Source organism: Pelecanus crispus, chromosome 12 (assembly GCF_030463565.1).
Source record: "Pelecanus crispus isolate bPelCri1 chromosome 12, bPelCri1.pri, whole genome shotgun sequence".
In the NCBI taxonomy this organism is placed as follows: Eukaryota; Metazoa; Chordata; class Aves; order Pelecaniformes; family Pelecanidae; genus Pelecanus; species Pelecanus crispus.
In genome coordinates, this window is record NC_134654.1 from 1499551 (window position 1) to 1624724 (window position 125174).

General features: G+C 40.7%; 4 protein-coding genes across 7 annotated transcripts; 1 reads left to right on the forward strand and 3 right to left on the reverse strand.

Moving 5' to 3' along the window:
• Positions 1–7719: 7719 nt before the first annotated feature.
• Positions 7720–108522, forward strand: NF1 (neurofibromin 1). 4 transcript variants are annotated; one of them, XM_075720003.1, is made up of 60 exons: positions 7720–7779; positions 19250–19393; positions 21984–22067; positions 24332–24522; positions 26806–26912; positions 27173–27240; positions 27490–27565; positions 28071–28228; positions 28846–29019; positions 29193–29315; positions 29613–29687; positions 30864–30995; positions 31913–31957; positions 34043–34177; positions 34744–34857; positions 37063–37142; positions 38513–38636; positions 40127–40270; positions 40950–41196; positions 41526–41599; positions 41711–41794; positions 42412–42852; positions 43282–43421; positions 43961–44083; positions 44501–44584; positions 45215–45331; positions 45889–46070; positions 46176–46387; positions 47024–47185; positions 48230–48333; positions 49213–49348; positions 54016–54078; positions 56033–56191; positions 57034–57131; positions 57276–57422; positions 57834–57980; positions 58333–58443; positions 83678–84110; positions 84350–84690; positions 85429–85631; positions 86680–86873; positions 88441–88581; positions 88811–89090; positions 90259–90473; positions 90680–90741; positions 90869–90983; positions 91674–91775; positions 92726–92866; positions 93241–93367; positions 93876–94007; positions 94526–94661; positions 95494–95651; positions 96577–96699; positions 97407–97534; positions 98263–98363; positions 99541–99683; positions 100546–100592; positions 101427–101643; positions 104990–105040; positions 108371–108522. In XM_075720003.1, exons 1-60 carry the CDS (start codon positions 7720–7722, stop codon positions 108511–108513), a joined length of 8598 nt encoding a protein of 2865 aa, XP_075576118.1. In that variant the 3' UTR covers positions 108514–108522. The 4 variants fall into 4 exon arrangements, with proteins under 4 accessions (XP_075576118.1, XP_075576120.1, XP_075576121.1 ...); XM_075720005.1 differs by lacking the exons at positions 31913–31957; positions 104990–105040; XM_075720006.1 differs by lacking the exons at positions 31913–31957; positions 54016–54078; positions 104990–105040.
• On the reverse strand, positions 69117–71586 carry OMG (oligodendrocyte myelin glycoprotein). The gene has a single exon (XM_009487612.2). The coding sequence runs from the start codon at positions 71142–71144 to the stop codon at positions 69825–69827; it is 1320 nt and encodes a 439-aa protein (XP_009485887.1). The 5' UTR covers positions 71145–71586; the 3' UTR covers positions 69117–69824.
• Positions 74142–76386, reverse strand: EVI2B (ecotropic viral integration site 2B). Its single transcript, XM_009487614.2, has 2 exons — positions 76277–76386; positions 74142–75030 (listed from the first exon to the last, which is right to left on the reverse strand). The coding sequence occupies exons 1-2, from the start codon at positions 76282–76284 to the stop codon at positions 74142–74144; spliced, it is 897 nt and encodes a 298-aa protein (XP_009485889.2). The 5' UTR covers positions 76285–76386.
• Positions 78659–82421, reverse strand: EVI2A (ecotropic viral integration site 2A). The gene is made up of 2 exons (XM_009487613.2): positions 82275–82421; positions 78659–80094 (listed from the first exon to the last, which is right to left on the reverse strand). The coding sequence occupies exon 2, from the start codon at positions 80076–80078 to the stop codon at positions 79317–79319; it is 762 nt and encodes a 253-aa protein (XP_009485888.1). The 5' UTR covers positions 80079–80094; positions 82275–82421; the 3' UTR covers positions 78659–79316.
• Positions 108523–125174: the final 16652 nt, after the last annotated feature.

Consider the following 125174-nt stretch of genomic DNA (forward strand, 5'->3'; position numbering starts at 1 on the left):
CAGACAATAATACTGACAGATTTAAGAGGGATGTTCTTAGATGGATACACACAGAATGCTTGAGAATAGGAACATGCCTTGCATGGGTCAGTGGGTGAATTCACTAAACATGGAGGAATATCCAGTTTCTGGGAAGGGCTGGAAGGATGCTGGATGCTCTGGCAAGAGCAATGGTCAGAAAAATTCTTTATGTGAGGTCTACCATATCTTACAATCTGCATTCAGGTAATAACACCTACTGCATTGCTGCAGAATTCAGAGAATTCGCTCTAAATGGGAACGGAGCATAAGATGTCCTTAGGGATACTCACAAACAACAGGAGAGCAGTGAACAGCAAAGGCAAAAGGCTGCTGGAGAAACCCAGAACAGATAAGAAGAAACACATACCATTTCGTGTTTCCTAATGAAACAGAGTCAGGGCCCCAAACAGAAATTCACAGACTGGAAAACCAAGACTGCTTTCCCTGGGGAGCAGTTTGTGTCAGCGGTTAAAAGGTCCCAAGCCACGGACGCAGTAACAGCAAAGATGGAGCGTGGCTGGTCACTACACACAGACACCCATACGCTATAGCCACCCAAAGCTTCGGCTAGGGGCAGCTCTCCCACTTGCAGTGGCACGCAGCAATATGAGGTACAGGTAAAGATTAAAAACATAAAACACGATTAATCACAGCACAACCAAGAGAAGGAGGTAAAAGTTTGTGTTATTTGTAGTAGCATCCACTGTAGGGAGTTAATGGGGAGTTAATCTGCACCTTCCCAGTAACAGAGCTGCGATATCTGCAATACTCTTGATCGGTTATGAAGGAGAAAAACAATACTGAAGTGTTTCAGTGCCATTAGGAAGTAAAGTACAATCACTTCACCTGGAAGACTGAATCTAATGCAAACACCTTTCAGTGAAAGAGCACGGGAGGTTCCTGACTGGCCTGCAGCTCTTACCGCATTTTTGTCTCTCCTGGTCTCATCCCAGTGACACTCCAGACCTCCAGCTCGCTGTCTGTGACTAAAACTCCTGCCCTTGCTATGAGATCACCCAGAAAAGAAGCCAGAAAACATCACTCAGTTCTAAAGTCACAAGGTCTATCTGGTCTTCCTCTCCTGTGAAATCTCTCCTCTTTTTGACCCCTGTTGTGTGATAAATGAGTAAGGAAACAATTTCAGGGAGAGGAAGTGATAACCTTGAATTATCCTTTGGGGCAATGTGATAATCTAGGCTGAGGTGATTAGCCATCCAGAATGATTAAAATACTGCTTTATAATATTTAAGTAACTTAACCTCTGCAAATGACTAATATCTGGGAAAGGCATTGCTTGCTAGGGGAAGAAAAAAGTAGATACACAAAATGATCTCATTCCTCTGAAGTTTTTAGAACCTAAACACATACACTGGGAGGGATTGTGACCAAACAGACTTCAACTAGGATTTGACAAAGAGATTGTTTATACCTCTAAGGCAAAATGGCAGACACTAACTTAATATGTCTCTATCCATTTCCAGTGCACAGCGTAAGCCTCAGTTTCAGAAAATACTCTGTTCCGTTAAGTTCCTTCAGAATATCTGAGCTCTTATGATGTCTTGATACTATTTCTTTGTATCAGATCAAGTATCAGGGATTAAACTCCTGGTGTTTTGCATCCAAATGAGATTTCTGCTAGAATAGAAATATTTGCATTTAGAAATTGATTGTGTGAAACAATGTGCTACCATTTTAATTATTCTTTGCTCATTAGACTTTCTGGGATGAAAGTTCCAGTATGAATATTTTGTATAGAATCTCTAATTTCTCTAAAGTATAATCCATCATTCTGTGATTACTATTAATCTAATCAGATCATTTGCTTGCTCTGCTCATATTGAACAGATCCTCTTGCAGTCAGGGAGGAAATGGGAAGCAGAAAATACAAAAGAAAATCCATGGCTTAATCTTTCAGAAAAGGTTTCTTCACATTTTGAAATCTATCCAGCACATGTCAGATAAGTCAGTAAGATACATGTCACGGAAAGAATACAAAACCACCACTCATTATGAAACAAAAAGAAATACGGAGTATTTTCCTCTCTAGTTAGTGCAAACTTTGGGGATTTTAGTGGCCTCTAATGCCCTCTAATGGACAAATCTGTTGGAGCAATGTCTTCGAGACCGTGCAAAAGGGGTGCAACAACCGAGTACCTCAATGGAGAAAGGGCTGTAGCACCGCCTGCGTTGGGAGCCTGCCAGCTCTTGGATTAAAATCCTTGTTTAAGGGTTTGCAGCTTAGAAATATTGTCACCTCTTACCAAAACTGGGCAGATGCTTTCCTTCCTCCCTTCCTTCCTCATTTACTTACGTACGTTTGTTTACCTTCACTTAAGAACGGTAGGAAAATATTTTTTATGCTTGATCCCAGATTTGGCACATTTCCTCCAGAATTATACTCTACCCACCAGGAATTGAACCAAACGTGCCTCACAGAGGAGTGCCTCTGTAAGCGATGGTAGGTTTCTGGACCAAAGCTGATAAAGAGAAATGAAAAACTATCACGGTAGCATATTTGAGCCACTGCTGGAGTGTTTGACTAATGCTGGTGAAAACGAGAAAGTAGGATGGGAGGAATGAAGAGAAGAAATCGAAGTACAAAAGAGAGACTTCAGCGAGTAGGAGAAAAAAAAAGATAGGTTAATAAATAATTAATTTGAGTTGAAAATACAAAGTAGAGAAAAGCAAAAGAGAAAGACGTGGGAGGTGAAAAATCCATATTCTCTGGCAAGAAGCCAAGAGAAGTGTCACCTCCAAGAGCCAATTCAGGCATAATAAAAAAGAGGCCCAGATCTCCTGAGTAAATTGTAGGTGATATCTAGAAATTAACTGGATCTTAAAGGGTAAAACACGTCAGAACAAAAGGAAGCAGTTAAGGGCTTCTAGCTTTAAAGGGAGTTTTATTGGAAGTTGTGTTGTTAAATGATGCTATCTAATGACACAGGTTCGACACCTTTACTCTGGAGTAAAGGACAAAGCAAGCGAGTTGAGAATTAGTGTGGATTTTACTGCGGATCTGGCCAGGTCATTTTCTCTGCGTGCCTCGACTTTCTCATCTGGTTCCCCATCCTCCTGCTCAGGCAAAAAGCAGAAGTGCCAGAATACCTCCAAGGAAGGGATTCAAGCGGCATTTTTTGGCTTGACTAGAAACACGGGTGCCTGGAAATTTCACGAGAGGGACTGTTCCCACATAGATAAATCTCCAACTCATAATTCTAGTGGCTTGGTTCTTCAGGTTTTAGTAGTTCCAAAACCTATGCGGAGAGGGAATAGAGGACATAGCAGGGACTTTCCTCTGACGAGTGACTCCTACCACTAGTGCCACTTTTGACAGCCACAGTGGGACATTTTTAGTGAGGAAAAACCATTGGCATTCACACTAAAGCCTGACAAGACTTTGTGGACGCCTTAGGCTATAATTTCTTATTTTAGTTTACATATAAGCTTAAGGAAGTGCATTAAGAAGCTCTTGCTAAAGTGTTTTAAAAAAAAATCCACCAAAATAGCCAAGAAGCATGAGATTGTCAAGAGCCACTAAAGAAGCGGTACCACAACTCATAAGTTATCTGGAACTGGGGAACTCGGAATGATTTATCTTCAGATAATACCTAACTAGCAGTTATAAACTGTCACGTGTCTGCCTGTTGGAGGATGAAATCATGTGGGTTTTCATGTATCCAACAGACAGGGTCTAGCACAAAAATTAAGAGTAGAGATACTGTGTTTTTTTTCTAGGACAGCAGATCACTTCTAGGATAGTGGGTCTCAGGGCACTTCGTATTGAATGTAGGAAGAAGAGGAAGCGCTTAAAAGGAAGCAGAGAGCATTGGGAAAGAACGATCTTGACCAAATACCGGCTGGAATTTTCCAAAGAGTTTGGGGGAAACACTATGAGAATTTCCAATATCACCGTTCAGCCTCTGAATTTTCCCCTCATCTAAAATCTGGGACTACTACAGCAAGTCATGTTTGCTTTTAGGCAACAGATTTGCTTTGGGAAAAACACTATGAAAAACAGGAAGCAGCACTGTTTGTTTTGTTTAGTAAATTTTGAAGGGAAGAAATAGCCTGTCTTTCTCTGCCTAAGTCAAGAGTTCCCAAGATGCTTCTCTCTCAGCTAATCTTATCAGCGCCAATTTCTTTCTGTCTTTTTGAGACATGTTTTTCATAAGCCTATCAGCAAGCTGAAGCCCTTTCCTGCCCCCTACATAAATTATTATTGTTTAGATTCTGGCAGAATGTAGAGATCCCTATGAAGATTGTGGCTGTATTGCCTTAAGTGGATATTATTCCTGCCTGATTGCTATGGGATACTTCAGAGGTCAAACATACCAACGGTTGAAAAAGGAGATTTGACAAATTCATGGAGAAAGGGCCCAGCAGGAGTGGTTCGGCCTCCAGCAATCCCAGAACTGCTGGCTGCTGGGAATTTGAAAGGTGTGTCAGCGGAGGGAGCGCTCCGCTTGCGCTGCTGTGCTGTATGGACACTGTCTGTAAGCACAGCAATAAGCTTGCCGGGAAGAAATGGACAGCTCTTCCGAGGCGTGCCCGCTTACCTACCATCAGCAAAAGGAGCCAGCTTAGTTCAGGCCAGCGAGGAAGGTGAGGATGAGACGAAGCCGGCTGCCTTTGCCCGCGCGCGGAGGAGGGAGCGTTCGTGCAGTCCCTCCCAGCGGCAGGTGCTGGTCAAGGACAAGCAGCGATCCCCTCTCCAGCCAAGGCAGCGCTGGCAGAGCGTACGCCTGTGTCCATGCAGTTCTAGGTTTTCGGGCTGACCTTTCAAACAGTGAGACCCCTTCCCGACAGAGCTGAGCTGGCCGCAGGGGCTAGAATTTCCAGCTGTTTGTCACCGCCCCCTGCCAAATGCTACCGCTCCTATTTCTCTGCCAGCCCAAGGGACCCTTGGAGGATTTGCTGGATATGAGAAGGGATGAGACCTAGCCCTCGGGGGTTTTTTAAATCATAAGTTAATAAACAATTCTAGTTAAGATCTTTGCTCCACTGAATCCATTGGGTGTTTTGGGTTCATTTCTGCTTTTATACGCTTTGTGACAAAGCCTTTTCTGTCAGTCCAAACAGTTCTGGGTGTGTAGGGGAGTGAAGCAGGCTCTGTAATCTCAGGAACTCGGCGTCGGCCCCGCTCCCAGGTGCGCTGCACACCTGTACGGGGAGGAAAGCCCACAGCAGCTGTCGGTCACGGAGAGCAGCCCCCGGCCTCATCCTGTTGTCCAGAGTTTGAAGTAACTATTTACCTACCCACGGGGGTGCCGGGGAGAATGGCAAATGCTTACAGAAGGAGGCAGTGACACAAGCTGCTCTTTTGCTGATGCGTTGGCTGAGCCTTTCTGTGCGCTCAGATGTACAAACACGATTAGAAACGGCTCCCGGGACCAGCTTCATTCGCCACCCAGCTCAGTTAAGATTTTGATAATTAAGCAAGTAGATACACATACCATGTAGGTTTGATTCGGATATGAGCATATATAACCAACGCATTAGAAGTCTTTTCTAGAATGTAAGACTATTTAGTTTTAAAAATCTTTTTGAAACACATTAATGCTGACCATTATAATGCACTCTAATGCAAAGGAATCGATAGCCTTTACACCACAGCTAGTTTATTGTACACAGCAAATGAATAATACAAAATTCAGTGCACTTAACAGCCCAATATTAGACTTCATAATTTGTATAAATCAGAATGCTTTTTGCATTTCCTGAAAGATAGTACCACAAGTTGTACAGGCAGAAAACTACTATTTATGCTTCAACCAATTAATTGGTTTTTCTTAAATAAAATATTTGCAATCGATTTTCATGTTTTTATAAAACATCTGCCTCTCAAATATTTGCTGTGAACTGAGCTCCTGAGTTTGTTGCTAGAATGCGATGGAATTATTCATACTGTAAATCTGAATTACAGGAATTTCATTGTTCGTTATTTAGAGGGGCTGTTACCTCAGAATATATTTCATATTGCTATTGCTGGTAGTAATTAATATGTGTTATGAGAATAGCAAGAGTCTCCAAGTCAAATCAAGGCCCCTGCTGGGTGGAGTAACAGAAAGTCCATTTTATTCTCCAGTTTTTCACTATGCATTTGGCAATTTTAAATCCTACGTTCAAGAGGCCTCACCTCAAGTTGCATCTTTATTTATACTGTCAGAATTCTAACTTGGCTCTAGCATGAGAGAACATCATTTTGTGCTTCTGTTTACCCAGAAGGAAAACAAATTAACATTCCCAAGAAGGAAACTGGAAGTGGATGTTTATTTGTCTTGTTATCCGCGTATCCTACTTTGAGTCACAAAGAGTAAATGATTGGCTGGGTATGCTATAACTAGGCTGGGGAAGGATTTTTGTGCGCCACATGACATATTTTTAGTTACTGCTGGAGTTCTGCAGTGAAGCCTTGAGATATAACAGAAGCTGTTAAACTGAAATAAACTAATGTAGGAAAAGAATAACCCTTTTTTATTTACAAGGTAAAATACAGCTATATGATCCAGCCTGTGGACAATAACAAAATTGTAGATAATCCGTCTTTGAAATGGGCACTGCAGCGTGAATAAAGCATCTGCCCGCTGTCTTGCCCTTCTGGCAAGAGAAGGCGTAAATCATCACGTAAAATCCTACCGAAACTCCAGGCCCAACGCGCGCCTCGAGTTTGGAGAGGCGAAACATCGCCTTGTCGCCTGCGGTCAAAGGACAGAAATTTGGTTTACAGTAATTGATTGAATAAGCAATTCCACGGGAGACTTTTAAAACAACCTTCCACTTTGAAGAGTAGTTTACCCTATTTCAGTACTGTTTTAGCTTGTGAGGGTTTTTCGCCGTTCTCTTTCCCTGGCCCGCAGGGTAGGCCGCGGCGAGCAGGGGCAGGCGGTAGGGCCGGGGGCAGCCGCCCCGCCAGCTCTCCCAGCCGGAGCCCGACGAGCCAACGCCTTCAGCTCCTCCCGGAGAGGGCATCGAGCGCCCCACGGGCCCTCCTTGCCCGGCCAAGGCACAGCGGGCAGGCCCGGCAGCTCCGCCGAAGGCCGCCCGACCCGCACCGACCTGCAAAGCGGGGGCTCAGCCTCGGCTCGTCCTGGCCGCTGCCCGGGCCGGGGCTGCCGCGCCGGCGGCGCCGAAGCCCGGGGGAAAGAAGCAGGCACGGCCGGTGCGGCCAGAGCCGCCTCCCGGGCTGCCCCTCGGGGGCGAGGCGGCTCGGGGAGAACCCCGGGCCCCCTCGGCGGGACCGGCCGCTCCCCGCAGCACAGAGACGCGGCGGCCCGGGGCAGAGCGGGCCGGGCAGGGCGGAGCCGCGCCGCGGGGCACCGGGAGGGGGCAGCGGCAGCCCCGGGCCCGCGCCGCGGCCCTGACGGAGCCCTGGGCCTGAGGGGCCCCGCCCGCGGCGGAGAGCGCAGGCGCCGCGGCCCCGCCCCGCCCCGCCCCCGCGGCCGCGCAGGCGCCGCCCGCCCCTCGGCGCTCCCCCTGGCGCGGCGGCCGCGGCGCTGCTGCTCGGGCGGGCGGGGGCGGCCTGGGCTCCCGCTTCCGGTGTGGTGTCATGGCGGGCCCTGGGCGCTGATGGCTGCGGGGAGCTGAGGGCCCCGAGCGCGGCAGGGATCCGGAGACCCTCCCCGCCCTCGCCCGGCGCCTCTCCTGCCGCCCCCCGCCGCGGGGATCCGCCCCCCTCCCTGGCCGGGCAGGCGGGGGGCCATGGCGGCCCACAAGCCGGTGGAGTGGGTGCAGGCCGTGGTGAACCGCTTCGACGAGCAGGTAGCGGGGGCGGCCGTGAGGAGGGGCGGCGGCGCGGCTGCCCCCGCCGCGCTGGGCCGGGGCCGGCGGGGGAGCAGGGGCGGCGCGGGCAGGGCCGGGCGGGCGGCGAGGGGCCTCTGCGGGCCGGGGGCGCGGGCCGCCGGCGGCGGGGAGGGGGCGAGCGGCGGGGGAGGCCGCCCGGCTGCCCGGGGCGGGGGCGGCGGGGGGCGGGGGGGGAGGGAGCGCTGCCGGCCGCCTTCTCCCCGCCGCCGGCTTCCCGGCCCTGCCCGGGGCGGGGGGCCGAGGGAGCCGGGCCCCCCCAGCGCCCGGCCCGGCGGCGGGGCCCCGCTCAGCCCCGGCCGGGGGGCGCGGCCCGCGGCGCCCATTGTGCTGGGCAGGGTGGCTGGGTGGGGCCGGGCGCTGCCCGCCGCTCTCTTGGCCCCTCCAGCCGACCCGCTGCCCCCCACCTACTTCTGGAGGGGGGATGCCGGTCTGGGGGCGGAGTGGGCTCCCCGGTGCCGCTCTGCCAGGGAGGCAGCGGCGATCGGCCCGTTCTGTACGGGCGGCGGGGGGCTGCCGTGGCCGCTTCCCCTTCGCTTCTGCTCCCCCAGCTCTTCCAGAAGTGTGTGTGCTCTTCCTCGACATTCCCGTGAAATTTACTTCTTCGCTTTGCATCATCTCGTTCAACAGAAAGGAGGTAAAGCCTCAAGAATGAGTTTAAGGAGGGCTACGTGAAACTGCTCAGGCAATTCTACCTCGTTCCCCATAGCATAACGGCGGATGTCGGTGGGAAATTTCATCCACATCGCCGGGAACACGGTTGTGTGGCACGAAGAGGGTTTTCTAGCCGATGTTGGTATAGCGGTAGATATTTACTTCTCTTTACAAAAGTCGGTGCTCGTAGTTTGGAGAAGGATTTTCTGAATGGAAGGAAGAGGGATTTGTTGGCCTTAGACTTCGTGTTTCTCTGATCCACATGCAGAAAGTGCTTACTGGGATTAGGTGGCACGACTTTCTCAGTGGGGCTAAGCTTAGTGCTTAGACTCTGCATTTTTACTCCCAAGATGCTTTCCTGACGTGTAAGTGTGAGCTCGGTTTAGGCTGAATGATCGGTTTCTGTGTTGCCCGTCTTGTTTTGCTATACCCTGAGTACAGCCTTTGTGTCGCACAGGGCGCAGCTCTTGGTCTGTGAGACCCTGTTCAGCGTAACATCTATCAAAAACGTTAAGCTGGTTCTGTAGGTTGCATTTTGTTCACCTGCCGTAAAATCGTATGTGCCTTTTAGTGATGCTTGGCTTTTGACAACCCGCGGAAAGCTTGTGGCCTGGTTGAATAAAAATAAGCTGTTTCTTTTTACTTTTATATTAAAGCTGCTGTAAATTAAGTTTGTTTAAAAAAGGAAAATATCAAACTTTGTCTTTTGACATTAAAGTGATGCAGATTTTTCCAATACATTTTAGGCAGATTTGCATAGTTAACTTATTCCCCCCCCTTATCTTGAGTCATAGATCATTTTTTCCATAAGCTTAAAAAGCATGGTGCTGATTATGCTCCCAATAATGCAAGAAAATGTTTCTTTGTGTACTGGTGTTAAAAGGCCCTAGGCTTTGTCGTTTGCTGTGTTATGTATATTGTGGAATTGGGCTTGCCAACATCTGTTAGGAGTTAAGAACTTCAGCTTTTTAAACAGAATTATTTTTCCATACATTTTATGGGATAATTACAAATAGGGGTATGGGAGGAATCGTCTTCCGATAGGAAGAAAGCTGTTCTGCTTTCCAAGATGCTAAAATATTGGAGTTGCGGGGATAATGTACATCAAATACGGTATTGATTGCTGTAGTCATAGTGCAGCTTGCGTGATAGGTGCTCTTTACAAAATTTTGATTAGTTTATTACATATTTCTGTTTAACCAGTGCATTTAATATTGTATCATCAAGTGGATGAAGCAGTGAAGCAAGGGTGAGACATTAATCTCTACTTTTTTGTGAGAAGTCTTCTCTCTCACTTTTAAATTTCAGCTTGGGGTTCTCAGTTTTGTTTGTTTGCTTTTAATACATCATTTCCTCTGCCTTGCCCGGTCTGACAGTGATCTTCACGGTGGAAAGGTGGCTGTTCCGAACTGAACACCCCAATGCCAGCTTCTTGTGACACCATCGCCGCTACTAAATGCGTTGTCAGTCGGTGGTGATATTTGTGTGCTGCTTGAAACTCCTTACGCTTGTGTCATTATTGGGTGGTCGTATGGTTGTTATCTACTTGTTACATTTTAGACTGCTCATTTCATCATAGAATCACAGAACGCTTTGGGTTGGAAGGGCCCTTCAGAGCCCACCCAGCCCAACCCCTGCAGCGACAGGGACAGCTTTAACCAGCCCAGGGTGCTCAGAGCCCCGTCCAGCCTGGCCTGGGATGTTCCCAGGGATGGGGCCTCCACTGCCTCTCTGGGCAACCTGTGCCAGTGCCTCACCACCCTCAGTGTAAAAAACTTCTTTCTAATGTCTAGTCTAAATCTATTCTTCTTTAGTTTAAAGCCATTATTCCTTGTCCTGTCACAACAGACCTTATTAAAAAGATTCTCCCCATCCTTCCTGTAGGCCCCTTTAAGTACTGGAAGGTCGCAATAAGGTCTCCTCGCAGCCTTCTCTTCCCTAGGCTGAACAACCCCAACTCTCTCAGCCTGGCCTCATAGGAGAGGTGTTCCAGCCCTCGGATCATTTTGGTGGCCCTGCTCTGAACCCGCTCCAGCAGCTCCATGTCCTTCTTGTGCTTCTTTGAGCATCAAGTTCATACTTCATAGAAATATACTGAGTGTATGCACATTGTTTGAGCGGTGATAATGCATTTTTGAGTTTTTGCACGCTACGTCTGCCCTTCTAAATGCAGGACCTCTTGATTTGGCAGTGAGGGAGCCACTACTTACTGTGTCATCAGTATGTTTGGATGAGGACAGGGGAGCTCGGGTTTGTTGTGGATTGTTTAGTTTTGGGTTTTTCTTTTTTTCTGTGGGGGAGAAGACAAAACTTTTCAAGGTTTCTTCCTTCCTTTACAAAGGAGGAAAATGTAACCATCTTTCACCAAAATGTATAGATGTAGACAGGCTTTTCATTCATTTGCTAAGTGCTTGAATTCATTTTAAGACAGATGAAACAACAAATGGAGAGAATGCTAATCTGTATTGAAAACAAGAAAAATCAGTGCAAACCAGTCTGTTCTTGTCTACTCTTGTTTATTGTTGTAAACGCTGCTTTAACCAAAATCTGCTTTTGTGTGTACAATTCTGTGGGCCTAAAATGACTGGCAAGCATAGTTTTATGAATTAACCAATGACTGGCTTGCTGAATAAATCTTTCAAGTACGCTGCCAGTCTCACCCAGCTGCGCTCGCTTCTGAGACTACAACTGCTGCAACGCGCTCTTCTTTGAGCTACCCTTGAAGGCTGTGTGCGGGTTTCAGCTGGTGCAGAAAGAAGCTGTTGGTGGTACGTGTGAGGCTAGATCACATTTCTTATGTAGCACATATGAAATCTCTTGGCTGACTTCGTATGCAGTACTAGTTGTTATATTCTTTGAAACTTGCAGTGATCAGGATAGAATCAGGCTGCGGTAGCCCGAAGAGGCTAGGCTATGTTTTAGTAAAATTCTCTGTGTTTTCAGACATAATCAGGTCTTTGTAGAACAAAATTATCTCTTTTCTTCCTATGGAAATGTTCACTTACAATTTTATGTACTGTATTTTTATAGTATTTTTAAATGTGTTACAAGCTGAAATCATGGGAAGGCTGACGCAGTAGTGAAATAGTTCTAAGCATAGCCAGAAGAGCCTTACTGCCTAAAGCATTTAAATCTAGACTGTTTTAAAACTATCAGATATAATAAAAGGTATTAATCCTGTATAAACTTGTGGCAACTTAAGTGATTATGATATACTTTAAAGAAAGAAGCCCTTTGTTATGTGGATTATGGTTTAGGCTCCCCATTTGTAGTTTATGAGATATGATTGCTTTCAGTTAAGAAAGCTTTTGTAAAAACTGAAAGCCAGTAGGAATGTTCCATTCTCACTTTCGTTAAAAGGCGTTAAATTAAAGCAAATATTCCCTCCTCCTGTTGATTCTCTTTGCAGCACTTGACATCTGTGCAGAATCAGAGACCTGAAAAAGCACTGGCTGCAAGTACCAGCTTTGTGTTTTTCATTGCTGCTTTTCATCTTGGCTTGTTAAGAAATCACGAGTAGTAATCAGATACATTTTAAAGTATTTCACGTGAGTTCTGCTGACTGTGCCCCCCAAGTGAAATGGTTTCTTTTGCTGGAAGGTGAGGCTGGCCTGTTGCAGAAGATGGAACTTTTTTCCACAACTGCTCTGTCTAAAACAGGTTTCCACAGGAGCTGAGAACCGAGACACTAACACTGCTCTTAAGCACAAAGCGTGCCATTTCATTTTTCTCTTAACATAAACCTGAAGCAGCTTTAATCTTGTTTTTCTAAAACAGTGTGTGTAATGTATTTCAAAATGAAGTGCTATACGGCACACAGGTGGTGTCCTAAAGAATAGGTAAAAGAATGGCCCACATGCGACAGATGTTACCTGAGTCCATTAATGAGCTGCTTAAAAGCACCGAGATGATTTGATGATCCTTCCTTATTTAGGGCAGCAGTTTGTGTTAACAGTATGGGTAAATATACGTTGTTCACGGTACCAACTTTTAGTTAACCTTTTGAAAATACTATTTTGTTTTTTAGAGTGACCTATATAAAATATTTTCAGAGTTCTGTGGTCTTCTGAAGGCTTAGTGTGAGGTTCTTTTACTAAATAATGCCCCTTTAGAAAGTGATGCAGTGCATGTTTATAGTTGGGAGGAAGATGCCTGTTCATTTTCAAAGAGATTTGTATCTGGTTCTGACAGTAGCGATGCTGAGGAAGGAGTGGTGCTGTGTATATTTTCTGTCTCTCACCAGTACATCTGTGTGTTACAGTCTACTGAAGAAGTTCCAAGAAATTATTTGAAAGGGAAAAGCTAGGTAGATTTCTATGCTGTTAAGGATAACACTAGGGATTTTTTTTCTAGACATTATGTTTGTTACTTTCTCCTGAGTCTGCATCAAAGGCACGAGGCTCAGATGTGTTCAGACATCTCAAGCTGCTTATTGAAAATGATGAGCCCGTTATAGAGAAGCGGAGAATTTCCTTCCCTGAGGTGGATCCTGTGGAACGGCCTCCCACCCTCCCTTCTCCGAAGGTGATTTAGACCTCGGTGCTTTCCGTGAGGTAGAGGTACCGGAGGCAGCGATAGGGCTCTGCAGTCTGCCAGCGCTGTGAAGTTGAATCTTGAAAGTGCAGAATTGCGGAGTACCTGTGCACGGTTGGGTAGTGATTGCTGTCTGTATTAAGAGGTTTGTCAGCATAGCGATTTCAACGCTGTCATTCTGAATCCTGTAGCAGACTAGGCTTATCTGTCAGATTTTGAATTCTTAATGTTCTGCAAAGTTGTCTCTTGCGCAAAAAAGTTGGAATAGTGACTTTGAAGTGATAAAGCACTTATGCTTGCTCCATAACCTCTGAAAATGAGAACATTAAGTACAGTCTTTTACTAAATAGAGATGATTAAACTTTGTGTTCATTTATTACAGGTGATAAAGAAAAATCCATGGTTTAGTGTTAACCTTTCTCAACAGACTGAGTGGAGTACCTTACAGATGTTCAAGCCTATTAGTGTGGCTAGTTACAAATCAATGTGCATGTACAGTTAGCAAAAGGTTGTACCGTATGGCATCAGACTAGAGGATACCTGAAACAGCTGCTAATCTCTTCTACAGACATGCAAAATACCCATTTTTCTTAATAATTAATATCTATGATCAAAGAAGTATTCCTTAAGTGAACATTTTTGGGTAAAAGTACATCAGTCTCTAAACTGAGGCCACTTCCAAAGATATGACAGTCTTGTATGTAATCAGATACCACAGTGCTTTCCACTTTTTAAACAGCTTTGCAATTCTGTAGTAGCACTTACTTTGAAGTTTTAAAGCCAGTTTTTATAATTTGACTGTGAAGATCTTGTTAAGAATGCACATTAGATTGTTTTTTCTTTTTTCCTCTGGAATAGCCAAGTACTTGCCCCCTTTTTTTTTTTTAATTTTAAATTGGAAAAGTTACTGTCTCACAAGTCTGAAGAGACTGAAATGCTTTTATCTTCAGAAACGGATAGGTAAGAGTGATTAGGCATAGGACACCTTTGCATTTTCTCTCTTCAGCAGGGTTACAAACTTGTGTGTTGAAAAAGCTTTTGAAGCAATGTTTTAGTATTATGTTCTAAGATCATAGAATCATTTAGGTTGGAAAAGACCTTTAAGATCATCAAGTCCAACCATTAACCTAATGCTGCTAAGTCCACCGCTAAACCCTGTCCCTAAGCGCCACATCTACAGGTCTTTTAAATACCTCCAGGGATGGGGGCTCAACCACTTCCCTGGGCAGCCTGTTCCAATGCTTGACAGCCCTTTTGGTGAAGAAATCATTCCTCGTATCCAATCTAAACCTCCCCTGACACAACTTGAGGCCGTTTCCGCTTGTCCTATTGCTTGTTACTTGGCAGAAAAGATGGGAACCCACCTCGCTACACCCTCCTTTCAGGCAGTTGCAGAGAGCGATAAGGTCTCCCCTCAGCCTCCTCTTCTCCAGGCTGAACACCCCCAGCTCCCTCAGCCGCTCCCCACCAGCCCTGTGCTCCAGACCCTTCCCCAGCTCCGCTGCCCTTCTCTGGCCACGCTCCAGCACCTCAATGTCCCTCTTGTAGCGAGGGGCCCACAACTGGACACAGTATTCGAGGTGCGGCCTCCCCAGTGCCGAGTATGGGGACGATCCCTGCCCTGCTCCTGCTGGCCACGCTATTCCTGACACAAGCCAGGGTGCTGTTGGCCTTCTTGGCCACCTGGGCACACTGCTGGCTCATGTTCAGCCGCTGTGGCCCAACACCCCCAGGTCCTCTTCCGCCGGGCAGCTTTCCAGCCACTCTTCCCCAGCCTGTAGCATTGTATGGGGTTGTTGTGACAAGTGCAGGACCCGGCACTTGGCCTTGTTGAACCTCATACAGTTGGCCTCGGCCCATCGATCTGGCCTGTCCAGATCCCTCTGCAGAGCCTTTCCGCCCTCCAGCACATCGACACTCCTGCCCAACTTGGTGTCATCTGCAAACTTACTGAGGGTGCACTCGATCCCCTCGTGCAGATCGTTGATAAAGATATTAACCAGAACTGGCCCCAGTACTGAGCCCTGGGGAACACCACTTGTGACCGGCTGCCAACCGGACTTAACTCCGTTCACCACAACTCTTTGGGCCCGGCCATCCAGCCAGTTTTTCACCCAGTGAAGCGTATGCCTGTCCAAGCCATGAGCGGCCAGTTTCTCCAGGAGAATGCTGTGGGAAATGGTGCCAAAGGCTTTACTAAAGTCCAGGTAGACAACATCCACAGCCATTCCCTTGTCCGCTAAGAGGGTGACCTTGTCACAGAAGGCGGTCAGGTTAGTCAAGCAAGACCTGCCTTTCATAGACCCATGCTGACTGGGCCTGATCCCCTGGTTGTTGTGTACGTGCCACGTGATGGCACTCAAGGTGATCCGCTCCGTAACATTCACCAGCACCAAGGTGCTAGCAGCTGACCATGTGCTGTGATTCTGTGTATCTGTGAGTTGGCCTAGTCGCATTTTTTTCCTTATATGGTATTATTTTTTAATAATATTTGTGATTAGTGATTTAATTTACATTTTTCATGAAGATGGAAGAATTTAATTTTCTTTTGGCAAGTTGAGAGAGGAATTGGCATCTTTTGGGCAATAAATACTGGTTAAAAAAAATAAATATCTTTTCATAGCTGCTAAATCAGCTGGATTAGTCTTAACAGTCCTGTCTTCTTGAGGGTCTGTGGTTCACATCTCTGTATCTAAGGTTGATCTGTTTTTGTATGCCTCTTGGAAATGTAAAGAAAATTATATGGTCTGTTTTGCTTTTTCTCCTACTAATAGTGCTTTGTTATCTCTTTGCATTTAATAAACCTTGTAAGAATGGTTCAGTTTGAGTAGTGTATCAGTAGCAGATAGGTCAGCAGGGCTTCTTAAATTGAAGTCAGAAACACATTTCTAGAAACAAAGTTTGACTTAAACTGTCTATGTGGTCAAAAGATGTGTTTTAACATCTAGGGAGCTTGCATGGCTGCTGTAAGCTGGTAGATACTTCGATGCTTCATCTTACAGATTTGCTTTTCTAGTTGTTTCAGCGATACCTGATACACAAGATGACTTGTATCCTCAATTCAGGATACACTGGGTCTTGTAGTCTATTATTGCAACTGTCAGGCTCAGCTGCTTAATGGCTTTTCCTTGTCTATTGCAGCAATGTTCTTTTTTAATTGATCTCCAAAGATTTAAAATTTGATAGTTGGAAAGATTCCAGATTTCATCTACCTATTTTGTCTTTGTCCGCTGCATAAAATAAAGCAAATTATAGACCAAAATGCCGTTGTTCCCTGTGCTCTGTAGCTTATTTGACACCTTAACAAGATGTAGTCAAACTGGATTAGAGAGAGAGAGGTATATGGCAACATCCCTCGGTGTGGGTTGTACATGCACCAATGTAGTTATAAGGTTGTTGACTCTTGCTTCCTATTTTCAACCGTGAAAATACCTGAATTAGAGTAGTGGACTGTCCCTTTGCTAAATGGGGATGAGTCCAAAATGGTGCTCCAGTTATATTTAAGCTTTGTGCTTTAATTTCTCTTCCTATCTCAAATAAAAGTGGTACAGGAAATCATTTGTGTCAGTCTTTCTTTTTTCTAAAGTAAAATCAAAGGCAATGAAAGTAAAATTTCATCTTTTTTTCCTTTTTTTTTCTTTCCTGTTTTTTTTTTTTTCTTGTAGTGTTTAGATTGATGGATATTTGTATAGAAGTTAAATAGTTTCTTTTTGGTTACTCAACACTGGTGCTGCGTTCCATTAGGGGACATATAATGCTCCAGCATGTCAGAATGCACAAAGGAAATAGCTGAGAAATAAAAAAACCCCAAACCAACAGTGCTAATATTTCCTTTTTATATAGTTTCCTATTTTAAATGGTAGTATAAAAAGCAGTTTTACTTCTAAGTGACCTTGTTGCAGTGGCTGTTGTGGCAGGAAGCTCCAGAAGTGTGTAATAGGATGTCTCTATAGCATGGAAGCATACAGAACTAGATCTATGACACAATTTCTTTGAGAGGCACTTCTGAAGCGTTTTATCACTCAGTGGTATTGAGCTTTTCTGCTGTTGTCAGCACGGAGACTTGAAAATTCAAATAAAAAGTACTAGTAATGGTGAAATTTTTAATTAAATGTATCTATCTTCCACTAATGACTTCCGAAAATGTATTGTAAAAATAACATCCAGCAATGAAAACAAAGCTTGAGTCATAAATGCTGTTTGTTCTGCTTTTTCCAGTTTTAAAATGAGCACATTGAAATGCATCGCGCTGTTTTAAAGCATTACAGTCTGAACACTTGCAAGAGAATTACAAAATGAAGTGGAAATTACCTTGATTGCCCTGTGGAACTTGTTGCTACGGGAGGCTGTGCAGGCAAAAAGCATCAGACCTTCTTATGGAGGGGCAGTCCTTTAGTGTCGTTCCCTGGACGTAACACTTGGTGCCAGCGATCCCCAACCCCTGTCTGAATTCCTCGTGGACCTTTCTCTTGCTGTTGGGTCTTCAGTGTGATCTGGCATGGCAGTTCAGTCTTTTTTTTTAATTAGGAGTCAACCATTGTCTTCGGAAAAAAACAGCCAATTTCCATTGTGATCCTAGTCTGTGGTACCAAAAGAACTGATACTTAAAACCCAAACCAAACCACAGTTTATATGGAGAGGAAATTACACTTGGCATAAAAACTAGATAGCACGTTAAAGAGGTCCATTTCCCTACAAATGGAAGGTGTCAGTGTTAAGTAGGCTGCATTTAATGATGCAGTCAAAACTGTTGGAAAAAAATATTCCAAGTTTGAGGTTCTTTAATACAATTCATCTAGCATTTTAAATATGGGCCTTTAAACTTTTGTCAACAGAGACAGTAACGTTAACTGGTTGGCGGAGATGTTGGTGTTTGCTGACAGCAGTCTAGCTGGATGACAGTATGGAAAGTACCCTCACCAGGTCTGCGGAGGCCCCCAGACTGGAGGTTGCTCTTTAAGCATTTTGCAGCTGTACAGCTGATTGTAATTCCTTGGAATCCTTCTTTTAACCTCTCTTAAATGCGCTCTCTGCCCCCCCCCCCCAATACCCTTTCTAATGCAAAAATACTCCATCATGGCATTTTCTTTGAGCTATCAATGTCTTTCAGAATACACCTTTATCAGGAATTCTAGTCAAAATTGGTTAACACTTGTAGCAGCAATTAAAGTTTCTATAGATAGTGAATTCCTAGGTCACACTTTAAAATACAAATGGCACATGTGGATTATAAAAAGAGGTGATAATACTGATTCCTTTTTTGTTCCCACATCTGTTTGCTTTTTAAAAATACAAATCCTCAGTAAAATGAGTTTTTCCGAAGAATTGCTTCTCACATTTTCACGTGGCCGTTCGTAACAGCCTGACTCCAGCGAGGAGTGTGCAGGGGAAGTGAGTGCATGCTTGGGGAGTGACTTGTTTGTGACCCTTGAAGAATTTGGGTACGGGATGAAACAAAGCGCCTAGTGTTCACACAGGAGGAGAAACATCTCAGTTCTGTGCGGTCACTCTGAATCTTGTCTTTCCCGGAAAAGATGCACTTCAAGTCTAGTTTTTACCACCGGATGTTGGGCAAGGGTAGGTAATGTGGCGCTCGCAAGTGCTTGAAGCCTGCCTGAGGCTGAGACTGCATCACCTGGCTCGTGGTGGGGTGGGTTTGTATGGGGACCCTGAAGTCACCCAAGTCCTTGGGGCCTGCGGAGGCTGATGGGGGTGGATCCTCCAGGGACGCGGTCGCATCGCTTGGCCAGTTCTGTCCTGTGAAGGAGTAGAGGACACACATGGAACCACTGTCACCACCTTCCAACTCACCTGCTTTGTGAGCTACTGTGATTTTACCTCCTCTCAGGTTTCAGGATGCAGTTTCTTTCTTGCAGGTATTAGCCTTGTGAAGATTTTTGGTATTTAATGAGCTAATTTTTGCAATAAAGAAACTTTTCTTCTCAGAATTCTATCTTACATTTTTCTGCTCCTTTTGATTGCTTTGACATTTGGTTTGTAGAAAATTTATCACAAAATAGAGGTTTAGTTTCAATTCAGAAAAAGGAATAGGTGAACTTCGGTATTTTGTTTTCTAGATAACTAGTAGAAAGATGAATGTAGAGGAAATGAAATAATGTGTTTGTAGTTGTCTCTTGTAGAATGTTTTTCAAGGTGGTTTCTGGTGTCTGAAAAATTTTTAACCCACCTTTAAAGATGTAACTTTCAATGTAAAAAAGCTTATAATGCTTATCTCTCTTTGTAGCTTCCAATAAAGGCTGGCCAGCAGAATACCCACACCAAAGTCAGTACAGAGCACAACAAGGAATGTCTCATAAACATTTCCAAGTACAAGTTTTCCCTGGTCATCAGTGGTCTCACTAATATCTTAAAAAACGTTAACAACATGGTAAGTTTTCTAATTCTGGATTGTTGGGTGATTTTTCAGAATGGTTGTTATTTATTCATATACAGTCTGTAGAGAGTCACCTGAAATTTAGTCAAATTGTTGCTTGCTTTTTACACTTAATTTTTTTCTTTTCATCCTTGTGCTAAAGTTCACCAGCAGCACTGAGCTGTGTTACATGTAAAGGTGATGAGATAGTTGTGGCAGAGAAATGTAGAGGAAGGTGGTGATTAGAGGGAGTCTTCTGTTAGTCCTGGGGACAGTCTGTAGCTGGGAGGGTGTGTGGCTGGCTAAGGAGTGGGTACATAAAGGTACCTCGTACTGCACTGGGTCTCTGAGCGACGTGTAGATACCAGTAGAATGCGCTGCTTGCTAGAAGGTGGGGGAAGGTGTTTTCCATTGCATGGAAAGGTGCTTCAGTTAGCTAGGGAAGCAGGGCTAGCAAAGCCTGTAGAGGATGAATGCAGCAGGGCAAAGGAGCTGCTGAGCAGCAGCACGAGGAGGTTTTTTTTTTCCCCCCATCTGTCCTGCCAGAGCATGACCTGCCAGGAATCATTTTGGGAAACAAAGAAGGGGAAAAGAAGGGAAAAGGGTTTAAAACTTAGGCTATTTGAATTTGCCAGGCTGTTTGGATGTTTCAGCACGTGTGTGTGTATAAAATATATATATATTTTAACAACCAGATAAATTTCAGTCAGAACTTTGTAAGAAAAATCTTTGAAAACAATCTCTTGTCTAATGCCTCCAAAGGGATACCTTACTAGTCAGTAAGAGAAGTGAATGAAAAATGTGTGGGAGTGATACACATCTCTTCCATTTGCTGTTTGATATGGATCACAGCCTGTCATTAAACTGTTTAACTTGAGGGCAGTACACTGGTGTGAAGGGATGACAGTTAAGGTGATTTTTCTATGAGTTCCCAAAGAGACGTCTTTAGAGCCAGGTGTCTAGTAGATGGTTTCCTTCTGCATACTGTTTTTTTGTTCTGCCTCCAAGGGAACCATAAAATGATTCCTGAAATCCATCAAAATATGTGACTCCTCAGCATCACCAAAACTGTCTTTTAAAATAGATCTCAGTGGTACCAAAGAGAAGAGAAACCTAGAAAGAAAAAGAATGAATGCAGATGTCCATAGTGTGTCGACTCTAGAAAAATAACTGTCACCATCAAGCTGGGTAGATGGAAAGTTTAGGAATCCTTTATGAGGAGAAAGATGTCATTTGATTTTTTTTTTTTTTTCCTTCCCCTGTGAAGGTCTGGTTTTGGATTTGTCATGAGAAAAGTTTAGTTTATTGAGTTTTGAAGCCATGTGATTTGTGATCATGTGGAATGTCCACAAACAGGTAACAGAACTGGGCAAACTCTAGTGGTACACTTTTTTTTAAATGGTTTTAGTAAGACAGTTTGCAGTGAGCTCTTTTGGATGTCAGTTGTATAGAGAAGTGCATCTGCTAAAACACTACAAAGGGTTGATAAAATCAGAAGATAGGTTGCCCTAGTGCTAGGGATTTTAGGCTGCTTAAAGCTACCTGTAATCCCTTTTGAGAGAGAATTTATTTTAATTAAACTCCATAGGCATAAAGGAATGTGTTGACGTGTAAGATGATTGTCTGATAAATGAGAAAACTATACCATTAAAACAAGTTTCTGTATATGATACGTAGATTTTTAAGAGGAAAGGTGTAGCTAAAAATGTCAGTTAAAAAAGTCAGCATTTGCTTTGCACTGAGGAGCAAGACTTAACATTTTTTATGTTTGGTGGACTGAGCTACTGTATGGATCAGCAATATTTTTGAAGGATTTCTATAGCTGAAACAAAACAGACCAACAGACTGTCATAATGGTTTAGAAAAAAGTCTTGAGGGTTTGCACTCGGCTGAAACTTAGACTTAGTTGAGCTAAGCTCTCACGTGGTTTAAAATACAGCTTCCTTTGGGTGACCTCTACATGCGTTTCATGTGTAGGCAGTAGTACCAATACGTTTTGGCTAAATCTTTTCTGCTTTATTTTGCTGTCTTAATATTGCTGGAACTAGGCACTGTTGTTGGCAGTAAAATTGGGTGCTAGCTTAAACACCCGGTGGAATCCTGCCTTCATCCTGTATCTGAAGTGTGGCATCTTTTTGGAGGGTCTCATGTTTCTTCCTGTGGTCTCTGCTAAATTTTGCAACACTAGTAAGCTTGTCGATATGGATTTGTTGTAACATCGGTTCTATTAAGATGTTGGCAACAAAATACATCACTGGAAAAGAGTCAGCAGTAATTGATACCAAAATAGTTTCTGAAAAGGTATAACCTTCATTTCTGAATAAATTATAGGCCTGATGAAGGTAAGGGGCTGCAGTGTACCTCCAGTCTTACTTTGTGGTAACTGTTTGTTCCGTATTAGATTTGGCATTGCAGACTGGACAGAGATATTTCTTCAGCAGTAAGGTTTTAATTCCTATTTTAATCTAATTTTTGCTGGCTTTATTTCTAAACTCAAAACCAGAGCAGTAGAGGAGCCATAACTTATTGTGCCACTTTGCTACATTAATGCATTACAAGTCAAATTTCTGTGTCTCAGATGAATCCATATCCTCTCTATTTCTAGAGAATATTTGGAGAAACTGCTGAAAAGAATTTATATCTATCTCAGCTGATTATCTTGGATACACTGGAAAAATGTCTGGCAGGGGTGAGTAGGCTTGCATAAGCAATTGCTGAGTTGGAATCAAATGAGTTGGTACAAGTCAAATGCTTATGTATCTGTTATTACTGGTACTAAAGTTAAAACTCATCTGATTGAGAGCAAAGTAGGATTAACGCCATTTGAAAAATACTAAAACTTCCTGTAAATGCAAGTAGTTGATATAATTGATAAATTAAGGATTTGTGGGGTGCTTTTTTCTTGCCTAAAATTAGTGATTTTTTTTTTCAGCTAAATAGATTCTTCAAGTAAACTTTTGAATTTGTCCTTCCCACTATTCAACTAATTTGTGGAGTTATAAATAATGGTTTTGTTTTAATAGTTTGTTAAAAAGAGTTGCAGACAACTGTACTGAGACGTGTGAACTAGAGTAAGGGAAGACACAAACCCAAATGAAGAATTAGATGTGGTTATGAAGCTTTGCTAGATTTTTATAAGCTTTGAATGCTTGTGGCATGTTCTGCTCAGTATTTTTTGAATAGATGCATGAGAACATTTTCATCCCACAATTTAATCTGAAAAAGTAGTGGGATAGTAAATCATGTTAAAAGTAGCAGATAATTCAGTACAAGCATTTTAAGTTTTATGCTAGTAGGTTTTCTGCATACAGGGTTGATTTTTCTTTAAATTTCTTAAAACTTTCCTTTGGTGAAGTAGCTTTTTCATGTACTTGCATATACAGCAGAAACTTTGCTATAACTATTCTAAAGATTACTTTTGCAGGTGTTTCCTAGATTACATTAGTTAACCAAGTCCAAACTTCCACTGGGAGTCCAGTCCTGAGGTTTCCAATCAGAGCTGTGCTGCAAGGCAGTTTGCTATTGCCTTTGGGATGTAAACGGTTGTACAACTTACTGTGCTAAACTGTATAATTGCAAAGCCAAACTTCTCTGTGAGCAAAATTTGCAATGGTTTATTCCTTTAACAAGAAAGGAATTTTTTTTTTAAAGCTGTATTCCTGGATGAATGTCATGAAATCATCTAAGCTCTTTGCTGTTTCCCTGCAACAGTTTTTGAAGGTTCTTTCTTTTTAAGGTAATGACCTTATTATGGCTAGATTTGTCAAGCGGCGTATCTTATATTACAGTACTAAAATAGTCTGAATAATTGTGGATTTTCTAAATTCACAAAAGATCCAGGTAAATATATTTTCCAGAATAATTTTCAGCTTTTACAGCTGAGGTAAATACCTCTTTTTGGCACTTTTTGTGTCTTTGATGCAGTGAGTCAAAAAAACTGCTTTAACTTTGGAAATTAATTCTTTTGAAATATTTCTGACATGCATATTGTTTGAAATGTTAGTGGTTTTTTCCTGATAGATGATGATATTTGAACAGCCTAAAACTGTGCTGAATACTTCTTGCTTTGTGAATTCGAATGAGAGCAAGTTGAGCCAGTATATGTTTAATAAGACCGAGCCAAAGTTCTATACAAAGAGTGTTGTGTTCTGTGATATCTTCAGACGTATTTCTTGCTCAATGTTTCATCAAGTTCTCATGGCAACAGGACTCAGGTCAACTAAGTGGGAGTCTCTGAAACTTCCCAATTCCCTATGGTAAATTCATTGGTAGAATTTTAGAAAGCTTTAATGCTGACCCTTCTGTTAAAACTTGTTCTTAGTAGAGCAAAGTTTCACTTTGAATTCTTTTGTAAATAGTTTCCTTATGTCTCATACTGTGCAAACTGGCAAAAATTAGTTTTTTCTTTTGCAGCAAAGTTAAGCCATTTTTGAGTCGTATAGAGCAATCCCAGGCAAAAGCAAGGAAGAAGCACCTCTTTTTCGGTTCATTTTTTTAATATGAAATATTTGCTGTCAAAATATAGTGGTTAGAATACTACCCAAAAGAGAAGTAAGGGTGGGTCTTTGCCCTTTGAGCTTCTATTCAAAGCCAAGATAGTTAATGCTCTACTGCTAATAATTTACGCAGCTCAACGGGGTGCGATCATCGAAACAGAAATGCGTTTTACTTCAAAAGCTAGTTTGATATTTTCCTTGATACTTGATGACATTGATCAATTTGGTGTCCTACGTATTTTGGAGACTCAACTGAAAATGTAAGATGGTTTGAATGATATGGGTTATTGTTCAAATGGAAGGAAGCCTTTTCTGTGTAGACTGGTCAGTGGGAGCCTGCAGGCAGAATTAGAAGTTCAGATTCAGGTCCTGTGCCTACTAATGGCAGATGCTCCATTTTTTTTGCCTCCAAACCTACAAAACGGAATTTCATGAAATACTGAATGTTTATTTTTAGCAACCAAAGGATACCATGCGACTAGACGAGACTATGCTGGTAAAACAGTTGCTGCCAGAAATCTGCCACTTCATCCACACTTACCGTGAAGGGAACCAGCATGCAGCTGAACTACGAAATTCTGCCTCTGGGGTTCTTTTTTCTCTTAGCTGCAATAACTTTAATGCTGTGTTCAGCCGCATTTCCACCAGGTAGGTGTTCTTCAGTAGCCTGACTTAGTGTATCAGAAGATCTACTAAATACTAGTGTCTAGGACATCTGTCATGAACCGCAGTCTTTCTAATTTCAGAAGAGTTAACTGTTTAAATGATATTTAACAAGATAGTTCTTAAGTGAAATTCCCTCTACCTTTCAAAATTTTACTTGAGTTTCAGTTTACAAAATGAACCTGTTTCATATCCATTCTAGGTTACTGGCAACGTATTTTCTGTGAGCTGTATTTATTGCTTTTTTTAATCTGCTTTCATTAAGCACAAGTCAAATGCTGTTGCAGAGTGAAAATAATGATAACTCAGCTGAATAAGTTGAATAAGTTCTTGTGGGTGCAAGGTGTTCTGGAAAAAAAAGGATGCTGAAGACAGTGCGTTGTATCCATTTACTTATGAATTGAGAATGCAAGATTTCTGATTGTCTACAGCTCTGCTGGAGCCCCAAGGCTGTTTTCCTTCCTATTTTTTCCTGTTTGAAGGCTTTTCTGTTAAATCTATCTTATGCCTGAAGGGGACAAAGCAGCTGGACTGTTAGTTGTTGGAAGAGACCCATTTGTCTTCTGACTGACTTGAATTTCACATTTACTGTAAAAATAACTGTCTTTTCTGCTGTTCAAAGTGAGAAGAGTTTCCATCTATTCTTTGCTGGTTTTGCCCTGTTCAGGTCTTTCTGATGCTTCAGCATTTGCCAATCCACTAGAGTTGTGTATGAAGCTATTTATTACTGAAATACTTTGATGTTTTTTGAAAGTTGCTTGAAGCAGCTTAGCCGTTATCACACATTGTTACAGCTAACATCATCCTTGATTTATTAGAAGTGGAGCTCGGGCAGCCTTATGTGGTTGCATAGCAATGAGTGTGCCAATTTAATGGAAATAAAGGTTTATATATTCCTTATAGCGTAAAAACAATTCCATTCTGACATTTTGGAAAATATTTGCATTTTAGAAATGAGCCTAAAATTATTTAATGATTTGAAATTTTAAGTATTTGAAAACCTTTTACAGAGCCTTTCATAACTTCTGTTTCAAGAACATCGGCTTGGCAGCTAGCGTGGAGGATGTGGTTTTACTCAATAGGTTGATTATGTTTTGTTGCTTATGGAAATAGAAACAATTTCTTTTGCTCCTTTTATAGGAAGTATTTTTCAGTTGAAATTTGTTGACAGTCTTTGAATCTAGTCCATAGATCTATATTTGTTCATGTATCTGTAGCATGGTTTATTTCTCAAGCTCCATCTGTTTGAGCTGGAACATAGTGCTTTTTCCCTAACCTGTTTTTCACTTCAAGATGGCTTGTACATAAATAGTTAAATATTTGACCAGTTGTTGCTGATCTCCACAGGGGTCAGCTTGCCGACAGTTAGCATTGCTGCTCTTTTGACCCGTGCTTCCTGTTTAGGCATATTTCTAGGCCTTGTACAGCAGCTGGGGGATTTTTGGCACGAAAAGCAGAGCAGTGGGGACCTTCCCATTCCCAGCGAGGGCTGTTAAGTTTCCCTGGCGTTGAAGAAATGAAGAACTGCTTTTGTGTGTAGTACTAGAAATCACATTCCATGTCTAAAACACATCTGTAGCTTTGGAAGGAGACATGGCAATCTTTAGTTTGTGAGAACATATGATGTTGTTATTAGTAGCTTAGTATCTGATGAGATGTTTAGTAAATCATCTAATACAAAAGTGTGAAAAGATGGCATTGTGTTTAAAATGGTGTGATTAAACTTCCTCCTGTTTCTTTAGGCCAGAAAAACGTGGACCTTCTTTAGCTTACGAAGAGTGTAAGCCAATGCACTCTTCAGCAATATTAAGTACCGTCAGTCACTGCTTTACTCTTGAGAAGTAGCTGGGGCAAGACTTGCTGTTAAGGAGTGGTAGTCTAAAGGTGTCATGGTTCCATAAAGGTAATATTTAGATGAAAAGATGACAAGATTACTGCTACAGTATGGTCGATAACAGAAGGCTTTAGGCACATCTTGGGCATAAACAGACTGTCACCAGAAGGTATTGGTTTCTTGTAAGACTCATTGCTAGCATTTCTACATCCATTTTCAGTATGAGTATGGATTGAGACCATAATATTAACTCTTAATCATGCAAGGTCTGTCTTTAATTTCTAAACCTGGAAAGGTTTGTCTGAGGAGATCGTATTATATGAGGAGATCATATAATACTACCCTGCTATTCAAATGTATAGAATCGTAGGTATGTGTTCATACCTATCTGACATAATCTGATTGAGAAGTCAGTTTACTTTGCATATTTTTAGATTACAGGAACTGACTGTTTGTTCAGAAGATAATGCTGATGTTCATGATATTGAACTTTTACAGTACATCAGTGTGGATTGTTCAAAACTAAAACGACTCTTGCAAGGTACGATTTGAGCCTGTGTTTTGAAATATTTTTACCTGAATGTGGCTAGTTAGAGCTGACACAATGGTATTGATATGTATATCTTTTTATTGCTGTGTTTTACTCCAAATAGTCATGTATTTATCAAAATATTTAAAAATACTTAAGTAGCATAAAGACATTGGTTTAAAAATTGCTTTGCACTTCAAATGTCTTTTATAATCTGTGTTGTTTTTTGGAACTGTTTATTTTGTAAATGCAGAAATGTTTTACCTTTACAGAGACTGTGTTCAAGTTTAAAGCCCTTAAGAAAGTAGCTCAGTTAGCTGTTATCAACAGTCTTGAAAAGGTAAGGATATTAATATTTATCATTAATATTTATCATTGCTTATTTGCAGACTTTATCTAATTTAGGAATAGTTGCCATTCAGTAATTTGCTATAAAATACATGTTGGTGCATCCCTTTGATGCATATATGTTTTGCAAGAAATGTGGAGTGATTAGAAGTAAGAGTAAAATCTCTCTTCATTTAAATACGTAATTCAGAAAAAATATTTTTAAGCTCTGGAATGTAAAAATGTTTTGCATTATCTGCAGGCATTTTGGAACTGGGTGGAAAACTATCCTGATGAATTCACAAAGCTGTATCAAACACCACAGACTGATATGGCTGGTAAGGCATAACAAATGACACAGTGTTTAAAAGTTGGTTTCTCAGGCATCCCCACATTCACTTGCATTTTGTGCCCTCTTTGCTTCATGTGCAGCCTGCAGATAAGAAACAAATTTCTGTCAACCTTTCTCAGGGCAGGCAAGGATATATTGCTACCTCTTTTCTCTCCTGACTCACCTTTTAAAGAGATTCATTTTGTGGTTCACAACACAAAGAAATAAAACCCAAAAGGTGGAATCTCTTTAAATAGATATTTTTCATCTTGATACAGGGAAAAAACCTGAAGAGAACATCACCTGTATTTGTCTCTAGTCAAAAATAGAGGAATATTGGTATTTTCAGGTAAACCGTGTCTTTAACTGGGTTGAGACCATTTTATCCCCAGCAATGTGCAAAACAGAACTTTTTTCTGTGTAGATGGAGCTATCCCTCTGCTCTTTTATACCCCTTCTTTACCTTTTCATAATTAAAATTGATGTTGAACTGGGGGCTATATTTTTTGCAGATTGTGCGGAGAAGTTGTTTGACTTAGTGGATGGCTTTGCTGAAAGCACAAAACGTAAAGCAGCAGTTTGGCCACTGCAAATTATACTCCTGGTCCTGTGTCCAGAGATAATCCAAGATATAGCAAAGGATGTGGTAGAGGAAACTAAAATGAACAAGGTAGGAGAAGAAAAGTATCTGAATTCTGGTTCTTTGTTTATTCTATATTTCAGGTATATTTTATTTTGTCTTTCCTGCCTAAAAAGCACATTACAATTCCATATGTAAATTTCTGCACCCTTTTAAAGTTCTCACCTAACATATGTTCTTTCACTGTCAATAATTAATACAGATCGTACGTCCCAAACGTGTTATTTCAGAACTTTTACGTCATCTTTGAGAGTGAATCCTAGTGGTGTGATTTCCCCTGCCTCCACCAGTAGCAAACTTAGCATTGCTTCTAGCTGGCCTATGTTGTACTGATCTAGGTTTCTGTGGCGTGTGTACTGTGTGTTCCATAACTGCAGTACCTGTAGCAGATGTTGAATTTGATGTGGCAGCAAACATTATGGTTAAGAGTACACAACCATCTGTCTTTGTGCCATTCTGATTGCCCTAGATTGTTCGAAATTAATAAACGTAACGTTTCTCCAGAATGCTGCATCAAGTTGTTTTTCGCAATCCCAATTATCTATGATTTCTGATCAGAAAATGCAGTGTTGTTTTTAATATTGAAAAACCCTAACCACAGATTACCAAAGCTCTGGTTATAACTATTCCTGATTTGAATTCTGCAGAAACTGTTCCTGGACAACCTCAGGAAAGCACTTGCGGGCCACAGCGGGAGCAGACAGCTGACTGAAAGTGCTGCTATTGCTTGTGTTAAACTGTGCAAAGCATCTACCTACATCAACTGGGAAGATAATTCTGTCATTTTCCTACTAGTGCAGTCCATGGTAGTAGATCTTAAGGTAAAGATGTCTGTTTCCTAATTGCAAGGAAGAAATTTGAATTTTAAAATTGTGAAATAAACTTTGAATTTCTCCTTAATTGAATATGATAGTGGTTTTCAGTGGAAAGTTTTGTATTGAAAGTAGACAAGAATAATCTTGTTATCCGATTTTTTTTTTTTTTAAATACATAGAATTTGCTGTTTAATCCAAGCAAACCTTTTTCAAGAGGCAATCAAAACGCAGATGTAGACCTTATGATTGACTGCTTAGTTTCCTGCTTCCGCATAAACCCTCATAATAACCAACACTTTAAGGTGAGAACACTGCTTACTGGTAAGTCACTCTCCGCATACTATTGATGACCTGTCAATTATAAAAGATATGCTAACAGCAGCTGGAAGCTCATAAATAAGTTCAACTGTATAAATATCCCTTAGTAATAAATCCCTGCATGTTTTTATAAATCTTTTCTTAGCTGGTTAGACTTTCTCATGTTTAGATTTGACAGCTTTTGTCAGTTTAATAAAGACTTCAGTATGTTATTCAGTGTGATAAGAAAGATGGCAGAGAGAAAGATGTTCCTAAGTGGCTTTTATGTATTTTTATTGTAGATCTGCTTGGCACAGAATTCCCCATCAACATTTCATTACGTACTGGTAAATTCGCTTCACCGAATAATCACAAATGTAAGTTCTGAAAGTATTTAATCAGCCCAGCAATCTGTGGCTTCTATTCAGATCAATATCTGCTTCTTAAATACAATTTGAATACTAGACCAAATCTTGTTGCCTGTATCGATGCGGCAAGAGTTGCTTGCTAATAAGGAAGGACATACGAATCTTTGTTCCCACTGTCCACCAGTTGGATTCCCAGTTTGAGAGCTCATATTCCAGTATAAAATTTCAATACACTCTGATGTAGGATGACAAATTAATCTTATAGTTCTCTGGTTTTATAATAGGTACTGCTTTATTGATACATGAAAAACACTCTTGGGACGTTCATCATTACACCACCTTCTGCTACTTCTGGTATATTGACATGGGAGCTTAGGGGAAGAGCTGGCCTCCTGGCTTTTCTCAGGGATTTGATCCAGTGTGAATTTAAATAGTGTAAAATTGTAGTAAATGCTGAGTGCCAAAAATATTTTGGAAGTGTGTGCGGTTGTTCATCTTCAATGTGTTATTGTACTTTAGGTCACTAAAATATGACTTTAACTTTTATACTGTTCAGAAATACTTTCCTGATCAGTATGAAAATAGAATCAGTCAGTGTTGAGCAACCAGCCTTACTTAATTTACATAACATTTTCTATTTCATGTATCCCAACATCGTAATGAAAACACTGTATTTAGAAAAAAAACGTATTAGGCACTTTGACAAATAAGGGAGAAATGCTACTGTACCTGTGGTGGTTTATCTGTGGTGGAGTAATACAGCTTTTCAGATATTATCAAGCACTTAAAATACCGATTTTCCCTTTTGTTCAGTGTATCGCAATGAATTGAGTGCACATTGTTTGTTTTGAAGTATTACTAGCATTCAGTGTACTGAAATCTACCATGGTTTCCTGCATTCATGGTTTCAGAGTTTGTGCTTGTTCAGAAAGAAGAGTAATACAGTAAGCAGCCAAGTTGGAAGTATTGCTTCTGTTATAACTCATTTAGATATTATGAGTTTTACAGTGAAAATGCAAAATTCACATATCGGTAATACTGTGTAAAATATTCATGCGTAAAGGTTATAACTAAAGGTTATAACTATACTACAGCTTTTGTAACTTTTAGTGGTATAAAATAAATCCTAATTTAACTCATAGATTACCTGTTTACCGTTTGAGCATTTCTGTGTTTTCATTCTAGTCTGCATTGGACTGGTGGCCCAAGATCGATGCTGTGTACTGCCATTCCATGGAGCTTCGCAGCATGTTCAGTGAGACGCTTCATAAAGCTATTCAGGGCTGTGGGGCACATCCAGCAATTCGCATGACTCCGGTAAGACTTCTGAAGAAGCTGTTAAAACACAAACCTGTTGTTTTTCCTGTGTCTCCATTCCATTCCAGCTTTTTTATTCATTAACTTTAGACTGGAAACTAGAGGGGGGAGGAACATTGCAATCCAAAAAGCAACAGAGAGCCATACATGCTCTGTAAACCTTGCAGGTTTGGTGTATTGACTGTTTCTAGACAGCGAGTGATGTATATTTCTCAGTTTTCATGCTGCTCTTAAACTGGCAACGTAGAAGTATTTCTTCTGTAACTGTCCTCTGCGGCTAACTGTTCATTTTAAGCTTTCTTGCTGTGTGAAAAGCTAGGTAATATGTCCGTTCTTGTTTAATCTGACAAACGAAAGCATTCTGTATGTGAAGATAATTTCTGAAAACTGCAATGCTTGTACCATGATTGGCATGAGTATCTCTTCATTTGTCTTGCTTGCTTTCTCTTGAGCAAGTTGACTGTTTGGTCTTGGTTACAGCAACTAAGTAAAAGATTTTTTTTAACCGTTAATGAAATAAAGTCGATATTCTTGCTTGTCTTGGAAAAAGTGTTGAGTAAATTCAAATTTGTAGTTCATCCAAATTTTTTTAGTAAGTTCACGTGCAGCTGCGTTGCCTTTCTTCTGAACTTTCCATTTGGGACTTTGGATGTGTCAAGTGAACTTGGTTGGTTGTTTTAGAAGGCCTAAAATGATACATGAAAATATCCCTATTGGGCTTCTCAAATGAAAGCAAATGATCAGAATACCTTTAGTTGAAAGCTACGACATGTTTAACTTGCTTTTTACATGTATATATTCATCTGTTGAGAAAATAGCAGGGGTGTTGTAATGGCAACTCTGACATTGATTGGTGGTGCTTTGTCTTCTGCTTCTTATTTTCCGTTCTTATTGGCTGCTGTCGCTCACATGGTCAGATGCCAACCAGTCACTGTTTTGCATGGCAGTGGGCCTCTGTTGCTGTAAGTATGACCCATTGTAACTACCGCAGAAAAGCCTTTCCTTGCTCTGACTTTTCTGTGCATAGTTACCACTGCAGTCACTTCATCTGGGGTGCGAGAGGTGGCATGTGTCACCCGAGGAGGCAGGACTGGAGGAGACCTTCGGCACCCTGCTTGGCAGTTGCGAGGCAATCCCTTTCACAGCCAGTCGAGCTCCCTCCTAGAAGGAAAGGCTTTGTGTGGGTTCTGTTCTTTTCCTTCTGCCCCCGACTTTTCCATCACGATGCTTTTCCAGAATCTCCCCGCTCTGGTTGTTAGAACTGTTTTCTAATTTCCAGCCTAAACTTCTGTCTAACTTACCCCCATTTGTTCTTGTTCCACTGTTGTCTGTTAGCTTCAAAGCGGTGTTCATCCCCTTGACGTATTTGCAGAGAGCAGTCGTGTCCCTGTCTTTGTTCATTGATAGTCTTTACTTTTGATTGTGTGAAGTAAATACATCACTTCACGGAAACAAATCGGCCTCTTTTGCCACGTGCCTCTTCTCAGAGTAATTCCCGTCACTGTAGCAAACTGAGGGTTAGCGCAGAATTAGTTACCTCTACCCCTGTGGTATCAGTTTCTTGATCAGATGCTTTTTTACGTGGTAGATTTTAATTCTGTGTATTTTCACACTAACTATTTAGCAAAATAGCATGAGGTTAGGTTTTAATTTCTTGTAGAATTTAATTATACAATGTCATATCTCTTCTTCAGTTACTTTGAGGATGATTTCAAGCTAGCTTCCTTTTTTGTTCAGAACTTGTAAGTTTAGTGAAAGTGAAAAACAAGTTCGTGTTATTGTTTGAGATCTTTGCAAATAATAAACTGGACAAAATAGTTTAAAAAGCTGAGTTTCTAAAGAGTGTTGTATTCTGTCTTGTGTTGAATATCAACAATGGCAGTTTTTTTTGTCCAAGTTACTGTCTCGTAACTATTTTGGTAGCTGTAAGCAAAAATACTAATTTAATTCCTGCTGATATAAGATTAAAATTAATGAAAATATAAATTCCATAAACTTACTGGAGAGAGATCTTTTGTCTTTGGACATACTGGGGACCCATTAACACAAGTTCACCTTTTTTTTAATATATGTATTTACATATGTGCGTGTATATATATGAACACACACACATATATAGTATTTTTCACAGACTTTAGTATGCATTGAAATTATTTTTGTTGAGATGAAGAAACTGCAGTTGATGGCCATACAACAGGGTGGTTCACTTTGGAGCGTTGTGCGCACTGTAGGATCGAAGCATAAACTCAATTTTTGAAATCCTTACAACCGGTACAATCCATATACACTTATTTCACAACCAACACGGTGTATGACCATTTGTTAAACGTGTTGGTCATATTGCTACCTGGATTCTGTTGCATGAACAGCAGTGGTGGAATATGATTCAGTTCACACTGGAGTCAAACCAGAATACCTTGTGTGAATTCTCAACACATATCTTAAAATGTCCTCCATTTCACATGAGGAACTTGACTAGTACAGAAGTAGTTTGCAGATTTTTCAGATGATGCTACATTTTTTCTTTTTTTTTTTTTAGTGATGCAGTGTGTACCGTGTGAAAACTGAAAGGTGCATTTTTCAGAGGCTGTACAGATGAAAATGCTATCATCCGGACTGTGATTATGGCAGAAAATAGAGAATATTTTGCCTTTTGAAAAAAATTCCCTACCCTCTCATGTATTCAAGCTTACTTGGAAACATTTATTTCTTTCTCACACCAGAGAAAATCTCTCTAAATTCTTATTAGTCCTTTTACCCATCTTTCTTTTGCCACAGTTCGCCATATGCAAAAACTTTTATGTCCACATGCAGCTCACTAAAACACTTCTTAAGTAAATTTTAAAGATATAATAAAGTGATAGCATATGTGTATGTAAAAGGGGATTTTTAAGTAGGCTGCGCAACTATACTTGAGTGAATTTAATATCTTTTAAACTTTTTCATTAGTTATAGATTATAAAAGCAATAAACATCATAAGATGTTTAATTATAACTGCTATGTAGACTACCTTACTGACAATGACTGTGATTTTTCCTTCCATCAGAGTCTTACATTTAAGGAGAAAATGACAAGCCTTAAATTTAAAGAAAAACCTACTGATTTGGAAACCAGAAGCTACAAGTTCTTGCTGTTATCCTTGGTAAAACTGATCCATGCTGATCCAAAGCTTTTGCTGTGTGTAAGTATATCATACTATTCATTCATAGTAAAAGTTACTTTTGAAGCTACTTAATGAATAAAAATTAAAAACATAAAGCTGGTGTCTAGGATACTTCCCTACTCACTCTTTTCTCTGGTTATAATGCTTCTGTTCTTTCAAAGGAAAAAGACAAAACCAAAAAGAAATTGTAAGAAATTTTACAGAACCAGAGCAACACAATGGAAGGGAGCATAAAGCTCTGTAACTCTGAAGGGGGTATGGGAGGCGGAGAGGGGAATAGGACAAGAAGAAAACTAAAATAAGGCAGGGGGAAATTAGTCATCATTTCAATGAGTCGAAAGACAGGTGTGCTCTTAGATCTTTCATTTTCTCAGGTCTGTTTATTGTTTAATTTAAAAATATTTCAATTCTGTCAAAGATATGATAAGCAAAGGGTATCATAGCTTAAAAAGAAATGAGGTACCCTCTTAAAGATCCAGAAATCCCCCTAGTTTAATTACAGGAATGCCGCTGTAGTGGTCAGTAACACGGTCAGTCATTAAAAAGTTTTACAACTTAAATTTGCTTTTCTTTTTGCTGTCTAGAATCCAAGGAAGCAAGGGCCTGAGACGCAAGGGAGCACGGCTGAATTGATTACAGGCCTTGTACAACTTGTTCCACAGTCCAGCATGCCAGATATAGCACAAGAAGCCATGGAGGTACGGGGTAAATGTTCTCTGTGCCCAGTGGTTGGTACACAGACAAATCAAGGCGCTTGTAGAAGCTCCGAAGTATTGACTAGCTATGAAATTCTGTGCCTTAGAGTTTGGTCTCTGTTGGTCTTTTTCTAAATGTCTCCTGCACTGAAAGCTTTACAGGAGAGGCCTGTAAGAAAATTTAAAAAAGCAATTCATACTGCCTCTTGTGACTACCCTGCTCCTCTTAATATGGTTTGTTCATCCCTGGTGTTGATCAAATGCAGTTTGACAGTTCCTCTGCTCCATCTTTGCAGAGAGCACCATTAAGCTTGCCCTTTCTCTTCTATATTTTCTAAATGGCTGTGAGAAAAATGCCTGATGCAGTGGCTGGTCCTGTATTCGGTTGTGCATCAGAGGCGGCCGTATGTGTGGGAGGGATGGACTGGATACTTTAAAGCTACTGAAATCGTCTTCCTGCCGGCTTTGACTGAAGAAGCTAACAAATCACCAAAATCACCAAAGTTACTTCTGATTTTTAGCCTTTCCATGCAGAGTTGCTGATTCTGTGACTTTTCTGTGACTTTGCCAGTTCAGTGGTAACATTTGTGTGGTTTTCACTCTGGTGGGTCTCCAGAGCACTTCATGTACAGTGAAAGCAGACTTTAGCTTCTCCTTGTGCATAATGCGACAGAAAGGTTTTTTTTTTTTTTAGTCCATGGTGCCACTTATACTGCCCTGCCTCCTTTAGATTCCCATTCTAAAAAGTGCACTGTAGAGCGTGTGCCTCATTGACATCTGTCATGTTTTAGGTTTTCACAGGTAGACTGAAAAAAGGATTTAACTATACCTATATGCTATTAAAGCTTTACATAAATAGTTGAATTTTAGTAGGTAAACTGAGGCTTTTGTGTTAAACCTTACCTCAGCAAGAATTGCCACAAATAGTGTCAATATACTACTGCCTATCAATATACGAACTACATATTTCTGTATAGTTTAATGGTAAGATTCAAGGCTATTTCTTGTATAAGAATAATCCTTTTCAGTGTGAAAGTCTCTGGGGAAGTTTATGTTGGCTGGTCACATCCTTATGGTCATTTACAGGAGTTTAGAGATTGAAAATTTTTGGCTGTTATGTAGTGTAATTTTGGTGTACTGTTCAATCTTGATTCTTTATTGATCTTAATCCCTAATCTACCTATTGGTTTAACTAGCTGAAGATAGCACTCTCATATCTGTTTTTGACTAGCATGTTACTAAAGATGTTCTGGAATATTTGTTTAAAATAGGAAGCAATTTGAAATAACTACTAAAATACTGTTGGAGAACAATATGGGTTGTTTTTTCTTTAAAATGGCATTTTTAATAGCAATCCCTTTGCAGCAAACTTTTTTTTTTTAATTTGTGAAGAAAAAATAGCTAAGACTTTCCTCATTTCTGTCTTTAACTTGTTTTTTTACCAAAGTGAAAGTTTATTTGCCTGCATATCAGATCCCAAGTAATAGGTGACTTAAGAGATTTTGTTTGCTATAGTTGTTTGGTATAACTAAGAATAAAGAACTTCAAATCAATAATTTTCTGTTTGTTTATAGCCTTTGACCAGTTTAATTTTTATCAGATATGTATTTCTTCTGAAAATTGTCTTCAGCTAATTTATAAGTAGTTGATTTTTGAGATGTTTCTAGTTATTCTGACTGAATCAAAAGCAGAGATTAAGGTTTTGGCCATAGTTCACCAGTATGTTCTTAGACATGGTCAGAACCTATTCTTATCTAAGTTTTTGCTTGTGCAGGGAATGGTTACAAAGAGCAAAGTATTTGCCTGTTCTGACTTGGCAAAGAGCTCAAACTACAGAAATTAACCTAGGAGTTTATATCCAGAGGATTGGTTGCATTACTTTTTTTGCAGCTGGACATTAAGTAAATATTAAAGCCAAACCCTGTCTTTTAAAAAAACACCTTGTCTGTGTGTGTAGTATGGATTTGTATGGAAATACAAGGTAAAACCTCTAGGTTTGGATTGTCAATGCGTAATAAAGACTAAAATGAAATACTTTTGACGCGGACTAACAACGAACTCTTGTTCTTCTGTATAAAATGCTTTTTTATATCTTTGGTTGTTTTTAAAACAACGTAATTACTGTGTGGTTGCACCTATTTCTCTGCCTATGCTGATGTACTTTGTAAATGTCTGCCTTCAAGTGAAACTGTTTTGTTTTGGATTTAGGCCTTGCTAGTTCTTCACCAGTTAGACAGCATTGACTTGTGGAATCCTGACGCACCTATAGAAACGTTCTGGGAAATTAGGTATGTAAGTTAACTTCTGTAAATTAGAGAAATAGCTGCTTTGATTTGTCTTTCCTTTTGAAATAGCTGTGAATGTTTTGGGAAACCTATGCCACATCAGCATGAATCTGCAGTCAAAATTATGTGTGTTCATGAAAACATTTTTATCTTCCTTATACTATATGAATTTAACAAAAATACAACAAACATTTTGCTGGCTTTCTTAATGACTCTCTTCAGCCTAATGTTAAGGTGTAGAAATGATTATTAATTTGAAAAGTTAGAGACTTTTCCACCTCAGTCAAATGTTTACTACTTGTTTAAATTCTATTTTATCTTTTTGGGACTGAGGGAGGGTAATGCTAAGCAATTCTAGAAGTGTGAATTTGCTAATCTTGACTCTGAAGCCCTCACCTGAAGAAGGTAGTAGTTTGCCCTGACCTGTGATCTCCATTTGTCTCTCCTGTTTATTTAAAGAATTTTTATTCATTAAAGTCGTCTTGTTTTTTTATAACCTCTCAGCAGCTGTTGCAGTTGATTTCTTGGAGAATATTAAGGGAAATGAAGTTCAAAAAAAGTCAGAATTGCACAAAATGCTAAACCAAAAAATAGGAATCTGTAAACTCGGATTTCTAAGAGTTGCACAAGCTAAACAATTTTAAAAATAAATATTTGGTGATCTAATCTGAATTGGTGCAGATGTTTGTTTTAGAAAAAAGGGAGCGACAGTCTAGGAGGAACACTCTTACCAGCATCAACAAATTGGCCTGCATGACTGCTAACATGGCTCAAGGGGCTTGTTATGGGATAGGTTTGGGGCTGAGCCCTACCTCGATGGGCAATAACTGAAACTCATTACTGTAATTTCTAATAGTGGAAATGAGTTTGTGGTCTGTTCGGGCTGGGGGAAAAACCCATTAAAATTGACACTAATTTGGACCCTTTGGCAGTTTTAACAGAGAGTGTGAGGCCTGAATGGATATGAAGAAGGAACATCCCTAGATGTGTTCCTTCCAGAACAGAGTTGAGACACGTTATCAGAGCAGTGTAGGTAAACTTGTACTGCCACTGTCTGTGCTGTATCTGTTCTGTGGATAAATGGAGGACTTCTGAATCGACAGCCCTGGAGTCTGGACTTCTAACAAGTACCCAAATTGCTTAACTTCCTCTAGGGAACTAAAAAGGCCAGCTGGGTGGTGGGAAGGGTCAGAGGGGAGCTTGTCATTTAAAGTACACACCTATATTGTATCTATTATACATTTTAAAAGATGATGCTAGTATATGTATAGGATATTCATGCTAATTGCCTATTTCTATGTAAAATGTAGTAATATCTTCAAAAATGTTGTTACTAGATTGTAAAGCTAATGCTGACTTTCATTTTGCTGCAGTTCACAAATGCTTTTTTATATCTGCAAGAAACTAACTAGTCATCAGATGCTCAGCAGTACAGAAATCCTCAAGTGGCTGCGAGAGATTCTCATCTGTAGGAATAAATTTCTTCTAAAAAACAAAGTAAGTAAATGTTAGCGTCTATCTGTTAGGATCATTAAAATGAATTGCTCTCTGTTTTGTCACTCCCTTTATTTACCAGGTTATTTTTATGACTGGAAGACATTTAATAGCTACACCTACACTTTCTGTTTTCAGATTTCCTCTCTGCTGAGAGACGGTGCTTTGTGAGGCGCCCTTGAGTAGAATTGTTAACCGAAGTTAGGTTTGGGATTTTTTTTTTTTTTTTTTTACTTTAGCTACACAGGTTGTCTTACTTGCCTGGAAAATGTATGTTTCGCAGAAACCTGGTGCCTGATACCTATTTGCCTAATACAAAGGGAAATAGTCCACAAGGTGAGGAAAAAGGAAAGTTAGTTGTGATAAAATATTATTCTTTATAAAAATTTCTTCTTTGGATTTCTTGTTCATGTGAGTCCTAGAATTCTGACTTATTTCTGATAATCTCAAGAGACTTTTTCCAAGCCAAATGCAATTGTAATGCTGTACTTGCTAGAATTAAAACCAGACTTGTTATATTACTTTTTGAATTAAAGATCTATTAGAAAAAATAAAGTGTTTCTGTTTTTTCTGTCTGACCTGGAAGTAGCTGTGCTAACATGAGAAGGATACTATCTTATGTGTAGTATATAGCGTGCTTAGAGTCCTCTTTCAGCAAGAGATTTTTTACCTTTAAATGACTTTTTTCTTTTCTTTTCTTCTCTTTTCAACTTTGGTAGCTCTGTTACTGATGGACACTACTTTTTGTCTGTGTTGATGCTGAGAAGTAGGCTTTTTCCTTTGAGAAACTTTTTCTTCCAGTTTAACATATATTTGTAAAATACAGTCTCACGCGTTGCAGCTGAAGGCCCTAGGCATTCTGGCTTTCTGTGAATTCAGGAAGACTTTTACATTTGGCCTCTAAGTGGAAATCAGCTGTCCTTCAAATAGAGAGTATGCTTAATATTATTGTTCTCCTTCCAGTTAAGAAGTAATTAGGTGTTTTTAAAAATCTCTTTCCTGTCAGTGCTTAGAAGATGTTAGTTAATATCAGGATCAGAAAAAGAGAATAGTTGTTGTTAGAGCTCTGCTTCACAATCTCAGTTCCTGCTTTTCTGATCTAATACAAATTGTATAGAATAAAGTGTACAGTACTCCCGAGCTTGGCTTCTTTAGACTTAACTACATCTAAATTATATTTATGATAGTATGTATTCTGTAGAGTAAACCCAAGAAGCCTATAGGGCTTTCAGGAGGCTCCAGGAAAGGGAGAAGGCATCATTTTGTGCTTACCTCAAAGTGATGTTTTTTGAAGATGACTCTCCAGCTAATTTCTTAAGGGGAAATACCATTCTAAGATACCATTAGTATGGGTAACTTTATAAAGCTCTGAGAGCACCAGTGTGAAAAGTGCTGTGTAAATGCTGAAGAGCTTTTTACCTTCCTGAAATCTATCCTTTTTACCCATTGTGAAAAATAAGTTGATACATTATTTTTCTTCCCCCTCTTTATAGCAATCAGATAGGAGTTCCTGCCACTTTCTCTTCCTTTATGATGTCTCTGGAGGTGGAACTAGTCAAATTTCTCTTGACCATGAAGAGATGATACGCTGTGCTCCAGCAGCTACCCTCAGGAAAGGGAAAGGGAATTCTTCCATGGTAAGTAATACATGATAATAACTCTTTTTAACACTTGGGGAGAAAAACCTGTGTGCAAAAAGAAATTAAATTACTTTGAGAGTAATTTTAAAAAATAAAATTAACTATTTCTGAGGAGGACAAGACATCTATATCCTACATAATGTATGTACCTAATATGCTGGTTAATAATGATGTTTCAGACTTTAAAAAGTCACATCTTTTTCAAGTTAAAACGTCGGTGAATATTTTTTTCTTAGGATTGCACGTAGCATCCCCACACATTAGTCTATTGTTAATAAATCTGAAATATCACTTTGTAAAGTATCACACACAGTTTGAATATACTATGAAGGATCATAAAATCAAGCATTTTGGTAAGGTATACCCTTTGATAGACAAATTTCTCAAGCCTAGTTTTACTACTAGTTCTAGCTGCAGAAAAAAAATGGAGAGGATATTTATATCAGCCAAACCTTTCATTTTGTTTTTTAATGTACACTTTTTTCAGTCTCAGTAAGATTTTCCTAAGTACATGGTTATCTTTATGAAAGGAGCAGGTTCTTAGTCACTGTGTACATTGCTTATTCCTACTGGAATGAAAGCAGTTTTAAAGAACAGTTTGGATAAGGCTGAATTTTAATAAAATTGCCGTATTCATAAGCAATATTACCAAATTCGGAATTCTCTGTTTCCCAAGGAAAGTACAGCAGGATGCAGTGGAACACCGATTTGTCGCCAAGCCCAAACAAAATTGGAAGTCGCCTTATACATGTTTTTGTGGAGCCCGGATATTGAGGCAGTCCTTGTTGCGATGTCCTGTTTCCGTCACCTCTGTGAGGAAGCAGATATCAGATGTGGAGTAGATGAAGTGTCAGTGCATAATTTTTTGCCCAACTATAATACTTTCATGGAGTTTGCATCTGTTAGCAATATGATGTCAACAGGTAAGAATTATGAACCTGTAAAATACCTTTCTACCTGTATGATAAGACTATTATTTGTGTTTGAGTTCTTTAAACAGGTTGAGATTCTTGATTTGATTGCTGCTACTGCTTTCACTGAAGTATCTTAATCATCAGAATTGCTAGAAAGAGTAGAGAATTTGGGTGACTGAAGTTCATGAGGATTTTAAAGTGTAACAAAAAGAATCCTTTTCTAAACACTTCAAAAGGATATGTTCCTCTGTGTATTTAATAATTACTTTCAAAGATCTCGTATCTGATGTAGGTGGGTTTTCAAAAAACGTGGTTAAATGTTCTGTGCTTCTTTGTAGGGCGAGCAGCTCTTCAGAAAAGAGTGATGGCGTTATTAAGACGCATTGAACATCCAACTGCAGGCAACACAGAGGTAAGCTTTCTTCTGAATTCATATATACTCTGCATGCATATTTTTTTGAAAACAGAAAATACTGTTGCTACAAGTAGTTTTGAAGTTAAATCTTGATATATCTTATTTTAGGCCTGGGAGGATACACATGCAAAATGGGAACAAGCTACAAAACTAATCCTTAACTATCCAAAGACCAAAATGGAAGATGGGCAGGTGAGTATGAATTTTTCCATAGGTTCAACCCTTAGAAATTTAAAATAACTATTTAAGCTTATTTATTTTAAGGAATTGAATTTTAATCTAGAAAATGAGTTTTGTAGGAAGACTTAAGCCCCATGAAAGTATTCCAGAAAAATAATGGTAATCAGTTGTCCGCTCTGCTTGCTTTGAGACCAAGAAGTAATTTGACTTAAGTTGCTGTCAGGGAGATGGAGGCTGAGCTTAAAAATTAAAGAGAAATTGAAAAAAAGAATAGTGAAAACTCTGGAATACTACTAGAGAAATTATGAAATCCCTTTCACTGGAAGTTTTTAAACAGCTGCTGGCTATCATGATTTTAAATATGCTTTATCGTGGTGCAGAGCAGGGAATTGCCTAGGCAACCCCCTTCAGTCCTTTTAGCCTTGCTTTTTCAACTTCTCTAAAAACGGTGCATCTGTATAGATTTCTGTTTGTACTATCACAATAAACTATAAAAGGTGAATCTTAGAAAATTCTTGAGACTGGAATTGTAAATGGCAGGATGTGTTACGGGATACTTTAAAATTATGATCTCTCTCCAGTAGTTATGTTTAATTGGCTGAAGTTGAAATCTCTTCGTTCTTTTTCAGGTTACTGAAAGTCTTCATAAGACAATTGTTAAGAGGCGAATGTCGCATGTTAGTGGGGGAGGCTCCATAGACTTGTCTGACACAGATTCTCTTCAGGAGTGGATCAACATGACGGGGTTCTTATGTGCTCTTGGAGGAGTGTGCCTACAGCATCGTAGCAATGCAGGATTAGCAACCTACAGTCCACCTATGGGCCCTGTCAATGAGCGTAAGGGCTCCATGATATCCATGGTGTCCACTGAGGGAAATGCAGAGACTCCTGTTAGCAAATTCATTGATCGATTATTGACTCTGATGGTCTGTAACCATGAGAAAGTGGGACTTCAGATACGGAGTAATATTAAAGATCTGGTGGGTTTGGAGTTGAGTCCAGCACTTTATCCAATGCTGTTTAACAAACTGAAGAATACCATCAGCAAGTTTTTTGATTCTCAAGGACAGGTAAAGTGTTGATACGGTCCTTCACATTTGTGTCTTAATAAAAAGCGTCTGTCTTGTCTTTCAGATAGGTAATTGATATTGATACCTGTTTGTGTGTTCTGCAGAAGACCTGCAGGCATTGTGATTGTGTTTGACCACATGCATTAATAATGACTGTATTTGTGATTCCAGGCTATATGTAACATGAAGTAATTGAAAATAGTCTTGAATTTGTAGTGAACTCTTGAGTGCAGAATTTGTGAGAATGTTCTCAGAATTGTGATGGCTGGCAGTATTGACATACTTAATCTTGACACGTTGGAATTCTTTTGGCTAGGTTGTACTAGAAAAACACTTGTCCATTAGATTTTTGAAATGCAGTATATTTGATAAATACCCTTTTTTGGCTTTGTGTGTGAAGAATTAAGACCACCAATTTTCTTCCTGTAGGTTTTGTTAACTGAGACCAACACACAATTTGTAGAGCAAACCATTGCTATAATGAAGAATTTGCTTGACAATCATACAGAAGGGAGCTCAGAACATCTTGGACAAGCTAGTATTGAGACAATGATGCTAAATCTGGTTAGGTAAGAAATCCTGCTGACCTTTCTATATCAAGTAATATGTAGTAGACCCTTGTAGTTTATATCTTTTCTGCTTGCATTCATGGAGCAGCAGCAGCTGATTTTCTGATCCTTCTCCTTACGGTTCTGACAACTTCAGTAATCGTGGAGACCGTTTATACTGTAGCATAAAGTACGCTGATGGAGGGTGACTTTTTTTTTTTTTTTAAAGATCTAACCATTCCATAGCTTGGCCCCATTCTTGTAAGCATTCCTGGTTTCTTTTCTGTACAATGGTGTTAGTGGTTAAAAAACAGCTGAAGGGCAGATTTCTGTTCAATTTTATACTGATAGAAAACTTCTTTGGTGCTGATCTTCAGCTGATATAGGGGCTGGCTTGCTCACTTGGAAAATAAAAAAAGGTGGCCCAAACACTTGCTAACGCCTGATGCAAGTCTGCTGGGTCAGGCAGTGTAGGTTCCAGCATGGAGCCCAAAAGGCTTGTCACGTGTGTGGGCCTTGTAGTATGACGTATTTAATCTTCTTGCTTTTTTTTTCTTCAGGTATGTGCGTGTGCTTGGAAATTTGGTACATGCAATTCAAATAAAAACTAAGCTATGTCAGTTAGTAGAAGTAATGATGGAGAGGAGAGATGACCTTTCATTTTGCCAAGAAATGAAATTTAGGTAAGTATTGCATTGCATAACTTATAGGATAGTGTAATGTGGACAAGCGTAATTTTGTTTGGTTACGTGTTTAAAAAAGTAAACAAAAAACTGTCTCACACCAGTATTCCTGGTATAGGGATAGTGCTCCTGTCTTTGTCTTCAGAATAATTTAGAGCCTGGCTCTGCATTAAAATTTTATTTTGATTGTGGGGATACTAAACACATGTAAAAAGTTTGTGTGTGATACAGACTGGAGTATTACTTGCTATAATAAAATCAGTCCCTCTTCAGCATGTGGTGGTTCAAATAGTTCTTACACTGAATTTGTAATAATTAAGAATGATGCCAACAGTAGTAAGTGTGCTTGGGGGAAGGGTTGTTAAAAAAAACCAACGAAAAAAACCAAAGCTAAAGCAATATATCTATATGTAACAGGAACAAAATGGTGGAATATTTGACAGACTGGGTTATGGGAACATCTAATCAGGCAACAGATGAGGATGTGAAATGCTTGACAAGGTAAGAAAGAATACTATGAAATGTTGCTAAAGTTGCTAACAGTGTTCCAGGTGGTATTTGATAACCACAGATGAGCTGGCTCATGTGGACTTCCTTTAGTGGTAGTAATTTTAAGGAAAAGACAGAAATTGAAACTTAAGTTTTGATGAGCAACAACAGAATTATATTTAACAGATAGTCTTAACTAACATGGTGTTCTGGGTTTTTTGTGTTGCTTTTTTTTAAAAAAAAAATCTACTGAATTTATTTAATTCCTTTTAATACCTTTCCTGATTTAACATTAGGATTGAACATTTTATTTGCTAGAGCTATATGTTCATATCATGTATTCTGAAGAATAAAATCATCAAACATTATAGTGTTGAATTTACACTTAACTGTTTTTTTAGTGACAAATTTGGTTTGCAGTTGTCCTTAGTAGATATATTGCTTGAACCTGTACTGCAGGATGTAGTAGCTTTTTTCCTGATGGACAGAACTGGACTAACTTTTTTTTTTTAAAGATTCTTTTCATCTGCAGTTAGCTGCATAAGGAAAAGGGATGTGGTACTGGATGGGAAAATTATCAAGGGGAAGGAGAGACTAACTGTGCTGAACTGATTCACAGCTGCTTAAAACTTTATTTTTCAGAGATCTGGACCAAGCAAGTATGGAAGCAGTGGTGTCTCTCCTTGCTGGGCTTCCATTACAGCCTGAAGAAGGAGATGGCGTTGAGTTGATGGAAGCGAAATCTCAGTTATTTCTTAAGTAAATAGTGACTTTTAACTATTTTTCTATACACTGACTCTAAGTAGATGCACCACGTGACTTTTGTTAACTATGGTTTTTCTCCTAGTGGAAACAGTTTTATTATCCAAACAGAAATTGTCTCTTACATATCCCATTTCACAAATCTCTACCTCCTAGGTTTATGGAAACATTTTCGTTTAGAAAATAATTGTGAAATTTGGCTTTGTTTCTGTTCAGTGTAGATGTATGCTTCATTCATGGGAGTGATTAGCTCGCTTTGATATTATATTTTTATCCATGAAACTTAATCTCTTTCAAGACATCTGTTTGTAAAGGCACACCTGTGAAATTCACTTGCTTGGTTTGAGAAAATTTGCATACAGATTTTAGGACAGTGCTTTCTGGTTGTTATAACACATGTGAAAGTTTGGACTATGCTACAAGAAGCTTACTTGGGGCAGTTAGGAGATTTTTTGGGAGGTGTATTGTCTGTTTGCTACTGTATGCAAATCTCTTCAGATGGTTGCCTTTGCAGAGTCTGTTTTACTTATCCAAGTCTTTTTCTTTCTCTTTAGATATTTCACACTGTTTATGAACCTTCTGAATGACTGTAGTGAAGTTGAAGATGAAAGTGCACAAACAGGTGGCAGGAAACGTGGAATGTCTCGAAGACTAGCTTCGCTACGGCACTGCACTGTTCTTGCCATGTCAAATTTACTCAATGCAAATGTGGACAGTGGTCTTATGCACTCAATAGGTAAAGTAGTTAGAGATAACTGTGCATAAATGAATACATAATGAAGACATTGGTATTTCATTTATTTTTACATCTTCCTTAGTAGTTCTGGGTTTTTTTAATCAGGCTTGGGCTATCATAAAGACCTCCAAACAAGAGCTACGTTTATGGAAGTCCTCACCAAAATTCTGCAGCAGGGAACAGAATTTGATACGTTAGCAGAAACAGTGCTAGCAGATCGGTTTGAGAGATTGGTGGAGTTGGTTACAATGATGGGTGATCAGGGGGAGCTTCCTATTGCTATGGCTTTAGCCAATGTGGTGCCTTGTTCTCAGTGGGTAAGTTGATTCATGCATTTTATTTCCTACATTTTTGAAAATACTAAGACTTGAGATAAAAATTAGTGCAAACGTTGAGGGGTGTAACAATAGTCTGTTAGAGAGAGATTAGATCTACGGTTCGTGATAGCTAGCCTTTCCTAGTATATTCTTGAAAAGTGTACTGAATCTAATTGTCAGAGATCTCGATTATAAATGGCATTTTTATAGCAAATTTTTAGTTAATATCTAGGAATAATTTTTTATACAGTTATTGTAATAAATGTATCTGTTTGGGCTGGTTACTTATTACAGATTGTGCGTGCTGCAGTGCAGACAAACAACTATATTTGCTCCTCTAGATTTTAGCAAGATGAATTGGGCTTTGTTATACAGCAGAATAACTGCTTATCTATCTGGACTAACCATTATGAATTTGTATGACTGGATATCATGAGGCAGATTTTTAGACAAGCAGTAGCATAGGAAAGATGTAAAGAGAGATCGTGTATGCTTATTTTGATATTTACATGCAACACTCCGTAGCAAATTTGAAGCATTAGTACAAACTGCTTGGTGTTTTTTTCGTAATTCGTTTTTTTCGTACTTGCTTTTGCTCACTGCTAGTCAGATTAACATTTCATTGTTTCTTTTAAGGATGAGCTAGCTCGTGTCCTGGTCACACTCTTTGACTCCCGGCACTTGCTCTACCAGCTACTCTGGAATATGTTTTCAAAGGAAGTTGAACTAGCAGATTCCATGCAGACACTTTTCCGAGGAAACAGCTTAGCCAGTAAAATAATGACTTTCTGTTTTAAGGTATCTTATCTAATCTTTCTCTCTGCTACAGATCACTTCAGGAATGAGAAAAGCTTAGCAATATAAAAATACAAAACTAGCAGTCTGTGGTGTTACGCACTTGAGTAACTGGATTAGATGAAAATAGTACAGAGTTGCCTTTGGGTCTCAGTTTAAATCAGTCTCAGCTCTCACATCTGTTAAGTTTAGGGAGTTTTGCTTTTAATGTTTTTACATTTGATGAACTAATTTTTGTAGATCTCTTATGCTCAGGCCCAACTAAAAAATACGAATCCTCCTGGAACTAATCGTTTGCCAAGATTTCATGACTTAACCAGTTAGGCTTAAGCTTACAGTTAGTCCTCTTGAAAGTCTCCATGGCAATAAATGTTTCATCTTGCCTAGTCTGTATATTCTGTATTTTTAAAGGAGAAAACTGGTCGCAGTAACAAAACTGGTCGCAAGATTTGTAGATTTCAACAGAGATTACTAGTTATTTAGAAAACATAACTTATTTGGTACAAACAGCTAAATATTTGTAAAAGTTTGTTACCTTAAAGTCCTTTCCTAAATAATCTTCAGTCATAGTAGGGCTCTTTAAACTTCTGATTAGTTTAGTTATATGAGTGATTCTGGGGCTAGTACCAGCTTGAAGACTGTTCCTGATGGTCTTTTTGTAATCGGCGGTTTAAAGATGGGGAGACAAACTCCAAGGTCTTGTTTACGCTTCCATTTCAGTTTAAAAAGTTGAGTAGTACTATACAAACAGAGATGGGGTGTTGAGTCACTGTGCTCTAAGAAAGTATCCCATCTGGTTGTGGTGGTTATTAAAGTGACCTGTAGTTTCCTTTAAATTGGAAATTAATTAACATACTTGTAGAAATTGATCACAGATGTGTTTCAGAAGTGAGACTACAATATAGAAACACCAATTTTCCAGAAACCTGGATTACACCAAAACAAATCAAATGTTTTCAGGCTCTTCTAAGACTTACAGAATTTTGGAGTGTTCCTGTGAATTGCCATGTCAATCTGGCCACCTGTTCTGGTTTTCTTTCTACGCAGGTATATGGTGCTACGTATTTGCAGAAGCTTTTGGAACCTTTATTAAGGACTGTGATCACATCCTCTGAATGGCAGCATGTTAGCTTTGAGGTGGATCCAACAAGGTTTGAGATTCAAGGGGGAGCAAATGTATTTATTTGTAAACATGATTCCCAGTCATTCTAAATATAGTAGGATTCCCTTTTCCTTGTTGCAAATATTTTTCTCATACTTTCATACTTTTCCACTCCTCACTTTACCAGACACATTAATTCTGTCTGCAGTCCTTCTACCCAGGGAGAATTGTACAGAGCTGTCCGGCACAGGGAGATGAGTTTTGCTGCTCTAAGCCCTGAGAGTAAGGAAGATACAGAGGACCTCTTCTCCTACTTGCTACTTCAATGCTTTTATGTAGGCCCCTAATGTGGGGATTTCCAGTAGTACCAGAAAGCATCTGCTTTAGGTCATTGAATTAATTACAGAAGCAAGTTGGAATGTGTGCACGTTGTGTGTAATTTTTTTTGCTTTAATTTCACTTATATCACTTCAAGACGTGGATTTAGTAGCTGTTGTTCTGTTGCTTTGAATTATCTTCGAACTCTTAGAAAAACTTGGAAGTATTCATCTTGTAAGTAGTTTACCAGAAGATAGGCCTTCTTTTTAATAGTTTAACTCTCAAATATCTGTGTCTACCTCAAAAATTTCTTTCAGAGAAACTATCAAACTGATAATGCAATTGCACTTGGAATTATGTATGCATGTCTTGGTGTGGCATGGTGTGAGAGAATCCCACTTATAGCTGTCTGTTTATTACTGAGTTTTAAACGACCTTACACTTGTAACTTACATGGTTTAAAATATTGATGGAGATGTTTGTGTAAAAGATCATAAATATTTCTGTAAGACTTCTCTTTACCCTAGGAAATAAGGTTACTACCAAACGTACAAGTACAGCTAGTATCATTTATTTGATTGCTGGTCATACATTTATGGGTCTGTTTCAGGCTGGAGCCTACAGAAAGCCTTGAAGAGAACCAGCGGAGTCTCTTGCAAATGACAGAAAAATTTTTTCATGCAATCATTAATTCTTCTTCGGAGTTCCCACCACAGCTGCGCAGTGTGTGCCATTGTTTATACCAGGTATGCCTGCAATGGTTGCCTGCCCCTAAACTTTGGGGTTTGTTTTTATAATTCTAGCAGTTTGGAGCTTGGCCCAGTAGCGGGTGCACAGTGGGCATTTCGTAAAGACTGTTTTCAGATGTTTGTTAAATAACAGGACTCTAAACATAGGGACTGACTGGTGTTTTAAGACTTGCGTTGGCAATCAGGAGGCGACTAAACATTATTTTTTTAAGGAGTTGAATCACAGCTAAGAACTCAGACCTAAGAAGGCAGCAATAATCTCAGCTTTAGCATCTCTGTGGGAGACTAAAGATTAAATAGGGAGGTAATGGTTATACTTGCTTTTATCAGTTTATCATACGGTCCATTTATAGGGAAGGCAGCAAAAGGGGAAAATAGAATAATAAAAATTGCTGCTGGGTTGAGAGAATGCAAAACTGTGTTTTGAATATAGAAATGGTGTACTTGTTTAGTTTTTATACAGGATCAGTTAAATCAGAAACAAAGTTAATTAATTATCTAAAAGTCTTATAGGTCACACCTTTTGATAAACCTTAACTTTGGGAAGAAAGTAGCTATTTGTGTGGTTACTGACTCTAGATAGTTGTTCCCTGCATAAAAATAGAGGCAATTTATTTGAGAGCATTTTTCTCTGAAGTAAAATTTTCCAGAAATTGTTTATGACATGTATTATCCAGATTACTGCTCCAGGAATATTATTTCGTTGTCCATTATAGGTGGGCACAATCTTATACTTTCTGCCTTTGATAGAAAAGCAGGTTAAAAAGGGTATAAGAAGCTCATAAGAAAAAACCTATACGGTCTTCAGTGGGACCACAGTAGTTAACAAGTCCTAAATGTTAGAAACTGTGGATTGAAGCTGAGTATAATGGAAGGGAATAGATGTATAAAATGCTGTTGGCTTTGTTTGGTAGAGAATTATTTGTGGTTCTATGTGCTCCCCTAAAGAAGATCATTTGCGGGTGAGGTCAAGACACTGCTTCGTTCAGGCTTTATTCTGATCCCACTCAGTGTCCTGTCTCGTAATCGTGTCCTGCAAGCAGGAGTCTCCGGGTCGCTGCGGACGCCTGTGAGGAGAGCCATTAACTTGTACTGGGGAGGAGGTCCGCTGGCACACGTCGTGGTGAATAACAGCCTTGGAAGCGGGGTGCTGCACCTGCTCTGTGCTTTCGAGGCTGATAGGCTCTTGTATTTGAGAGGTGGAATGACAACAGGAGTACGGTTTGGTCTGCGAAGTAAAGTATCTTCCATGTGCCGTGGGCAGCACGTTCTGATGGAGGAGCTGTTGCCTGTCAGGCCTGCAGGATGGCACTGTATGCAAGGGCTGCTGTACTTTGATTAAACGGCTGAGCAAACACTTTGCAAACAGAGTATTAAGAAATTCCGCAGGTAATAGGAAGAGAGCCTGGGAGAGACAGATAAATGTATTTATAGAGTTCTTTTAATGAGGCAAGTTACAGAGACTGACTTTTATTTGCGGCTAAAACTGTAGTGCTGTCACGCAAACCTTGGAAAGCTCCCAAGCTGGGACCACCCCCTCCTTGCTTGTTTCTGGTATAATTTATAAATCATGCTTAAAGAGAAGAAACCTTCCCGAGCGGTGCGCTGTCCTGTAGAGTCAGTTCTGTAGTGGTACTCCTGGCCACCTTCCGTTGGAGTACCGGCATTCCGCGGCCTGCGTCCCCGGCTCCTCCGCTCTGTCCCGTTCCTGCTGCGCCCTGCAGCGGGGTGCCGAGCCCACCGTGCCTGTAGGTCTCTCTCTTGCTCTTTGTGCATTTCTGATGGATTGAGCTGCAGCTAAAAATTCTGGCGGGGGATACTCTGCTGCCCTCAGGGCTCTTGGGAAGTACCATTTCCAGTCCTGCTGCAGGACTGTCACGGAAGAGCTGTGCGTGGCAGACTGTCTGAGCTGTGTGTCAGTGAAGTGGTCTGGACGAGCTATTTTTGGCCTTTCAACCATGGAGTCTATCTCCGGTCTAAAGTAAAGCAAGGAAAATAGATTCTCTGAGCTGTGTGAACTATTATGAGAAATTAAAAATTCTACTCGGTGTCATCTAGTCATATTTTTACAGCGAATGCTGTGTTATCAAATGCAACCACTGTGGTTCTCAGAACTTGGAAGTGAGAAACAGTGACTTGGATGTTGTTACCGCGAGCTGCTGGAATGAATTAGGCGTGCAAATGATGTGCCTTTGCTTCTGCTATAACGACTTGTGTAAATGGCTTCTGAAGTCATCAGTTTCTCTTTCCGACAGTGGTTGTATTCAGGTTGGCGGGGGGTGGTTTGGGGTTTTTTTTTTTGGGGTTGGGTTTTTTTATTTTTTTAATTGGGAAATGCAGGGGGCAAGTTGGTTTCCTTCAAGTTCAAATGGCCACAGGCTCACAGGCATGGACTGGGCCTATTTTCAGTAACGCTGTATTTGAGTGGTACTGAAAATGTCACACCCAACCTTGGCTGTTGCTTCCGCTACCTGATGTTACATTGTCCCACATCTTTTCCTAGAATTGCTTTTATATGCTCTTACTAGGATGTGTCGGATTTATTGCCATTTCAGTGATGCGTTGCTAGAAATTACTTCTGTGCAAACCATTTTTAATTCCTACGTGAAATGGAATTACTAAAACATACTCACCAGTGGGCAGTGCCGGAGGTTCTTCTACGGAAGTATATCAAGTCTATTGACTGTATTCCTGCCTTTACTTTTTTTGGTTAGAAGGGTAATTTGATCCTGAAAGAGGTGACTTACTGGCAAATACACAAGTGGTATTAACTAATACTCAGCTTCAACGTTTGCTATTTTAACTGTTTGTAGTGACACATATATTCGCGTACAGATGTTTGTTCATCACGAGTACTGTAATAATTCATTCCATACTTTCAAATTCCAGAGAGTTTTGAAGAGTCTGGCCTTTATCTGAAAGAAAGTACAGTTAAAATCTGAATTTTGGGGGGTATTAATCCATTTTTATCATAAGAACCAAATAGGTGATTTCTGTAAGGTAACTTCAATTTTTATAAGGTGAATGTGTTTCATCCCAAGCAATAGTGTAATAGTAAAAGAGACTGAATTTTGCAGTGTCTTTTTATGCTTAGAGTTTTAAAGTAAACGTGTGTGCAAAAAATACTCATCAGGTCTGTTCTGTAAATGATTTGTAGCTAATTGTAATCAATGTAGCAACATTAGGGAAATGGTGTATTTAGTTGGATATTGGGGTCTATGCTGGCTGGCGTTTCTGTTGCCAGAACAGAGCCCTAATAAGTGTTTTCATCTGGAAACATCATAAAGGTGGTTACTGTGACAGATTCACCCTTGCTCATTTTCAGGTAATGTATGTGCAGGAATGTTATGTGGTCATGAACAAGCCTGATCAAAGTAACTCACACAAAGAATTTCTGCTGGCTGTTTCATAAATACGTGATTTTTCTTAATAGAGAGAGATGGAAATTTTACTTGCTTTAAACGCAATAGCCTGATGCATAGAGTACGTATATGCTTCAGAAGCTCACTCTGTAGGAATTACACAAAGTCAGAAATTTGGTGGAGGCACCATTGGTTAAATATTAATAGGCCCTGTGCAAATTTGAACTATTAAAATTTAGCTTGGTTAGCAGAATAGCTTTTACTGACTGTTGTGGTTTGTGGTTGGGGGGTTTTGGGGGTTGGTTTGGGGTTGTTTTGGTTTTTTTTTCTTTTTTTTCTTTTTACTCTGTCACATTCTTAAGTTGTAGAAATTCCCTTCTGGTTCCAGTTTGTGTGGTGCTCTAAAGATTTTTTGAACTGTTGTTGCATGCTTGCTCTCAAACTGCTTGAATACTGCTGGCTTTCTAGTGATGCAGCTCCAGGTGTTGCTTGCTGTAGGGCTTCTCAGTGATGCTAATTTACTGTTACAGCTAATATGAAGGATGGAGGATTGAGCTCCAAGGCCAAAATTTACCTCTGTACAGGGGAGCAGTGCACGAGGCTGATGTACCCTAGCTTTGCTTAAATCCTGGTGGGAAGTATGAGAGAATGTGACGCTTCTTGGTGGGTCCCTTTGCATTTAAATGAAATGCAGAAATAAGCACAATCAAGTCGGATATCTTGATTTGGAAATCTATAATAAATTAATGTAGACCCGCTGGCTTTTTTCTTCCTCTTTCCACAGAGTGTTTTATGGCAGTGTTTAGCTATTAAAGTAGTAATAACCATGATGATTCACAGATCTAACTAAATTGAAGGACACACAGAGAAACATTGGGAAGATTTAAAACTCTAAATTTATTTTAAAAGTAATACGTATTTCAAAGGTATAACACTCTACTATTTTTCCTATTAAAACTATTTGGGGATGGTGAAATACATTTAAAAGCTGAATATACCATTTAATGCCCAATACTGTATATTATGAGCACATTAATGTGGTTTGACTTTTAATCTAGCCAGAAATAGTAGAAATGATTGAAACGCAACATTTGCTTGTTTTGTATTTAGTGCTTTGTAAATAAGATGTAATGAAATTGTGGAATAAAAACTCCATCATCAGTCTTTAGTTTATATATTTCATTTTCTGTTGGTTATGTTTGTTACATTTTACTGTGTAATTTATGTACAAGTCAACATTGGTTTTTTGTTGCTGTATGTAGTTGGTGCTGTGACTTGTTTGTGCTCATCTCTGTTCTGTAGGCAACTTGCCACTCTCTACTGAATAAAGCTACCGTAAAAGAAAAAAAGGAAAACAAAAAATCAGTAAGTTTGGAGACCTTTTTATTAGCCATTTCTTTCAAAGCACAACAGAAATCTTTTGCTGTTTGTTCAAAACATCTTCACTTCAGTCTATTTGACCTCACTGTAAAATCATTCTACTAATTCTGGCACAAAATAGCTTTCATTTCAATTAACACTGGAATTAAGTTATATTTAAAATATTCTCTGTGTGCCTATTTGAGTAAACAAAAGACATTTTTAACATTGCTGCTTAGTATTTAATACTCTGATTCTTCTACTCTTGCCACCATCTTCAAATTAAAAAAAATGCGGAAGAAAAATGTTTTCGGTTTGGGGGAAAATCTGAGTCTGGTTGGTTGTTTTAACACTCTGGTTGATAACTTGACTTCAGCTTGCATCCTGGGAGAAGCACAATTAATATACATGGGTTACTGAAGAGAGGCTTACATGACTTGTTTCTCACACATTTTCTTTTGTTTGCCTTGTGCCTAAGCAATAAAATTTAGCACTTGTATTGATTTACTGAGAACAGCAGGTTTCCCATTTTGAGTAAGTTACTGTGTTAAAGAGTTTAGATATGTATATTGTGATAGAGTGGTGTCATTAAAAGTTAAGGCTTATCCTTTTCTTTGACCTCAAAATATAAAGTATGACTAAAACAGAGGCAAAATGGAAATTTAGACTTTTATTGAAAACTCCCTTATTTTTTGCTGTAACTGAGCAGAATAGTAATCTTGTTTAAATGCAAAATCTGTGTGCAGACTAGTAGTTTACAAGAAAATACTATCAGTAATTCCATCACAAGGTAACTGAATGAAGTTGGTACTGAACCAAAGCGATTCTTGATCTATTATGTACGTACTAACAGCTTTATCTGTTTTAAAAAGCATGATTTGAGGTTGCACTAGTTATGTTTTAAAGTATTTTAGTAAAATGGTGTTTGTTTGGTTTTTATTTATTTTAAACAATATAACTTAAAATACGAAGCTTGCTAGTTTTATTCTGTGAAAAGCTAGAATCTGATTTGTTTTAATTAACTGTTGTTACTCATAAGAAAACATACATATAGATATTGAATCTTTATAGAACCACATGTAGCATATTTAAGAACTTTATTTTTGTCAGGGAGCTTGATCTTTTTCTTTTCAAAGTCAAATGAAAGATATCTAAAGAATAGACTATCTTCTTAGTAATACGTAGTTAATTCCCTAAAAAGAAAGGAGATTTCTGTTTTCTTACAACATTTTCAGAAAAACTGGGTTTTTTTTTTCTAGATAGCAAAGAAGAATATTTTAAATCTGTAGTTCTAGCGAATCCCTGCTAAGTGGTTTTAGACAGCGTATGTATAGGCAGGGAAGTACACTGGCCACTCAGCCCCGGCTCATTCTGTCTTTCCTCCTTTGGCAAATCTGTTGAGATGTGATGGTTCTAAAGAGTATTTCTACAAATACCTCCTTCCCACAAATTTAAAATTACGCCTGAAGCTTTACAGCATAAGTCTTATTGCTGGAGAGGCTCTTGTGATCCATAGTGAAATTATAAATACACAAATAAAAGACCCACTCATTTAAAAAGAGTTACCTGTATTTGATGGGAAGACTGTGCACACCTGAGCACGGACATACGGCATTTGTCTGCTTTCCTGTCAGTGGTAGGGTCCCCGAATTAAGTGGTCAGTAACTCTGAAGTACACCTTCTTATTTTTGTCCAATAGCTATTGTAGCAATTTCAGCCCAGCAAGAAGGTTTGTACGAAAGCTGAAGTAAAGCGAGCTGGTGCCCGGGAGCCCCCTCGCCCCTTACGTTTCCCTCTCATTCCTGATTGTCCTGCGGTGCAAGGACAGTCCTACTCAAATGTATCGAGCTTGTTGGTATGGAAAGACTGCTTAAAGTTGGATTACCGTACAAGGCTTTTCTCAGCTTGCTTTCCCTTTTCTTTAATGCAAAAATATTCTTTATAATTCTCAACTTCGTAGGTTGTTAGTCAGCGGTTTCCTCAGAACAGCATTGGAGCAGTTGGAAGTGCGATGTTCCTTCGGTTCATCAACCCCGCGATCGTCTCCCCTTACGAGGCAGGGATTTTAGATAAAAAGCCTCCACCGAGAATTGAAAGGGGATTGAAACTGATGTCAAAGGTGAATCTTGTTTTATTTGGCCACGTTGAATATTCCACCTGATTTAGTTCTCATTTTTGACTAGTATGAGAAAATGTAGGTAAATTTGTAGTTTTTTGTAGCAACCATGATGTTTGTTTGAAGTGCAGTTTCCATACTGTGTTTATACATCATGACATTAATGTTAGAGCTCACAGCAATGTAAGTATGGGGAACGGTCTGTATGGAAAAAAACCACTTTGCCAAAATATGTATAAGATAACAGAATGCCTTCTGCCTCTTCACCTGAACTTCTAACCTTATTTGAAATCAAACAAAGAAACCAATGTTACTTTGAGCACAGTGAGAATAATGGCAGCCAAGACATTAAATTCACACTAGTGCTGAAGAAGTGACTTTTCCTATCTTTAATCTCATTTGGTATTATTTCCTGTAAAAATTAAGAAAAGGTTTAATGATGGTGTACAAATTCTGTGGCCTGTGCATATCATCCATTTTAAATGTTGAGAAATTACAGTTTTCTTTAAATAGACATGTGCTATTGCTTTTACATGTCTGTAAAATTTCCAGAAGAAATAGTTAACGTTTAATAAATGGTAGTTTTGAAAGATGACTTATTTTCCTTGTCTAAACCTGAATAAAGTTCATAACTAAGGGAAGTCATTTTCTAGTATTTAAAAGTATGTGAAAGAAAATAGTTTGGAAGTGAACATATTTTGAATTAGTTGGCTTGTTGGCCTTTTTTTGTCTTGAAGTTTCACAACAATTTAAAATGAGTATTTCTGGCAGTGAAGCTACGCTGACTACCCTAACAGGTAATATATATTTTTTTTATGTGTCTTTACCATCTTTTTATTATTTAGATACTTCAGAGTATTGCCAACCATGTCCTGTTTACAAAAGAAGAGCATATGCGGCCTTTTAATGATTTTGTAAAAAGCAATTTCGATGCAGCACGAAGGTAGGCCCTTTGGGAACTTGCACAGAGTCTGTGTCATGTGTAAAGAGTAAGCGGAGAGCGTTCTTACAGCCTTTTAATTTACATTGAGCCCACTTGGCGGATTTCCCTTACATGCTTATGGTTATTACTGGTTTTGACCTCTAGGTTTTTCCTTGATATTGCATCTGACTGCCCAGCTAGCGACACTGTCAATCACAGCCTGTCTTTCATCAGTGATGGCAATGTACTTGCTTTGCACCGCTTGCTGTGGAACAATCAGGAGAAAATTGGCCAGTACCTTTCCAGCAACAGGTAAGACTTCAGAAATACTGTGAAGGAGGGAGTTGCTGATGGCACATGAATACTTGGAAGTACTTTCAGATGCGTTTGTTGTTATTACTGAGAAGAATATCATGGCTGAAAAATCGTAACATTTGGAAACTTTTCGTCTTATTGACAAGCCATTATTGGGAACATGCCTAACATCTTCGCTGCCCACTTTACTGCCAACCTTTTGTGTTGTTGTGTATAGTTGTCTTATCTTTTGTAAAAATTGTTCTGTGTATAACAAACACTTTTCTTATTTCTTTGTTGAACACTTGGTTTTTTTAAATTTTAAAAAAGAAAATCCAGCCTGTTCAAGCTAAGGAAGGGTAGTGGGCAGAAAAATAGGAATTGCTGAGTAAAGAAGGACTTTTCTTTTAAGTAATATGCTGTTTCTAGGGACCACAAGGCTGTTGGAAGACGACCTTTTGACAAGATGGCTACTCTTCTTGCCTATCTGGGTCCTCCTGAGCACAAACCCGTGGCAGATACCCATTGGTCCAGTTTAAATCTCACTAGTTCCAAATTTGAAGAATTTATGACAAGGTAATGAGATTATTGTGGAGGGGACTAGACTCCTGCTATTGAGTGGGTTTCTAGACTTTAGCATGTAAGGCAATATAAGTAGTTGTTAAGACTCCAGGTGCTGTTTTGAAGGGGAATTTAAAAAGCTGGGTCTACACATACCTTTTATGTTTCTGACTAGATTTTAATTTCAAAAATTAAATTGAGAACCGGAGATGGCAGTAACGTTTGCGATTGAACAAAGGTTCAAGATTGTGTGAACTTAATACTTTTGTTTGAGGATGCAAATAAAGAGGGTTTGGGATTTTTTTAAATTTTTTTTTTTTTTTGAAAAGCAGTTGTGAAAAGTTGATGTCAATGTACTGCTTTTTAGGCATCAGGTACATGAAAAAGAGGAGTTCAAAGCACTGAAAACATTAAATATTTTCTACCAAGCTGGGACATCAAAAGCTGGCAATCCTGTTTTCTACTACATTGCTCGGCGGTAAGGCATCTTTCACCTTCCCTGTCTGAAATAAACATGTAAAATCAGAAGTATCAATTGTATGTAAGAAAGGGACACCAACTTTGTGAGCGACAAGAATCTGAAAATAGCTTATTTGTCAAATTTTGGTGACAGTATTTTTTAATTGAGTTGTTTCCTAAATCAGAACTGTCATAGGTTTTCCACCCAGGAGTATGTGAGTATCTGTGGAAAAATACCTAAAATTTTAAATACATTTTATTAATTTTTCACTGTCTCAAGTAAACTAAACTACATGTACACTGCCTTACTGTTAACCCTTTATCAGTGATTTTAGCATCTTCATTTTCTGAAGTGTAAAATGAGTAACAAGCTAAAACATGGGATAAAATTTCTCAAAATGGTCCCTGTATCCCATTTTAAAGAGTAATACAAGAATTTTCACACATAGTCAAGACCATGATGTTGCTTCAGTTTCACCATTATGTTCTAATTGACAGTAATACCATGTTTTTGGGAATGTTTGAGATCTGTGGAAATATCACTAAAGTAATAAGAAAAGCAGATGTTGACGTGTGAAATTTGCAAAAGACTGTGTTTTTTCCAATAAGACAAAATTTTGAAAGTTTTAAGTCTTCCCTACTCTGGAAGATAGTGACTCATGACAATGAGTAACATGCTGCAGTATTGAAGAATTTGGGAAGAATATCCCAAGATCAGTAGTAGTCGGTTTATGGTCAAATAAGTCACAATTCTCCCTCTTTTTAAAAAAAACAAAACAAAACCAAAAAACCCACAAAACCCCCCTAGTTTTATTTAAATTAATGTTTGCAGTCGTAAAGCTGCATCTGCAGTAAGAATATAAGAATATAACCGAAACTTGGTATTTCAGTCTAGTTATTAAGAAACTGCATTATGAAGTCCACAGAGAACAGCGTGTTCAAAACAGTTTCCATAGTAATTACACTCATTACTAAAAGTCATTCTTAGTCTTTTAAGAAAAGGATAATCATTGTGCTCACAACCAAGCATAAAGACAACTGTAAAGAGGAGATGAGAGCTGTTGTACCTTTTCTCTGTGCTGTGTCGTTGGTGCCTTTGCTTTTGGCCATGGTGTTGCTGGTGAGGTGTGGGCTGGCAGCAGCGGGCCTGCTGGTTGTGGCACCGGCAGGGTGCTGCCTGGTGGTGTCTGTGGAGTTCTCCCCAGCACTGGTCGTCGTAGTGAGAGTCCTGATGTCACCGTGGCACTTACGGATGCTGGCAGATCCTGTATGGATGTTCGTGGTCGGATTACTGCCGATGCATTTTGTGCCAGCGGGGCTCTTGGTTTTGCTTCTGCTGCCGTTGCCAATATGGGGTTTGCTGGTGCTGCTGGCGGTAGCCGAGTTCATGCTGGTGGAGCTGCCTGTGGCACCAGCGCTGGTAGAGTTCATGTGGTTGCTTTGGCTCTTCTTGGTGCTTCTATGATCCCGTTGCTGGTGGGGTGCTTGTTGTGATGCCAGCGGGGCGGCTGCTGCACCACCGGGGTGCTTGCTTGTTAGTACCCTTGCTGCTGACGCGCTTGTGTGTGGCATGATTAGGAACGGTCGTGGTCCCTGGGGAGCTCTTGCTTGAGCTGCTTGTTGGGGTAAGGCTGGCAAAGAGAGCTTTTGATGGTGGTGCCAATGTTCCCGTCCGTGGTGTGCTCCTTGCTGGTAGTGGCACTGCCACTCGTGGTGCCAATGGTGGCAGTTCCGTTGATGCTGCCACTTCTGGCGAAAAGGGTTGTCGTGATCTGAGGAGATGTCGTCAGTGGTGAACCTTCTGCAGACCCTTCGAGTTCATGTAAGAACACGAAAATACGCAGAAGAAACCACTTTAGCAGTATCTTCTGTTGGTATTCAGCGATTTAAATAAACAGTCAATACACGGTTGCAAACAAAGCATTCCTCAGATTTACATACTTCTAATGAAATCATACCCAACAGGCATGTAAGACTTTTTCAATCGATTTTATTAATTTTCATAGTTTTTCATTCTTTTCAGTAGTGCTTTTTGCTCTGTAGATTGGGTTACAAACTTGACTTTCCTAGAAAATCTGTGCTCTGTTATACCATGTGACTTTTGTCATTTCCCCTCAGAAATTGTCAACATTTCCAAATTTTCCAATAATTTTAATGGTTAGAAGATTTTATTGTTTTACCACTGGATAATAAACATACCTTATTCCAAGTTCAGGTTGGAGGCTAAAATAATGAGCAAGCTTTGAAGAACCTTTCCAAATATAACCTCTAACTTGGTAGTTGAATTCTGCTACTTAAATATGGTTTCCTAGCCAGGATGCAATTAGAGATCCAACAAATGAATATATCTGTTCACATTTCTTTTATTATGTTTTTGATTTTCAGAGCAACAAACAAACAAAACTTCTGTTCAGTATCAATGTGGAAGGTAAAATAAATTTCAAAACTGTTTCCTTTTTCTGGAATTTTGTACAGGCATGCCAAAGGTTTTTTTCATGCTTTAAAAAAACCAACACAAAACACTTGCTTTCAGGCTGGTAATGTAGGGAGGAAATGCTTACATTCCCTTAAATTTCTTGCTGTGAAAGTTCTTAAATGCTTGCTTTGCTGCTAGCTCTTAGGAAGACTTTGTGTAAGGCAGTCCAAAGGTGGAAGAAAAAAGAAAGCGTAATATGGCTGGTACCATTTGGAGATAACGTTCGTGTGAATGAGCGAACTGCCCATGCTTTTTGTCAGTTCTACACTTAAAGAATCTGTAAGCGCATGCTAATCAAAGGAATACTAAATAACACAAAGGAAGTCTCATTACGTAGCAGTAGGTAAGAAAACAAAATTTATCTGAACTTCTTTCCAATGATTTCTAGCTCTGAAATAGAATCTATGTGAGAGAACATTTATCTAAGTCAGCCTTTAGCTTTCCCTTCCTTTTGCTGAGGAAATTGCCTTCCTTTAACTTGAGCCCTTTTCTGTGTTTTCAACACCCTTGACTCGTTGGATGGAGTGGAAGACGACAAGATGAGTAGTACCACTTACCTTCTGTCCTCATTTTCTGTCTTCAAAAGCTGTACCACGCTTCTCTGGCCTCTTTCAGGTCTTTGAGCCACCTTTGAGCCTGTTGTCTTGGCTGAAGTGGGCCTTTAAAATCTGATATGAAACTGCACTTTGCAGTGTAAATGGCCGTGTGAGTTTCTAACAGTAATTAACTAGTATTAAATTAGGTTATCGTGTGTATCTCTTGCATTTTACAACAAAATGGTTGAGAAGAGGGATAGCTTCTGGAAATTTTCCTTTTGGGATATTAGTGATCATTGTTGAAACGAAACCAAAATTTTTTTTTTTTTTTCAGTGAAACATGTATCTGCATATCTAGCATCTAATGCTGTTTTCTGCTTTTCAGAAAGCATTGAACAGCATGTGACTTGTAGAGGGAGTTTACTGGGATATCTGAATGTTCCATGTAATTCTGTACTAGGAACAGATGTAGTGACTCTTAAGTTTGAGCATTTATGCTAGGCAGTAGGAAAAGCGTTAGTGGTGCCTTAAAGATTCAAAGGGGATACAGAGTTGACAGTAAAGTGAGTGTATGCAGTGCTGAAACTGAAATTAGTTTGCCTGTCTTCCGTTTGCTTAGAAGTTCATTTTTTCCTAGAGATTCCTGACACTAAATCTGCACACACAGTTTCAGAAGTTTAACTAAGGACACCTTTTCAAATGCTGTGTTGTGTAGGGGACTAATTCATTGTGAACACTTAAAGTTACATATCCTTGGGTTACGATTTTTGCTAAAGTTGATTTCTGCACAAGCTTAAAAAAGGATATGTACTCATGGACAGCATGTATCAGCTTAAATAAATGTTTTTTAAAAAGCATGCTGATTGTTCTAGACAACTTTGTGCAGTTGCATGTCAGTAAATTTTTGAAGAATATATAATGTATTTTGTTCCAGACCCCTTCTAAACTAGTTGTACTGCTGTCACGAGAAAAGACTGGAAATTTGGGAATAAAAATGGATGTTTGGAAACTCAATTTTTCTCCCAGTTGTTGTGTTTATTCACTGTTGTAATGGACTAAGCTTGAAAAGTTGTCAGACCCTTGCAAATTAGAGGGATCAGCTGGAGTCATTTTATCTGCCTGCTCCCACCTGCATTTCCCTTCTTCCCCTCGATTCCATCGAAGTCATTTCAAAAACTGTTTTTTCTGAGACTCATGCAAGTGTGTGTCACAAGACAAAATATCTTCTCTTTAGGATAACAAAAATAAAAATTAGAATATATACTTTGAGGAATACTTCCACTTTGTAAGACGCCTCGTCCTTTTCTAAGGCAAACATTGGAGTGGTGGTGTTCCCACCACATCTTTCATGAGTTACGTTGAATATACAATAACAAAAGTATTAATGTATTAATATTAAAAGTGCTGTTGTATCCTTGCATGATTAATTTTGGTGTGAGTGAGCCTGTTTAAATGAGATGTCTTCTCCCTTTCTTCAGGTGAGGTGTGTAGAGGACACAGTAGATGTGTCCTCTTGGACACTTGGAATGCTTGATAGCTTAATTTGGGGTAGGAGGATGGTGTTTCAGTGTCTGCTCCAGTAAGTGTGGTATCTTTTGCACGCTCAACAGAAGGACTTAGTTGCAGTTTAATGAGAAGAGGGATGTTGACCAGTTCTCTTCAGAAGTAAACTGGGTTCCGTCATTCTGACCTGGGCTGTTTTCCTTGTAAGCCGCTCACACAGCGGCATTCGGAAGCCTTATGGAAAGGATTATTTGCAGCACCTGTGCTAGACTGGACTCGCGTGCCCTGGGCAAAAGGCATTCGGTGTCGGCGTGCCGTTGCTCCTGTGAGGAGGGGTTTGCTGCAGATAGACTGGGGGGCCCAGCGCGACGAGGGAGGCTCGCAGGTACGCTCCTGCTGGGAGCGGAGCTGCCGGTTCCTGACTGACGGAAAGGGGCATCCCCGCGGGAAGCCTGTGCGCTCCCCTGCCCCCCACCCCCCCTTTTTTTTTTTTAGAAGCAAGATCCCAGATGTTTAAGCCCCTTCCATACAGAAAGTTAGAAGAGAAGGTAGTCTCTTGAATTCTCTTTTAAAAATTCTCTGTGTTTGGTTGCCACATTTTTCTCCTCCATTTTTTTCCATTAGACGCTGTCTTATTTCATGTCAAGTAAAATAAAATGCCTACATTGTTACCCTGTCCTGTTCAGACAAGAAATTAGGCATGCAAATGCCAAGGAGAGTGGTAACCCATCTTCAGAAAGTTTACTGTGATCAAGTTGGCAGTGATCCAAGGCATCCCTGTGTATTCTGTAAAGACTTGACATGCAGTGTGTTTTCTTCATTTGCACAGCAAGAAGTGGTTATTTCGTTTGTAAAGACAGAATTTCTGGAGATAAATTGATACAAGAGTGTGCAACACATGCCTTGCTAGGCCTAGATCACTTACCTAGCTTTTCTTTAAAAGGAGGAAAATAAAATTATCCAGCGCTGGCTGACTCAATAGCAGTGTTGTATCTGTAAGGAACTTAGCAGGCAGAGAGGTTATGACTTAACTAATGAGTTCACGTGGGATTGATCTCAGCAAAGATATGTTGTTGTTTAAATGCTGCAAACTACCTCGCTATTTTGAGCTGAGGCCTGCAAACTGTTTAGATTATAAATCTGTCATAAATTAAAATGACCTAGTGGTTGTTTTGTGCTTATTTCAGTATTTGAAATCCTGATGTTTTACTGTTAGCTGGTCCAAGGTGCAGTGATATTTTAAATGTGCTGTTAGAATGTTGGTGAGTAGAAGGAAGGTAAATACTGGCGCATGTTTTTACAGGCATTTGGAGAGGTATTATCGATATATAATAATGCTGTCCCTTCAGCAGTGCGTGGTTTGCATCTCAGATTCCGTGCAGCAGAGTACCTGAAAAGGAGGCGGGAGGGAGCTTAAGCCTTAAGTAGTTGCTCAAAATTCTTTACTGAGGATGAGATAGGTTAAAGTTAAAATATCATATCTGTGTAAGATAGCTATAAATATTTCTTGGGACTACATAGAGTTAGAAAATATCTAATTCTCACACAGTCAAACACTGGTATCAGCAGAAGGGCTGGGGAATTGATTAACCATCCTTGGAACTTGATTAGACACATCCAAGAATGAAGCTGGTGACATGTTTACAAAATATATAATCTGACATTGAAATGAGCTACAGCATCATTCACTTTTAAGTATATGTACTGCTTACCGCTTGTCATGAGTGAAGCATACTGCAGGCTAAAAGAACAGTGATAATAACTGTTCATTATGGGGCTGAATTCTGCAGAATATCTAATCAAGTGCAGGTGAATCTGCTTTTCATAATTATGCATAAGGCCTATTATGAGAACTATGAGATTTTGTGACCGGTGTCTTCCTGCCCTTTACTTGCAAATAATTCAACTTCTTCTGCTTGCCTCCTTAGCTGAAAAAGTATATGATCATTAGCATCATTAAATACTGATTGTGATTTGGGTATGCGATGTTGCTTGGAAAAAGGTGCCAGCTCCATGGGTGACTGTTTGTACACAGATGTTTGAGTGTAAACCTTTCCAAGGCTGGACCAGCCACTATGGGCCCTGATAAAGCTAGGATATAAATAATAAAGGAGGTTGCCACTTGTTTATCATGTCAGTAGCTGCTGAGTATAACTGCAGCAATCACAGTGGTGTTCTGCTATGGATGTATTTTGAAATTTGGCTGTGAAACATGTCCGCAAGAGAATTTGCCTGTTGAGGCAATAGATGGAAAAACTGGAAAAGGAGAAGATTAAATAGAAAGCACTGTGAAGTACTTTTTAATTATCAGCTTGCTAGTAGCTGATCACACACTGAGATAACATGACTTTAGGAAAAAAAATAGACAGACAGATATTTCATCTTCTGACTTACCCAAAATAAGTTATGTCATCTTCATCTTTCTGAACCCTCTTGAATTAGCTTGTAGCTGTTCAAACAGTGTAAAATTCCTAGAATGGGAACTTTCTGGTTCTGTGTATCTCACTACTATGTATGTAATTCCATTTACATCACTATGAAACTTTAAAATACCTATTCTGTGTGTAACTGCATTTTAAGTTGTTTTACTTGGCAAAGTAGTATGGATAGCCATGACCTTTTATTTAGTAACTGATGCTTAAGGATTGTTGAATTCAGCAGAAAGGAGTGGATGACTAAAAATAAAGTTTGAACATCAGGCAGTAGTGGAAGTGAATCCTATTTCATAACTGGCCATCTGAAAGTTATTTGGCGGCAAGTGTTTGTGGAAGTTCACCGTGGTGTTTTTCTAATGCTGCTTTCTGATCTGCGTGCCCCAGCCAGCTGGTGGGTTCAACAGGCACCGAACTGTCTGCTCTTGAGTTGTGCTTTTGGGGTGAAAAGAGCCTATAAATACAAATGAGCTCCAGAATGGCCTCTGATCTCTAGCAGATCTACCGTTCTTCAGTCCGAGAAGAATGGAGAGGATTTCCCTAGTTTTGTGATACTGAACTCGACAGAAATTCTGAACTTTTAATCATTGACTGAGTTACCTGGCAGTCTAACAATCTGAAAAGTTGTCTTCAGTAAAATAGCTTTCTAACCTGCGTCCCAGGGATTTTTGAATTAACAGAAACCTCAGTTGCTCAAAGGAGGATGAAAGCATCACCGCTAAACCATAGCGATCATGGTACAAGTCAGATGTGCGTTCCTGCGTTGCATAAAGGGGTGGTAAGGAGCAGATTTCTGTACATTTTATCCAGGTACAGGACAAGGAAAATATTGTTATGCTTTGACGTAAGCCTTGCTGCTAGGTGGAGTATTGCTTGCCTCTACCTCCCTCTTTATTGCTTGCTTTCTCTTCAGCAGCTGTGTAGTTCTTCGCTTTCTCTCCATGAGACTGCCTTTCAAACCTAGCAGGTGGGGCACCGCTCTGGAGCGGTGCTCCGACATCTTTCCTGCTCCCAGGGATGTGGCTAAGTGGTGCTTATTTGGGGTGTTTGTCTTGGGGTTCTGAGCCAGACGTTGCTTTTTAGGTGTGAAACGTGAAAAGACTGTTTAGATTGGAGCTGCCGGGATGTTTGAGGGCTTAGAGCAGGCTGGGTTGTGGGGTTTTTTTTTTTTGGTAGTTTGGGATCTTGTTGCTAGGGCATTGTTGAGTCATTTTACTGATATATCTGGATCAGTTTATATCCTTCTTGTGCTGTGAAATTTAATTCCTTCTGTCATTTTTCTTCACATTTTGTTTCCTGGGCAACAACCTGACTTCTGAAGCCAGTGTTCTTCTGTTTTTAATCCCTACACTTTTACTAAAATGATCAATAAATCAATAAATATTGATCCTGAAGTACTGCCATTAAGTATTAAAGCTGATCCAAACTAATTAATAGGAATACAAACTTCTGAGTTATTGCTTCAGACCACAGCTATCCCTACAGCAATTTTAACCTTTCAAAAGCAAGCATATTGCTATTACAAGGTGTGCTAGACCTTTTTTTGGGTATTTTGAATATTGTCCTGAAATGCTAAATAATTACTTTGGAAAACAATAATTTCCCTGAAAAGGGATTATTTTATATTCATCACGGACTGAATGACCAGCATGTTTAAAACAAGACAAACCGATGCTGTCGTGTTCACATCCATGCCTATCGGTTTTATTTCAATTTGACTGCACTGTTGCCAAGCAACAAGTGCATGACTCCCACATTTGCCTGCCTACTCGCTGCACTGTTATCAACTAATTTGTATTCCAGAAAAATACAAGAAAACCTAAATTCCAGTCTGCTTTGCTGAAAGCAGTCTGACTAAGAAGCTCTCTTGCTTGCACCTACCACTGGCAAGGTTCGGATAGAGAGCATAGCCCTAGAACTTGGGAATGCCAGCTTCATACCCGTCCGCAATTTTTTTTGTATACTAGCTTCCCAATCCTGTATATTTATTTCATGTAATTTCCTCAACTCCGGGCAGTTTAGTTATAGCACCTCATTTTGTGATCTCAGTCCTACCATGCAAGCTAAGCTGCTTTAAACTGTGTGGGATGAAACCATATGACTGAGAGAACTCTAGGAAATACCTAGTTCTGACCATAAGTCGGTTGATCCTGGTTTATAGTCAGTCTGTACTTAGCAGGTATGTTGACTGTCCAAAGAGAGCAGCAGGCAGTGACTTTTTTTTTAATACTGATTCTAGTTGGTGGAATTTATCAGTTCATGTCAGATTATTTAACCTGGGGAAAATTTATGGAGCTTGTGCAAGTGGGCAACTCTTTCAGACTGCTGGTAGCCACTTTATATAATGAGTCACTTCTGCTGGCCATTGAAGGTACCATGCACATACTGCTTAATGGTCTAGCTTGTCTAAACTTCCACTTGGAGAGCTAGTTCTTGCCTCCCTAAAATGTATGTGAAATGTCAGTCTGTGGGTTTGGGGTTTTGGTTTTTTGTTTTGGTTTTTTTTTTTTTAAAGTTTTCTGTTCTATTAAACATGGAGAGTCTTTTTTTTTGAGAGAGAAAGAGCTACCTTTGTTTAGTGGACAGAGATATGCCTTAGGTGTTTGCAAGTTCTAAAGGGTAGGAAGGGGAAGGGTAGACCCTATGTTACTGTTATCTCATCAGCTTATTAATAAACAATATTACATCAGTATCAAAATAATATAACCTGATTTAACCATAGTTTTCCCCCGTAAGACATGAAGATTGAGCCAAATGTCTGCTTCAAATGGGTTTGTATAATAAAATGTTATCTATTCAGTGATATCACTATGCTTACTTGAAAAGAAGCACTGTCACTAATTCAGTTCCATACAAACGTAACTTTATTTTTACTTAAATGCCAATGAAATAACTGTACAAATTCATTGTGTAACATTTACTGTTAGAAATTAAAACACATTTCTGGTTATAGAAATACTGTTCACAATTGGAAAGTTGTGATTTCTCTGGTACCAGTGGTTGTAAATGGTCTACAGCCCTCATTGACACCTAGGAGAAATAGGTAGAGGACTCCAGTCTCAGTAGTGAGGTTTTCTGGGTTTTGCAGCACCTTCATGCTACAATAACTGGAAATTAAATGGCCTGAAATGAATGGAAAACATTGTATAAAGATTTGTAATATTAAGTGAATAATACTTTTCATTGAACTTGTTCTTCAGTTTTCATTTCATGCTGTTTGCAAAACTTCATCTGTAGTATATCAAGTACCTTTGCCACATAATTTAAATTATTTTCCTAGAGTGGACAGAACCATGCGTGCAACTATTTCTACTCACTGATGGTGCAGATGTCAAGGAAAATAGCATTCATGCTCATCCTTATAAAGCAAGGATTTGGGCATGTTCAATGCCATGGACCGAATTGATTTTTTTAAGTCACAAGATTCAAGGATTGTTTCAATGACAGCTTGACAACTAATTGCTTAATTGATCTGTTACATAACTTGCTTTAGAAATTGGCTGATATTTCATTTTACTGATCAGAAAGCAGTAGTTTGATATAGGCTGATTTGTAATACTCTTTTAAGCATAATGTATTCACATGTCAGATTTTTGGATGTCACTTGAAATAAAGTTAAGGAGCTCCATTTCATTAGTTTGTGTAGATAACTCCTTGTTGGAGAGTGTCATGGCATTGAACATCTTGCGTTTTCCTCTACTTTTATCTTTTTTTTTTTTTTTTTTTAAATATGGAGAGTGAGAAATAACTTGCCTGCAATCTCTAAGTCAAGACATAGCAAAAAGAGATATCAGCCCCTACCACTTTTCCCATGCTGAAGTTGGACCATGTTGCCTTCTCAGTTTACACCCTCTTAGTAGACATCATGGCATTGTCGTATTTAATTCCTAGATTCAAAACTGTTGTTCTTCATATTTAAAATATCCTAATACATATGAAGCAAACATAGATATACATGCTAGCAATTTTTCTCAGGAATAACTTCTGATTAGTGAAACAGCTATGTGTAGTTCCTTTATTTTTTCCCTTCCTTTTGCATGTCATCATAACTTACAAAGAATCTGTGCTGCTATATTACAAGAATTGCTCACTGGCAAGTCAAGCAAGACAATGCACATATGATACAGGCCTTCTATTTTTTTCCAGTTGTTTAATGACAAAATCATACATAAAATCAGTACTTAAAATTCTGATGTTTTATTCTGTGCAAGTAAAATTAAAAATTTAAATACAAAATAAGCACATTTTTAAAAACAAAATCATAGGTTAGTTTTACTCAATTAAGACATATTAAAATAAGTAGCAGCTTAGTATCGAGACGTTAGTGTGCACTTCTTTAGTTAACTGTTACTTTCTTTAGATCAGAGTCAGAACTTCGCATTTCTTGTATTTTGATTCATTGTTTGACCTGGATGTCTTAAATCCGGCAATAATTTTCACAAGATACAAGCCCTTAGCCGATAAACATTGCCACTGCATTAAGCATTACAACATAAAACAAATATAGCTCACAGATACTTGCTTTGGAGGGCACATGAGTATTCAAAATATTTGTAGTGGATTCCTCTTTTCTTAAGGTAGCAGTTGTGCTTTGAGGCATTTTGGAGTAGTTTGTTGGCATTCCACTGGTGATACTTAAAGTCATAGGAGTAGTGAATGATCCTGTGGAACGAGTCAGGCTTGAGTTCACCTCGGTTGAATCTTTGATGTAGATTGTGTGCGTGGCTGCTGCTTCTTGAGAGCTCACCTTCCCAGTTGTCAGATCTTCCGGATAGAGGAGGAGGGGTCGGTCTGTGCTCGTGAACAGTACGGTTTGGCTTAAGGTCGCCAGCGTAGACGCTTCCTTAGCTTTAAATTGTTTATGCATTTTTGTCATTTTGGTGGGTTCAGTTGCCGCTGCAGAAGTAGCTTTGTCTGCTGCCTTCATTCCTTTAATCATGAGGCTGGCGTCTGTAACTGTGGGAGCTGCTGGAGTTGATGTGGCGTTCATCCAAAGCACAGATTGGTTAGCACAGGGAGCCCCTATAACGCTGGCAGCTGTTCCCTGCACCCATTTAAGCAAATACGGGATATTTTGTTCATCGCTGCAGGACCACGGGTTGTTGTATAGTGTTACTACTTGCAGCTGAAAGAGCTGGTCAAAAGCTTTGTCGGGAATGTATGTGAACTTGTTGTTGTGCAGGTAGAGGCTCGTAAGGTGTTGTAGTCTCACCAGTGTTCCTGGAAGTATCTGGGACAAGAAGTTACTGGATAGATCCACCGTCTCTATGTTGTAGGGCATATTGGTTGGAACTGTCCAAAGTTTGTTGCTACTGAGATTGAGCAGCTTGAGACTGCTCAGTGTGTTGTTGATCAGAACAGCTCTTTCCACCACATTCCTGGAAACATCAAGCACTTTAAGATTCCACTGGTAAGCTGTGTCAAGTTTCTGAAGAACTTTAATGTTGTTGTTCATGGCATATAATTCCCATAAGGACTTGGGCAGATGAGCAGGAACATTCTTGAGCCAATTATTTGAAATATCAAGGGTCCTCAAATTGGTGAATCTCGTTAGCTGATGATCGAGATCTACGAACTGGTTAAAGGACAGATTTAAATATGTAATGTTGTCTTGAAGTCCATGTGGCAGCATAGTTAAGTTTCTGCCTGAACAGTCCACATTCCTGTCATTTCCTGAGCATGTACAGTTAGAAGGACAGATACCCAAACCAGTGGGTATGAAAAACAGAAGGACCAGCAGACGGGTAGATGTATTCAATATCTGGTATTCCATTGTTGCCTGGAAATAAATATACCAAAATGACACCCTTTAAATCCATGTAATATATTTTATTTCTTTATAAGGGTTGTCTTTGCAATGACCACTTGCAGGAGAAATTAAGTAAAAATATCAATAAACCCCTTTGTGGCATGGTCCTTTTTAGAATTGTTCAAGAGAGACTTTACAAAGCATCCCTTCATAGACTGTCATGTTGTCTGGCAGAATGAGACTTGTTTTTTCATCTCCCTTTCCCCCTCAAGCTCAAATGAGGGCTTTCTTCCGAAAATGCAAGTCTCTTCCAAATGTTATACAATGTCTGCTTCTTGTTTTTAGTGATTTCAAGCCTATATTATGTTTGGGATAATGTGTTCTTTTATACAGGATGAAAAAATGGCTGTCAACTGGATCTGCTTTACAAATCTCTGCAGCAATGTAGCAGTCCCCCCCCCATACATGCATGGTATTTGCTTAAGTAGAATTGGTTAAAATACATCTTAAATTGTTAGGAATTTAGTTGCAAATCCAAATTCCATGTTCATGCTAACATGCACATTATTATTTTTCCTTATTATAGTGTTAATTACATTCTCAAAGCTGGTAACACATGTTTGAAAGCTGAATTAATGTTAGTAAGAAATCTCTGACACTGCAGCAAATTTCTGGTGCAAGCATTTGTCATCAACTAATAATTTCGTTCTTACTTCTGTCTCTAATTTTGTAGTAGGTTTTTGTGATTAGAAACAAAAAATACAAACTTACCGTAATCTCTTCTGCAATATCAGCACATCGTTTCTGTGAAAGATTTAAGCTTAGAGGTCGTCTTGTTCTAGAGAGTAGCTACAGTTGCTGTCTGTGGATTGTGCTTGCCTCTTCAGCTGCATCGTATTGCTGCTAGCTGGGGCTCTGCAACCACCTGATCTGCACTACATTGGAGGACTGCAGAGCTGTCGTTGGTGCTGACTCAAATTTATTGCAAAGCGAGCATATTCAATAAAATAGTTGTTTTTTATAATTTGAGTCACTTATCTTCTCCATATCGATATTTTATGCTATGTTAATGCATCATAGCATGTGAGATTGCCTACATAAACAGTACCAAGTGAAATTTCTGTAGGCTATTTTAGCTTAAGCTACGATTCCATTTAAAAGTTCCTATTTAAAAAGTCATGTTAAGTTGTGTTCTTTTTTACCTTCGATTAACCTCTTCTCCTGTAATAAAGGTTCATGTTAATTTAGGCTTCCTATCTTAAGCTTTTCTAAGCTACGCTGCCAGAATATCTTTTCATAATTTTAAAATGTTCAGTTTTCTACTCAGATCAGGCTATCACTGTATTGGCCGGTATAATATAGCTCAGCTTGTAAGATTTTGCAGATTTCTATAGGAAATCTTGATCTGAATTTCTCCAAACAATATGGTAAGAGTGGATATAGTTTATAATGCTGTTAAATTTAACATGGTGTAATGCAACAAGCCTTGAAAAAAATCTTTGTGTAATTAGAATGCTATTCTTAGGCATGCACAATCATACAGCTTATATAAATGGTAAGAAGAAATTGTAAATGTCTTTTCCTATGTCCATGGTATGCACAGCAGCCTAGAATTGCATTTGCATAACTTATGACTTCAATTTTTGCTGGTAATTTAAAGATTTTGAAGTTTATTGTTATAGTATATGTGCAAACATGTGCTCTGTGCAACATCCACAAATATGTTCCCTCCCCAAGCAAACTCAAAACTACACTCTTTGCCATTTTGCAGAGATGTCGTGGAAAGCTAGCTTCAGCATCTAGCAGCTTCTTTCTGTAGATCTAAGCGTTCGATACTGGTAAAAAAAATAAGAAATTTCATTCACCTCCGACACCACCCTCCTACTTCTCACCAAAAAGTTAGCTCATCAAAACGCATGGGTTTAGCCGGGATGGTGAGATTCGCTTGGACTCAGGGCCCAGAAAAGAACCTGTAAAACACGTAGTCACCTGGAGTTAAAAGGAATCTGGCATCCACGCAACATTAAATTAATTTTTAAAGTTTATATTAATAATATTGAGTGCGTTCTGAAAATACTGCTTCAGAGGAATAACTTAGTGAATGTGCGCAACTATTTCTGCTAATCATTTGCCTGGGTGTTCTGCAAACTGTTTCTATTTTATCCATAAAAATCGAAAGTATTTAGGTAAAAGAAAACCTTTTTGTACTTGTTCTTCAAGCGTTTGGAGCCATTTCAGCTTTTTAGTGACCACTGTGTTAACTGTTTACTCTCACTGTTCTATGCTGTACTAAACGACAGTGTGAAGAGACTGGAGGTTTCTCACCAGTGAACTTTTTGGCAATATTTGATCTAAAGGAAACCTCCTTGCTGTTATAAAGAACAACGGGTGGCTGTTAAGAGGATTTGTCTCGGATACCTGTAGTCCGTCGTGTCAAGTTGTTACCCAGTCACGTGCAGAAAATGGGCCGTTGCATGGAAGGCGCTAAGTACGCGTGTCGAGGCATTTAGGCTTGGTTTTGCATTTGAAGCTTTGTATCTAAGCAAATGCTCAGCTGTGCTTTAAGTGACCGAAACATCTTTGAATTAGAAATCTTTATTAGAGTTAACTTGAATTCATTGCATTCGCTTATATAGCCTAGTAGAACAAACAATGTTTAGAAGCTCTGAGTACCTCTAAAGCCATACCGTTTCTTGAAAGCTCCGTGTCTGTGTGTATGCTACATGGATGTATATCCTGACACGCAAGGGTATGCGCGCGCTGTTTTCTGTAGCCTCCAAAATCTGGAATCGCTAGTTACAGACAACTAGTGGGCACAATCCGTATTGTGTTTCGAAATTACTTGCTTCGGGCAGAAGCAGGTTGTTCCCTTGTGTAAAAGCTGAAGTTAAGAAGCAGTGGGGAAATGCCCGTGCCGTGGTCTCACTTTCTTGCCTGTGTCAACTTCTCCTTTTTTCGGTTATTGAAAGAATACTTCATTTAAGAAAAATGTGAAGTATGCTGGAAATCAATTTTGGCAGCCTACAAAGGGTGTTCTGGCTGGGGCAGTGCTTCGTGATTCTCTTGAATGAGCAGCTCAGGTGGTGGGGGCAGTTGTTCCTCTGTTTCAGAGTGAAATTCCTGGTGCTTGCCGAGGTCTGCACTGTGATCCTCTGCTGGTTCCCTGAGCCAGTCAGGCGGAGGTGGCAGGTCTGGGGGTTCAGGTGAAGCCGCCAGGTGAGGGCAGGAGTGGCGGGCGCAGCTTGCCGCTTCCGAGGTGGGAGCGGGAGAGGCGTCTGCGTTGGAAGCCGAAATGCCGGCTGCCGAGCAGTCTGCTGCTGGTGGAGGCAGCTGGCTGTTTCCATTACTGGTAGTGCAGCTGGATGGTTTCTCGGATGCAGCGGGATCGTTCTGTAAGCTTGTGTCTTGTTTCAATTTCCACGGCAATGTAAATAAAACTGATGAACGTTTGGTAGCCTGGTCAGAGTCCATAAGGACATCTGGTGTGTCTCCATCTGCAAATGGAGATCGACCTGCCCAATTTGAATCAACCAGAACTGGCCTCTTGCAGCATTTCCACAGAAGAATTATAATAATAGCCATTATCATACTCATCAAAATTATGCCAATTATCAGTGCTGCTATCCAGCTTCCATCGCTAGGTTCTGCATATGCTGTGGGGAGCGGAGGTGGTGTCGTAACGGTCAGTGCTCTTCCAGATTTGTGTAAACTGGGTCCAGTTGCTTGCAGTCGATACAGAGGAGCTTTGTCTTCTGTTGGACTCCTGATACCACTGTATGCATTTATTTTATTCATGGAAACCTTTTGAGGTATTGCCGTAGAGAGTGATTTCCAGATTTCTCCGTAGAAGAGAAACAGTATTACTTGGTTGCTGGCCATTTTCCTGCAGCCTCTTTCAATATGTCCTCTCCTATAGCAGGAATGAAATAGGACATATTAACTTGAAAACCGCGTTTGTTGTATAGTTACGCTTGACTGACACCAGACAATTTTATGTTAATACTATAGTAGTGAAAATAATATTAGACTCTATGTTTAAAATTTCATGTCTGTTCCCATTGGCATAATCAGCAGGTTTGTCGCTGAGTTTACAAACAACAGGCAGATTTTCAACATTATTGATCATTCTAATGAAGTGACTTTGAAGAGAATGTCGTGGTTATTATTACCTTTTTTCACCTTATCAGGAAAAGGCATCAGCAGAGAAGTCCTAAGAGTGTTCCAAAATAACATTAATCAATCATGTAAATGGTTGTGGACCTGGAACAAAACATGAAACACTCGCGGCAGTATTGACAAACAGGATTGTCATGAGTAAGGAAAACTGTCTTGTTTGGACGGATATAAGCCGAGACCTAATGAAAAGGCTCTTTACAGTTCTCTTAAACTTCTATTTCCTGTTCTTGCCTCTCTTCAGCAGTTAAGGGTAGAGCGTAATAATTTTTTCAAAGTTTTCAAATACTGATGCTGTAATGGAACGGCATTCTAAAGTTAAACTGTTTTTACAAATAAATTCCTGCACGTGGAACGCTTTTTCTAATGAAGGAGATCGTGTTAATCTTAAGTTGTTGGCGTGAAACAGATTCCCCGCCCCCCACTGTTCAGTGTTCAGATATCTGAATGTCTCCGTATGAAACAAATCATAAAGTACATCCACTACATAGCGTTTTTAAAGCTGAAGCTACTTTCATGCAATTTGAGCTAATTTATTAGTTACTATAATGCTAGTCATGTGAAGCTGTTCTTGGGAAATTAATATGCATAGATCTTTGTGGATTTACAAATACACAAAATTAAATTTCGTATGCAACAGTGTAAACACCTATAAGTAGTAAATTAATGCTTCTTGAGAACATTATGATCTAAACTCTGTAAGGTTTATAACAGGGGAAAAATGATACAATTTAATTTTCTTCTGCTCCCCTCTTTTCAAGATACAGTCAAATAATACTTACATGTAGAGTTCATGATAGATCATAGTAACAACATCAAACAACTTGTGTTTGAAACCCTAATACTTTTAAGATACGGGCATTCAACAAGAGCTTTGAATACGCCCTGAAGTCAGGACATAGACAGTGCTGTACACAGAGCAGTTCCATTTCAAACCAAATAATACAAATATTAAGCCTTTCCATCGTGAAGTTGATTCTTACCTGCACATTGATCTTCTCTCAAGCAGGCATCATCTTACTCTCTTGTTTGAAGCCTTAGGAAGACGGGCTGTGTGCTGGAAGTCAAGCAGCTTAAAATGGCTGGTTTCATGTTGAAGTAGGTTTCTGCAGCTAAAGAGGAAGTTTACCAACACTTGCTCAGGAAGTGTCAGGAGTAGGGAGATTACTAAGAGCCTTATCTCAGAGCTTGCATGCTTTACAAGCAAACTTCTCAGCTCTGTTGTTTTTATAAAACTCAAATATTTACATGTTTGTGGCTTTTGTCTGGTATGTGCCTATTATGTAGAAATTCATTAATACTTGTTTGCCTGTCTCTGAAAATAGTTATAGTTACTTCTGTGTGAGTCAAAAATTATGCGAGTTTGGATTGGATTTGAATCTTACTGATTTAATTTCAGGGGATGGGTTTGGTGTGCTGTCATGATTATTAGTGGGAAAGCAACCTTCATTACCGTGAGTCATAGAAAGCTATCTGATCACAGGATGCTGGCTTGCTAACCCATCCTCATTTATGTAGTTGCACTAAAAGGCAGATAACTACAGATTTCACCCTGTTCCTGCCTCCTACTCTCCATGTTGGTTTTGTGTCTGGACAACTTGGGTACCTGCTGCCGTCATTAATGGGGGCTGTGCTCTCTGAGCAGCTGTTTCCCCACTGTTTGTCTTTGTCCATACCAAACTACTTTCTTTTGTCTCCTTGAGCATTTCTGCCTAGAAAGGCTGCCTGGCAAAAAGGAACCCGCCCAAATATGTCCTCCCGGCATTTTGCAAGCATATTCTGCCAGTGCCAAGTAGCTACTGCCAGATCCTTCTGCAGCTTCTTCATCTCCTCCTGCTCTTCCTGTTGTGCCTCTCTTCTGATTGCACTAGTTCTCTTTTTCAGACTCTCCCTACTCCTGCAGCAAACACCAATCCTGATCCCATACTCACATTATAACTCATAGTTTCTTGTCCGATTCCTTCATTTCATCCCCATTCTCTTCTACCCTCATAGTCTTCACCTACCTTTTGCCACAGTTCCCACCTCATTGACAGTTCTTTTTCCTTCCTGTTTTTCCTTCCATTGATATGATCGTGATTCTTCCCTTTTTTGCGTGCTTTTTTCATGACACTGATGGTTTACTGCTTTGATCTGCTGCCTGCGAACAGCTTACTGTGTTCCTGTCTGCAGGCTGGCTCACTCTCGTACAGATTCATCCTCCTGTTTGAGCTCTGTTACCTTCCTAGCTGTGAGCAGTTTTACACCAGGTTAGATTCCCTCTCTCAGATTATTTTTTTAGTACTTGCACAGCCTCTGCTGTTGCCTCATGTGCTCCTGGTCATTTTGGGGAAGGAGAAGGTAACTGCAATGCAGCATGCCCCAACCCTGCCCCTTAGCTCTCTTTCTGTCACCTGTGAGAGATTCTCAGTTCATCTCCTCTGAGTGCTAGGTTGTCATCACCGATCTGTCACACTTTGCCCTTATTCTTCTCGTCTTTCTCCTCATGTTTTAGAAATGCCTGACATAATCCCCTGTCCTCCCATTCTACTTGTGTGTTGTGTTGCACCTCCTCCCGTTGAGCTCTAAGGTCTGAATGTGTGGTTTATGGCAGATTCGTTGGAATTTGCCCTGTAGTTGTGTGGGGGTTCCCCCCCCCCCCCCCCCCATCTCCAATGAACTTATTTTCTAACGACTCCCAGTTCTGTGACAAACTTGCAAACTCCTTCCAGCTTTATCTTCCTTACTACACGAACCACCTTTGACACAGGCAGTTGCATTTTTTTGAGATCTTGCGCTCTCTTGGCTTCCGTGATAGTCGTCTTGCTTCTCTGTTGCTTCTTTACCTGCCCTTTCAGGTAAGTTTATGGGTGATGTAATGCAAGGTGACTTGGAGATTCAGTCTTACGTCCTGATTCTTTCTAACTCATACAACCATCTCTTGTGTCAAAAATGTTTATTACAGATGCACAGGATGTTTCGAGCTTTGTCATTACGCAGTTTTAGCACTGGTAACCATGGTGCAACAGATCTTCTTTAACCCAAGAAGTAGCCTGTGAAAAGCTTCTCACGTTTCCTTAAAATAACAATGCTCTGCTGTAGCGAGACCGGACACAGACATCTCCCCAGAAACATGGGAAAATGAGGTCTCTAGGAGAATAAAGAAACTAAAAGTTGTGGTGGTTTTGAGGAAACTTTTGTCATGTTCTTATGGGTTGTGTTAGGACAAAGTGGAGTGTGTTTCTGTGATGAAAGAAACCACAGATAGTCATCAGAGAAGACCTTTACTGTCCTTCAGCAAATGTAATATAATATAATATTCCAAAATGCCTTGTATAATATTTTTTGTAATTTTTGACTTAGAGAAATAGTATCACATAAGTTATTTAAAAACTAATTTTGCTAGTTTATTGGAAATAACAAGTTGAAACAGTTCTCATATTCTAACATATAATACAGACTTCATATATTCATACAAAAAGTCAAAACACAATAAATATGATGCAAATCTCAATCTGGTTCAAAAGCAATTAAGCTGGTTTAAGAAGTTCTTGATGAAAAAACCTGAAAGGGCGTTTTGAGAGCGACTAGTTCCTGATTCAGTAATTGCATCAAAGTTATGAATGAATTACGGCTTTCTTAAAAAAGCAACTTGGTGTTATACCTGTGTAGCACCTTATGGTATGGTATATTTATTAGACTAACAGTCCTTTCCTTTTTTTTTTTCCCCTAACAATCTTTGAGAATAAACAGACTTCTGTCCTTTTTTTGTTTTACCCTGTTCAGCTCCTCAAATCACCATGGTTTCTGGTCAAAGGAGTAAAACTGGTCTTGACGCTATTTATAGAATGCTATTTAACACAGTCTTTCTCCCTTCTAGATCTACAAGTTGCTACAGCATTCCCACTATCGCAAAAGGAAAAACCCTAAGATCTGAATTTAGCTTTCCTGTGTTAAAATTCATGTTGTTACTTATAAAGCAAAAACTTAGCTTTCATTAATTATGTAAAAAAGGCAAAAGATGAGTTTTTACTCGAGTACAAATTAAATTTCAAGTACAAAATTGGTTAAAATGGGTTTGTGCGACTTTGATGGTTCTTTTTCCTGTTTGTTATCTGTTTCCTTAGTGAGTTTCTCAGTAGTTTCATCTTCGATTTTCCTTTGGATCACAGCATCTCTCCCTGATACGAAGTCTTGCATTATCAAGTCAGTTCCAGTTGTCTCCTTAGGCATCCTCTGCCATGTTCCCGCTGCAGTTGGCCAGAAACTGTTAGTTGCCAGAATATCACCATTGCTCCTGGGCCTCCGTTTTCCTTGCCTATTTTTTTTGAGATACGACATTTTGTTTGCTATTACAACTGTCGACAGAAATAAGAAGGTGCAGATAAGCACAAGGACTGCTATTACAATGAAGCAAATCAGTATGAGAGACTTATTGTCTTCACATGTTTCTTTTGGCATTGCATTCTTGGGTTTGCTGGTATTCCTAGGTGCTCCAGTGGCAGGAACAGCACTTCTAGCAGGGGAAGATGTTGAATTTTGGGCCATCGTTGACGATAAGGATTGCAGGGTACTTGTCTGCATTTCAAAAGTAGTCGTTTGGCCGTTGAAATTGATGCTTGGAGGAGAATTTGTATCGGCTTCTGTTATGTTCTGGCTTCCACTTTGGTTTTGGGGGATAGGATTCTGGGTTTCATTTATAACCCTAGGATAATCAGTATGGTTTGCACTTGTTTGCAAACACAAAGAAAAGATTATCACGACAGGGAAGGCAAAGTGTGGTTCACCATGTCTCTTTGTCTTCATCTTCTTATTTAGTCACCTGCAAAAATACAAATCATGATATTAGCTTAGCAAATGCTGGCTCTTAGAGGTTTGAATTGGACTTTTCAGGGAATAGTAGGCAGCAGCCTTTTTGATGAAAAAAATATGTAACTTGACCTCATTTTTAGTGGATGTAGGAGGAAGAGTTCAAGTACTTGGCATTCTGAAAGAATAGGTTGTCTCGAATTTCTGACAGGTTGAGGTTTAGAGCAAATATATGAAGATTAGAAAAGAAAATGGAGCACAGAGAGAAAGGAAGGTGTTTCCTAGTAACTACTCAGTGATGTAGAGGCAGAGTCTGTGGTAGTTCCTCCCCTGTGGTAGTTCCTCCTCTTTAAAGCTGTCTCTATTACAACTTTAGGTTCACCACTTCTGCTTTTACCCAGTGAAAGGAGAAGCTGTGTAGAGTTTACAGATTACTGCTTCTTACCCTCCTGTGTTTCCCTGAATGTGGGAAATGTAGCCACGCTTGTAAAGATGGTCAAGTGAAAAACCGTAATCTAAAACATTCCTGTAGGTGAGGCAGTAGCTTTCACTTTTTATTATTTACCATTTTAATTGTTTATGTTTCTTAGCACAGCTGTCTGGAGTATTTCAGAAATGCCTAGGAAAATTTTTGTTTGCTAATTTTTCTGCTTTATTGTACAAAAGGCTATTTATCACAAATGTACTTCTCACAAACATGCTGCAGATTGTGACATTTTCTGTAAAACGCCTGAGATCATTATGCAAATGACATTACCATTAGTATGTTCTGTTTCACATTTGTGTAACATTCAAATTTGTACCTGTTGAATTTGTCTGGAGGGCAGGAAACTGCTCTTTAAGTCAGTCTGGTACTAAGATAATAACCTCAAAATAATAGTGACAAATCAGATGAGCAGTGAACTGCTTCACTGTTGCTGCTTCGTCCACTTTGCACGTGTGAGACACGTTCAGAGTTTAAGGCTTATTATCTCGCCGAAGTCTCTCTTTCACCTGTCTCTATGAACAGAACAAAATGTTTCCTTGGAATGTTACAGACTATATTTGGTTCAAATATAAGTACTGTAGAGAATGACCAACGGTAACAGTGCTGTTTTTATAAACACATTTGTTCTTGAAGCTGTTACTTTAAAGGTAACAAAGCATATCTGCGTGTTTGTAAGATTAGGCAATTTTGAAATACTCCAGACAATGTTAACTTTTATCATATACCAAAGAACTTAATATATTCACTCCCCAAAATCAGAGGGGTGCCCTTGTCTATCTGCAAAACCCAATGGCAGTCCTTCGTATTGCTGGAGTCCCCCCGGAGAATGAAAGAAGTGGTACGCCTGGTATGTAAACAGGGACCAAACTATGGGCCTCTCTCCGTACCTGACAAAGGAGCCGCAAAAGATACATGTGTCTTTTCCTTTGCAGTTCACCCATAACATAAAATTTGACTCCATTCTGAGATGAATCCTTATCGTTAAGTTTGAACTAGAAACTGTCTTAGTAATCCACTACAGCTCAGGTAGAATTTTTATCTTTATATGGTAAAGGTTGCCTGGAGGATGCCTTGTAGCATACTTTAAAAAGGAAAAAAGCAAAACCAGCAAAGCCTTTTTTTGTAAAAAACCACCCACTTCACATAAAGTTTCTGTATGACATGCAGAGCTGAGATGTGTTTGCCGGTACAGATACACTCCACCACTTAATGTTACTGTCCGAGAGTTGCAGCTCGCTCTCTGCCTGCTCCCTCCAAGAATACAGTAAGTCCAGTGTTAATTGTAGCGTTCTGGACAAGATGTGCTTTTCTTAAAAATAAACAAACTGATGTTGTTAAGGGCTCACTTCAAATCGTGAGGGCAAAGGAACTGATCAGTGAAGAGCTGGTTTTTTTCTTTTTAGTTCAACCCTTTGTGTGTAGGGTCTTCTGTCAGTACACAGCAAGATCTGCAATACATAGGAACAACAGAGCTAAGTAGCGACTGTCACTGTTAATTCTGTGGAATCTGATTATGAATAACCTTTAACATTACTAAAAATACAGTTATATCAGCTTCCTTAAATCAGCTGTAGATAATATTTTTACAGATTACTATTTCTGAGTTGCTTGAACTTCTTTAAAAATACATCGGCATATAATTTTCTACAAAATCTAAGAAACGTTTAAGTGGAACTTAGAATAGGAGAAGGAAAATGTGTACTTACCTTGCCAAGATGTAGTCAAAAGAAAATTGGTGTTTCAGATATTTAGTCCTTTTACAACAAAATTCCTTTGTGCATGTATTTGCTCTTAGGATGCAAATGACCATTAATGTAAAGCACGTAGATTTAGACAATGCTGGTATTTTTTAAGCAAATCTGTAACTGAAATTATACATCGTTTACTCTAAGTGGAGAACTAAAACCACAGAGGTGACACACTTCCTTTTTGCAACAACTGTGCCATGACACGTTGGAGGGGAAAAAACACCAACTTGCCCAAATTAGCTCTCAGAACAACCGGAAGTAGCACCGGGGAAAAAAAAGTCTCTTCGGCAGGCAAATATTCTACGTTCATGATATTTATCTCCTCAGTTATCCTACGCTTAGGTGGTTTACCTCAAATGTTATCAAGAGCAGTGTCCCAGTATGCACAGAACTACATAGGTGCTTACATTATTTATTAGCTCTTCCCATAGCCCGTTGGTTCGCCTTGAAAGAGTTGCGTTAAAGCTAGCTTGAAACAGGGATAGGTATTTAAAAGTACCTTGGATGTTCACGAGCTACTGTTGACTTGGATTTTTAATTAGTTCTTCCTAGTAGAATTTTGTGTGCTATGCTAACTCTGGAGACTTGGTTTAGGCAGATGCACTGTCCAGTCTCATAAAATTCAGAGAATGATTAAACAAGAAAAAAAGGTTCTTAATATTATCTGAATGCTTTTCTGGAAAGAGTTATTTTGTAGGCAAATCCTATGTACTACTCAGAGGACTGGCCATTCTTGGAAACACTCCACCAAGCGTTAGTGTGCTGCAGTGTATAGCAAATGAAATGAGTTTGAGACCCTCTGAAGAAGTTGGTATGTGGATGCTTAATTAGTCTCAATTCTGAAATAAACGTATTTTTCCACATATAAAAACAGATACAATTTGAATCTCTAGAGAGGTTAAAAAGCTAATTAGAGGGACTTACACTTTACTTTTATTTTTAAAGAAACTCTGAGCTCTTTTCATGTAATCCAGTTTTGATCCAACTGATGCACTGTTGCTCTCCAGCATGGGTTTTATTTTTCCTTTCAGTTGAATAAACCTCCTGTCTGTCTGGAGGTTGCTTGGCTGTGGTAGGTTGCGTGGCACTTCAAAATGAAGTTGAGTTAAATCCCAAGTCAAGCTTGGTCATACTGGGCACTAAACTTGTTTGGAGTGCGAGCCATGACGGAATAGTAACAGGCGCCTTTAGGCTGTAGCTGCCTGTCCAGTGTCATTGCTTTTGGGTTGATGGTATTTTTAGAACTGTGTGAAAGATCACTCTGGTTTAGTGTGGTAGTCGTGTGTGTAATGCACCACTCAAATGTTTGTGCTGTGGGTCTAAAAAGCAAACCCAACGACGTCTGTCTTGTTTTCTTACAGATTCAAGACTGGTCAGATCAACGGAGATTTATTGATATACCACGTACTGCTAACTCTGAAGCCATACTATGCAAAGCCATATGAAATTGTAGTGGACCTCACGCACGCTGGCCCCAGTAATCGCTTTAAAACAGACTTTCTTTCTAAATGGTTTGTAGTTTTTCCAGGCTTTGCTTATGAAAATGTCTCAGCAGTTTTTATTTATAACTGTAATTCTTGGGTCAGAGAATACACCAAATACCATGAAAGGCTCTTGACAGGTTTGAAAGGAAGCAAAAGGCTTATTTTCATAGACTCTCCAGGGAAACTGGCAGAGCACATCGAACATGATCAGCAGAAACTCCCAGCAGCCACCTTGGCTTTGGAGGAGGACTTGAAGGTGTTTCACAATGCTCTCAAACTGGCTCATAAAGACACCAAAGTTTCTATTAAAGTAAGTCCTTTTAATGCTGTTCCTAGTGAATTGTTATATTTTTGTAAGGCTTTGAATACAACTTCGCTCCCTCTTAATGCCCTCTCCTGCCTCGAGGAGAAATCACAACTTAGTAGTATGCCTCTTTCGGAAGTATAAAATTGCATACTTTTATCTTTATAGAATTAGAAGTGTCAGACTTTTCTTTCTTTGTATTCTTAACAATAGGTGCTGCACCATTTTTCTATTCTCTTTCTAAGGTTGGGTCGACAGCTGTGCAGGTGACGTCAGCAGAACGAACGAGAGTCCTGGGACAAACGGTGTTTTTGAATGATATATACTATGCCTCTGAAATTGAGGAAATATGTCTTGTTGATGAGAACCAGTTTACCTTAACCATCGCCAATCAAGGCACACCACTCACCTTCATGCATCAGGAGTGTGAAGCCATCGTTAGGTCCATCATCCATATACGGACACGGTGGGAGCTGTCGCAACCAGACTCCATCCCACAGCACACTAAAATTCGTCCCAAGGATGTCCCTGGAACACTACTGAACATCGCGCTGCTCAACCTGGGAAGCTCAGACCCCAGTTTGCGGTACAGATCTTTTAAATTAATATCAGCTTTGGTCAAAAATGTGAATTCTTTCTGAGGTTTTCTTAGCGTTAGCAAGTCTCTCTTGAGCAAAACAATTTTTTTTTTCACCACAACTCAATAAAACGTACTTTTTGATATAAAGAAAGATTGGGTTTTCTGTAGGTGAAGAAAGGCATGCGTACTGTCAGGGTAACTGAAGGCATATTGGAAGCTTAATGTAATTCTCTTTATAAGGAGAAATATTTATGCTTTGCAGTACATGTTTGGTAGGTACATTCATGGTGTTGAACTTCGTGTTTAATACCCTGGGAGGCTGTACCTCCTAGAGCAGCTCTTGGATCTTGTCAGGATGGGCTGCCCCAGCCTGGGGCTGGCTCGGTGCAGCCTCTGGGGCCTCGGCTCTCTCCCGCCCAGCAGCTCGGGTGCACCTGGAAATGCCTAGGATTTCCTGGACTGAAAGCCATTCTGAGGAGCCCAGTACAAAGTCCTTCAAGCATCCAAAATTGTTTAAAGCAAGTGGAGGAGTAATTTCTTTCCTATCTCCCAGGCCAGTGTTGTTGTCTCTGAATCTTAACTGGTACAGGGGAAAAGTTCAGGCTTTAAATGTAATCTCTTATATAGCGGTATTGATGTGATTTTTAAAATGTCGGTACTACTGCTGTGATGCCTTGGTGTAATGCGTATATTTTAAAATGTACAAGAAAACTGTTACAAGTCACGTTGCTTGCTTTGTTACAGGTCTGCTGCCTATAATCTTCTATGTGCCTTAACCTGTACCTTTAATTTAAAGATTGAGGGCCAGTTACTGGAAACTTCAGGTCTGTGTATTCCTGCCAACAACACGCTATTTATTGTATCTATTAGTAAGACTCTTGCAGCTAACGAACCGCACCTTACCTTAGAGTTCTTGGAAGAGTGTATTTCTGGATTTAGCAAATCTAGTAAGTAACACTAGTATTCCTTAATGCTAACTGTGAATTTGAAAAGATTTAAGTTGGTAGCTGTCAAGCTTAGTCAATTAAGCTTCCTCATGTTACTAAGTCACAATAAGTTTAAATTGCAAATGCTTTTTAGCGCTGTTTTAGCTGTTTTCAAGATTATCCATTTACATCGGTGTCTTAATAGCCAAGTTCTGCAATACTCTGAAGCCAGGCAGTTTCACATACTGGAATGGCATCTGCTGGAGCAAAAACCATTACTTTTCACATTTGAATGTGTCCTTTCCTTTCTCATGAAGTACATTTAAAAAAAAAAAAAAAAAAAAGCAACTGCCTCTTAAACTTGGAAATTAATGTTAAAACAAGTTTTACTAGACATCTCATTCATTTAGAGGATTAAGTTCATTCAGAGAGATCACAATACAAATTATTTGTGTCATATCACTCTTGATAGTTTTGTACAGTGAGTTCTCTGTCAGGCTGTTATTAATTCACCAGAAATAGAGAATACTGCAGAACAAATATCAAAATTTGAGGTCCATGACAGTGAAAGTTTGAACTCTAGAATATTCATACACAGAAGAGTTACAGGGTTCTTTAGTCATATCAAAATTAATCTTTTCAGATTGATGATCTCTCTCAATTGTAAATCTGGTTCTGTTGCACTACTTCTGTCACGCTTTTTTTCCAGGCATAATACAGCTCTGGCTTTACTGTTGGAAGCTGTTCGGAATACATTCTCAAGATTAAAAAGAAATTATCTTAAGTAGTCCCGCCTCATACTGAATGTACACATCTTCATGTCATAGCTCTTAATAAGATACTAAAATGTCAACATCTCCTTGCCAGATTCCTGCAGATGTTTCTTGGATGTCATTATTAGAGTATGTTTCTATTTGAAGCTTGTCTGTTTGCCCACTATTATTTGCTCAGCTCTGACAGTAATTATTTTGGACAATAAAACTGTAAGGAAAAGTGCTCGCAAATAATTATTTACTTACAAATAGAGACCAGTGCTGATTCTGTGTTACAAAGTGAATTTTTATTTCAGGTATTGAACTGAAACATCTTTGTCTGGAGTATATGACTCCCTGGCTGTCCAATCTGGTCCGATTCTGTAAACACAATGATGATGCTAAGCGGCAGCGAGTCACTGCGATTCTTGATAAGCTTATAACAATGACAATAAATGAGAAACAGATGTATCCTTCCATTCAAGCTAAGATATGGGGAAGTCTTGGACAGGTACAAATTCTGCATGATTTATTGCAATTTGATTATAAGCAAATTACAGCGGTTTTAACCACTTAAATGTTAATGCAGAGAAATAAAATGGATCTTAACATGACTGAAATACATTAGCTGTTTGGAGAGTAGTGTGCAAGTTCTTCTGTAGCTTCCATTCTATAAAATACTTCATAAAATCATTAATGAACTCTGGCTTCTAGGAATGTGTTCCTGGCCCCTACTGAGAATTGAAAATTAAAAGTCTTCGGTGTAGTAATAATTTCAATTAGTAGTAATTGTTTCATCAAAACCCCTGAATGTACGGGTACTGAATGGAAAGAACAAAGTACTAGCATTCAGAGGTGTAGTAGGCACGTGGCGTTGAAAGAACTCTTCTTTCTTTTTTCCTGTTTGCACTTTTGAAACAGATGCATTTTGATTACAATTAGTAGAATATCGATCCTCCTGTTGATCCTTAGCTTAATGCTTAGCCAAATTCGGTCCTCATCCTCCCCGCAAAGCAAAGAAAATGAAAAAAATAAAGCTGATGTCATATATGCCATTCATGAAGGAGATGTCTAGACAAACGAGACCAGCTTTACTTGCCGTGACCAGGCTTGCTCACAAGCTTTGTATCAACTTCCTCATTGTCATACCAGTTTTATTTCTTTTTTAACTGTCATCCAAACTTACGCAGCCCAGCATCACAAAGCTACTCATGGAGAATGTGGGAGAACTGCCGTATGGATGCATGAATGCATTTTCTTGCTTGGTCCAGTTGGCCAAAACCAAAATTTTTTAAAAAAATCAATGTATTTTGAAAGCTTAAATCACACTGAGGGCAATATGACTGTTATGTCCAGTATGAAAGTCTGTTAACAGGTAAATATGGAGAACACAAACCTGAAAGATTAAATATTCCACTGCAGTCAGTGGAAATTTTACTTTGACTTGGTTGACCTGGAATTTCAACCAATTTTCATAATATAATGAGAGCTGAACTTGAACCAATACTGAAATAGCATTACTTTTAGCCTGCGTGTTGCATTTAGAGTTCTCTGTGCACTTGGATAGATTTTATTCTTGCCTGCATATATTAAATGTCTTTTTTTTTTTTTTTTTTTTTTTTAACATGAGAAGAAACTTGTTTTACTTGTAACTGTATTCATGCACAGCTAGTGCTCTAAGCAAAATCTTTGACAGACAAGATCTTGCTTATTTTCTTGGAAGTATGTTTTTTCCTGCACTTCAAATCCAGTTTCTTATTAGGTTCATCATTTTATGAATAGTTATACTTTAAAATGGAAAATAAGATAAAAATGATACAAACTAAATTACAGTTTCTCCACAGTTCTGAAGCACTTTGATCTGGAGTAAAACCTGATGGAATTAATCTTTTTACTTCTAATATTTACATTAGACTTTTTTCCAAAAGGATAACAAATGACTAAAACTGATGCTTCAATTTATGTTAGTTATGCATCTTCAACTAAAAAAATGAATGATTGCTTATTTAAAAGGTGGTTTATTGTGGAAAAATGAAGTTAATCTGACTGATAAAAAAGAATTTTCTTTTCTCTAACAGATAACAGATCTGCTTGATGTAGTGCTGGACAGTTTCATCAAAACTAGTGCCACAGGGGGCTTAGGATCCATAAAAGCTGAGGTTATGGCAGACACAGCTGTAGCGCTTGCTTCTGGAAATGTAAAATTGGTTTCAAGCAAAGTGAGTCCCTTCTTTGCCTTAATTTCCTTTGATATAATAGTTTCAACTTCTATCATAATGTGACACTGAGATGCTTTCTGATGACTCGGTACAGGCAATAATGCAAAAAACGTGATAAAATAGGTTCCAAGCGATAGAATAATTCCAATGTTGAATTGTAATGTTTTTTACTGAAATTTTGAGCTGTGCTCTTTGCTTGAATGAAACAAAATGGTTGCTCTCTTTTCAGGTGATTGGAAGGATGTGTAAAATAATCGACAAGACTTGTTTGTCTCCAACTCCCACGCTGGAACAGCACCTGATGTGGGACGATATTGCTATTCTAGCCCGCTACATGCTGATGCTCTCCTTCAACAATTCTCTGGATGTGGCAGCGCATCTCCCCTACCTCTTTCATGTAGTCACTTTACTGGTGGCCACTGGTCCCCTTTCTCTCAGAGCTTCCACTCATGGTCTCGTCATCAACATCATTCATTCTCTTTGCACTTGTTCACAGCTTCACTTTAGTGGTAAGGGTTTTTTTCAGATTTTCAATTAAGCTGATTGCTCCTTAGTTTGTTTAAGAAATATTTGAGTTGTCTTTCTCTCTTTAAACTATTCTGGGAGTTTGAAAATACCATGTTGTAATTCACCTTGCATACAAATCAGAGTGAGGATATGATCTACAATAAATGAGTATGGAATTAAATTACTATCTGGTTTAGAGCGGGTGCATAATGTAAAGCGTTTGTATAACAGGTTTTAGAAAAAGAGAAGAAAGTACCAGTAGGTTCCTGTAATGCAGAGAAAGGAGAAAATACGTCTGTGCTAAAACTGGCTGATGTGCATCTTTTGAATGGTTGCATAATGTGGTAACAAAAATATCAATTACATAAGGGAATTGTGAAACTATACTGTTAAAACAGGTATTTTGCATATTGCTGTATTTTAGGAGTCCTAAAATAATTGGTATTAGCAAATATGTAGCTGGCACTTCTTACCACAGAAGCACAGTATAAAAGCAGGCTACATTTTGTGCAGAAAAAATGAAAAGTTTATGTAATCTTGTCCTTTTTTAAAGTATCTGAAAGCTCTTTTTATACCTATTTATATCGACAGAGTGAATGTGTGAATACGCACACACGTACATATATATGTATAAAGAAAAGCTTTGCTTTGATGCACAGGGAGAAGGGCAGGCCTTCCTGTTTAAAAAACGAATTTGAAGTACGCTGAAATGAAACGAAAGTTCAGAATTGTAAAAATATTCAGTGCAAGGCCGTCATTTTCTTCTGATTTAAGTGGCTTTCTTCATTTTAGTGCCAGAGCCAAAAGCAGAATTTGATTGCAGTTTGAACTTACAGTACTGTTGGTATTTCAAAGCAGGAACTCTGCAGGTTTCCATTTTCTGAACCAGTGTGAGGAGAAGTCTCACAGAACCACATCTTTAAACAAGTTTCTTTCTACCTGTTTTTAGAATACATTTTCCCGGTGACTGGTTGCAACAGTCTGTGTAGCAGAGCACAGCTCTTGTGGCACGCTCTGAGAGAAGTAGCAAAGAAAACAGTACTGGACGGTGCGAAGTGACATACAGGATGATACCTGCTTTTGTATTCATGGGAGGGGGAGCCTAAGAGTGTGGAAAATACGGATTGGATTTCAGTGGCTTAAATTTAATATGTAAAAATTTTTCAACAGAGGAGACCAAGCAAGTTTTAAGGCTGAGCTTGACTGAGTTCTCTCTGCCCAAATTTTATTTGCTGTTTGGAATCAGCAAAGTGAAATCGGCCGCGGTCATAGCGTTCCGATCCAGCTATCGAGACAGGTCGTTTTCACCCGGTTCCTATGAAAGGGAGACTTTTGCACTGACTTCGCTGGAAACCGTTACTGAAGCTTTGTTGGAGATCATGGAGGTACGTGGTTCGGAACATTATCCGTAAGGGAAAATGGCACTGCTTACACTTTCTCCAGGCAAGCAGTGTAGTGAGGTTACCTCCCGTGATGTGGTAACAAATAGTTAAGCAGCTGACTTCTGAGAACTAAAATAACTGGACATACTGAATTTTAAAAAGACTTTTTCTTAATGTTACATGTATTCAAACAATATCATTCTTTTTAGGCTTGTATGAGGGATATTCCAACGTGCAAGTGGCTGGACCAGTGGACTGAACTAGCTCAAAAGTATGTCATAGATCTCAGAACATAACCCCTGCCCGCCTGTGTAGTATATTTAGAATTCTCAGCTTTTCGTTACGCAGCCTATTTGTTGTATATTTGTTTAACATAGTGTACTCCCGTTTCTTCACAGGTTTGCATTCCAGTATAACCCGTCCTTGCAGCCAAGAGCACTTGTTGTCTTTGGCTGTATAAGTAAACGTGTGTCTCATGGACAAATAAAACAAATAATCCGAATTCTTAGCAAGGTAATAGACCTATATACCTTAAATTGATTTGGTGGCAATAAGTTTCATTGGTGCTGTGACTTGCAGAGAAACAATAGTTTTCAATATCGAGTTCAAAATTTGAGACGCTGAGATTGATCCAGAAGTCAGTATTTAAATAAACCAAAATCTTCCGTTGAGGCATTTAGCCACGTGCACATGAGTCACAACTTCCTTGTTTTTTTAAAGGAAGTTAGTAATGTAATGTGTTATAAGTAAATACAATAAAGAGTAGGGCATTCGTATAAGAAAACTTGGAAGCAGGCTACCTAGCTTGGTAATGACATTCCGTATCTTCTAAAGAAGGTCGTGTTCCATAGCAAGTAAACAGTGTGCTAAATATGTTTTCTGTAAGCATTTTATTAGAGTTTTATGGACATAAACTTTAACTGAACAGCATCTGAATTGTAAAATTGTAATTCTCTAATTCTTGCACCCTGTCCTGTACCCTTACTTTTTTAATACATATTGTGCAATTGCTTTTAGTAACACACACACCACTTCTGTGTAAATCTCCATTTGTAAAAGTCCTTGAGAATTGGTTTAAGATGAGCTCGAGCTCTGTAAACTAATGGAGAGCAACAATTACTGCTTAGAGCTTTGATCTTCATTTTACAAAGCAAATTCTAATTCTGGTTGGTTTTCTAATTATTCTTTTTTTCCTACAAAAAGGGACTTGAGAGCTGTTTAAAGGGCCCTGATAATTACAATAGCCAAGTTCTAATAGAAGCTACAGTTATAGCACTCACCAAGCTGCAGCCTCTTCTTAATAAGGTAAACAACTGGATCTTTAGAGTAAACAGAGAACATACTCTGTAAATGAAAATTATAATTACGGGTATAATCTCAAAAAGTGTTATCTGAAGTTCACACTTCACTGCTATGACTCATGCTCGAAAGTATTACATATGGGAAATATGTCGCAGATGTTTGTATGTGGGACCTGTGCAAAGGCTTGCAAAATGCTTTAGAATGTACTGTTCTGCTTCGTCAAACCGGGCCGTAGCAATAGAGGCAGAGACCGTGCTACAGGCTGTCTTAATTCTTTCCAAAAGATTTTTTCAGTCTTGCCTTTCAAATGTTTGATTGCTAATACATGCTTTTCAGCCCGTGGCCCGTAAGAAATGTTAGTCTTGCCTGAGTCGGTGTTAAGGTAGCTGTCTGTATGTTACTTTGATGTTCATTATTTGATCAGCATACCAACGGGTATGCCGTTAATGAAGAGCCAGTTTAGTGTTAGTAAATAAAACTTGCTCCTAGAAAAATGTGCTGCTTAAGAGACCCAGAATCTGTTGAATGCCAATCCTTCCTGCACGCTTTTTTGATCTGGAGAAGAAATTGCCTGGCCAGTTACATGTGCAGAATTGCAATCCATTTTCAACGTGCGCTCTCAAAGTGGTAACAAAAGACACATTTCTGTTCAGTCTGGTGTAGGGCGATATGCGTCTGACATTTTGCAAGGGAAGGAATATGAGAGAGAAGGAATGGCTTTGGGGGAGGCGAAAGGCTTGAAATTCATGTGCTTTCTACTCTTCACCTGTTAAGTGCATTAAGACTGCAGGTTCGTATGTAATCTGTATGGATGGGATGGACGTGGCTGAGGCCAGAGCCTGCTATGGGAAGGACAGCAATGCCTATACAAAACCACGCGTCAGTCGTATTCGTCTTTGACGTACAGGATCTGACTTGAAAGTGAACTCGTGGCTTTTTCGTTTGCCTTCTAGGACTCTCCTATGCACAAGGCCCTCTTTTGGGTGGCTATGGCAGTACTGCAGCTGGACGAAGTAAACTTGTACTCAGCGGGTACAGCACTGCTTGAACAGAATCTGCATACCTTGGACAGCCTTCGAGTATTCAATGATAAGGTAAGCTGTTAGCAATCAGCTGTGACTAACCCTTGATTTATGTAAGCAGTTAGATCTGTTAAAAAAGGAAAAAAAATCTCCTTGTCCTGACGGACAGTAGTTAAGCAGCTAAAACTGAAATTTGCATTAGAAATTGTTTCACTTGCATAATATCAACAGTAAAACTAAGATGTAGAGATGAAGCTCTTACTATTCTGTTCTAAAGTGGAGCAGAAATGTGTAGATGTGTTCTAATCAAGAGTGTGTTTGCTATTGTCATGTAAACTCTTAAAATTACTGTTTTGTCACTTTTTTTAAAAAAAAAAAACAACAACTTGAGATACGATGAGTAACTTTCAATGAGGTACTCCTGGTTTTTATTTTTTCCGGGTCAGAGCCCAGAGGAGGTGTTTATGGAGATCAGGAGGCCACTCGAATGGCACTGCAAGCAGATGGATCATTTTGTTGGGCTAAATTTCAACTCCAACTTTAACTTCGCGCTCGTGGGACACCTCCTGAAAGGTAAGAATACGTTTTGCTGTTCATTTTAGATGAACACTCTCAATTCAGAAATAAAAACAAGTCCAAGGATAAAGGGGAAGAAATGGGTGGTGGATTTTAAGTAACTTGGATCACAGAATAGATACAGAATTAACTGTTCTTGACTAAAGGATTTTGCCAGGTTTCCCATAGTCATGTTCTTTACTACTTCCTCCAAGAATGCTGTCTTTGTGTGTTTGCCTGTGTGCAGGCTCACTGTTTCTTTCAGAAGATTGATTTGTGAGATAATAGATATAATATATGCAGAGACATTTGAAATTACATGATTTGGGGGGGGGGGGGGGGGGAGGGACAGAAAAAATTAGTCTTGAATGTGCAATTTCTGTTAGCATTGTGCTTCCTTACCCTTTACATGAAGTTTCCTGACAACATGCTGAAAAATATTTACAGATATTTTCAAAATACTAATGCTTCATAAATATGCATTAAAATTAAACACAGTATTTGGTCTCTTAACCTCATTTCCTAGGGTACAGGCATCCTTCTCCTACCACTGTAGCAAGAACAGTAAGGATTTTACATACACTACTAGCTCTGGTTAACAAACATAGGAACTGCGACAAGTTTGAGGTGAACACCCAGAGTGTGGCTTACCTAGCAGGTAAAATTAAACAAACAAACGTTCTTTTAAGTTTGTGCTAACTGAAAAGGAATGGATTATTGTGAGAATTCTTATGGTTTTAGGTTGATAAAATTGTACCAACATAAAGGAAGCTCATAACTGGAGATGGGCTAGGCTGGGGTACATCAGTCAGAGCTTTTGGTGGACTGGAGGCTTGCCAGCACAGGACCTAGCGTGCAACTCTGAAAGTACTTCAGGGAAGCTGAAGGTTTCTCGGTTTAAGTGCGTGCCTTAGAACATTCAGATTTCTAGTGGTCTAGAAATAGAGATTGTGACCATATGAGAGCAAATGTTTAAATCATGTAATTGTAACTGGATGGGGAATATAATTCTTTTTAAATGACCTGCTTTTAATGTGTACATTGCAGTAAGGTGTAATTACATCTCAACGGTGGTCTTTATACTAAGTAGAAAAATGAAACTGCTGGAATATTTCTTACATTCTTCAATGTGTTCCTACTGTGAAAAACTTACGTTAGCTTTCTTTGAATTTTTAGCTTTGCTGACAGTATCTGAAGAAGTTCGAAGTCGCTGCAGCCTAAAGCATAGGAAGTCTCTCTTGTTGACAGACGTTTCAATGGAAAATGTTCCTATGGATACATATCCCATACATCACAGTGACACTAGCTATAGGTTGGTTGTCTAACTTCTAGATAAGTTATCCAAATTTCAGTGTCTGTTTGCTTTAGTAAGCTGTCTAAAGGTAACCTGTGGTATATTGAAAACTGAAACCCACATTCATAAAGCTAAGTTAATGTTCTGTTACTGGTTCCAGACCAATATGCTACTTACACTGTGATACTGTGATCAGGAGTCACAGAGAAATTTGGGTATCGAATTCATTTAGATTTAATTTTGAGATCCGTAAAGCTATTTCAGAGCTTAACTGCTTCGGTGGCTCTTAAACTCTTTGCTGACCTCTTTCTACAAGACCTAATTTCACCTCATTTTTCATTTATATTTTAGAAGAAAGTTTAGTTTGTCCTTTTCAGAGCTTCAAGGCATGTACTAAGTAATCACTTGGTCCGTGTCATTGAAAAATCTTGACACCTTATAGCCTGTCTATAAGGAGCCACAGAGATAAGCTCAGAAGTCAACCTGGAAGTGACATGGAGAGCCAGTTTCTCTCAATGGGCACTTTACTCGGTATCTCTCTTCAGCATCCAGTATGGAGTAGCTGATTATTAAATATCCTTCATCTTGCCTCATAGGCTGGTTTGCTTGTGTTCTTTTCATTGCTTTATTTTTCTCTCTTGATCATTTCATTCATATCAGATTGTTAGTTATCACTAGCTCAGACATTTTTGCAAGCAAAGTCATTATTATTTCTTAATATGTATTTTTGGGAGATTAACCTGTTAGGAAAGATGGGTTTAATAAAGGGTAGTTTGACTAGTTGAAAAATTTATGCCTAAATTTGCACCGTTTTAAAGGTTTTCTTAATTGAATTTCTCTGCACTTTCAGGACACTAAAGGAAAATCAACCATGGTCATCACCAAAGGGGTCAGACAGACACCTGGCTGCCAGTTACCCGACAGTGGGACAGATAAGCCCTCGAACACGAAAATCCATGAGTTTGGATATGGGGCAGCCTTCACAAGCGAACACTAAAAAGCTTCTAGGTTATTAAGATAACTAATTTACTAATTTGTCTACAGAATACCTCAGGAAGTGTTACTGGAGAAAAAATATACTTGCGTTTATTCTGACTTTAAGTGCTTATTCATGATTCAGAGGAATATATACAGTTTCTACCAAATACAAATTAGAGAACACTGTACAGTTAGAGAGGACCGACTCAGTTCTTTTGATCACGAAGGGGGGGAAGCAAGAGTGACACTCAAAATGTGCATGTTGAAGTGGAGAAAAAAGGAAAAAAAAGAAAAAAAAAAGGAAGGAAAAAAAAAGATATTCCAGATACTAAAGAGTCATAGCGCCGATTTGCTGCCACCAGCCCTCTTTGAACAAAACCAAGAAGCTGAATGCCTCAGCTTAGCGACTATATTGAATACGCTATCTTACGCTAGAAGAGATGGCCCCAAAACATTGTAGATGTTTTGGAAGCAATCTGATTTTTATTCATGGCTTCTCAGTGCATCGCGTTTACAAGCAAAGTCGTGATATCAGAGAAACAAGATGAGTTGCTTTGCCTAACTTGTGGTTACCCTTTTACATTATACGGTATATATGGAAGGAGAGGGGCATTTCTTTCATTACAATCCTGTTACCGCTTCCTTTTCAGTAATCACATTTTGGCATGTTTATTCGATGTGATGTGTTGACCAGGAAACCATAGCATGCCCCCAGCTCACATATTTGAATAAATTGCATGCTTTCCTCATATGTATTGTGAAGCATTTTGGAAACTGTGATGGAGAGCGGCATGGTGTGATCGTATTTTCTCTGCCATCCCTGGAAATGGTGAAAATGTCCCCAGATTCCTATCAATACGTTGTAGATAGGAGAGTAGCTTGGCCAGAAAACCAGAAATAGTTAGAATATGGATTTAGGTTTAATGTTTTTAATTGCCTGATAAATTGTTTTTAGGTACAAGGAAAAGTTTTGACCATTTGATATCGGACACAAAGGCTCCTAAAAGGCAAGACATGGAATCTGGAATCACAACGCCTCCCAAAATGAGGAGAGTAGCCGAAAATGATTATGAAATGGGTGAGAAACAGGACTAACATTTTAAGAGTAATACTAATTATAAATGCTTTGTATATATATACAAAGGATTATTTCTAAATTCAATGTTTATTTGCCTAGGTTACTGCAAGGTAAGGGAGAAATAACCTTCTCAACAGTGGCTTCTGGAGAGCGCAGTCTTCCATTTCACTGGCAACTGAGGTTTCAATTAGAGTTGCTCAGTTTGCAGATGCAGAGTAAGGGGCAGCTCTAAAGTACTGCATACAGGAGTGTAATGAAATAAATAAAATTTGGCTTTTTATAAGTTAACAAGTCCTAGCTGCAAATTTCTGCAGGAGATGGAACGTGACCTAATGCCTAGAATGCCTCTCTTCATCTTCTCCCCCATCTGCTTCCTGTGCCCCCATCCCCAATTGCAATGCAAGACCAGGGTTCTTCTGTTGTATCTGACATCAGTCTGCTGCCTGACCCTGAATACGGTACTTACCACCCCTGGGCCTGTATTTCACTGAACAGGAAATTGGGGTTATTGTTTACCATTCGATAATACATCCCATGGAACGGTCTAGCGCTGCGAAGTATGACAGCATAGCTGTTGCTTTTACACTTTATGTAAAGGCTGGTGAACTCTGAAGTTTGCGTGTGACTGAATTTGTTGTGCGAGAGCTAGTTCTGTTTTGGTTTGGGTTTATTTTGCGTTGGATGAGTTGCTCTTTTTTATCTGGCAGAAACCCAGCGAATATCACCGCAGCAACACCCGCATCTTCGAAAAGTTTCTGTTTCCGAGTCAAATGTCCTCCTAGATGAAGAAGTTCTGACTGACCCAAAAATTCAAGCACTGCTGCTTACAGTTCTTGTAAGCCTCCTTTCTGTGTATTGTCTGTTATTTTCTGATACTCTTTTATCTTCCAAAGAAGCATACCTGTTCCTTGCAGTGTTTCTAAATTCATATGGATCAGAATCACTGTGACGTGCAAGTCTGTTCCTTTGTTGCCATTCTTCAAACTTCCTAGGAATCACTTTTAGAAATGTATTTAAATGCTCTCTGAGAGCAAATACTAAATTTTCATTATTCAGTATTGTTTTGTAGAACATGTCCAACAATTATCCCTTTTTCCTGGCAGATTTTTATCACAAACTAATTTTATATAATAAAAGGATATTAATATATTATACTATATATATAAGTTAAGAAGTGCAAATTGTTGGAATCCCAGCATATTTCAGTTTAAAAATGATTAACTAGTAATATAGGTACAGTATGGTAGTGCTTTGTTCAGAGGTACCAGTACAGTTACCATTCCTGATACAGTTCAGAAAGACTCAGTTGCCCACTTCAGTCAAAAACTGACTAGCTAAATTTTCTGCCAAAATAGAAGCTATTACCAACTGTTGTTATTGTTTTCCACATACATATAAAATAGCTTGATTCCGTGTCCAAAGAGGACATAAATTAATCTTTTTGTAATGCTGCTTTCTGCTATTCAGAAATCTTAAAACCTTAAAACTACAAGAACAACAAAAGCCTATAGCTACTCAAATTAAATTAGAAGCATGCTAATTTAATCCTTTATGTTACGGCAGGCAACGTTAGTGAAGTACACTACTGATGAGTTTGACCAGCGGATTCTGTATGAGTATTTAGCAGAGGCCAGTGTTGTCTTCCCAAAGGTCTTTCCTGTTGTGTAAGTATCTAAGACTCTGTTTACGATGACTCTGTGCTTGGCCCTTCCTTTGAAAGGTCTCTGGACCAGGACAAGCCTGTGTGGGATGCGTGCTCACGTGTAGGCTACTAGTTGCGAGCTGTCCATGGCGTGTTGAGACAAATGTCCATAGCGAGTTGAGAACCGTGCTTTTTCCCCTGCGTTAAATGACTATAATGTTCTACTAGAACAGGCACCCTCAGATACCACTGCTACAGATGGTCCTCAGAAGCTCTCCTCGGCGTCAGATTTTCAGGCAGGTTGGCAGAGCGTGGGAGAGCTCTGTGCCGCTGTTGCTAGGGAGCCTGTCTGTACAGCCGTCAGCTGCTTCCAAAAGCTTGCAGCATCACTGCTGTCTAGTGACTTAGCATGGCTTTATCGCTTACTTGATGCTGCAGAGAATCAAATTGCATTTTAATGCGCTCAAGTAGCTTTCTATGCAAGTCAGTGTATACTGTCTCTTAACTATTATTTCACCCCAGTCAGACTCAGGTTTTTCGATTAGTACCCCAAGTGCATATCCAAACTGATTTAAAGCATAGTTCAAGGTACTCTTTGGATGTATTTCTTCAGACATGAGTTAAAAGTAGTATTTGCTAGAGTCAGTATATGTAAGGGAAACCCAACTATCAGAAACTGACGTGAGCAGACTTTTAAAATCGACCTGTGCATGATTTAGAAATAATGCTGCCTTTTTCTGGCTTTACAAAGTAACAGTCGAAGTACAGACAAGTTCTGTGAGCTATTGAAACCACAACTGTAAGTAACTGGCATTTGTACTAAAATAACCCCACGCATGAGTTCTGCAAGGGAGCTCAGATGAGGCAGTACCCCCACGAGTTTAAAAAACTGCTTTGAAATTCCAGCTCTGACACGTACACAAATCCAGTGAATAATTTTTTGGTTGAAAATAATTAAAATATTTGCAATTTAAAGTGCCAGGTAGATGCTTTAATGGGTTATATTGTTAGTACAATTTTTTGAAAGTATTACACATCATTAAGAGTCCTCACTGAACGTACATAGGAATTGTTTTGTACTTCTAAAATTGTTTTGTACTTCGAAAATCCCACCTTAACTGCTGATTGCTAAAGTCAGTTGCGAACTGCACATTTATTTTATTTAATGAACAAAAAATTAAGCCACTTCTCTTCTTCAGGCATAATTTATTGGATTCCAAGATCAATACCCTTTTATCGCTGTGCCAGGATCCAAATTTGTTGAATCCAATTCATGGGATTGTTCAGAGTGTTGTCTACCATGAAGAGTCTCCACCCCAATACCAAACTTCTTATCTACAGAGTAAATATTTTTCCATTTTTTTAAAAAAAACCTGCTGTATCTTAAGTTAGATTTACTACTGAAAACATTTCAGAACTATTGCAAGCCTAATAGAATCGTCAGTCAGTCTTGTGTGGCATCTCTCCAACTTCATATATCCTAGTAAAAATAAGAGTTCACATATTAAAAAAAAAAAAAAATCAAACCAAACCCTACTGACATGAATATTAAAACTGCTTGCTGCAATTGTGCACCAAATATTGAAAGTATTACACCATCCATGTGAGTAAAAAGAAGTTGAAACTCAGTATTCTGTTTCCACTAACCAATTTAAAGAAACGCAAAAACGTGAATGGTGGTGATAAATGATGAGTTTTAAGTTAACCTTGTAAGTTAGGGGTTGATTTAATTATTGGTAAATTCCATAGAGTAACATTTGGTTTTCAGTGCCCAAGCTCACTTTCATGTCACACTTGAATACTTCAAACCTAAATATTTTTTTATGGTCCTTAATCAAAAACTTTCCAGGAAGATCCATAAGAAACAGATGACAGTTGAGTAAAAACTTACATGTTGACTTAGTTTTTAGAATGAGATGTATATTTACATGCTAAATTGACCTTTTAAAATACCATCAAGAATTTCTTGCATGAGAGTTCTGAGATTTCGAGGTTTTTACACCTTGTGTATTTCATGTACAAATTAAAATGCCATAGTTTTATCTTATACATGGTTTGGACAACATTTAGTGTTGCATCTCCAAATCAAAATATTTCATTTCCATGCCTAAGTAAATCCACGTGACGTACTGTGTGTACTTTCTAGTTGTTTCCTGTCAACTGAGAAGGGTGGTTTTGTGGTAACATTCAATTTGTTGTTGTAGGTTTTGGATTTAATGGGTTATGGAGGTTTGCTGGCCCGTTCTCTAAGGTAAGAACAGTACACTCTATGTAACTTCATGAGTGTTTTGCCTGCATTTTCTGTATAAAGCACATCGGTGCGCCAGGAAAGATGCAGATAAATGACAAGTCATAGAATTTACACGAGCAAGTTAGTAATACAAGGCTCACTTCTGTAGCTAAAACAGTTTTCGAGCCTGCATCAGGTATTTTGATAGACTCGGTAAGGTCGAATTGCCAAAGTTGGGTGCAAGCAGTTGGGTGTGTAAATGCGCCTTTTTACTGCTCCCAGGTTCACTAAGGGGCCTTGGCCGTACAGTGTCATTCCGGAAGTCTTTCATTCGTTACGTGTATCTTACAGTGTAAGGGATTCGTTTGATGAGAATGATAATTCCATAAGGATAAACTCTATGTTCCAACAGAACAACTAAATCGAGCTGACCGTCTGTACTACCGTTTGTTCCCTCTAGTCACCGTAACAAGAACTAGCTGAGCGGAGCAGGCAGCCTTCTGGACGTTCGGCTTTGGGGCATGGGCAACGCTTTTAGTAACGTGTCGGGTGCAGGAAGCTGTGGCAGTTCACCTCGTGAACGGAACGGCCCCTCTTTTCTGCCTCTGTGCTTCCACTCACTGCTGAAATTACACCTGCAAGTGGTCTTCAGTGTGTGCATTTAGACTGATCTGGAAAAGACCACAAATCAGTTTTTACAGATACTCGCCTCAAATGCTTTTTAAAATTTTCAGGCAAAAGCAGTGTGATATTAGAGTGAGTTCTGGGGCAAAGCTCATATTGGCAGAGAAGCAGGAAGAAAAGAACCAATCTTTTCTTTTTTTTTTTTTTTTTTTCTCCCCCCGTCACCCACAGCAAACACAAATCCCAGACTACGCTGAGCTCATAGTGAAGTTTCTCGATGCCTTGATTGACACGTATTTGCCTGGAATTGATGAGGAAACCAGTGAAGAATCCCTCCTGACACCCACGTCTCCATATCCTCCCGCAGTGCAGAGCCAGCTTAGCATTACTGCTAACCTTAACCTTTCCAATTCCATGACCTCGCTTGCAACTTCTCAGCACTCCCCAGGTCAGTGGCTGTTCTGGTACTACGTAGGTAAGGGAAACGTATAGAATTTAGTGGTTTTGTAGCCACACACTCAGTCTCGTTGTCTCTTTAGGTGTGTTTATGCATTCTTGAGTCAAATGAATATTAAACTGTTTGCTAAGCTATTACACTGCTATTTCAGATGTTGGATTTTTGTCCAGCACAAAAGCTGTCTTCCAAGCGATTATACGTGAAGGAAATAGCATTAAGTGCATCAGAACAAATAACAGCTGCATCTTAATATGGAATATATGCAACAGTGGAGCCTTGAAAATTAACAAATATAAATATAATCGTATTTTGCAAGGAGAATAATACCTGTCTGGGCACTACAAGGTAGCACATGCTAGGAAAAATACTCCAGAACTGTGCCGTGGAAGAATGTGTCTGGGCCGACTCAGTTTCAGTTGATGGCATGATTTAAGGCCAAGGTCTTAGCGGCAGCATCATACCGAGGTCATACTCTCCCGTGAAGAAAAACAGTATTCCTGTAGATACGTGTGCAATACTGGGTCAGTTCAGACTACTGTATTGCCAGAAATGTGCTGATGATAAAGGGAAGGTGTTCAAGAAAAGAACAGTCATTAAAGGCATTAAATGGGTAAAGACTAAATTCCTTCTGGCTTGGGGAGAGGGGAATTGCAGGGAGATGCGGAGGTTAAATTTAACAGCAGAGGTTTTCAGGGCGAAAAATGGAAGAAGAGAGTAAAAATTATTCAGTATAGCAGATGAAGCATAAGCTAGAGGAAATTAAATATAGAAAGAAAAGGAATTTATGTCAAAGAAATCTGCCTGAAGACTCTTCCTGAAGTGATTTTTGGATGAGTGTCTCGTATATTGAGAAAATTCTTTACTCTTCTTTGTCATAAAAATTACACTGTGTGATATTTCTTAAATGATGAAACTAGTGCAGTTCTGAACACTGAAGTCAATCAACCTTTTATGTCTGCTTGTTTCTAACCTTGATGGAAGGCTAGGAACTACTTGTAGTTAGGTATAATATTTACAGAGGTGTTTTGTTTTTTTTCACTCTCTCGTTGTTTACTGGTTTCTGCTAGCCCTGACATAAGCTCTACTTAGTTGTACTTAGCTCTGTTCAAGAAATCTGGTCTTCCAGATTATCAGTTTGCTCACAGATGCTCTGCGTGTTTTTTGTTGAATGTGATGAGTGTTGCGGAGGTGAGGCATGTGCAGAGGTAAGACAATGCTCCGTGTTTGAATAATTTGGGAATAGTGACTTCTTTTTTTAATTTCATGCAGTGAAAAGTGATTACAACTTGTTTTTTTTTCCAGTATGAGAAGCCAACTTAAATTGTTTAAATGTGGGGAGATCACCTTGATATACTGATGCTGTGTTCTAGAATGATATTTTAAGATGCCTGTCAGTCTAAAGAGACTCAAAGCAGGATTTGCTTTCCAGTTTCCTGCCAAGGATTTGCTTTCCAGTTTCCTGCCAATTCAGGATGATTTATTACATTAACGTTTATCCCAAGTGAGGAGAGAAAGTGTGAAACATGTTTTCCACCGCTGTTACCTCTTTCTCTGCTACTTTATAGCCCTTCTTAGCCTAAAGGAGACACTTGTTGCCATTGTTCCCTTGTTTTGTATTCCTGCCCAAGAACAAGTAAAAGAGCGTTGGCCTGAGAGGGACTCGCTAGTGCCATCCTGGAATCCCATTTGGTCTGAGTAATGAGAATGTGTAAGCGTTGAGTTTGAAGACGTTTTAGACACTGCTGTTTTACTGAACATTTTACAATGTCCATTATACATGATTTTACAATGTCCATATACATGATGAACATGTAATGCAGCCACTGTATTACATTGTCACGCAATTCATCCTGGATATAGAAATATTTCTGTATAAAAACTCCTAATACAGTGCAGGTACAGATAACAACCAAAATTATGGAAAAGGAAAGTGGTTTGATAGAAACTTTCTTATTTAACATACAGCTAAGACTTAACTGTAATATTAGGACAGGGAGAAGGATAAAATTAAAGGGGAAAAAAAATAGACCTTGCTGTCAGTCTGAAAATAAGTACATTACGGGCAGCATCTTTCCATTTAGAATGTAGAATTGGTAGCAGCTCCAACGGCTGTTTTTGCAAGGATGAAGTGATGATGCAGGATTAGGCCCTCTACTAGCAAAAAAAGCATTTTGCTATGTAAACGTCTTCCTTCCTTACGCCTCATTTTCTATTCCTTCTTCCTTTGTTAGCTAGAAGGAAGGAATTAGACCAGCTCTTCAAAAATTTCTTTCAAGTGTTCCACAATCAGACGGCTTTATCAAATGCTGGTTAAGAGCCCATCTCCACAAATGGAGTTAGGAACTAGTGAACTTGTTACATGATTCAGGATACTAGCAAGTCTGTAATAACGTGTTTGTGACACCCTGTGCGTGGTTTGCTTGGAAATTAAGTTTTAAAAGACCGACATGAAGGCCAGGAGATTACTAATGGTTCCGTTTTTGTGTAACCAGACTGGAGGCATCTTTATAAAGAATCGGCCTTTAGAGGTGTTGTTGCCAGCTCCATTCCAGCAATTTGAATACAAAGACTCGGGGTTTGATCAGGGGATCTCCAGCTTCCGCAAACTGTGGACCAGGTCACAACGTGGAGCTTTTCATTTTGCTCCTTCATTCTGCATTTATTACATTGCTCCGCTTTAATCAATGTCCAATTTCACTAGTTTAAACTGGGATGTTAACCAGTGCAGCTCTGCATAGAACATGGTTTGCTTTTTAAGCTATAAGTTAAAAATTTAATTGCTCTTGTGGCACTTTATGCAGCTCCATAGCTGCATACGTGAATTTTGCATTCTCATTAACTGTGCCTAGAGGTATGTGATGGCATTGTCATTGCTGTGCGCTTTTACACCGTAGAGACGAGAGTGAGGGAGTAAGCAGTGAAAGACCTAATATCTGCCAAGATAAAAATCATTGGTGAATTACAGAATATAAAGGTGGGCCACAGCATTTCTTGAAACAGCGAGGCTACTATGGGACTAGTAAGGGATGCAGATCTATCATCCACTTACCCTGGTTTGAGAACTACTGAACAAGAAAATCAAGTATTTAGCAGTGCTGAGTTACTTCATCACACTAAGTTAAGAAACAGTTTCAGCCAAGTGAGTTATTATGGTTACAAAGATACTGAGTTGCAGGAACATGAAAAATTCTTTCCTTGCATCTGGAAACAACTAGGCGGGATCATTGTTTATAAATGTTTTGTCTGTCATCATCTCTCGCCTTTTCCTTTCCCTTCCCTTCCCCTTGTCATGGACATTATTCACTTACATTTTTTCTTTCATTCTGTGTCTGTGAAGCTTCTCTGCCTTGCTCTAAATCTGCAGTTTTCATGCAGCTTCCTCATCAAGGTACACTCTACTTTCATCATATTTGCACGAAATATTGCTTGATCTGCTTTAGGGTTGGGCTTGTGGCATGAGAAGTGGTTTACTGATCCTTTTGACACGGGAATGGCTTCAGTGTAAGCGCTAAGCTGTTGCTTTTCTTGTGTGATGCTAATGATAACTGATGATAGAGCAGGCAAAGTCAATCATATCCTTAAGAATGAGATACAGTTGGTAATAGAGGAGTGGGTGCTTGGTATGTGAAATTACCCTGCTGCAGGTATGAAGCTAAAATGAGGAACTGTTTCATGTGAGCTCTTCAGATTCACAGGAAGTCAGCTTTAAACTTCAATTACACACCACCAGAACACAGGCACGAGGTCTTAGGACTAAATGGCAGCAGGCAGAAGCTCAGTGAAATGGGTACTCAACACCATTTGATTTCTGCTTCTATATGGAGAAATAAGAAAAAGCTGCAGAAGAGGGTTTTTTTGCTCACACCCGTGGGTTGCTTCTTATTCTTATCGTAGTTTGTGTTTTTTGTAAGCTCACACCCACACAAGGAGAGGAAGGATGATGTACCCTGCAGCCAGCTTCTGGCTGGAGTTTTGAAATTGTCCCTGTACGTGTGTGAAATGCGGAGTGTATTATTTATTCTCACTAATGCCAATGAGAATCAATTTCTTATAGGAATGAGACATAACTATGGGAGATGTCATTTATAGTAATAGGATTTTGTTCTTTTTATTCACTGTCAGACATCCTAATTTTTGCTGCTGATTGTACTTTTAGCCTCTTGCATAAAAACACCCTTCCTGCTATACGTTCCAGTGCTGCACATGTGCCATGAGTATTGCTAAACACACGTCAAACGAACTCATTTTGTTGCAGAAACAATGTGACGGCTACACTATGATATTCCTACAGGAATGATTAATGAGTGTCAGCATAAAAGTAATAATTGATTGAAAGCATGTCTGCGTTAAACTGAAGTCTCAGCTTTTATATCTGTAAGGTGGTGTGTCCAAAGCTGTGAGAGTAACAGCTCATAACCCAAGGCTTTCGTGCGCTGTCATCGTGTCAGCGTGAAGTTTACGCTAAAGCAGTTCATTTTTGAGGTTTGTTTGATGTTACTCTTTTAGCAAAACAGAACAGAGTTCTCTTGTCCCGCAGAGAACATCCAAAGCTTCTCACAAAAGTGATGTGCTTGGGTATAAAGCCTGTCTGGTTTCACCCTCATCTTGCACTGTCAGCCTCCTCCTGCCTTCAGTGGAGCTGAACTTCTGCCGTAGCCGTTCTTGTAAAGATTTCCAGGCTCACCTGCTCTGCGTGTGTTTCCTGTTAACACCCTGCTTAGAAAACTGTTTCTGTAGTTGTCTTTGTTAAAAGTTAATTGTTGGGCTTTTTTTTGTTGGGTGGGTTTTTTTTTTTTTTTTTTTTTGACTCTCAGTTTGCCAGGGTTTAAATCATCAGAATTGGTGCCTACACTTTGCACTTCACTCTTCAAGTGTATACCTGCGTCGGTTCTATTTCTGCTGTGTGCATAATAAGCCAGCTGAGCCTTTCATTCCTCCTGACAATGAGACGGAGTCCTCCAAACATTGATATATTTGTACATTATGTATTTTTACTGATCTTGATTTGTGAGCCAAGATTCAGCACTGAGGGGAGTTTCAGGTACTTGAATACACACAAATCTTCTCTGGTAACAGGAATCAGCTTCTGCCATTGCAGCAGAATTCTGCAGGTTCAGAAATGAACCTTCCTCACTCTGCCCTTCCCCTCTTTAATAGCAGTCATTGATTGTTGGCTGGAAGAAGCCCATGGATTTGACAGTCTGTCAGTTCTTCCTCCTAGAGAATGCAAAAGCCAGAATAGACTTGAGTCAGGCTCTTCCATTCGCTCAGCCCTCTCAAAACTAGAGCCAGGAAGGGCTTGGCGGCCTGGAGGACCTTAGTGTGTTCAGTGGGTACAGAGGCTGGTACGAATGCTTTGAGGGTGTAGGGGAACCTTTCATCTGCTGTATGGACGTTTATGTATGCGATTTCCCATATTAAATAAAATTCCTATTTCTGTTTTAAGAGCTGACTAGGTGAACGCAGCGAACAGTTCATACCTCTGTTTTCCTGATGTTGTAGGAAAGTAGCACAGGTTGAAACAGATCAGCCAGTGCCCATAGGCCACAGTATTTTGTCTTCTGTTGTCGGAGACAGATTAAACTAACAGCAAATTCAATCTGCAACTTTGTGGGGGGAAGATTATTTGGACGAGTCATGTTGAAATGCGATAAGCTATGTGTAGGTGAGTGCGTAGATCTGTGTGAGCAGGCATCGCGCTTTAGCACGTGGAGGTGTTTTATCTGCTCAGAGTGGGCTCTCACTGAGCGCGGGGTTGTACATCTGATCCTGAAAATACAATTTTTCATGCTACAACACTGCGGTGAAATAGCTGTATCAGATTTGTCATTTGCGAGACATCACCGACAGTAGCTTTGTGTTACATCTGGCTAAAAGAGTGTTCAGGGCCTGGCTGCGGCAGAGTTGATTTTCTTCCTAGCAGCTGCCGTGGTGTTTTAGATTTGTGACCAGAACGGTGCTGAGCGGTGTTTGCGCAGGGCAGGGCCTGCTCGCGCCCTCCCCCAGCGCCCCGGTGAGCAGCCGGCGGGTGGGCAGCGGGCTGGAGGGGCCCCAGCTCACCGAGGAGTTGCTCTGTGCCAGACAGCGTGACGCTCGGCGATAAACCGGGAACGGAGGGCGCTGGGGAGGTTTGCCACCTCCGCCCGGGACCTGGCTGGGCGCTGGTCCGACCCCTGAGGGGTGCTGAGCGATTGCCTTTGCATCACTTGTTTTGTTTCGCTTTCTTTCTTCTTCCACAAATCCCTCACTTAAGTAGACTTTTTATTTTAATCAGGACACCCTGGTTTTCTTGCTTTTACTCTTCCTTTCCTCTCCCCCGTCCCACTGGGGTGGAGGGGAACGAGCGAGCGGCTGTGTGGTGCTTACCTGCCTCCTGGGGTTAAGCTACCACAAATAAAATATTACTCTTTTTTAAAATACATTGTGACCAGGTTCTGCGGCGCTTTTCCAGGCAGGCGACCCTGCTGCTGGTTTGTGTTGCCAAACGCTGTTTTGAATGAACCGCCACTTGTCAGCATGGCAGAGTTCAGCGGGATTTGGACGACGACGGTTCCCTTTTCGTCCAGACTGTTGATGCCAGCGCGGGCGGGTCCCCTGCGGCTCGCCCGGTGAGGCCGGCATGCCGACCTGAGTGTCTGCAGGAAAAGCCACCCTTCAAGCGTTAAGCTACAGGATGGCCAAAGCGGGGAGGTTAACCTCGGTCCTTGTGTTTCCCCAGGGATCGACAAGGAGAACGTGGAGCTCTCGCCCACCGCCGGACACTCCAACAGCGGGAGGATGCGCCACGGCTCCGCGAGCCAAGTGCAGAAGCAGCGAAGTGCTGGCAGTTTCAAACGTCACAGCATCAAAAAGATTGTGTGACTGTTTCTTTTTCTTTTTTTTTTTTAATTTTTTTTTTTTTTTTTTTGAAACTGACTGACACGCTGGCCTCTCGCAAAGGGCCCTCCACCGGTTGTGATGCTGCACTTACTTAATTTTTAAAGTTCCCATCCCATCAGCCATGTTGCCAGATGATCAACTCTTGAAACATTGCCTGAATTTCAATGCCTTCATTTCTTTTCTTCTGTTTTTGATTTAAGCCAGTGTTTCAGAACCGCTCATACAGATCCTGACGGACTTTGTAGCCGGAGGAGGTGCAGAGTTCTTTAACACTGCAGAGCCCTATCTTGTCCAAATACGAAAGCCATTTCCCATAGACAGCTCTACCTTGCTTCTGTTGTCTGCCTTGTTTGTTTCTTCTCTAAAGGAAAGTGTTAATCCTTAATCCTGTTTGCACACTTTTCGAAGTAGTGGCTTTATGAGCCGGGGGAAGTTACGATAATCCTGGTGTTAATTCAAACCTGTAAGATTTTTAGCTGTGGACTTTTTTTTACCATACTTAAAAGAAACTTATGATAGCCGCAGTATAAGGAGCTTAACCAGAAGTGGCAAATTAGATATGATTTCTAGTAATTAGCAATAAATTTGAGAGGACAAGAAGGCTGCATGAGGCCCTTTCATTCCCCAGACCGTAGCTTCACGTACTTGGACTGTATATGGACCAGACTGGACAAACTGGCATTTTTCCAAGGCAATTTTTTTTTTTTCCTGTACTTTAACTGCACTAAAAAAGGTTGTATAGTGGAAAGAAAATCATCGAGAACTGACTATTGTGCTGTCATTGTAGCAGTGTTGAAAATTTTTTGCTTCTTTCTTCCGTTTAGCGTATACTTTAGTTTTGCCCTTCCCAAGAATACGCACCTTCGAGAAATTCCTGGCAGAACAACCAGTGGGGTATGGAGGGGAAAAGTTGATGAATTAACTTCCAGCTCTGGGAGATGGTGTTTGGCAAAGCTGCTTTTGTGCTGCGCAAGCAGTGATGTAAAAACAGCAATGTTTGCTTAAGGTACATGAATTTTAAAATAACTGACACTGTGTCAAATCCAGGTTACGTCTGAATGTTTGCAGTGCAATTCCTGGTATCAGAACAGACGTCTGCAGTCAAACCTGTCTTGCAGAACTTTCAAGGGGCTTTAGTTTGTAAGGGTTCGTACTTGGGGGTTAGACAAAACTGAAATTGCTGTCACTGTGAAAGACTTGTCAGCTACAGTCGTGTATCAGCGATGGACGACTGTGAGAACATGCTGCTATGTTGATGACGCGTAAAGGTGCAGCGCTGGCTGCTGCAGATGCTGCCTGCGTGGACTGAGAGCGTGCCGAGCGTTGGGGCTCGGAGGCGAGCAGACGTTCTGAGCAAAGGGCCTGTCATCTGGGTGCTCGCTGGAGGGCTGAGCGTATCTCCTGCTGAAGAACAGTTAAACTTCCCAGTTTCAGATCCCTGTCGTGTGCTAGAAACTAACAATCTGTAAGTGGCTTTAAAGGAAAAAAAAAAAAAGTATATCCACTATATAAAATAAAATCCTCTAGTGCAATTTTTTTAGTGGCTTTCAGTAAATCAAACTCCACAGCTAAATTATTAGAGAATGGTACCGTTAAGTGTTCAGATTTTATTGCTATAGCACATAATTCACGTTATCCACACAGTAACAATGTAACATTTATGTAAATAAAAATACCTTTATTGTATTGATTCATAAAATAACAATTTAATTTCCTTAATTTGTTTACAGTCCTGGAAAAACTATGAACACAAACTTAATATGCAAGTAGTTTGCCAAAACAAGAGGAAAACTTGGAATTAGCAGTCTTGAAATAGATACGTTGGAAAATACGAAGACTCGTGCAATTAACCACGTTTTTTTATTCTTGGTCGTGTAGGAGCTGCAGTAGAAATGCGGCTACTGAACGGATGCAGAGCTATGAAAGGGATCGCGAGGCTAGAACCGAGTGTAGGGATAGAGCAGTGACTCGCGCCGTGTCCTACGCTGCTACGCACGTAAAACCGTGGGAGTCGCTGATTTAAAAACCGTTCTCATCTCATACATCACATTGCTAAGAGCCACCTTCCGCATTGCTGCCGTTTGCACTTGGTTGTACTGAATCCAGCTAATTCCAGCCCTTCCCGTTTTGCTGAAGACAATGAATTGTAGAAGCCTGAAGATTTGTAGGTAGGAGGAAAAAAGAATCTCTTGTAAAGGTAATTTGCTGTTAGACAAATACAGCTTTCAGTTGTTTCTCCTACTAGCAGATTTTCTCTAAACAGAAATAGTAATTCTGGATGAACTACCAGATCAGTTTTGTTTGGACTGGGTGCATTTGAGAGCAATTTTTTCAATATTTTGCATTGCCTATATAAAAAAAAGCGTCCCTAAATTAGGATGAATGCGTTCTTTGAAATATATACAATGTAAAATCAAAATGGATGGTAATTAAAATTACCTTTCACGTGAGAACTAGAACTGCTCCAAGCTCTCAGTCCCAGCTGAAAAAAACCCCTGATAGCTTCATAAAGTAAGTCAACAAAATTTAATTTGTTCTATTTCCTGGAAGGAGGGGGAGTCATTTAATGTTTTCACTGCCTGGTTCAGTGAGAGGACCTGAATTTTCTCAGAGCAGGGGTGTCAAACACGTTGGCTAACAGGGGCTGAATTTGGGTGCAATTACAGTCGACGGCCGAGGCTGCGTTCAGGATCGCACGCGCCCTGACAGGCAGGGACCTTATCTCCCAGTGCCGGCAGTTGGGAAGCTTGTGCTTAGGTCAAGGGGGAAAACATGGCCTTTCTTTAATGATTAAACTTCTATTGGTAATTAGTTGTTCAGTGCCTTACTGTCACGTTCATCACTTCACCTGCTCCCCATAACAGCCATTGCTCTTATTTTGCCTTTTTCTTTTCTTTCTCACATCCTCCGTTATTTGTTCTCCCGTTTTGAATATTCTCCATCCTGCTCCGTTTCATTCCTGTGAGCACCCCTCTCAGTTCCCGGTCCAGCCTGCTTCCGTTCTGCTCTCCCCTCATCCCGTTACGCCATGCATGCTCGTAGCGATCAGCAGGTAGTTGCTGGTGATGATGTGGGCTTGAAACCTGATTTCACGAGTGGGAGACAGATCTCAGAGCTCCGACCCTCGAGTCGCTCTTTCGGGCAGCCTGCAGACTATGGGCAGTCGCTGCTGTGTGGGCTACTGCAGCCCTGGAGTCTGTGTACTTCGAAATGAAAACTTAGATTCAGAAAAACCTGATTTTAACACGTGGACCATCTAACGACATCATGGGGACTGTATGTTTGACACCCCTGTTTTAGAACACGTTACCCATTACGCACTAACTACAGTTAAGTACTGTAAAAATGATTAACATTTTGTTTGTGTTTGTATTTTCCCTGACTTAAAGATAATTCAGTAGTATTTGAATAGTGCATAACCTACCTGTTAATTATGCCAATGTTTCTGCTTTAATGTGCATGAGGTTTCCAAGAACAGGAAACATTTCAAATAAGTATTGTGGACTGAGCACCTGGGAGCGTTCCAGTGGCTCTATTCCTAACTGGGTTGTAGGTTTTAGGGCTTTTTCTGTTTCATTCTAAGGTTAATTTTTTTTTCCAGATGTAATGAAGCACGTCTTATTGTTATGCAACAAACTTACCACAGAAAGTCACTTTTAGTGTTGGTCCCACCATTTTTTTTTAATGCAGTATATTCACCTGTAAATAGTTTGTGTAAAATTTGACAGAAAAGTATATTTACTACACTGTAAATACATGTGACAATATATTGTATTATTTTGCTTTTTTGTAAAGCAGCTAGTTGCTGTATATGTATAACATACAAATTTGATTATTCTAGTGTTAGTAATTGTTAACTACTACTACTCCTTCCTGCTGTTGCATTATGTCCTTTAAAAAAGAAAAATGCTGTGTACTATAAACTTACACTGTGTATGAAATCTTACTATTTGCATTTGGGCCTCAACTTTGAATATGTTTCCTTGATCCACAATCCTGTTCATATTGTGAGCAAGCGTGCGACAGCCGGCGAGAGCCCTGCTGATTCAAACGCAATTGGTAACTGTAGGTAAAAATGGTAGAAACCTGGTTTCGGATAATTGTTGTTCACCCCATCTTCCCCTCATGTATGTACTTTCCCTTTTTTTTTTTTGGAAGTAAAATGTAAATTCAACCTGCTTCAAGTTGTTGGAAGGTCATTCACTTGTGCTGCGGGACGAAGTTGGTGTATTCTGAAATCCTTTTTCTGTTTCTTGTGACAGTGAGATGTGGACGGGTCCTGTGGGTCTGACCCAAAGCGTCCTTGCAGCAGGCGCTGGACCCAGCCCTAGTCCCAGACCTGAAAACCCATTTTCTCTGGGAAAAATTAGAGTCAAGTTGAAATCCAGTGTCTCGGATTTGTCTTTCCAGAACGGTGCTTCTCTGTGTGTGTGTGATCTTGCACAGTTCTAAATAATGGCAAAACTGATTGCCTGTGGATAACTGAGGACAGAATTTGGACAGAATAAAGCCCATTGTCATGAATTTCATGTCACGTCAGTAAGATTATCATAATTGAATAATAAATCAGAATATTTCTTTTTAAAATGTAAATTTAATATTTTAATAAAACAGCTGCTTGGTCTTTAAAGAACATTTCAGTATAATTTGTCTACTTGAGCTTTTCTAGCTTAGAAGCTTGAAGTTTCAACTGTCAGGCAACTTTTATGACAAATGATTAATCAAATCTATTTTTCTTTTAGGGGAATATATTACTTTCCTATTAAAAATGTATAAGTACTTATATTCTGGCTTTGTGAATCGTAAAAGGATGTAAAAACACATTAAAGCGTGACTGCATTGACTTCTTCTGAGAAATCTTATTGTTCCTGCATACTAAACGTACCGTTAGGCCTGTTCAGTTGAAAACAGACGGACGGACGGACGTGCGGGCATAGGGACCAGGTGGCTCCCTGCAGCGCTCCTGTTGCCAGGAGGGATCGTGTGGATGGACGAGCTGCACTTTCTGAATTGTTTAAATTTCAGGAGCACGTTTTCTTTACCTTAGAGGAAATGGCCATTAATCCTAAATCAGAAATAGCAGCACTGACTAGAGAGGGGAGCCATATGGGAGGTGTTTCCTGAACAACACATATGAAATCACTGCTGCTAAAAACATTTTTGAGGTTCCTCTTTTGGACAGTTGAGCTTCCCTGCTGCTTGAGACCACAAAATACACTGTAGCCACAGTGAGGGAATGAAAGAAGAGAGAATTTTATTTTAGTTATGTCTTTATGCAGTTGGAAAAACTATATTTAGGGAAAAAATTGCACCCTTGGAGCAAGCAGTTCTGTCTTAGGAAATAGCTTCAACATCCCTGCTCATGCTGGTGCAGCTAAAATATTTTACAGAGGAAAACAATAAGCAAAGTAAAAATTCACAACTTCCTTGACGCGGGGGTATAAATTCTGTTCTAGAGTTAAGCAGGGCAAAACTGTACACGGAGGAAGAGAAAGGAAGCTGTTATTCACGGGCAGCACGACTGACCCATAATGTGAGTGGCTAATTCCTAAATACTAAGCTGCCTCTCTGGCTGGCATAACTATTTCCAAACACCTCTGACTTGGAATACCAAGTCTTCACGATATTCATATCTTAGGTATCCTGGAAGTTTCATACTAAACTTGTAATTCTCTTAATAGGAGACTTTCTTAAGCACGCTGAAAAACTGCAAAGAAACCTGCACAAACATTAGAATTAAAAGCCCCTTCCCAAGGCTGGTGGGATGCTGCCCCTAGGGGAAGCCACGGCGCGAATCTTGTGACTGTGTGATGCCTCTGAACGTCACCATCGCTGCTCGGGTTAGCCTCATCTCGGGCACGTCACGCCTGGGAGCAGCTGGCTCAAGAAAACGCACCAGGCGCTAAGGGAAATAGCTGCCCTGCCTGCTGCAGCAAGGGTGGGGCGAGAGGAGCAGGGCCTGTTCTTTGCCGCAGCCATCTGTGAAGGTAACCAAACGCTGTCACGGGGTCACTGCTGCTACAGCTACACAAACACCTGCATGCGTGGGATGGGGTGAAAGCTGGTCCTGTACGTCCTACCGTAGGACTGAATTCTACTGCAAGTTTGTCACTTCTGCGATTGTCAGAGGCTTTTTGTTTTTCTGTCCTCCCCTTAGGCCCATCTCTAATGGGAAAGGTGGACAGAGAACACATGAACCTAAACAGACACTCAGTGTTGCAGAACTGAAAACTAAAGCTGACCTCTTGTAGCGTGGAAGAGCGCTACTGACCATTCCATTTCAAAGCAAGAATGGTCCTTTCCCACTACTAAAGTTCATGATTTATAGGTGTGAATCCTTTGTGTCTTGGAACATTGGTGTCTTCAGTTGACTGCTGCTATGTTTAACAAGCTCTCGAAAGAAAATACATCCCAGGGTTGTGTGGGTGGAGAGTGTAAAATAACATCTCCCGTGATGTGACTTGTTAAAACAAGCATGGGTTTGTTCTTCAAAGCAGTAATGAAAAAAAGTCTGATGACTGCATCTTTAGGGATAGTCAAACGATAGTGCTATAAATAGCGATCAGTGACTAACTATATGTTCAAGAAAATCCCACTGAATTATTAAATTGTATTTTAATTTTTTTTCTGATAGCATACTGTCCTTCAGAAAAAGTAGAAATACCTGTTCCGCTGCTTCTCCCCCCAGTTAGCGTACTTGGAGAACAAGGTCTGCCCAGGGGATCCGCGCACTCAGCAGAACACATTGCATAAAAACTGAAGAACTGGTTGTCCAGACCTCCTCCACCACCTGTGAAGACACAGGTAAATGCAGCGGCCGGGTCCTGAAGAGGCGGATCAGGGACAGGCCTGACTGGGAGTGAGTTCTCCACGCTGTAGGTGATCACCTCTGCTTCCTGAGGCTACTTACGTTTAAGAGACAGGATGCCAGGCCGGGCAGGCAGCAGCTGCCTTTGCCTCACCTGTTCCAGGCTCCATTCCCTTTGCCCTCGTTTCCTTTCTATGAAGTTCCTCCTCTTGCTGCCTGTGCTCCCCAGCTCCCTCCAATATCAGCCACAGGGCTTTTTTTTTTTTTCCCCTTTGTTGGTGATTCCCCTTTCCCTTTACCAACTGCCCCCAGTCCCACCTGGAGCTCACTGTGAGCCAGCCGTTCTCATTTCTGAGAAGTCTGGAGCACGTTTAGTGCCCTATCAGGCAAATAAAAGAGGCGGCTTTGGGCTCTCTTCGCAGTGGTAGCACATGCAAAGAGGGTGAAATGAAAAGTTCTGCCTAGTGCGAGAGACCCACCCAAGTGTCTATAAACAGGCATGACTGAACATGGGCCAGAGACGGCGCAGAAACGGTGGCTCCGAGCCAAAGGAGAGGCTGGTTGGGAGCGATGCAAAACACACAAAGGCCTAAAGGCCCCACAGTACAAACACAAGCGAAGCCGCTGGGGTGGTTGAGGCAGCACAACAAAACAAGGGAAGGAATTTCTGCGTTTGCGCAAAATGCTTAGCATCTAAGCCTCCGTGCAGCAGGGATCAAAGAGCAACGGCTGCCTCTGTGCCACTGAATCCTGCTGTATATTGAATTACTCACGTGAAGAGATGTTCACGGAAAGGGGAGAAGAAGCCATCACCACTCTGCGTACTCTGTCCTTCCGAAGGCTGCGCTGGATCTTGTTCTGCAGGGCTAATTCTCCTCCGCTCTCCCTCCAGTCAGGCCCGTCCTCCTTTTTAACTCCTGGTCTCACGCAGTTCCTGAAAGAGGGAAAAATTCCTGGTACTCCCTCCATCAGCTGCAGCGCAAACACAGCTGCGCTGCTCTGAGGAAGTCCTGCACAGAGGCAAGAACGGCTCTCGGAAGCGACCCAGCCTCTCGCCCGCGGCAGCTCCCTACCTGCTGTTGGAGAGGAGGCTCTGCCGCGGCTGCGGAGCGGGACCCAGCAGCACTGCGGTGTCTGGCACGACGACGCACCCCTTGCTGCTGACAAAAGCGAGAGAAGAGAGCAGTTACAGACAGATGAAACCAGGCTCGCGCTGGGCGCCGGGAACCTGCTGTAGCTGTCTGAGGACTGGATCAACCCCCCTGCAAAGCAATTCAGCAAGTACCCCCCCCCGTTGGCCTTAATTTTCCAGTTCTGTCTGAGATGTTAATGGGTATACCTGTAATTTACAACACAGACACAGATAAAAAAAAGGCAAGAATAAATTGGCCTCGAGGATGCTGACATACCTCACCTGTTCTTTTCTCATTTTCAGTAATCCTTTTACTTTGTATGCTGCAAATTTTTCTTGCTGGGAACATTTGTTTGCTTTTTAAATCATCATGAAAATTGAACTAGCAGGACAGAAAACTGTTTCCCACTCATGAAAAATTCAGAGACATGAACTGTTTCTGTAGAAGAACGTGACTTGACTTGTCAGACAGGGAAGCAATTAATTGTTCTGTTAGCAGTGTTTGTTTTACTTGACATCAGTATAATTTTATTATTACTTGATAGAATATATTTTTCTTTTCACTATAGTAAAGCTTATAGACTGACTGCTATAAGAGCTCAGCTATGCACTGCACACAGAGCGAGATACCGGTTTTGTCCCGCGAGCTTGAAGTGTTTATAGTCATGGTGTGTGTCTGAGACAGGCTGTCTTTGTGACCTTTGACAAATCTCTTCACGTCTAATGATCAGGCATCATAAACGCCTGAATTGCCCAACAGTAACAGTCAAGGACGACTGTCAGTTGGCGGAATCCTTAACAGACAAAACTTTGCAGATCCTCAGATTAGAGACATTAAAAGGGCAAAGCATTGTGGTATTTTTGTCACTTCATGTGTGGTGCAATTTGTAGTCTTTAAAGCAGCTGTTTATTATTAATTTCTGACTGCTCTAAACAAAAAGATTAAGGCAAATCAGGAACTTTTCACAGAAAAATACGTACACAAAGTAGTAATTTAGGAAGGACAATCCTGTTCAAACAAGATTCTGTGCTTTTTCTAAGTTACTCATTTACACTCTCTAATGTACTAACCACTTGCTGCATACACGTGTAAATGAACAACTGAGCAGGTTTAACGGCAGCCAGCCCGGTTGGTTAGGCCAATAAAATTGCGCCGGTGTCCTGCTGTTAAGGTGTTTACAACAGATTTCCTGCATCGTTACATAGCGTAGAGCATGCTGTCTACAGCCAGGCAAGCTCCCAGGAATGGAAAAGGTTACTGGAAAAAGGAAGGAGGCTAATTTTGGAGTAATCTTGTTACTTCTAGGTGAAAAGGAAGATCAGGCTTTCACAGGTATGCAGGCTGTAAGGAGACTGATGCTTTCCTACGCTGCTGCAGCTCCCACTGGTTACCACCAGGAATCACTCTGGTTTATACTCTCACTTCTTGCTCTGCTGTTCCCTGCTACCTCATCTTGCCCCAAAGCACGCTCGCATGAGCCATCTCTCCCTGGCCTATTTCTTCCCTCTGACTTTGCCTCCGAGTTTCCTAAAAGATAAAAAAGGAGCTGCAGTTGTTCCGCTGGGAAATCCAGAGCCACCTCTGTTACCACAAAGACAGGTCCAGTGACAAACCAAGAATGGTTTCCTCTCCGTTGCACACAACGCAGAACCAAACCCTGAAAAAGTGCAGGTCCAGCAGCATCCCAGGGGCCAGCCCAGCGCCCAGATGCAGCACGTGCCCTCTGGTTTGCAGCAGAAGCGAATACAGTGCCACGCTGCCTAGGAAGGAGAAGCACCCAGAAAAAGCTGACTCCTGTGAGTCCGTGCCTTTCCATGCGGCTGTGCCAGACTCTCTGGAGAGAGCACCCGCTGCTCCCAAACTGCTCTTCTCATGTGGACCCGGCGTGGAGGCCAAACTCCTCCCCTCCCGGGTGTTAGAGTGTTATTAACACAGACATTAACAACGATCCCCCATAAAGGTCAGCGCAGAGCTTTTCCCAAGGCACGGCTGCTTCTCCCATTGCTCCAGCCACACCCCATATCCTTTTCCTCTTTCATACCAGCCTGTCGTGCAAACTCCCAAGCTCCTTAGAATAACTACAGCAGTTTCCCACACTGCCCTCCAAGTGACTCGCCCAGAGCTGCCCTGAAAGCCACTGTCAAACACGCCCCGATGTCCCAAAGAGCACTCCAGCAACGACAGGCCACGCATTTCTACTGTGTATCCCCTTCCCAAAGCCTCAGAGATTCCTTGGGACACAGACACCATTTACACACGGTATTTTCTTTAAGAATGACCAAAGCTCGGCGGGGTGGGGATGTCGTAAATATTTAACAATAAAATGAAAACCAAAGTCTCCATTAATTCCAACTTTGCACTACTGCAGCTAACCAGTGACCTTGCCCAAACACAGATTTTCGTTTCTCGTTCTGGTTCAGCCTCGGCAGACAGCAGCTCCAATCCCGCATTGCTGTAGCCGCTAGCTAAATACGTTTGCTTACTGTCTAGTGTTTCGTCACCGACTAAGCATCTGCAGCACTTGTCTAAAACTTTGTATTACGCAGAGATTCACCTCTGTTTACTTGTTTGAACAGCGCGGTGGAAGCTGGCACTGTCTGGCTGTGTTAGGAGACAATCAAGAGCTTTGGCTCTGGGGCCGAGGTGAGCCTGATGATCCCAGCGGAGAACAGGGTTGAGCGGTTGGAGCGGATGAGGGCGCCGGGATGCAGCCTTTAAGAGCTGCGAGAGGGAAGAGGAGCAAAGAGCCATTCCCAGCCCTTTGAAGAGGTGAATCAGCCACCCGGGGCCTCGCCGAAGCAGAAGACGCAGCAGGTCCTGCCAGTGCGAGGCGGCAGCTCGCCACCTCGCAGGAGCCCCGGGGCAGAGCGCGGCGGCCAGACGGGCCGGGCGGCGGGGAGAGGGCGGCAAGCGCCGGCCGGGCCGGGGGGGACCCGCGGGGCCGCGCCACGCCGGCAAGGGGGAACCCCTCCATTAGAGCCGCTCCGGGCTGCTGGCCGCGGCCCAGCCCGGCGCCTGGCGGGGCACTGGGCCGCTCCCCGCCCGGGGATGAGGGACACCACAGGAGCCTGCCCGGCCGCCGCGGCCGCGGCTGACCGGATTTCGGCGGCAGCTCTTCCCCTCCGCTCGCCTCAGGCAGAGCGGGGCCCGCCCTGCGGCGGATCCCGGCGAGCGCGGAAGGAGCGAGCGAACGAGGGCGGCGGCGGGAAGGAACGGGGCCGCCAACGGCCGCCGCGCCGCTCCCTCAGGTAACGGCGGCGGGCAGTGCGCAGGCGCGGCGGGGGAGGCCGCGGGGCGCGGCGCTCTCGCGAGAGGGGCGGGGCGGGGCGGGGCGGGGCGGCGGCGGCCGCTGCATGTCCCGGCCCGGCGGCCCGGCCGGGCTGCACGTGGGCTTGGCGCGGCGGGCGGCACCGGCACCGGCACGGGCACCGGCGGCGCGGCCGGCTCCGGGTAGCGGCGCGGGGAGGGCGGCGCCGCCGCCACGCCGGGCCGTCCGTAAGTAAGTACCGCTGCGGGCTGGCGCCCGGTCCCTCAGGGAGCGGCGGGGCCCGCCGCCGCGGGCTGTCAGCCGGCCGGCTCCCGGCGGGGCGGGGGGTGCTGCTGCCGCTCCCGCTGCCCGCGCCGCGCTGCCCGCGCCGCGCTCCCCGCGCCGCGCTCCCCGCGGGCTGCCGCTCCTCAGGCCACGGCCGCAGCGGGAGCGGTCCCGCACAGCCCGGCTGCGCCCAAGGTCGGCGGGGCCGCGCTGCCGCCCTGGCCGGAGCGCCCGGTGCGGGGCCGCCGCCGCTCGGGCTTGCCCGGAGGCTCGGCGCTGGCTCCGCCGACATCGCCGCTCGGGGACCGGCTGCGGCCGTGCCGGTGCCCGCCGGGGAGCGGAGTGCGCTGCAGCGGCCGTGGGGCCCCCGGGGCTGGGGGGTGCAGGCGAGGGGTGCAGCAGCTGCAGGCGAGGGGTGCGGGTGAGGGGGTGCAGCAGCTGCAGGCGAGGGGTGAGGGTGAGGGGGTGCTGCAGGCGAGGGGGTGCAGCAGCTGCACGTGAGGGGGTGCAGGTGAGGGGGTGCAGCAGCTGCAGGTGAGGGGTGAGGGGGTGCATCAGCTGCAGGTGAGGGGGTGCAGGCGAGGGGGTGCATCAGCTGCAGGTGAGGGGGTGCAGGCGAGGGGGTGCATCAGCTGCAGGTGGGGGGGTGCAGGCGAGGGGGTGCAGCAGCTACAGGTGAGGGGGTGCAGCAGCAGGCAAGGGGTGCGGGTGAGGGGGTACAGGTGAGGGGGTGCAGCAGCTGCAGGCGAGGGGTGTGGGTGAGGGGGTGCAGCAGCTGCAGGCGAGGGGTGCGGGTGAGGGGGTGCAGCAGCTGCAGGTGAGGTGTGTTGGCGAGGGGGTGCAGCAGCTGCAGGCAAGGGGGTGCAGCAGCTGCAGGCGAGGGGTGCAGCTGCAGGTGAGGGGTGCAGCCGAGGGGTGCTGCAGCCACCCTAGCTTGGCAGCAGGGTGTGAAAGCTCCCTCAGCCAAGTAAGTGGCAGTTCTGAGTCTTTCAGTGTTTTTATGTGGGTTCTAGTACTTATTTCCCACTCGACAATAGCAAAGGCAATTAGTACGTTCGTGAGAGAACCAGCTGTGCAGGCCAAAGGAATTGTTTGACTTGGTATTAAGTGTGATTCATTCCCGCTGCAAACCATGCTGTAGCTACTTAGAAATGAAAGCAGGAGATGACATAAGTGTTGCAGACTTGGTAGTAAAGATTTAGGATGCCTTGTGTTGTCTCTTGCAAGTCTGGTATGGCAAGGCTTGCTTATGTTATGGTAATAGCTGATAAAAACTGTTATTAGCAAACTTTCATATATTGCACTGACTTCTATTTGTTTGTAAGCCATGGAATATAGTCAGGAGCAAAGGAATTAAATTATATTGCTACTGAGGAAGTAATGTTTCAGTGGCCTTGCTTTCCTGGAAGAATCCTTGCTGTTTGACTTGTTTGTTTGTTGTGTTTTCTTTTTTCTTCTCCCTCCTTGAAGCAAGTAAGATTAAGTTACTCACTTTCCAGAGTCGGGCAACTTGATCTATGTCCGGCGACGTTCTTTATCGCAGTCTAGTAAGTTATACCGTGAAGCAGGGAGCACGGAATGAATAGGCATCTCGGCAAGGGCATCCTTTTCGTGAAAGTTATCCGTAGTAGTAGGAAGCAGCAACGAAAGCTGCGTATGACCACAGTCATCTGTTACAGAAAAGTAAGGATCTGCAGGATGGCAGTAATTTGGACTTTCTGTGGTCCCAGGGTCATGTGCTGCCTTGGGCAGGTTGGGAGTTGTGTTAGCACCTGCTGGGTGTTATCGGAGCCTCTGTGGACTTTGTCTCGGGTGAAAGGAAACGGCTTGCTGCTGGGGAAGGTAATAGCATGAGATGGTAACTTTACTTTTCTCCTGTTTGCTTTGTGCCTGTGAATGATCTACCGAGTTGCAGCCCTACGTGTGCGCGCGGTAAAGCCGAGGAAGAGCACGTGGCGTGCTGGAGCGCGGCAAAGCTGCTTGTTGAGGGAGGTATGGCTTTTTCTTGGTAGCACATGGACCAGAGCTGTCAGAGCAACTCAGCTGAGCTTGCTCCTCTGCCAGGGGGTCACTGTGTGACCCAGTTCAAGTCACTTAACCTCTGCATTCTTTAATGAGCTTCCTTTCAAGGGTGAGATCCTGTGCAGGCATCTGCTGAGCTACTGTACCTGTCACCGAGTAATCTCAATGTACCTGTGATTCTGGAAAAGGATAGTACAGCTTTACAGCATCTATCTTGATGGCACCGCTTAGTTCTTGATTAATTGGTTTGCTCGCATGTGTTGCCTAGTGCGCTGAAGGAAACGACAGCCTTTTAGTAAGGTAAAAGGAGCAAGAAGCCTGTAGAACTTGAGCTGTGCTTGAAGCTTGCTGGAATCCACCTCCTGCTGCATCGCTTGCTGTCCTGGTACCACCCATCTGACGGCCCCTCAGCTTCTGTTTCAGTGTTTCACTGAGCTCTTGATGGACCTTTAAAAGCTCCCCGGGACACCAGTGCTGGGGGATTTAGGCAGGTGAATCTCAACAGTATCTTGTACAACAGGGCTACAGGCTGCATGCTCTCCGACGTGAAACAAATGATATCCTTAGGTTTGGAGCGTCTGCAGGGACCGTGCTGCAGGAACCCAGTTGTGCGTTCTGGTAGCTGCTTCTTACTTAGGTGTGTTCTCCCTGCTTGCACCAAGTTTAGGTACCCCCTCCTAGGAACCAGATTCCTTCTTAAAGACCTCTGGAGATGCTTTGAGATACCAATACTGAAAATCATCAACTGCCTAGAAAGCCTTGGCTTTAACCCAGGCATTCCACAATGCCTGAAATGAGATAACAACAGGAATTCCCCTTGCCACCCAGGCTGTGAGGTGAAGGTACCTGCAGCCGGATCCACCATGGCACGCGGGTTCCCAGTTCCCGCAGATTCTCATGGGGGTTAGCTGTGACAGGAGGTGGTTTGTTTGAGGATTGCAGCCAAAGCTCTTCAGAGGCAGTTGCTTTGCTGCTTTGCGACTCGTGTTCAGTTTGAAAACATTGCAGGCTGACTTCGGGGGTATTTGAGAGCAAGTATACTTTTGCGGTAGTAGAGCTATCTGAAGAGCATAATGCTTTAAAAGCAACATACCCCACTTATCTGTGGCTCTCATCTTTCATGTGCACTTAACTGATGGGGAAAAAATTATTTAAGGTATTTCTAGTGTCCAGGGAGACTGTAATAAGATCAGGACCGGTATCCCAGGTGCCCTTAGCAACATCGAGAAGTAATAAAAAACACTAATTAAAACATTAATTACTTTTAACTGTTTAATGTTTTGGATCTAATGACTAGCCTTTTTTAAATCCTGATTTCTAACTACAGTGTTTCTATGGAACTCTTAATGCAAATGGCTGGTTAAACTCCATGAAGTGATGATTAACTTTGGGCAGCCACTTTCAGATACTTGCAAGACGCTGTTTTATTCAGCAGGTTCTTAATATTTCCTGGAAATTAAGGCTGTTGAGTTTGCTTCTCATGGGGACCGCTGAAGGTGATGTGTTTGCATGTCACTCGCTGCTTTTGCAGATGATCTGTCTTCACCTGTTTTACGGTGGGATTTTTTTTTATTGTCCACTATGTGGATTCTGTTTAACTTTGCTTCTGCATTTTGTACCTTGGCTGGAATCTGAGTCTGAATTTATGGGCCCTGTACATTACTCTTGGCAGAGTTGAATATTTCATACAAGATCATTTAAGATCATTCTTCAGCGAACAAATCACTGCTGCTGGATGTGAAGAAGTCCGGATTGCCTTTGACCTCTGCTGCCACCTGGCAATGAGGATGAGAAACTTGCCATGTGTGCTGTAGCTGGGTTTGACTCCCTGTGTATAAATAGCAGCGGCTCCTGGCAAAAGCTCGTGATCTGCATGTGCCTCTTGTACTGGGGGCATTAGCTTTGGATAGGGATAAATCTGTGAATTGGAAGCTGAGGTCTCTGCAGCAAGGACTGGAGTATGTATCCCCGTAAACCTTAGGGCTGTGACCCTGCAGCTTCCCCTTCCTTAAAGAGCAGCTGCTTTTGTTATGAGCTTGGACTCGTGTTCCATTTCTTGAAATGCAGGGTTAGGAAGTTGTTGGGGCTGTTTGTTTTTGGTGTTCAGGGGTGCAGGAAAGAAATTTTCACATCACTTCCCTAAAATATTTCAAGTTGGAGTATAGCGTTCTGTTTGCTGCCTGGTAGAGAGAATGGGCTCTCGTCTCTCGAGTTGGAGCGCCTATTTTCTACTCCTTGTGTTTCCTCCAACTCGGCGTGACCGTAGGAAGGTCACTCGGTCTGCGTCTTGGCTTTGCTTTTTAAAAACAGGACTGCCAAAGCTGGGGAAAGGAGGCGGGCTGCAATCTTTGGGGGAAGCCTTTCTGTGTAGGAGAACAGCCCCCAGCGTAACGTGGGCGAGGGCTTGGAGGTGCTACTGTAATAGGGATCAAAGTGGAGCATGTCCCTCCCCGGTCAGGTCTCAACTTCTTGTAGCAAGCTTGTTAATGCGTGCGAGTGCTCTTCCTGCTCGTTCGGTCTAAGTGACTCTTAGCGAAACCTTCTTCTGTGACTTATTCTCAGCAGGCCGAGGCCTGGGCACAAGGCTTCCAACTGAACAACACCGCTTTTTGCTTTTCTGTTTAAGTCTAGTCCAGCTTTTGTTTTGAGAAGCTGTTTATCAAGGTCTCGTTGCTGTGCGCAGTGAACTTCGGAGTGAGCAGGTCTTGGTGCTGTTCTCCAGATACCTGTTTGGTCTCGGTGCTGTCTCGTAGAGCGGTATCAGTGTGTTGTGATGTAAACCTCACCCTTCTGTCTCCTTGAAAATTCAAGCCTGTTTTTCGTCTTGCGCGCAGAGGATATTAGAAGCCTTTGGTTAGCTTAGCTCCCGAGTGTTGTGCATGCCTGTTTTGTGGAAATTGGTTTATAGATGCCAGGCATTAGACTTAGCTGGTTGCTCTTGAATTTTAATTTATAAGCTGCACCCGTAGTGGACGCTACACAATGTTGCCCATAGCAAGGGCTGCATTAGCTTCGTTGGTGTAGAAGCAAATGCAAAATCCTAAGTATTGGATGTATTTTTTTTTTCTGAAATTCTGGAAAATAATTTGTTCTGTTTTCCAGTCTGGGTAAAAATGCAGAAAGAATGAAAGATAAAATCTGGACGTGG

What these genes read in the sequence shown, in the direction of transcription:
- EVI2A (XM_009487613.2), bottom strand. Translation starts at nt 80,078, where the DNA reads ATGAAGACAAAGAGACATGGTGAACCACACTTTGCCTTCCCTGTCGTG.
- OMG (XM_009487612.2), bottom strand. Translation starts at nt 71,144, where the DNA reads ATGGAATACCAGATATTGAATACATCTACCCGTCTGCTGGTCCTTCTG.
- NF1 (XM_075720003.1), top strand. Translation starts at nt 7,720, where the DNA reads ATGGCGGCCCACAAGCCGGTGGAGTGGGTGCAGGCCGTGGTGAACCGC. An exon ending in TGCCAAGAAATGAAATTTAG is followed by an intron (nt 44,084 to 44,500) that starts GTAAGTATTGCA and finishes TATATGTAACAG; the next exon opens with GAACAAAATGGTGGAATATT. An exon ending in GAGTGTGGCTTACCTAGCAG is followed by an intron (nt 94,008 to 94,525) that starts GTAAAATTAAAC and finishes TTGAATTTTTAG; the next exon opens with CTTTGCTGACAGTATCTGAA.